This window comes from Sorex araneus, chromosome 1 (assembly GCF_027595985.1).
Source record: "Sorex araneus isolate mSorAra2 chromosome 1, mSorAra2.pri, whole genome shotgun sequence".
NCBI lineage: Eukaryota > Metazoa > Chordata > Mammalia > Eulipotyphla > Soricidae > Sorex > Sorex araneus.
This window is the reverse complement of record NC_073302.1, coordinates 194,326,668-194,464,855: the sequence shown is the minus strand read 5'-3', so window position 1 is coordinate 194,464,855 and position 138,188 is coordinate 194,326,668. Positions and strand designations below refer to the sequence as shown.

At 60.7% G+C, this 138,188-nt stretch overlaps 6 protein-coding genes across 11 annotated transcripts; 3 read left to right on the top strand and 3 right to left on the bottom strand.

The window, feature by feature from the left end:
• The first annotated feature begins 20,412 nt into the window (after positions 1-20,412).
• On the top strand, positions 20,413-40,382 carry CEP72 (centrosomal protein 72). 2 transcript variants are annotated; one of them, XM_004621367.2, is made up of 12 exons: positions 20,413-20,501; positions 24,313-24,440; positions 25,761-25,953; positions 26,784-26,892; positions 29,366-29,550; positions 30,757-30,951; positions 32,949-33,232; positions 33,886-34,012; positions 34,532-34,698; positions 36,714-36,840; positions 38,288-38,399; positions 39,111-40,382. In XM_004621367.2, exons 1-12 carry the CDS (start codon positions 20,420-20,422, stop codon positions 39,271-39,273), a joined length of 1,872 nt encoding a protein of 623 aa, XP_004621424.1. In that variant the 5' UTR covers positions 20,413-20,419; the 3' UTR covers positions 39,274-40,382. The 2 variants fall into 2 exon arrangements, with proteins under 2 accessions (XP_004621424.1, XP_055003600.1); XM_055147625.1 differs by having other exon boundaries at positions 20,464-20,641.
• A 1,242-nt stretch (positions 40,383-41,624) lies between these two features.
• TPPP (tubulin polymerization promoting protein) lies at positions 41,625-56,974 on the bottom strand. The gene is made up of 4 exons (XM_055118104.1): positions 56,847-56,974; positions 48,272-48,559; positions 44,244-44,397; positions 41,625-44,168 (listed from the first exon to the last, which is right to left on the bottom strand). The coding sequence occupies exons 2-4, from the start codon at positions 48,553-48,555 to the stop codon at positions 43,974-43,976; spliced, it is 633 nt and encodes a 210-aa protein (XP_054974079.1). The 5' UTR covers positions 48,556-48,559; positions 56,847-56,974; the 3' UTR covers positions 41,625-43,973.
• Positions 49,695-52,784, top strand: LOC129402075 (multiple epidermal growth factor-like domains protein 10). The gene is made up of 3 exons (XM_055126811.1): positions 49,695-50,678; positions 50,757-51,136; positions 52,635-52,784. The coding sequence occupies exons 1-3, from the start codon at positions 50,126-50,128 to the stop codon at positions 52,782-52,784; spliced, it is 1,083 nt and encodes a 360-aa protein (XP_054982786.1). The 5' UTR covers positions 49,695-50,125.
• On the top strand, positions 55,940-80,410 carry TRIP13 (thyroid hormone receptor interactor 13). Of its 2 annotated transcripts, XM_055117918.1 has the most exons (15): positions 55,940-56,031; positions 56,440-56,600; positions 75,065-75,223; positions 75,499-75,664; positions 76,485-76,614; positions 76,885-76,940; positions 77,301-77,391; positions 77,489-77,561; positions 78,313-78,376; positions 78,598-78,684; positions 78,907-79,013; positions 79,144-79,297; positions 79,417-79,529; positions 79,811-79,880; positions 79,987-80,410. In XM_055117918.1, exons 3-15 carry the CDS (start codon positions 75,132-75,134, stop codon positions 80,080-80,082), a joined length of 1,299 nt encoding a protein of 432 aa, XP_054973893.1. In that variant the 5' UTR covers positions 55,940-56,031; positions 56,440-56,600; positions 75,065-75,131; the 3' UTR covers positions 80,083-80,410. The 2 variants fall into 2 exon arrangements, with proteins under 2 accessions (XP_054973893.1, XP_054973894.1); XM_055117919.1 differs by lacking the exons at positions 55,940-56,031; positions 56,440-56,600 and having other exon boundaries at positions 75,096-75,223; positions 79,444-79,529.
• Positions 62,833-75,016, bottom strand: BRD9 (bromodomain containing 9). Of its 3 annotated transcripts, none has more exons than XM_055147655.1 (16): positions 74,859-75,016; positions 74,260-74,474; positions 74,056-74,188; positions 72,730-72,790; positions 72,159-72,303; positions 70,734-70,844; positions 70,015-70,190; positions 68,826-68,958; positions 68,099-68,174; positions 67,384-67,479; positions 66,078-66,210; positions 65,810-65,921; positions 64,391-64,429; positions 63,692-63,791; positions 63,318-63,485; positions 62,833-63,239 (listed from the first exon to the last, which is right to left on the bottom strand). In XM_055147655.1, the coding sequence occupies exons 1-16, from the start codon at positions 74,908-74,910 to the stop codon at positions 63,139-63,141; spliced, it is 1,851 nt and encodes a 616-aa protein (XP_055003630.1). In that variant the 5' UTR covers positions 74,911-75,016; the 3' UTR covers positions 62,833-63,138. The 3 variants fall into 3 exon arrangements, with proteins under 3 accessions (XP_055003630.1, XP_004621452.2, XP_055003636.1); XM_004621395.2 differs by having other exon boundaries at positions 70,015-70,130; XM_055147661.1 differs by having other exon boundaries at positions 70,015-70,127.
• Positions 80,411-83,378: 2,968 nt separating the features above from the next.
• On the bottom strand, positions 83,379-128,618 carry SLC12A7 (solute carrier family 12 member 7). 2 transcript variants are annotated; one of them, XM_055147459.1, is made up of 24 exons: positions 128,428-128,618; positions 103,253-103,344; positions 103,047-103,169; positions 102,725-102,871; positions 102,085-102,139; positions 101,316-101,446; positions 100,512-100,753; positions 99,917-100,128; positions 99,260-99,427; positions 97,280-97,378; positions 94,854-94,911; positions 94,111-94,285; positions 93,679-93,797; positions 92,574-92,672; positions 92,023-92,142; positions 91,694-91,798; positions 91,368-91,536; positions 90,189-90,384; positions 89,929-90,098; positions 89,635-89,766; positions 89,436-89,543; positions 87,725-87,900; positions 84,905-85,038; positions 83,379-84,354 (listed from the first exon to the last, which is right to left on the bottom strand). In XM_055147459.1, exons 1-24 carry the CDS (start codon positions 128,600-128,602, stop codon positions 84,263-84,265), a joined length of 3,297 nt encoding a protein of 1,098 aa, XP_055003434.1. In that variant the 5' UTR covers positions 128,603-128,618; the 3' UTR covers positions 83,379-84,262. The 2 variants fall into 2 exon arrangements, with proteins under 2 accessions (XP_055003434.1, XP_055003442.1); XM_055147467.1 differs by lacking the exon at positions 128,428-128,618 and adding an exon at positions 111,265-111,447.
• Between the last annotated feature and the right edge of the window lie 9,570 nt (positions 128,619-138,188).

Genomic DNA, 138,188 nt, shown 5'->3' with positions numbered 1-138,188 from the left:
ACATGTGTCCTTCCTGCCCAGCTCCTCCTGTGAATGACTGGACTCCACACCCGGCCCTCCGTGAATGCCGCACTGACCCCACTCCCGGCCCTCCTGTGAGTGGCCACACAGACCCCATTCCGGTCCTCCAGTGACATAATGTCACCCTAGCCGCCCCTGGGCTCAGGGCTGCTCCCAGGGTGCACGGTGCTGAATCCCAACAGGTGCCTGGTGTCTGAGGGGGCCGCCAAGGGTCCACCTTAGCGCACCCTGGTGGGTTCTCTTGGGGTCTCTCTCATGGACCTGATTGTGGAGTCCATGTCCCTGAGGCCACTCTGATTGGCCAGGCTTGTGCTGAAAGTACAGAACTCCCAGAGGGTGCCCGGCCTCCCCCACCCCCACATGCCATCACCTTGGGGAATGCAGGGGCCCCACGGCACCCAGAGGAGGAGGCACCACTGCCAGGTCCCTGCCCTGCTCTCCACCCCTGCACTTCCATTCCCCTCCCCATGGCTCCCCTCCTCCCCTGCCCTCAACTCTCCACTCCAGCCACCCCTGCTCCCTCCAGCTCTGCTCCCCCTACGCCCCTGTTCCTCTCATCCCTTCCTTTTTCTCCTCCCCTGATCTCCGTCCCCCTTTCCCTCTGCTCCCTCTCCTCCCTCACTCCTACCACTGCTCCCTGCACTCCTTCCTCTTCTCCTCTCCTCCCCTGCTACACCCCATAAGGCTCACCAATGTGGGTCTTGGACCCTGTTCCTCGGTCCACATGGAGGGCAACACCAACTGTCTTTGGTCTTTGCACCTTCCTACCAAACCTTCTGTGTGCAGATAAGAGCTAGTGCTGAAAAGAAATGAACAGAAACTTCCTCAAAGAAGAAATTTAAGTGGCCTAAAGGCAAATGAAAAAAATACTCTACATCACGAATCATCATCAAATCAAAACAACAATGATATATCATCTCACACCACAGAGACTGACACACATCAAAAAGAAAAAGAACAACCAGTGCTGGTATGGATGCGGGGAGAAAGGGACCCTCATTTATTGTTGGTGGGAATGTTGACTGGTCTAGTATATTTTGCAAACAATATGGGAAGTTTTCAAAAAACTAGAAATACTACTTCTGGGAATATACCTCGTGGTCCCAAAATCACACAGCAGAAATACCATCTGCACTTCTATGTTCATTGAAGGACTATTCACAATAGCGAGAATCTGGAAACAACTTGAGTGCCCAAGAACAGATAACTGAAAAGAAGAAGGAGGAGGAGGAGGAGAAGGGGAAGGGGAAGGAGGAGGAGGAGAAGAGAAAGAGGAAGAAGAAGAAGAAGAAGAAGAAGAAGAAGAAGAAGAAGAAGAAGAAGAAGAAGAAGAAGAAGAAGAAGAAGAAGAAGAAGAAGAAGAAGAAGAAGAGAAGAAGGAGAAGGAGAAGGAGAAGAGGAGGAGGAGAAGGAGAAGGAAGGAGGAGGAGGAGAAGAGGAAGAGGAAGAAGAAGAAGAAGAAGAAGAAGAAGAAGAAGAAGAAGAAGAAGAAGAAGAAGAAGAAGAAGAAGAAGAAGAAGAAGAAGAAGAAGAAGAAGAAGAAGAAGAAGAAGAAGAAGAAGAAGAAGAAGAAGAAGAAGAAGAAGAAGAAGAAGGAGAAGGAGAAGGAGAAGGAGAAACAACTATGGTATATTTACAAAATGGAATGCTATGCAACCACCAGGAAAAATGAAGTAATGAAGTTCCCTAAAAATGAATGAACACGGAGAATATCATGCTGAGTGAAAGAATCAGAAGATAGGGGCAGACAGAATGATTGCACTCATTTGTGGGATGTGAAAAACATAGTATACTATGAGACTGTTACAGAAGGACAGTAGGAACAAGGACCAGGACTGATTCATGGTTGGAAGCTTGCCACAAGTGTGAGGAAGAGGGCAGTTAGGGCAGAGAAGGGACCACTCTGACAATGATAGTTAGAAATGATCACTCTGGATGGGAATTGAATGCTGAAAGGAGATGAAGGGATATACGTGGTAACCTTCCGGCACCTGTACTGAAAACTTCAAAACCCCCAAAGGGAGGGAGGCAGAAAGACAGAGAGAGAGAGAGACAGAGACATAGACAGAGACAAAGAAAGGGGGGAGAGAGAGAGGGAGGGTGGGAGAGAGAGAGAGGAGGGGAGGGAAGAAGAGGAGAAGAGAAGGAAGGGGAGGAGAGAGGGAGGGAGGGGAGGGGAGGAGAGGAGAGGAGAAGAAAGGGGAAGGGAATAAGGGGTATAATAGAGGGGAGGGGAGGGGAGGAGAGGGGAAGAGGGGAGGGAGGGAGGGAGGGGAGGGAGGGAGGGAGGGGAGGGGAGTGGGGAGGGGAGGGGAGGGGAAGGAAGGAAAGTGCATGCTGTAGAGACAGACTGGGAGTGGGGTGTAGGAGGGAAACTGGGGACACTGGTGTGGGAAATGTGCACTGGTAAAGGAATGGGTGTTGTAACATTGCATGGCTGAAACCCAATCGTGAGCAACTTTGTAGCTGTGTGTCTCATAGTGGTTTCATGGAAGTCAAAGGGCTGATGCAGACCGTGCTGGGCGCCCACCGCCACCAGGGGCGCTGTGGCCTGTGGACTCAGCTGGCACTAACCACAGCCTGTCCTGGGGGCCCCCCTCTCCAGGAGAACCTAAGAGGGGTCCGGCAGTGGGATCCCAGCCAGGGTCTGTGTGCCAGAGGGGCAGCTGCGGAGGTCACACCCCCACCCCAGTGCACGTGGATCCACCAGCCCCTGCTCTGTCCTCTGGACGGTGCAGGGCTGGGCAGGAGGCCAGGAGCCCGCCACAAAGCAGGTCCTGCTGCCCCCTCTGCAGGATGCTGAGAGAGAACTCAACCGGGCGCCTGCATGCTGCGGCCAGAGAGCCAGGAGGAGCCTGGGGCGCTAGCCTGGCCAACAGGTCTGACCACACCTCACAGTCAGACAGAGCTTGGAGACACCACAGCCCTGTCTCCAGTGCTCTGGCCCCCTGTATCACCCCTCAACGCACAAATCCCCCCATCACAGATCCCCAGTGTACTGACCCTCCTGCACAAACCCCCACAATGCACAGACCCCGGAGTGTACTGAGCCCTAAAGCACAGACCCCCGCAATAGCACACTGCACAACCTGGAGCAATACAGGCTGATTTCTGCACTCTGCAGTGGATTCCTTCACTTCCTGGAAGCCGGAGTCTTGTCCTGACAAGAGGTGACTGGCTCTATGCCAGCCTGTACCCCTGACCTCAGCCTGCACCCCCATCCTGTGTCTGTACCCCAACCTCAGTCCACAACCCACCGCAGCCTACACCCTCACCCAGCCTGCACCCCCACCCAGCCTGCACCCCCACCCAGCCGCACCCCCACCCAGCCTGCACCCCCACCCAGCCTGCACCCCCACCCCAGCCTGCACCCCCACCCAGCCTGCACCTCCACCCAGCCTGCACCCCCATCCAGCCTGCACCCCACCCCCACCTATACCCCCACCCCGCCTGCACTCCCACCCAGCCTGCACCCCCACCCAGCCTGCACCCCCACCCCAGCCTGCACCCCTTACCTGTGCCCTAGCCCCTCCCCATCCATTTGAGCGCCGGTTGCCTGTGCAGGCTGTGCCCCGGCAGCAATGCCCACAGGACCTGTGGGGCTCTGGTGCTGAGTCCCAAATCGTTGTGTGAGTGGAGAGGCAGCCCTCAGCCACCCGGGGCAGCAGTGCCCTCCCAGCCTTCCTCCTGCCAACGAGAGGAATGGGGCTGACCACCCCATTGCTTTCACCCTGCAGAGCTGCCCAGCCAAAGGGCTCTCCTGGTTGGTGGCCCACGCTTTCAAAAAGGCTTCATTTTTTACACACGTGTGCACAGACATACTCATGTGTATACTTGCATGCTCCACGTCGTATGTGTGTGCAGTAATGCATACTTGCAAGACAACCTAAATCTATGCACATGCATATATACACAGCGTGTGTAGGTGCTCAGTGCCCTGTGGTATAGACACACAAATACACATGCATACATGCATATTCATGCACATGCAATAATGTAACACATGGCTTATATACAGTAGGTAGATGCCTCTTGTATGTCCGTGCACACATACAAGACATATTGATGCATATGTGCACATTCACATGTACAGATCTAGGTAAGCATATACATAGCTTGCATGTGCATGAACTTGTGATGCTGGTAGGTTGCGCGTATGTGTGATCCCATGTGCCTTTCACAGACACACAGTCCTGAAGTGCCCCACTCTCCAACTGTCCTTGAGGCTGACGTGGGGGACTGAGCAGACCGTGTCCCTGTCAGGAGGGGCGGCAGCCTGGACCCAGAGCTCAGCACACGAAGAGGAGCCAGGAGAGTTCAGATCCCTGAAGGTCCTGGCCCTGCAGGGTGGGCTCAGCCCATCAGTGGGCTCAGCAGGAGGCCTGGGGGATAAGTGGGGACACAGAGGGGACAAACCTCATGATCTAGCCCCCACCTACACCTGACCCCACCTAGCCCCATCTGACCCAGGCTAACCCCACCTGCACCTGACCCACCTGCACCTGACCCCACCTGCACTTGACCCCACCTGCACTTGACCTCACCTGTACTTGACCCCATTTGCACATGACCCTACCTGACCCTACCTAACCCCACCTGCACTTGACCCCACCTGCACTTGAACCCACTTGACTCTACCTGCACTGGACCCCACGCTGTGGGCTCTGTCCCTGTCCCTCACTGACATGTGTCAGCTTTTAGCTGTATAGGCCTCTGTGGCCACCAAATGACCCCACCTGACCCCACCTGCACTTGACCCCACCTGACCCAGCCTGACCCTACCAGCCCTGACCCACCTGCACCTGATGCACCTGCACCTGACTCCCCTTCATTTGACCCCACCTGACCCCACCTGCACCTGACCCGCACTTGACCCGACCTGACCCCACCTGTACCTGACTCCCCTGCACTTGACCCACCTGATGCAACCTGCATCTAACCCCACCTGCAATTGACCACACCTGACCCTACCTGGCCCCACCTGCACTTGACCCCACCTGGCCCAGCCTGACCCCACCTGCACCTGGGCCCAGCCTCCCGTGGGGAGAAGTGGCGAATGGTCGTCTCAGCTGTAGCTCCTCCAACCAGACTAAGGGTGACCTCTCCAGGCAGGCTTTGCAGAAGAGCCACGGAGCCCGCGAGCTGGTCAGGGAAAGGCAGACGGTGCCTCTGTGGCCACCAAATTCCATTTGCTCTTAGAATTCTAGTCTGTACGTTGTGTCAGAAGCTGCACTTGCATGCAGTGGACAAAGAACTGGTCATTTCAAGTCTACGGGGATGGGGGTGACGAGGGGCTACACTTACCTGCAGGGGATGAAGACTCAGTCATTTCAAGTCCATGGGGGGCGGTGTTGAAGGTTCATCTCCTCAGTGCAGCTGGGGGTAGGTCAGAGACAGGGCCAGCGTGAGCCCCTGCTCCTGATGTCCATGTAGGGACTCTGCGAGGGGGGCACTGCACAGGCCTCCCCTGCCCTCAGGACTAGTCCGTGTCCATGCATGATGACGTTTCCGCCTAAGGGGCGCTTGGGCCCTGACTGGCAGGGCAGAGGGCAACACAGTTCCAGGTACCCGTGGAACTCTCACCACACACTTTCCCAGGGTGGACAAAAGGGCCACGAGCGTCCACAGTGCCTCGAGGAAGGACAGCTGCACAGAGGACCACCTGGACCTCACTACGGCTCAGGAGGCAGTAGGCTCTGGCCAACAGGCCCCTGGGAGTGGGCTGTGCCCAGACTACAAGCCAGTGCGGCCTCCCCTTCCCCACTGTGCTCACCCCACTACAGGTGCCCGTGCTCTCGTCACCGACTCCAGGCCCAGCTTGGCCTGGCAGAGCCAAGGGCACCAGCTTCCGTGGGCATGCTTCCTCCTTGCTAGCCCCATGGCCACCTGCAGGCCTTCAAAGGGCTGCTGGGAGGGGCTGTCCACTCCCCAGGGAGATAAGGGTGCCCAGGTTCTCCAAGATTAGGCTCGCTGTCTCCTGAGAGAAAGGCGGGTGAAGAAATGGGATTTAATGGCTTCTTATCGGGGCACAGCTTGTGAGCAGGCTGTGACAGGCCCAAGGACAGGGTCGCTGCAGGTCTGCTCTGCATGTCAGCCCAGGCCTGGTGCCCGCATGGGCCCCTCATGTATGAGGCTTCTCCGGTCAGCCAGGCCAGGCCTGTGTCCATGGGGCACCCCTCCTCATGGGGTGGGGATGGGGCACTGCTCACCTAGGCCACCCCTAGCTCCTTCTCCCAGAGCTGGAGATCCTGCCCACATAGGGGCTCCTGGGCCTGTACAGTCATCCTGCCAGGGGCCTGCATGGTCAGACGGGGGTCCTGCAGGTCAGACGGGGTCCTGCAGGTCAGACGGGGTCCTGCAGGTCAGACGGGGGTCCTGCAGGTCAGACGGGGGTCCTGCAGGTCAGACGGGGGTCCTGCAGGTCAGACGGGGGTCCTGCAGGTCAGACGGGGGTCCTGCAGGTCAGACGGGGGTCCTGCAGGTCAGACGGGGATCCTGCAGGTCAGACGGGGGTCCTGCAGGTCAGACGGGGGTCCTGCAGGTCAGACGGGGTCCTGCAGGTCAGACGGGGGTCCTGCAGGTCAGACGGGGGTCCTGCAGGTCAGACGGGGTCCTGCAGGTCAGACGGGGGTCCTGCAGGTCAGACGGGAGTCCTGCAGGTCAGACGGGGGTCCTGCAGGTCAGACGGGGGTCCTGCAGGTCAGACGGGAGTCCTGCAGGTCAGACGGGGTCCTGCAGGTCAGACGGGGGTCCTGCAGGTCAGACGGGGGTCCTGCAGGTCAGACGGGGGTCCTGCAGGTCAGACCTGGGCCCTGCAGGTCAGATGGGGGTCCTGCAGGTCAGACAGGCGTCCTGCAGGTCAGACGGGGTCCTGCAGGTCAGACGGGGGTCCTGCAGGTCAGACGGGGGTCCTGCAGGTCAGACGGGGGTCCTGCAGGTCAGACCTGGGCCCTGCAGGTCAGATGGGGGTCCTGCAGGTCAGACAGGCGTCCTGCAGGTCAGATGGGGTCCTGAAGGTCAGACGGGGGTCCTGCAGGTCAGATTGGGGTCCTGCAGGTCAGATTGGGGTTCTGCAGGTCAGACAGGATCCTGCAGGTCAGACAGGGGTCCTACATGGTCAATGGGGTCCTGCCTGGTCAGATAAAGGGTCCTGCTGGTCAAGTGGGACAGATAGGGCAGATACAATACCAGTTCCTGTTGGAACTCCACCCACATGGGACCTGCCTCTGTCCACTCCATCAACACAGAGAGCTGAGGAGCCACCTCTGTCCACTCCACCCACATGGAGAGCTAGGGGCTTACCTCTGCTCACTCCCCCCCAGAGAGAGCTGGGAGTCTGCCTCTGTCCCCGCCAAGACCCAGAGAGCTGGGGACCCGCCTCGGTGTGCTTCCCAGACAGGGACAGCTAAGGGCTAGCCTCTGTCCACTGCCTAGACACGGAGAGCTGGTGGAGTGTGTGAACAGCCAGGCTTCCCGGTTCCTTCGGCCCTCCTGGTGCTGCCTAGCCGCGGCCCCGTGGTCGAAGCCTTCCCGCTGGCCTCCTCCCCGAGCTCCAGGCTCCCCGCCCCACTGGGCACCCTGGCCTGGCCAACCCAGCCTTCACCTCTTTTCGCATCCGTTTCGGGGTCACACCACAACAGTGTGGGATGTGCCAAGACCGGGGAGCCATGCCAGGGCCGGGTGTCTGCCTCAGTCCTGCTCGCCCCAGCCCACTCGCCCCAGCTTCTCTTGAGTCTTCGTCTAAGTAAGACCAGGAGAGCTGACTTTCCCCACCAGGCACAGTGCCTAAGGCCCCCCTGCGTGGCCTCCAGGGCCATTTCCAAGCAGTGGGTACATTCCGTGTGCAGAAATGCCAGAGCTTCTCTGCTCGCCCACGGAAGCACCAGCCACTCACCCTCATTCCAGCCAATACTGCTACAGGGGTGGGTGGGCATTGCCTGGGGTTATTGTTTTCATTTCATTTGGATAAATACCTGCAGCTGCAATGTTGGATTGCAGCTGGTTCTGTCAAATATTTTGAGAATCACCCCCATTTCCCAGAGTAGTCGCACCCATTTACATCGGCCCTAGTGTGGGCACTGTGATTGGGATAATGACCTGCTGGGCATGGGAGCCACGGCCTCGAGCACCGCCCCCAGGCTCCTCTTTGCTCGGTGGCCAGTGGCTTCCGTGGCAGCACCAAGGAACCTGAGATGATCCCTCTGCTCATCCGTGCTCTGTCAGTGAGGGTAGGAACTGAGGTCAGCCACATGCCAGGCCAGCACCCCTTGGACTAGGGGTGCTGCCACCCACGACTGAGGGCTGCCAGCTCCTCTGTCAATGAACTGAGCAGACACTCAGGAATTTTTTTCTGGGCTCTTCATTCTGGCCTGAGTATCATGTCTGTTTTCAGGGTCCTTCCGTGCTGTTTGAGCATAACAGCTTTGACAGGAAGCTTGAAATCAGGCAGTACGATATTTCCAGCTTTACTTCCTATTCAAGATCACTTTGGCTTCCTTATAAATCCTTGGAATCTTGACTGTTAAAGAAAATTTGGTACATCTACACAATGGAATACTATGCAGCTGTTAGGAGAGATGAAGTCATGAAATTTGCTTATAAATGGATAAACATGGAGAGTATCATGCTAAGTGAAATGAGTCATAAAGAGAGGGACAGACATAGAGGGACTGCACTAATTGTGGAGTGTAGGGTAGCATCACATGAGGTTGACACCCAAGGACAGTAGATACAAGGGCCAGGGGGACTGCCCCATAGCTGGAAGACTGCTTCATGAGCAGAGGGGAGAAGGCAGATGGAATAGAGAAGGGATCACTAAGAAAATGATGGCTGGAGGAACCAGCTTTGATGGGAGATTCATGCTGAAAGTAGATAATGGACCAAACATGATGACCTCTCAGTGTCTGTGTTGCAAGCCATAATGCCCAAAAGTAGAGAGAGAGTATGGGGAATATTGTCTGCCATGGAGGCACGGGGAGGGTGGGAAAGGGTGGGTACACTGGGGATATCGGTTGTGGGGAATGTGCACTGGTGGAGGGGTGGGTGTTTGATCATTGTGAGATTGTAACCCAAACATGAAAGCTTGTAACTATCTCATGGTGATTCAATAAATTTTTAAAAATTAAAAAATATATAATAAAAATAAATCCTTGGAATCTTCTGCCTCTGTGAAGCATTCCACAATACCCTGGCAGGAATTGCATTCAGGTTGTGTGTTGTCTTAGACAGGGTGGACAGCTGGGCATGCGCGTTCTTCCCGCCCGTGGCATGAGGCAGCTTTCAATGTCTCACATCTTCCGTTTCCTTTGCTGTCCAGTTGAGGAGATTCCTGGTGTTTCTGCTCCATTGTCGCTCCTGGACCCTCTGTAACTACTTAAGGATACCTCGTCTGGGGGTCGTGGATATGGTACCCTGGGTAGGGCGTTTGCCTTGCACACTGCTGACCTGGGTTTGATCCCCAGCACCCCACATGGTGAGCCAAGTCCTGCCAGGAGCGATCCCTGAGCACAGAGACAGGACTCAGCCCTGAGCACCGCTGAGTGTGGTCCAAGAGCAAACCCAAAAGTCTCCTCTTCCTCTCATAGTTCATTCTTCAAGTGTCACAGTGCTGCCAGGGCGTCAGTCATCTTTACTTCCCCTCCAGCCAGCAGCAGAAGACGGTGCCCTGCACACAGGTGCTTTGCCCCTCCTCAGACCTGACTCCATCTTGTGTGCTAGAACCCGGGGCGGGCTGACCTGACACCACGTGGCACAGACCCTCAGTAGGGGTGGATGTTCAGCGGGTTTGCCACCCTCTGTGGCTGTGAGACTTCCCCAAGGCACCCTTCACTGTTCATCTTTCAATGAAGAGCAAGGAGAAAACTGCTCCCGGCGTCTCGACAGACGTCAGCTCTCCGAGGACATCCGAATCCTGAGGAAGAGGCTGGGAGGAGCCGCCCTGCTCCTTCCACACAGACTCTCCTTGTCCACACAGAGCCTGGCCCCAGGCTGTGGATACGCACCGCCATCCTGCCCACCGCCTCCTCGCCGTCCCTCACACAGGCCAGTGTTGACTCCATGAAAGTGTGACCTTGGTGGCTGGCAGGAGGACAAGCAGGCTGAGAACATTGCAGAGCATTGTCCTGCGCGGGAAGACACAATGCAGCCTTGTCGTCTGCCTCCTCACCCAGGGGTGCCCTGCCCCTCGGTCCCCTTCCATTACAGGGATCCAAACAGGTGCGGAAAGTCGCCTCAGACTCAAGCCTGCTGACCATCCTCTGTCCCGGCTGCAGCACAGCCACATTGACTGAGAGGAGCTGTGTCTGAGCCACCTCCTGGAGGGGGACGGAGGGGAACAGAGAGGCTGAGGGGGACTCGGGGGCAGGGACAGCAGTGGACAGGAGGAGGGCAGATGGCCACACCTCCTGTGAGGGCCATTGCTGCAGGCCCTCGGGTCCTTGCAGATGAGGACAGAACAAGGGCACCTTTGCACTATAGAAACAAGAGTGACTCACTTGTCACAGTGACTCACAGACTCCAGACAACTGCCAGCGTGTCCTCTGTGAAGGAGCAGAGAGTGCAGGGAAGCCTGAAGTGACATGGTGCTGATCCCACCAGAAAAGACAAGTGTGCTGCCCATGGCAGGACTGAGGGAGCAGGGCAGGACTGAGGGAGCACAGCAGGACTGAGGGAGCAGGACTGAAGGAGCAGGACTGAGGGAACACGGCAGGACTGAGGGAGCAGGACTGAGGGAGCAGGACTGAGGGAGCATAGCAGGACTGAGGGAGCAGGACTGAGGGAGCAGGACTGAGGGAACACGGCAGGACTGAGGGAGCAGGACTGAGGGAGCAGGACTGAGGGAGCATAGCAGGACTGAGGGAGCAGGACTGAGGGAGGAGGACTGAGGGAGCACAGCAAGACTGAGGGAGCAGGACTGAGGGAGCACAGCAGGACTGAGGGAGCAGAACTGAGGGAGCAGGACTGAGGGAGAAGGACTGAGGGAGCACAGCAAGACTGAGGGAGCAGGACTGAGGGAGCACAGCAGGACTGAGGGAGCAGAACTGAGGGAGCAGGACTGAGGGAGCAGGACTGAGGGAGCAGGACTGAGGGAGAAGGATTGAGGGAGCACAGCAGGACTGAGGGAGCAGAACTGAGGGAGCATAGCAGGACTGAGGGAGCAGAAATGAGGGAGCAGGACTGAGGGGGCAGGACTAAGGGAGCAGGACTGAGGGAGCAGGACTGAGGGAACATGGCAGGACTGAGGGAGCATGACTGAGGGAGCAGGACTGAGGGAGCACAGCAGGACTGAGGGAGCAGAACTGAGGGAACAGGACTGAGGGGGCAGGACTGAGGGAACACGGCAGGACTGAGGGAGCGGGACTGAGGGAGCAGGACTGAGGGAGCATAGCAGGACTGAGGGAGCAGGACTGAGGGAGTACAGCAGGACTGAGGGAGCAGAACTGAGGGAGCAGGACTGAGGGAGGAGGACTGAGGGAGCATAGCAAGACTGAGGGAGCAGGACTGAGGGAGCACAGCAGGACTGAGGGAGCAGAACTGAGGGAGCAGGACTGAGGGAGCAGGACTGAGGGAGAAGGACTGAGGGAGCACAGCAGGACTGAGGGAGCAGGACTGAGGGAGCAGGACTGAGGGAACACGGCAGGACTGAGGGAGCAGGACTGAGGGAGCAGGACTGAGGGAGCAGGACTGAGGGAGCATAGCAGGACTGAGGGAACATGGCAGGACTGAGGGAGCAGGACTGAGGGAGGAGGACTGAGGGAGCACAGCAGGACTGAGGGAGCAGGACTGAGGGAGCACAGCAGGATTGAGGGAGCAGGACTGAGGGAGCAGGACAGAGGGAGTGTGGCTTTGCAAGCAGCTTAAGAGGCTCAGACAGTGATCCTACAGATAATCATAGTAAAACGTATAAAGTCTTCAGCAAGTAAACCTTGGTCACAGGTGTGGAGAAGAAATTTCGGAGGCCTCAGCCTCGGTGCAGACTCCATGCAACTGACCAGCCATGGTGGCAGCCATGGTCTCACACGCTCTGTTGTCTGGTGAGAGGGCGCTGGGGGCTGCTGGACACCCTCAGAGAGCCTCGGGGTTTGCGCAGGAGATGCTGGGAACAGGGTGTGAAGTGGGGAATGGAGCCAGAGACCACCTGTGCCTGTGCCCGCCCTCTGCCCCTCGGCCGCTTCCTGCTGCAGGTGGGGAAGGGGTCTGCAGGGCCACCAGGACAGATGAGCACTCTTCAGGAGAAGATGCATCCCAGAGTCACTCACCCACAGCCAGCAGAGGAGAGGAGAGGTGAGGAGAGAAGGGCTCTGCATGGCTGGTGAGTTCAAAGAAAGGCAGGGCCAGGAAATCTGCAGACCTGAGGAGAGACAGCACCAGAGAGGTGAGCGGCAAGGGGCAGGGGCTCAGGTAACTGATGGGGGGTCACAAGAACTTTTACAAATCTATTTTAAAATGAATTCCCTGGTGATTTCCCCTCGCAAATGCTTGATTTGTATGCCTAATTTACATATCTCTGCACCTTGGATCTGAGTAAATCTTTCTTGTGCAAAATGCAGTTGCAAGTGATAAGTCTAAGGTACCTGGTGTGAAGCAGTGAAATTTGATTTGCTCACAACTGGGTGTTTCGTGGCCTGGGGTGAGCTGACATGTTTCCCAGTGACAGCCTGCTGGCTCTCTGGGTCGAGCTTGTCACCAGCTCTCATCCTGATAGGAAAGAGGCCCTGTAAAGGCCCAACTGTACACAGGCCCTCCTGTATATAGGCTTCCTGTGAATAGACCCTACTGTGTGCAGGCCCTACTGTGCAGGCCTTACTGTGTATAGGTCCTACTGTGTACAGGCCCTATGGTGTGCAGCCCTACTGTGTATAGGCTCTACTGTGTACAGGCCTACTGTGTACAGACCCTACTGTGTGGGGCCCTACGATGTGTGGGTCCTACTGTATGCAGGCCCTACTGTGTCCAGGTCCTACCATGTGAGGCCCTACTGTGTAAGACCCTACTTGTGCGGGCCTTACTGTGTGCAGGCCCTACTGTGTACAGCCCTACCATGTATAGGCCCTACTGTGTATAGGTCCTGCTGTGTATAAGTCCTGCTGCGTGCAGGTGTGTACAAACCCTACTGTGTGCACATCCTACTGTGCATGGGTCCCATTGTGTCATACCCTACGGTGTGCAGGCCCTACCGTGTATAGGTGTGAACAGACGCTTCTGTGTGCCAGTCCTACTATGCACACACCCTACTGCATTAGGGTCCCACTGTGTCGGGGCCTGCTGCTTTCTGCCCCGACTGTGCAGGCTCAGTGTGCACACGCAGTGCAAAGCAGGACACTTGCCTGCAGCTCGTCCAGGGCAGTCTCTAGCAGGCTGAGTCGTGCCTTGCGTCACAAACCCAGGCGTGCTGACACTGCCGGAAGACAGGCCACATCAGGTCCCAGACTGCGACTCCAGGTGCCCAACCTGCAGACAGGATGCCCAGGCCATAGCCAGCACATGCCAGGCTCCTGCCCTGGGTCCCAGGATGCCCTGTGGGGATGGGCCATCCCAGACATCACCACCAACCACCCATGCCCCAGTGCTTTGGGGTGGGGGTACTGGCCAGGATCAACGTGTCTTTCTCAGTCTGAGAGCTGGGAAAGAAATTCGAAAGCATAGTTTGTAGATATCCAAGTCTCCCTTAATTTCCCTGAGGAACCAGCAGGCCACAAGGAAATGAGGCTAGAGCACAGCTGCTGCACCAACCCAGGAGGGTCAGTCCTAGCCTGCCCGCCCTGGCTGCCACACTATGCTCTGTGCTCCTCTAAGGCGTGACGTCGGCCTGAGCCCCACTCCCGACTCCAGGTCTGCAGGAGTCCCGGGAGGTGCTCAGGCCGGAAAGACAGGCTTTCTTGGGTCAGGTTTCCTCTGCCCCAATCCACCTCCCCCAGGATCCAACTCAGACCCCCAGGGGAATGCCCAGAGCTGCCGCTTTAGAGAAGGCACAGAGCCACACCCTGCGGATACCCTACATCGCTTTCTTGATGCTATTATATGCCGGACAATGCCGAGTTTCCACCTCTAAATACTGTTGACAGAAAGATAATTCTCCATGGATTGTGTGTCCAGAGACACGGCGGAACCCACTCCGGCTCAGCGCTGGCTGCGAGTCTGACTCAGCACTGGCTGGGGTCTCTGAACATGCATGTCTCCAAAGCAGAGGCAGACACGTTCATTGCTATGGCCTCCGTATAGCACCAGCCCCATAGCACCCCTTCACTCAGACCAGTCCTCCCCCCCTGCACCCAACTTGGATCAACACACACACAAACACAGACACACACAGAGCCTTTGCACCCTGGGACCAGCTCCCTCTCCCATCCCTCTCTCTCACCACACATGGACGCACACAACACCCCACTGGGTCCCCCCGCCTCTCTCGTGCACACATACATGCACATATAGCTCCTGAATACATGCACACGCACCACACACACACACAGCTCCCACCCCTCCCACAGCTGCACTCTGTGTGGAATTTCACAAGCTCTGGAGTCCATGACCGCAGGCACAACTGGGTTCACCTTCCTACTGGCACCTGATAGCCCAGGTCTGTACCTTCACACGGAGATCACACTATTGTTTGCACTGAATTACAAGCAGGAAGAGAGGGAGGGGGAAGACCCTTTCATGGCAAGGGCTGTTGGACCTCAGCCAGCATGCTCCCCTGGGGGACAAGGGAGCACTCAGCACCCTGAAGTCACGAGTGATCCCTGGGTTCCTTCATGCCTTGTGACCCACTCAAGGTGCCTCTGGGAGCTGCTGAATGACCTGCCTGGGGCAGTCCTGGGCCCCACTCTGCTTGAGCCCCCTGCAGCCACACTGTCGTCCAGGGTCAGGAGGGCTCAGCCTCTCTGGCCCTGCCCCCCACAGGGCTGTTCCTTGGCAGAGAACGCACCTGGTCTCAACATTCAGGTATGCTGAGTAGATGGGGGAGGCAGGAACTCACCTGTGAACAGTCCCACTGTGGAAGAGGCATGACTTCCGCTCAGGGTGCAGCCCTCGTGGGACTCCCTCCTACCACCTCCCCCATCCCCACCCCTGCTTAGACAATCACCATTCTATGAAATGCTCAGGCAGCTGCGTCCTTGGAGAAGCAATACCTCAAACTTGGCATCTGACAGCTCAGCAGCAGAAAGCTAAGCCCAGGCCTCTTTGCACAGTCCTTCAGCACACACGTCTGACAGCACACACTCACACGCATACATATCTGTGAGCGCACATATATGCATGCACACATGTCTGAGAGTGCACAGTCATACACACACACGTCTGAGAGCATGCACTCACACACATACACACACCTGAGAGCATACACTCACACACATGCACACACACATATGAGAACAAAGTCACACCTGTACACACATGTCTGAGAGCACTCTCACATACACGCATGCAAACACCTGAGAGAACATGCTCACACATATACACACACTCGCACATACATCTGAGAGCATGCACTCACACACGTGTGTGAGACCATACTCTCACACACATGTACACACATCTGAGAGCACATACATACACACATTCTCACATACATGCACAGGTACACATGGCTAAACACAAACACATGCACATGTCTGAGAGTGCACTCACATGTGCGGTATATGTGCATAAATCTGAGAGAAAACCCTCACACACACGCACACACATCTGAGAGCATACACTCACACACATATAAGTGCCCAATACCTGAGTGAACATACACGCACATGTTCTAAGACTGCATTCTTGCATATGCAGCACACATGTGTACATATGCATTTGTCTAAGAGCATGCACTCACACACATACACATGCACACAGGTCTGAGTGTGCACTGCACACACATGCACACATGTCTGAGAGTGTACTGTCACACATTTAGCACATATATGCATGCACACATATCTGAGAGCACACTTATACACACATACATCTAAGAGTGAACACTCACACGAGAGTACATGAAGACACACTCACATATCTGCGAGCACACAATCACACAGTGCATGCACACACATCTGAGTGCACTCTTACATATGCATGCACATATGTCTATGAGCACACACTCAGACATGCATAAATACATGTCATGAGCACACACTCACAGACGCATGCACACACTCACATCCCTGTGAGCACACACTCACACACATGCATGATATTCACATACCTCCGAGAGCATACTCACACACGCATACAGATACACTCGCATGTCTGTGTGCACACAATGCCTAAGAGCGCACTCTCACACCTGCAGCACACATGTATGCAGACACACTCACGTCTCTGAGCATACTCTTGTTCTGTGACTTTCATGGCAGGTGGGCAGAACTGACTGTACACTGCAACTTGCTCTTTCACTCGCACTCTGAGGCTCCTGGGCTCGTTGGCATGGAGTGCCTGTGACACTGCCAGTGTTGGAGTGTGACCGAGACCAGTCTGGCAGGAAGCAGAGGGAAGACCGAGTAGAGGCTGCCTGGCCCAGGGTCTCTGTTGGAGTGGACGCTGCTGGCAGCAGCAGACTGAGTATGACACCTCCCACACACCCAGAATAGCTGGCGCGGTGGTGGGGTCAGTGTCACTGCCATCGTGGGGAGACTCGGGCAGGGAACAGGCATGGGGCCCTGGTACTGCTCCCGTTCCAAGCCAGGCCCTGTTGCAAGGGCTGCCCGTGAGGCCACCAGCACATACCCCAGCACCCCACGGTGTGAGCAGAAAGAATCCCTCCGACAACTGACACGTTTGGACGTTCAGGCGTTCGGGTGGGGGCAATGACCCAGCTGTGACCCAGTTGGAAGCAGGGGGCGCCCCACCCATCACAGGCTCCAAGCAGCTCCCTGCTTACTCCCAGCAGCCCAACAGTCAGCAGGAGCTCAGAGTAGGGGCTGGTACCACAAGGGCGCCAGGACCTCAAGGGGATGCTAGAGATCCTGCCAGTCCCCACACAGGAGCAGTGCCTGCTGGGCTGGGCCCCACAGGGTGGAGGGGCACACAGTGTGATCCTGAAGCCAGGCCGGGCCCATCTGCCACCCCCACGCTCAGCCTCCGGGCCCCCCATGCCCCACCTGAAGCAGTCACCTCCCACAGAGCCCAGGGGAGATCCAGGAGCCTCACCTCTACGTGTCCTGCTCTCACCCAAAGGCCAGCAGGAAACTTATGGCCTTCTCCCAGCTCCCGGGAGGCTGTGGTGTCTCGGAAACAGCATCTGAGCTGTGCTCAGTTTTAAGTGACAGCCCTTTAGGAAGGGGCAGACTGTCTACCTGACACCCACTGGCCACGTGAGGAGAGACCACCACATGGAACAAGGGCAAAGCGGCCACAGGACCACCAAAGACGGCATGATGTGCATTCCCACCAGTTTCTTTTTTCTTTATGTGGGTACCCCTCCCAAGCAATGCTCAGCGGCCAAGGGACAATCCGGAGACATTGAGTCAACCGCACAGGTGACTGCATACTAACCAGGGCCTGAGGTGGCACTACTCCGGTGGGGGCTGCGGTGGGGCTGGGGGACCATGTGGGTCCCAGGATGAGACCTGGGCCTCATGCAAGCTGGACCTGAAACCAAACCTTGAGCTATGCTCAGCCTGATTTTCTTGAGTTTCAGAGAGAATCAGCCCTGCCTTTGAAAGAATCTGAACAATTTCTTAGAAAGATAAACTTGTCGAATGAATGCATAGGCTGACTGATTAATGGTGAATCAGGGCTTTGGTATTTTCCATAAACTCAGACACAGTCCCCCTGCCCCCACCCCCCCGGGGAAGGTAAGAGAAACACAGTGGGGATGGCCAAGGACAGAGCTGGGAGGACAGGAGGAAAGGGCCCCAGGGCAACAGGGCTGGAGGGTGGGAAGCAGGTGGGCGTGTGCTTTGACACCCTCCAGGGAGTCCCAGTCTGGTCTGATGCTGTTCTCTTTCCGGAAACAAGACCACCAGTGACAACCCCCAAAACTACATTCTTAAAGGGAACAAGCAGAAACCAGCATCCCCTCATTGCACCCAAGACTACCACTACCCCCGCCTGGTGAGATAGGGGAGTGGGATCTGGGACCCAGCACCATCCACTGTAGGAGAGAGTCCTAATTCACACCAAGAACATGAAGGGGAGATGAAAAGCTACTCTCAACTTGGGAACGCTGGCCAGCAGCATTTTAGTGGCGCAGCCTCAGCCCAGCACGTCAGGGGCCTGTGAGCACAGCCCATGGTGTGTGAAGGACTGTGCGTATGGAACCTTCCAGAAGCAGCTGTTACACCCAAAGCAGAAACAGCTCCTGGGAAAGGCAGAGGCACAGAGAGACATGAGCTGTGTCTACACCACAGAGAGACAAGAGCTCTGCCTACACCCCAGAGACGAGAGCTGTCTACACCACAGAGAGATGAGAGCACCATGTCTGCACAGCAGAGGTGGCTGGACAGTGACCAGGACCACAGCAGGAACAGACACAGTGGAATGAGGGTGCAGGACCAGGGACTGGCACTCATGCCGCAGGAGGTCATCTGGGCAGGAGGTCATCTGGGCGGCCAAGTCATCTGATTGTGACCCTCCGGCAGGACCTTTCCCTCTTGCTTCGCTGCCTGGAGCATGTTTCCTGGATCCCCGGAGGGAAGGTCAAGCTCTGCTCCATCCCGGCTGCCTGAAGTCTGTCCTGTCACTCTTTCCCATCCCACCTTGACCTGCACACTCAGGGCTGAGACCACCTAAGCTAGATGACAAAGGGAGGGAGGGTCCCTGTGCACCAGCAGCCAGGCCAGGGATGGGCTGGTGAGAGCTGGGGAGGAGAGCTGAATGTAGGCTCTTTTGACACACACGACCAGTGCTCCACTGGGAGCCCCACCCATGGGCACAGGGAGCCCCACCTGGCCAGAGACAGGTCATGAGCAGGGGTGGACATGGCAGGGGCAGCAGGAAGCAGAACTTTGCTGTGCCCTGCTACTCCATCCATCTTTTTCAGGGAGCCTCCCCAGTTGCATGCCCCCTGCTGCACCTCCTCCATGGGGTTCCAGGAGGAGGGAACTGCTGCAGACTACTGCGGTGGCAGAGCTCAGTGGGCGTGCCTCCAGCAGGGTCACCTGCGCAGGTGCTGCCCCGGGACTTCAAAGGCTGAGCCGGAAGGGGCTGGAGCTGTGGGCGCCTCCGTCAGCCCCATTGTTCCTTGTATCTTAGGTGCTGTTTGGGTCCAAAGCAAAGAGCTCTATTTAATGTGCAAAATTGTGTGGCTAATTGGTTTTTAAAAAGGTACTGCTTCCTGCCACGGAAACTGAGGGGACTTTGAAGGCGACCTGTGCAGGGACTGAAGTCCCCACATAGTCGCCTGAAGTTAAGTCAACACAGAAAACAGCATCAGCCCTGCTGTTTTCTTTCTGCCAGAGAGACATCTGCCTGCTGCAGGCATGAGGGGCACAGCACAAGAAGATCTGCTAGTGGGCAGGACACAGAGGAGGTTCCTGCCCAGCCTGTCCACCTCCTTCTCCCCTCCAATGTGGGCATGAGAGGGTAACCCTCTCTGGAGGGACCCCTGATGGCCACCTGCAGACCTTGCTTCTGGGGTGGGGTGGAGAGGGCTTGCCCCATTCCCAGCTGCCCTGCTGCCCAGGGCTGTGGGGCTGAGGTCAGAGGTGGGACAGCTAGAGAACTGTGGCAGTGCAGATCACAGGGCTGGCCTGGAGCTGGGGTCATCCGGGGGAGGGGGGAGCAGTGCTGCCTCCCACGGGGCTCCCTCCTGGGACAGGTCCTCCTGAAGCCTGCAGTGAGGCAGGACGGAGAAGGTGGCACCCGCCCCCTAGGCATACCTGCACCCGTGGGTGTCCTCCTCCCCCTTTAGGAGTTACTCTAAAGATACCCTCCACATGCCTTGGAACCGCAGTTATGAGTCTCGTGACCTTTTACACAAGCCAGGGTTCCACTGGGGCCAGCACCTGGTCACCCGTGAGCACAAGACGACCCCAGGAGCCCCGGGAAGTTGAGGAGGTTGAGGAGGGGAACGGAGATGGAATCGGGGAACAGGAGAAGAGTGGCCGGTGCCATCCGGGTCAGAACCAGACAGGCAAGGCTGGGGCCACGCTGGGGACTGGTGTAGCGGTCTGCAGTGAGGCGCAGCTCCTTTCAGACACGCAGGCTCTCGCCCTGAAGCTCCACAGAGCCCCCTGCAGGCAGCGAGCGAGGGCGGTGGCCGTCCCCGCGCCCCCGGGCCCCGCCGGCCCCGCCCGCCGGCCCCGCCCCGCAGCAGGTCCCGCCCTGCCCCACCGGCCCCGCCCCTCCCCGCCGGCTCCGCCCTGCCCCGCCCCGCCGGCCCTGCCCCGCCCCGCCGGCCCCGCCCCGCCCCGCCCCGCCGGCCCCGCTCCGCCCCGCTGCGCAGGCGCGGGCCCTAGTTCTGCCGTTTAAAAACATGGCGCCAGCTGGCGTGCGACTTGTGCTGTTTGAGGAGACGATTCGGGAGAAGAGCGGCCTGGCGCCTCACCGCGACCTAGGTGCGCAACACTGGCGGGACAGACCTAGGGCGCGGCCCCCGGACCTGGGCGGGCGCGGAGTTTAGCGTCTGACGGCGCGGGGGGCTGTGCTGAGGGGCGCGGGACTGGCCCGAGGTGCGGAGGCGGGTCCGAGCGAGAGGGTGAGGAGCGGGCCTGAGGCGTTGGGGGCTGGGTCTGAGGGGGTGAGGGGCGGCCTGATGGGTTGGGGACTAGGTCTGAGGGGTGAGGGGCGAGCCTGAGGGAGTGGAGGCTGGGTCTGAGAGGGTGAGAGGCGGGCCTGAGGAGGTGAGGGTCGTGCCTGAGGGGGTGGGGAACAGGCCTGAGAGGGTTTGGGGGCTGGGTTTGAGGGGCTGAGGGGGTGAGGAGCCTGCCTGAGGGGGTGGGGGCTGGTCTGAGGGTTGAGGGGCGGGTCTTGAGGGGGTGAGATGGTGAGGGGCGGGTCTGAGGGGGTACGGCGGTGAGGGGTGGGCGGGGGCTGGGGGGCAGGTCTGAGGATTGAGGGGTGGGCCGTGAGGGGTGTAAGAGGTGGGCCCTAGAGCGTGAGGGGCGGGTCTGGAGGGTATGTGAGGGAGGGGGCCCTGAGTGAGTGTGGGTTGTGGGTCTGAAGTGGTGAGGAGTGGGCCTGAGGGGCTTTTGGGTGGGTCTGTGGGCTTGGGGGTCCTAGAGCCCGAGGACGGGCCTGAGGGTGAGTGGCGGGCGGATCCCAGAAGGTGAGGGGTAGATCTGAGGGGCGTGGCAGGTCGGAGAGCTTGAGGTGCAGCTTGAGGCCTGCTAGACTTCTGGGCCTTTGGGTAGCAGAAGGTCAGGCTGCTTATTACGGCCCCGCAGCAGCCCCACCGGGGCTGTGGTGAGTGCCAGGATCCCGCTCTTCGCTCGGTGTAGCTTGGTGTAGAACTACTCCAGAGAGGCCGGAGCGATAGCACAGCGGGTAGGGCGTTTGCCTTGCATGCGGCCGACCTGGGTTCGATCCCCGGCATCCCATATGGTCCCCCAAGCACTGCCAGGAGCAATTCCTGAGTGCAAAGCCAGGAGTGACCCCTGAGCATCGCTGGGTGTGACCCAAAAAGAAAAAAAAAAAAAAACCTACTCCAGAGACCATCTCTACACACTGCTGCTGTGACACTCAGCTGCTGGTGTCTGCGGTGGCATCCTCCGCCCTTCCTGCTGTTGGTGGCTTGTGCCCTCTTGATTTTTGCTGGCCATTTCCACCAATATCTTCTTCGTTTTAAACTTCATAGATTTTGCTCTTTACTGGTTTTTCCTTTCTGCCCACGTGGCATTTGTTACACTCTGAGGCTCTCAAATGGACAGTTGATGAGAGAATAATGTAGACATTCGCTGCTACAAGCTCAGGTTCCCTTGTACTGCGCCGTCTCAGTATTTCCCTGACTCTTCCTTTCAACCTGTGGGTGATAGAGGAGTGGGGGGGGGGTCATTTTCATGTGTTTGTAGCTTTTGGAATTATATCCTGAGCTCAGGGGTCACTCCTGGCAGGCCTTGGGGGACTGTTTGTGGTGTCTGGGATCAAACCCAGGTCATTCATATGCAAGGCAAGTTCCCAGCCTGCTGTCCCTTGCTCTGCCTCCCACCCCCATCTTTTGCATTACTGAGCACATATCTTCACTAAGCTTTTAATGGTGGTGCCTCTGCACAATCATTCCAGCTCTGGCATGAATACAGTCTGCTTGAATGGACACGTGACCGCTAAGGGAGCCTTACCCTCAGGAGGGTACATTACTTCCCCCACACCCCCATCACGTAGTTTTCCTAGCTACTTTCTCCCAGACCTGGGTGTGTGTGAGTGATGACATTGTACAGTCATCACTATATACATGCATACATACATGTATTTACACATATATGTATCTATTTAACAGATGTATATATGTATCTGTATATATCACCCAGTCACCTGGGTCAGACCCTGCCTGCTGTTGATTGCTCCAGTGCAGCCAGCAGTTATTCTCTAGCTGCTTTAAACTTGCTCAGAGACAGTGCCTTTGACTCACGCTACTAGTGCCTCTGCTCTTCTCTCATGGGCTCAGAGGCCAGTCTCAAGCTCCTTGTTTCTCGGGCTTTTAAGCTTTTTTTTCTTTGGTGGGTCACTGAGGCTTAGTGCAGTTTTTATATCTCTTCTCACTGTTGGTCATAGGGACCGTCTTGATCATTCTGTCCCCCTGTTATCTGTATTCTGTTACTGAGCCACTGATGAGGTGGTTGTTACTTCACATTTCATGCTTTTCATTCTGTTTATGTTTAAAAAAATTTTATGGTTTTTGGGGCCATACCAAGTGATGATTAAGGATCACACCTGATAGGGCTCAGAGGGCTACATGCAGTATCAGGGATCAAATCATAATTAGCCTCATTTAAGGCATGTGCCTAGCCCACCCCCACCCTAGGTCCTGTTTTTCTGGGGTTTTTTTTTTATCTTTTCTTTTTTTGTGTGACTTTCATTTCTGAGATTTCTGGTTGTTTCATCCTTATCTCTTTGTGTCTTTACCATATTTTTTTCCCCTTTGCATTTGTTTCAAGATTATTTGCAATTATTCACTGAAGTATTTTTTTCCAGCAGTTAATTTTTTTTTTGGGGGGGGCAGTTTGGGGCCATACCCAGTGGTGCTCAGGACTTTGGCTCTACACTCAGGGATCATGCCTAACGGTGCTCAGGGGACCATACGTGGTACCAGGGGTCGAATCTGGGTCAGATGCATGCAATGCAAGCACCCTGCCTGCTGTCTATTGCTCCGGTTCAGCTGGCAGTTATTTTCTAGCTGCAAACTACTTGTTAGATGTTTGGGAAGATTGAGGGCTGCACCCTTGCCCTCCACACTGGGACCTCACAGTGAATAGCTGGTAAAGGAACAGTAAATGGAAATCTCAGAAACAAAAGACAAAAAAGCTGGTGCTGCCACCTCTCCAGCCTTCTCAGGCTGGTTTTGTGTGTTTTTGTTCAGGACTTTGGGGTATAAGTGGAAAGAAGCAGGTGACATATGTCTGCTGCATTGTCTGGAGCCAATGGCAGGGAACTAATTTAAAATTGAGTAAGGTGGTTTGCAAATCCACGGTCCTGGGGAAGTATTGGTGCATGCTGACCCTTGCTGAGGTTTTGGTTCTGAAACTCCTTTTTGTTGTGATTCTCATCCACTGCTGTGGATGACATGGGCCAGGGGGGGCCTGCTGCAGAGGGAGCAGCTGTGTGCTTAGCAAAAGCCTGCTTGTGCTCTGCTGGAGGCTGGACTGTGCAGGCAGTGTGTGCAGGGAGCCGTGTGGAGGAGCAGCTAGATCAGAAACACTTGACGAGGACAGAAGCTCACGATGACCATGCGGTCTTGCTTTCAGTGCTGCTCTTTGAGTTTTGAGTGAGTTGCATTGACTGTCAGGGAGCCCCTCCTAGCAGCAGTTAGCCTGGCTGTGTGAGTCTGACTGTCCAGCGCTTGGGCCCACTACTGCTTACGGCCTCACAGGCTGGCCCCACATACCTAATCAGGGTCACACCCAGGCCTCCACACCCCCTCCAGCCCTTGAGCCAGCTCCCTTTCCCTACAGTTAAGCTCTTCAGTGTTTTTTGTTTTTTTTTTTTCTGGTTACAAAGTTACTTTGCTACTTGCTTTTATTGCTATGACTTATTTTCAGTTAAAATTGGGGTCAGAGAGATAGTGCAAAAGATAAGGCAATAGCCTACCCCAGTTTGATTCTTGGTATCACATGAGGTTTCCTGAGCACTGTCAGGGATATTCCAAACCCCCAAACCTCTCCACACACATACACACAAATACCCTAAGCTAAAAATCTCATTTTCTCTTCCTAGCTGAACTTCAATCATTATCTATCCCTGGAACTTACCAAGAAAAAATCACTCACCTGGGCAGCTCACTGATGAATCTGACTGGTCTCAGATCCTTAGATCTCTCGCGCAACTCCTTGGTCAGTCTGGAGGTGAGTTTTCCACATGTATGTGAAGAGCCCAGTGTTGCCACAAAAGTGCCATCTGCTGCCACCACTGTGAAGGGCTCTGGTGCTGACAGGGCTGGGGTGGTGGGGTGAGGAGTGTGCTTTGTCCTGGGTTTGCAGTACGTTCACTTTCCTGGGCACCTCATCACTGATCAGAAGCTATGGCTGTGTCCACGAACAGAGAAAATGGAGGCTTTAGGCTGCGGGGCCTCGCCCAGCATTCCTAGCTCATCCTCTACTCTGTCTGTTTTTCATCTGACTGATGCTAGCACCCCAGATACCATAGTCTGGTTCAGAAGGACAGGAAGAGACAGGTACTTCCAGCAGTGAGCACCCTGATGAGAGCTGAAGCCCTGTTCTCAGCCTCTGCAGTTGCGGTTTTCTGATGTGGATGCATGTGGTGGTGGGCTCACGCAGGGGCTGCATGCAGATAGTGTAGATGGACCATCTCTCAGCTGTGTGAGTCCTGAGGACAGCCAGTCAGCTGTCTTCTTTGTCCCTCAGAGTGTTGCAGGCATAGCACCCAACTTTCCTCATAGTCACCCTCCCATCTGCCTTCTCTCACAGACACCTCTCCATGTGACCTCACATGACTTCCTGTTCTTCACATTATTTTTCTCACACCTGTTTCTCTCCTGACCACCCCCATCCCGACTTTCCTCACAGTCCTCTCCACACCTAACCTTACTCCCATCTCCTCACATAACTTCTCTCACTGCTGTCTCCCTATGTGTGAAATGTTTGGAGTGACAAGCAGTTGTATAAGTTTGTAAAAGAATTTACAGAGCGAATTACAGATAAAGTTTATTAAGAGAATAAGACTCAGGCCTAGGAGTCACAGCAGATGTTAGAATATGACAGGCAGACGTTGCTAGAAATACTGCAGATGGGCATTTCTCTTTTGTTCAGATGTTGCTTGCATCTGCTCAGAGTCTGTGCCTTGTCTCACAGACACTGAGACCTGCTGTGTAGACATTCTGGAGGGGAGCTTTATACATAGAGCTCATTGCCTCCTGTGGCTGCCTGAGATATCATTGTGTCTCCTAGTAGGCCCCATTCTAGCTCCCCACTTACTGGAACAGAGATCCTGAGAGCAGCGGCATTTATAACTTAGAATGGAGATGGAGGGCTTTGCTGCCCACCACTCATCAGAAAACACCACTATGCTAGTGCTAGTCACCGTCATGTCTAGTGTTGTCTGTGACAAGTGTTGGGTTACAGTGGTGCCCAGCTGTGATGAGTGCCCCTAGGCCTGTTCTTATATGTCAGAATGAGAAGGATTTGAGTGTTGTGTCCCATCCACAGGGCATCCAGTACCTGGTGGCTTTGGAAAGCCTCAATCTCTACTACAACTGCATCTCCTCTCTAGCCGAGGTGTTCCGGCTGCACCCCTTGACCAAGCTGGCAGAGGTGGACTTTCGGCTAAATCCAGTGGTGAAGAACGAGTCTGACTACCGACTGTTCGTGGTGCACCTGCTGCCAAAGCTCAGACAGCTGGGTGGGCAGCACGGGGTCAGGGGAGGTGGCTTTTCCTGGTGCCTGTGGACCTTGTAGCCTTATGAGTGGGTCCTGCCTGGGAGGGTGGCCAGGAATGGGGTAAGGGACATGTTCCATCATACTTAGCTTATTTGGTGTAGGCATGCCCCTCACTTCCTGTGCCTGCTCTTAGAGCCCCGGGCATGTGTCTCCTCCTGGAGCGCCACCAGGTCATGTGACACTTCCAGGTGGCACAAGGAGAGGTGGAAGGCATAGCTACTACTTTCCCATAGCAGTGGTTCCAAGAACTCCTAGGGAGCTACTCTGCCTTCTGTGTCCCTTTCTGTTGAGGAGGCATTTGGACCCAGAGTGCTTCACTTGACCGCTTAGGAACCCCCTGAATGTTTACTGGGTGTGGAAGTTGCTGGCACACAGGGCAGCATGTCTCTGGCTAACCCCTGTGGGGGGACTGGCGTCCAGGTGCATGGTGATGATGCCGCTGAGCACCTGAGACCTAACAGACGTAACAGACGTAGTCAGAACATGTGACAGGAAAGCAGATGAGATTGGGCCTTACGGGCATGGTGACCCGCCAGGCTCCAGAGCAGTGTCTGTGAAGGGTGCACTGGGACCCAGTGTCAGCATGGTCACTGGGTCAAGAGTCACACAGACTCATTGATGGCAGGATCAGCTCCCGGGGGTGGCCTGTTCCAGAGAAAGTAGTAGTAAACTGGTTGCAGGCAGTGTATCAAAGGATGGGCTACCTCACTCCCGGAAGGATGGAGGTACCTCTGGGAACCACTCACTGTCCAGCAGTGCCCATTGTTAGTTTGGCCATGGATTTCCTCACAGATGACCGCCCTGTGCGTGAGAGTGAGCGGAAGTCGTCGTGGCTGCATTTCACTGCAGAAGAACCTCTGGACTCGAAGCAGAGTGTCCCTGTTACTTTCCAAGACAGCAGGTAGGGCTGTGGTGTGAGACCCTAGGGAAGACTCCACAGACAGGAGACTTTCCTGTGCTCAAGCGTGGCCAAGGGCCAACCTGGGAAAGAGGCAGGAGTTGCCAGTGGCTGGGGCTTGGGACAGTGTCGATTTCTCCACTCCAGTGTGTGAGGTGTTGGCCATTGCACTCGGTTTTAGGTCTCCACTGTCCTACCTCTTCTGCCTGAGAAAATTGTTTTAAATTGTGGTAAAATACACTTAATATAAATTTTTTTATTGTGACTATTTCTAAGTGAGCCATTTTATAGAATTAATTGCATTTGTCTTTTGGGACCAGAGCAATAGTACAGTGAGTAGGGTGCTTGCCTTGCACATGGCCAACCCGGGTTTAGTTCCCAGCACCACGTGTGGTCCCCTGAGCGTGGCCAGGTATGGTCCAAAAACAAATCTAAATACATTCATTCTTCACACCCATTGTTCTCTGGAATACTCTTCATCTTATGAAAGTAAGCATCATGCTCATTCAGTAGACACCTACTGTCCAGTGCCAGGCAGCCCCGTTACCACGCCTGTCCCTTGTTCTGCCTGAGCACCTCTGGAATCAGAGTCACAAGTATCTTTGGCTCTTCAGTTTCACAGACACCTCAAGCTCCTTTCAGGTTGTGGCTGTTGTCCAGTCTCTTCTTCTGGAAGGTTAAGACCTAGTCCCCTTCCCAGTCCAGTCATCCATGTCCTCACAGTGATCATGGACACGGTAGTGGTCTTACATACCTATTGCCTCATGATGTCAACACATGGCACGGCAGTGTTTGCCTGGTGCTCACTGCAGCTCTGACAGTGTCCTGTCTCTTGCCTTCCTCTAACCTTGTGTGGCTTATTCATTTGGGCCCCTAACATACTCTTTTCTCTGCCAGTGTGCTAGCTCTGAGGTCCCACACAGAGTTTGGGGAGCAGAATCAAAAGTGATGGACGACTGTCACTGCTTGAGCAAATTCCTGCCCATCACCCTTGTCTGGGATCAGGTGCCCAGTGGGGAGATGGTCCAAGGGTTTGCTGTGCTGAGCATGTGCCCACTGTCTACAGGGAAGAAATGCTGGAGCTGTGGAGAGACTGGTACCCATCAGCGCCATGGCAAATGTGCATATGCAGTATTGAAATAGGCTGCCCTTGAGGACGCAACACCTCTCTGGGTAGTTAGATGGCTCGGAAATTCTTCATCACCTGTGAAGAGTTACCTGGGGGCATTCGCTTAGGGGCCATTTTATATTATGTCATCAACAGGAGCAGGTCAAAAGCGGATCTTCCATAAATCACTTTAAAAAAAGTTTGGTCAGAGTTGGAGAGACATTTACAGCATTTAGTAGGAAAAAGAGAAAACAATTTTTATAGTCATAGTTTTTTACAAGTCTCTCAGGAAGAAGAACACAGTTGTGGTTGTCACTTTTTTTTTTCTGTGCACTCGTTGTAAATATAAGATGTGGAAATTTGGTAGAAAGTAATATATCACATCACAAGGAAAACACCTCTCAGAGTCAATACTAGAAACTATGCAGAAGGCATAGTAAATTAAAAGATAGAACAATTATTCTAGAGGATATTATGCTTAAGGAAACAAGTTCTCAGTATTTGGTTGCTACTTAAACTCCTCAACAACCATGAACCAGAGACACACAAAAGACTCCCCTAAACCGAGCAGTTTGCTGCAGAGATTTCTCCAGCCCCTAATTATCTAAAAGTTTAGAATTCCAGGACATCTTATGCTATTCATAACAAGCAATACAAAAGAGAGTATGGGGGATAGTGTCTGTCATAGAGGCAGGTGGAGGGGTGGGATGGGGGGACCCTGGGGAGAGCTGATGAGGAAAGGGGGTGCTAAATGCCAGTGCAGGAGATATTGGTGTCTGAAACCACTAGGAAGCTCTACATCAGTTGATTCTGAGAACGCACATTCCCAGACTGATCTTTTTTTTGTATTTTTTGGGTCACACCCGGCGATGCACAGGGGTTACTCCTGGCTCATGCACTCAGGAATTACTCCTGGCGGTGCTCAGGGAGCCATATGGGATGCTGGGAATCGAACCCGGGTCGGCCGCGTGCAAGGCAAACACCCTACCCGCTGTACTATCACTCCAGCCCCCTCCCAGACTGATCTTTAGTGTGGAGGAAACATGCCTCAGAGAGGCTTTGTGCCTGGAGGCCTGTCGTGATGGGTTCAGAGGAGGGAATCGTGACTCTTGCAGTGGGGGATGCTTCTGAGGGAACAGAAAGGCAGAATGTTTCCTGGTGTGTTGTGCAGTGTGTTTTGAAGGAAGCGTGGTAGAAAATACTAGAAAAGTTTTCAAATGTGATGTTTATAAAAGTAGGCCTGGACCTTCTGTGGTCAGTGGGTCCCCTTTAGGGTCCATGCCCGGAAGCCGGGCCATGCTATGGTCACTGCCCTCTCCCAGTCTGGGCATGGGGGTCTGGAGTGATTGCTGCCTGCTTTTCTCCCAGACCACCTGCCTTGAGAGCCAAGAGTGCAGACCTTTGTGCCAAGAAGTCCCTGGTGATGGATGCAGACGACGAGGCAGTGCTGACCCTCATCGCCGAGTGCGAGTGGGACCTGAGTAACCCCCCGCGCAGCTGCAGCTCCAGCTCCAACCAGCGGGACCGTGAGGCTGATTGCCGTACCTCCCATGGTAGGTGACCAGCCTGGCTGGCATGTCCATCCCAGCCTCGCTTCCAGAGCATGACCACCATGTGTCTGCTGATGAGAAGCTGGAATGAACCAGGGGTCACAGACCAGGAGGCTGCGAGTACACACTTGGAGCACTGACTCAGGCACCTTCTGGGCTCTGCTTGGGACTGTCCGAGCATCCGGCTGACTTCCCAAGCTCCTGGGGACACATGACAGGCCAAGGACAGCTCCTGGGGCACAGGGTAGAGTGAGGGCTGCTTGAGACTCCTGCACCAGGTGCTGGTGGACAGTTGGGTCTTGCCCCCAGCTGCCCTCAGGTTTCCTCAAAGAAAAGCTGCCAGGAGTGTGTGCATCTCAGACTTCCCTCAGATCTGATCACGCCCCCTCTCCCTGGGGTTGGGGGGTCCCATGGGATCTGTGTAAATCTTCAGGCTGGGCCCTTGCTCTCCCTGGCTTCCAGGGTGCCTATAAGGTCTGTGCACTGAAATTCAGGCTGGGCGTCTGCTGCCTCTCTCCTGGTGCCTATGTGCCCGCTCAGCTGTAGCTACAAGTCTTTGGAGGTGCTGTGCTTTTCATCTGTGAAGAAACCTCAGGCCCTTTCTTGGAGATGCTCTGGAGTGGGGGTGTCCTATTGTTTTGGGAGGCATCCCTAGTGAGGGAAGGGCCCAGGCTGTCTCCACATGTGCACTGGCACAGCAGTACCTGTGAGGAGAGGACTTCTTTCAATAGGACAGTCTATGACCTTGGTCCCTTGGTGGCCATGTCTGTTCTGGGACCCTCACGGTTTCTTTGTACAGGCACCATCTGGGTGGGCACAGCTAGGCCACAAGGCTGGGTCTGAGCCCTATGGCTTCTTCCTTGTCTGCATCTCCAATGTCCATTTTGTAGCTGCTCCAACTGGTCTGTCCATGACCATGTAACTACTCCAGATGGTCTGTCCACATCCGTGGAGCTGCTCTGATGGTCTGTCCATGGCCGTTTAACTGTTCCAGATGATCTGTCCACTGTGGAGCTGCTTTTGGTGGTCTTTCCACAGCCACGTAGCACTCCAAGCTGGTCTATCCACAGTGTAACTGCCCCACCTGGTATGTTCGTGGATGTGGACCTGTTGTGGAACGGTCACTCGCTCCCTGTTGGCCCACGCTGTGCTGCCCAGGGTTTGATACCTGCCCAGGGTGTGGTAAAACAGTGCTGCCTCCCCTTGCAGAGAGCCAACACCTGCTGAGCCCTCAGTCGCTACAGCTGCAGTGTGGGGATGCTGGCAGGAAGGGCCAGGAGAGGAGGAAGAGCAGCTCCTGGGGGTGCTCTGTGGAGAAGAAGAGCCAGTTGTGCGGAGAGCGCCCCATGCATCCCAGTGCTGAGCCTGAGGCCTTCAGACACGCACACTTCCCGCCCCACACAGGTAAGCAGGCCCCTGTGCCCTCACCACTGCCTTCTTTTTTTTTTTTTTTTTGCTTTTTGGGTCACACCTGGCAATGCACAGGGCTTACTCCTGGCTCTGCACTCAGGAACCACCCCTGGCCATGCTCAGGGGACCATATGGGATGCTGGGATTTGAACCCGGGTCGGCCGCGTGCAAGGCAAACGCCCTACCCGCTGTGCTATCTCTCCAGCCCACCTCACCACTGCCTTCTGCCCTCACTGACAGCAGCTGAGTCTAGCAAGAATTGCCCAGAGTTCCAGCACAACCTGACGAATCTACCTGGCCACACGGTAGTTTTCTGTCATGCAGCCTGCAGAGATGGGCAGAGCATGCTGCAGCTCTGTTCCCTGTGACAGCAGCGCTGTGCGGCAAGAATACCAAAGTTGGGGCCGAGTGGGCCAGTGTGTCCGACCCCACTGGGACCCAGTTACCCAGACCTATCTGAGGTCTCTGTGCATGACCAGGAGCCCCAAAACCGTCCTCTCTGGTGTGGGGGCTCAGTCCACACACTGTTGTTGGTGTTTCCTCTTCCTTGCTTTGCTGTGAACTGTTACGTCTGCTCCATCCAGACTCCCACAGATGTCCGCCATCATACTGCTCTGTGTGTACTGTGTACATGTGTGGTGGATGGTTTGTTGGATATATATGTTGTGCTAGGCATGCACATTGTTATGTATTGCACTCATGTACACTCACATGTGGTGAGTGTACATGCATGTGCTGGGTGTACGCGTGTGTGGTATACATGTGTGTGGTGGGTATACACATGTGGGTATGCAGGTGTTTAGGATGTGCAATGGGGGGGTATGCGCATGTGTGGGCTGTGCACATGTGTGAGGTGTGTCCTTGTGGGGGATGCAGATAATATTTGTATGTGTGGTGAGTATATGTGTGTGAAGAGTATATGCCTGGGCATTCCTCCATGTGGTTGTGTATGTCTGTTATGTGACCTACCCATGTTTACATGTGAGTTTGTGTGGGTATACACATGTCGGGTGTATGTGGGGGGGTGGGTATGCACATGTGGTGGTTATATGCCCAGGCATTTCCTTCCTGAGATCATATACATCTGTTGCATGACCCACATGTGCCTGTGAGCTTGTGGACATATGCAAGCCTGTGTGCTCTCATTGGTCTTAGAGCTGTTCTTGGATTAGAATATCTTGCTTTGAGCCGATTGTGGTTTCTGGAGTCTGAGCTAGAAGTCTCTAAGAGAAACTGGCTTTTGCTGAGCCCCTGCTCACGTATTCCTTGTTGCCTAACTTCATGGGCTGTTCCCTTGCCCAGGTTCATGCATAACAGCCCACCAGCTGGCCTTCCCGCTCAGGCTCCTAAGACAAGACGTATTTTTGTTTTCCTTGATGCTTGCAAGTTCTGGCCTGGCCTGTGTTTGGGGGTTGCCCATCCAGAGGCCATAGGATGGATGGGGGAAGAAAGAGTTGTGCAGATGCAGTGCTGGGCATGCTGGGACAGTGTGGCTCTGCCTTAGCACCAGGGCCAGAGATGGCATAATTGGCCACCGTGTTGCTTGACAGGTGTGGGCCCAGCAGGTCATGTGGCCTGGACTCAGGCAGTATCCAGGGTCTCTGCCAGCAGAAGTCTGAGAGGTGTGAGGAGGGCCTGGCCCCAGAGCGGTGCAGTCTGTGGGGCCTGAGGCTGTGGCCCTGAGAGCTTCTACTCATGCATGGTCTAGGGCCTCATGTGCCAAGGCAGTGACAGGAACATGGGGGCCAGCCTGTCTCCACCTCAGAAAGACCTGGTTCTCACTCACGTGACTCACCAGGAAAGAATTTTGTAAGGAAACGAGTCGTAGCTGGTAACTCTGTGTGGAAGGTATGACTCAGTCTCACTGCCTGTGGGTCTTCCTTGGGGTGCACACAGATCTTCACCTCTGCCTGCACACACAAGGCCCCTCTCCACCCTATCCCTGATCCCTGAGCCCAAGAGCTGGTTGGACAGCCATGTCCACATTACAGACCCCAGAGACACTGAGGACCTGAGCACATCCTCTCTGAAGTCCAGTCTGTCATCACAGAAGCTGCCGAACCCCGGGCCTGCTCCTGACAAGTACAGAAAGCACAGAATGCCCGGCGGAAGGTTCCAGGCCCCTGTGGACCAGGAGTGCCTGAGCTGCCCGGCAAGGACTGAAGGAGCTCTGAGCCCTGAGCAGAGCAGCACCGAGGGCAAGAATGAGAGACAGAGATCGGAGGAGTTGGAGCTGGGCGAACCACAGCCCCCCAGTAGGAGTGGTACCAGAGAGGTGAGGATGAGGGCAGGGATCTGGCCCATGCTGTTCCACTGAGGGAGACCCAGGGAGCAAGGGGAGTGGTGGATGTGGGCGGCAGAGGAGAGGGAGGCCCAGGGAGAGAGGGAAGTGTGGGGTGTAGGGGGTGGAGGAGAGGGAGGTTCAGAAAGGGAGGGTTGGGGTGTGAGGGGCAGAGGAGAAGGAGGCCCAGCGAGGGAGGGAGGGCTGGGGGCCCAGTGGAGCTGCCAGAGCAGCACAGGCTTCTTGTGGGGGTTTTGGGCAGCCGCAGGGACTCTTCAGGTCACTGCTGGGTGGTCTCTGGTGTTCACAGGTCTACAGCTTTCTTGGTCTCATGGAAGGCTGACTGCTGGGAGGGCTGAGTGCTTGGGTGGGCCTTTGTGTGCCCTGGAGCTGGCGACCTTGGCACAGACTTCAGGGCCTGGGTCTTGGGCTCCTACACTGCGCCCCACGGTCACCTTCCTTCAGGTGCACTCCATCCTGGAACCCTGGGCTGCAGAGAGGAGGGTGCTGCCTGCTCTAGGACAGGCTGTGTGGTCTCACCATGCATGCCCTGGGACAGAACCAGGCCTTTCCAGACCCATATCCACAACCACCCGCGTGTGGGGGTCTTTGAGATGCCACGTGAATCTCATACTGTCCCTCTGCAGGTGGGGCCCATTTCACACGTGGCTACACTCCCTGGCCTTCAAGGGGCACTGCTAGAGGCGCTGCTGGATCTGGTGGACAGACACTGGACGGGCTGCCACTCCCTCCATAGCGACAAGGCCTTCCTGGGTAAGAGCCTGAGCATATGGCAGTGATGGGAGGACCTGGTGCGGGGCTGTGCGGAACCTGTCCCCATCCCTGTTTCTGAAGATTACTGTGGGGTCTCCAAGTCCTGCAGAGGCTTAAGGGGGTCAGGCCAGATTATGGAGGGGCAGGAGCACCCACAGGCCTTGCGGTAGCCTCCCTGGGACCCGAGCTCTCTGTGTTCCCATGGGACAGTGTCCAGCTCTCCCAGCTGATCCTGTGGCATGTAGCCAGCCCTGAGCTTCACCTTCTGGAGCAAGATGCCTGGGGTTCCTCATCCCCCATCCTGCAGCAGAAGGTGAACCCAGGTGGCGCTGCTGCCCGGATACAAGGGACCTTGGAAGGTGCAACTGAGGAGAGCACAGCCCCAGGCAGAGCCTCCAGCCCTGCAGGGGGTTGGGGGTACCCTAGCCCCCTCAGCCCGCAGGCTGAAGCAAGTGCTGTTGTCTGGAGCTGCCTGTTGGTATGTCTGCCAGGCTGTGCTGAGACCTGCTTTTGCTCTAGCTCAGGCACAGCATGTCCTGGCCTCTGTCCATGAGCTGGCCACTCCTCTGGACAGCAGCCCCATGGATCAGGAGCAGGATGGGGACTTTCTGGCGGAGCAGCAGCACCTTCATCACCTGAAGCTGGCCACGGTGGTGGCGGAGCTCAGCAGCACACGCCAGGAGAGGGTGAGCCTGTGCCCGCGGGGTGCAGGGGCAGGGAATCCTCTCACCTCCCTCCCTGGGTCCTGCACTGCCTGATGGACCTCAGGACGTACCCTCCTGCCTGTCGGGCCCCACTGACCCCAACCTCAAGGGGACAGTGCATGGGTTGTTTGGACTCAGGCCTCGAGGACATCTCTGTAGGAGATGGAGACAGGGTGAAGTTGCAGCTGTTCACTGCACATACACCCAGACCCCCAAGCCCCCAGGTGTCTCCCAGAGCAAAGCAAGGGAGGGGCCCGGAATGGGACCTAGCCTCTGTTGCTACCCCAGGCCCCAGACGTCCACCAGGTGGCACTGCAGGGTGACACAGCCAGCAGGTGCTCTGAGCCAAAGTCCCCACAGACCAGCAGCAGAAAACCTTGTAGATTCAGAGGGGAAAGCACTCAAAAACACTCATGTAAGAGCTTGGCCTGACCTGCCGAGGAACCAGGGAAGCAGCAACCTAATGAGCTGAAGGGAAGAATTAAAAGCAGGAGTCATTCAGATGGAGAACAAAAAACAGCGGAACAATCAATGAAAATGAGTCTGGTATTTGAAAACAGATACATTTTCAAGGAATTCTCCATTAGAGTCAGAACATGAGAAGATCACTACACTGAAAGAGAGGGGTGTGGGAGGGCCTGGCTCCCTAGCACCACGTGCTGCTCAGCAGAACAGGGCAGAGAGGAGGGGAGCTAGCCTGTGTCAGTTGGGAAATCATTAGTACTGCCCAGTCATCTCTAGACTTCATGCCATCCCTAAAAAAAAATCCCTCAAATGTTGGCACTTTTACGGGTGTAAAATGTTCTAAACTTTGCACCCTTAGATGATTCTTGTAGGTCTTTTTTTTTTTTTCAGGTCGCACCATCAGTGCTCAGGTCTTAGTCTTGGCAGGCTGGGGGGATCCGTATGGGGTGCCAGAGATGGAACCTAGGTTAGCCACGTGCATGGCAGATGCGTTACCTGCTGTACTACCGCTCAGCTCCCTTTCCTGTCTTGGTGGTGGTGGTTTGGGGGAGCAAGCCAGAAGTCCTGCGTGCCCGCTCCAACCTTTGAACTCTCTGGCCCCAAATTCAATTCCTTTTCTCAGTCCACAGAAGACTTAGTCCACAATTCTTTGATGTCACACTCCACTGTAAACTATGGTCACATGTTATACTAGTAAGGAAAAAGACGCAGAACCACTGGGGCTTAAGGAACCACAGAACCCTTAAAGGGGCAGCTAATGGGGTGCTGTGGAGAAGCAGCCTCTTCAGCCCATGGGGTCGGTGTAATGAGTGTCCATGTGCAGAGGAAGAGTAATGGGCCTGACTCACAGCTTATACTGTGCTACCCATGAGTGTGCGGACACGAGCACAGGACTCCTGGCCTCAGCCTGTGGGCAGAAGGTGGAAGGAAACTCCTGACAGAGAGAGATGGGCTGAGAGGCTGACAGGGCAGCCCCCGCTGGGTCTTTGAGTAGCTGCAGAGCGTCTCTAACTAAGAGCCGGTGACCAGGGGCATGAGGAGTATGTCACCATACTGGCATGGGTAGGAAAAGGACCGTCTGCTGGCATGGTGGGGGGTAACCTCCCACATCCGTCCACCTTGTGAGGGATCCCTGGGAACATCTTACTTCCCTTCCACCTCAGCCGAGGGTCTAAGGCTGGGGTGAAGGAAAGCTCTGCCAACTGCAAGATCATGTGAAAGTCCCTCTGTCCAGAGAACTCGACCCACCTCTGGGCTGCATTTCTCAGCTCACATGGCTCATAGAGTAGACAGGGCTGTTGGCCTTTGGCTGGTGTCATGAGTGGTAGTGCATGCCAAGGGTTCTGGTTGGTGGGGCAGGAGGGTCCCACCCATAGCTGGAGGGGAAGAGCCAAATGAGGGTGCCCTGGAGGTCCCTACAGGCTTCCTGGGTGGGGTGGGCTCTAAGCTGTCTTCCCTGGGATCTGCAGCCTCCTTAGCCATGGGGACGGCAAAAGTGTAAGGCATGTGCTGAATTTGTCTTGTGTCCCTAGGATGACCTGAGGCAACATTTAGACAGATCTTTGGAGGAGAATTCCAGTTTAAAATCACTTTTGTTCAGTATGAAAAAAGAAGTAAAGAATGCAGAGGCATCAGCCACACTGAATTTGCAGATCACTGGTGAGTGTTCATCTGCTCTTGTCTGGAATCTTGGTTCCAGCCAGCACTGGCATGGCGGGGGGTAACCTCCCACATCTGTCCACCTCAGGGTCTGCTGGGCTCCTCGTGCAAGCCTAAGGGCTCTTCATTTCCTCTCTCCAGCCTGTGGCTACGTTTACACAAGGACATTTGGTGTTTCAAGCTGAGACCTGGGGGCTTTGGAGGAGCATGTGATAGTGCCCACCCTCCCCCAGGCCTGCAGGTCAAGCTTTGGACTGTTTTTTTCTCTCAGGCCCAAAACCACCTGCCAAGGTGGACAGTGCATGTTGGGCCCTGTGTCTGCCTGGCCCTGGGCAGGACACTGCGTTTCTATTGTAGTCTTTACACATTGCTCACTGAGTGGTTAGAATCTCTGTCTTTTCTCAGAAATCTGCCCTCTCCTGGCCAGAGAGATAGCTTAGGGGTTAAGGAGTTTTTCCCTGGTTTTGTCCCAGGGCACCCCATAATGTCCCCCAGGCATCCCCAGGAGTAAACCCTGAACACTGATCAAAAAAAGAAAAGAAAAATAGAGAGATGTGCCCTGTGGACTAACTCAGGGTTCAGGCCGGTCCTGGTGACCTTTCCTTAAGGGACCCTGGGATCTTGCACTCCCATGATGTATAAGAGAAGGCCATGCATGCTGAGTTCCTTGAGAAACTTTCCTGACTGCTCACACCAAAATGAAGAGGCCCTGCCCTCACCACCACTGCTTTTTAGTTGCTGTCCCCTGCTGTGGGACCCACACCAGCTAGCAGTGTTGCCTGTCAGGAAGAACCCAGCAGGCTGCCTCAAAGGCTGCTCTGGCCCATCTGAACACCCAGATCCTCAGCCAAGCCATCCCAGCCCCAAGTCAGCTGGTCTGGAACTGGCCCTGGGGGCCCTTCCCTCAGTCCGCAGCTTCCCCTCACCCATGAGACCCATACATCTTTCAGGGTGCCTGGTCTCAGGTGCTGCCATGTCTTAAGCTCAGTCTCCATGTTGCTCCTCCCAGCATCCAATTCATGGGATTCTGGGGGAGCCAGAATCCAGGGTGCCCCACCCCTCCACGTTGTCTCTTCCCCACCCCTGCGGGTCTTCTGCAGCCTGGTCCTGAAGCCAGACTACCGTGGGCATCCCCTTTCAAGGACGTGGGCATGAACGCATGTACGGGCACTATGTTCCCTACAGATATGAGGTCAGAGGGCGCTTGGCTTCTCTAGCTTTCCGCAGAGCTACAGGCCCACATGGGTTCTGGTTCAGGCAGCTGAAACTGCTGCTTGCTTTCCTGTGCAGGGTGATGGAGCTCGATGGGGGCTATGCTGCTCTGTGCAGAGCCCACCCAGTTCCTCAGCTCCTCTTCCCTGAGCTTTGGGTCTGGCCCCAGCCTGGGAACTGTCCTTCAAGCATGTGAACCATGTTGACCAAGTCCACTGCTGCTTTTGTCTTTCAGGACTCCAGACGAGTGTCCGGCGGCTCTCTGGGGAGCTGGTGGAGCTGAAGCAGCACCTGGAGCACTATGACAAGATCCAGGAGCTCGTCCAGATGCTCCAGGAGAGCCACAGGTGCTCGGGCCCAGTGGTGTGCCGTGACGTGTGATCAGTGTGATCTGAGGTGCATGAGCGTGACGTGATTCTGTGGGTTGGCTGCTGTGACATGGGAAAGTGCCGTGACAGAGGTGACAAGCTATGACATACGGTGATGTGATGGGGTAAGATGTCACATGAGGTAGTATGATGTGATAAGTGACATGTGGAATGACTGCTGAGTTGTGACATGAGAGGTGACATGTGTATGAGTAATGAGCTACCCTGTGTAGAGGGACTGTGGGGTGACATGTTGTGCTGAATGGTGTCAGGAATGGGGGTCCCTAGAGGTGGTGCTATGCTGTGCCTCTAACTTTGGGGCTCTCTGGTCTGTTCCTGGTTATATCCTCCACCCCCACCTGAGTGGAGGATGGCAGGCTGGAGAGGAAGAGCTGGCCAGGTAGCCCCCTCACCCTGCCGCGCACCTGCTAAAGCCAGCAGGAGGAGCAGCAGGAAAAAGGGGGTGCCAGGCCATAGCCTGGCCTTGGGGCACCAGCCTTGTGCTCACACACTGGGGGTCTCAGTGCCAGTGTCCATTGCTGTGGCCCCATTAAGAAGGGAGCTGGGGACCAGCTGTGGCCTGAGGCCCTGAAGAGTTTTCTGCGCTGGGCATAGACTTGGAGGATTGGGCTCATCGGGGGGCAGGGGTGTGCGGGGGAGAGCCAGGCTGAGCACCTCCCTCTCCCCCAGCTCCCTGGTCAGCACCAACGAGCACCTGCTGCAGGAGCTAGCCCAGGCACGGGCGCAGCATCAGGCCGAGGTGGAGCAGCTGCACTGGAGCTACAAGGAGCTCAAGAAGACCCTGGCCCTGTTCCCAGCCACTGGCACACCCCTCAGCAGCTGCCCGTCCTGACCATGGCGCTCTCCCTGCTTCCTTCCTTCCCTGCAGAGCACCTGCCCTTCTGAGACTAGCACTTTGTTGCTGTTGATCAGCCATGTAGAGTGAGCAGCAGCATTTCCCTGCATGCCTGCATACAGAGAGAACTGTACATGTCGCTACAATCATTATTCTGTACTGAGAAATTATTTAATAAAAATACTTTTACACTGTTCTGAAAAGTGGCTCCTTTTAGGGTCGAGGTGAACGTGTCATTGGATTATGAAACCTTTGTTCTGACAAGCAGGAACAAGGAAGTTTCTGGACTTAGTAGAACGATAGTCGTGGGAATATGAGAAACACAGTTTGCAAGATTAAAGCCCCCAGTGAAATCACGCACCCGGCCCTGTTTCTCCCTTGCAAGCACTGCTGAAAACTATGTTCTGACAGGCCATGAAATGTCATTTTCTTTGACAGATGTCTATCACATGCAAAGGTGGGTTTTTTGGTAAACAGTCATCTTTTGGACAGGGAGAGTTCCCGTTAGTGTGCAGGAGGTCTAAAGAAGGTATGAGGGGCTTAGGCTACCGCGTGTACTATTGGACTGAACTTGGGTGGGCCTCACCTGGCAATGCTAGGGCTTACACCTGGCTCTATGCTCAGGGAATCACTCCTGGCAGAGCTCGGGACTATATGTGACTCCAGGGATCTCACAGGGATTGGCCGTGTACAAGGCATGTGCCTTCCCCGCTGTTCTGTCTCTGCCCAACCTGATTTTTAACGTCTAATGCAGGAAGAGCTGCTGAGGAGACACTTCTTGTTCCCAGGCCTTCTGTGAGGTTGTGGAATCTGCCAGGACCCTGCTGCGGACTCTCTGGGCCCCAGATGCCTTTCCTGCCTGTGTGCGATGGGTCTGAGAAATGGGAGGGACAGTTCATTTTCGTGGCATGAAGTTTGTGTTTCTGAACAGCAGAGGGCGCTCTGGCCTCCCCAGCATTCTGCTCCCTGACCCCTCCTCTGGCTTGGCTCATCCAGCTGTCCCTGTGTGTCTCTGGAACATAGAACACCTCTCCTGGAGGAGGAGGGGGCTGGCCCATCTGCCCTGTCTGGGTGAGATTGCAGCAGTCTCTTTCCTGGACATTAGTGGTAATTTTGTTTTGTTTTGTTTTGTGGGTCACACCGGGCAATGCACAGGGGTTATTCCTGGCTTTGCACTCAAGAATTACTCCTAGTGGTGCTGGGGGGGAGGGGGGCGGGGACCATATGGGATGCTGGGAATCAAACCCGGGTCAGCCGTGTGCAAGGCAAATGCCCTACCCGCTGTACTATCACTCCAGCCTCTTAGTGGGACTTTTGAGTGCTTTTCTATAGCCCTTGCACTATTTGGGGAGATGTTGACTTCAGCATCTGCTGGGCGCTGCAGGGCTGTGGCCGGCCCTCATGCTCCAGTCCCTGCACACAGTGTAGGTGCAAGCCCCCACGAGAGAGACGGGGCTCGTGCACCCAGCACAGCGCCCCACTGAGACCCCGTCTCCCGAAAGGGCACTGCCTGAGTAGGTGCTCATCAGCTTTTGCTTTGCCGCTGCTAAAATGGGGATGCTCAGCATGAAGCCTACTGCTGCAACGTTCAGATCTGCTTGTTTATGGTTCCATTCTCTGATGCTCGGTCTTTCCATGGCACTTCGGTAGCAGAGAACCGGGGAACAGTCGACATGAGAGGTGCAGAGAGGACTGATGACACAGGCTGCTCTTGGTTCTGACCCAGTGCCCTGGACAGGGTCTGGAGGCCTCTCTGGGCCACCTCCCTGCCCCGACTCCCCGGCCTACACCAGAAGCTTCTGTTTGCCCTCCGGCCTCACACTGTGCTCATCTGTGCCAACTCAGGGTTCCTGTGGTGAAGCTGCTACGTGCGTGGCTCCAGCCTCTCCATGCCGTACCAACGCTGCAGATATGAGCTGGTCCCTGACCTATGTCTCTTCCCACCCGCACTGGTCACTCTGCTCTCTCCACTCTGGGACATTTCTCCCGCCATGTGGCATGTCCGTGTTACTGAGCAGAGTCGACACCTGGGCCCCACTGGATTCTGGGTCTCGCTGCTTAAGTTCCTGGAGGCAACATAACTCCCCTGACCTGGAACTGCCCTGCGTGGTGCCCCTTGCCCTCTGGGGTTAGTGAGCTGCCCCTGCTGGGAGGACCACAGGAACCAGCCTCTCAGCTCTTCCCTGCAGGGGACGGACCAGGACCTCGTGCAAGAGCGAGCTGGGTCCTGCTGAGCTGCCTCAGTGCCCTTGGCATTGGCTGGCTCCAGGTGGGCATTACTGGCTGCAGCACTCCTCTTTGGGGGTTTGTCCCATTCCCAGATCCCTCAGAGGCTGCCGGACACCACAGAGAGCACAGATGACACCTTTATTATCATGGCACGGTGACACAGTGACCAAGAGACATGGCAGTGGCAGGTACAGATGGGAACTGATCACTAAGGGGGGGCACCAGGCCCAACAGCAGAGAGAGTGGTGGGAGCTGGCCCAGGCTGTGGGCAGGACAGCGGGTCCATCAGGCACGCTCTGGGCCGAGAAGGGGTCCCTGCTGCACCCATTGCCCCACAGCTGGAACACACCCCACCCGCAGCGTCAGTCCCTCCCCGCGACACCCAACAGCCGGCCTGAGTTCCCAGTGGCTCCTAAGCTGTGCGGGTTTCCTTTGCGTCCACCCTGCTTTGACGTTCAAGGTTAAAAGCGTGCACAGCACCTTCTGGGTTGGGGCGCGCCCCTGAGCCTCCACTCACGGCTGTCAGCGGCAGTCACTGGGTGCTCCCTGGACACACTGGCCAGGAGGGAAGGCCCCAGCCAGTGCAGGCCCTGCGTGAGTCCTTGAGGGCGTGAGGCTTGCCAGAGCCGTGGCCACCACTGGGGAATATCCACAGGCCGTCGCTGGCCTCCCCGCAGGCTGGAAGTGTAACCCGGCCCTGCTCCAGCCTGCGGGGAAGCCAGCTCTCATCCTCTGGCAGTGAGTAGAAAGAAGCAGACGTGGGCCCGCTGCCCCCCACCCGCCTCAGTGCCAGGCCTCGGGGGCTGGCTGTGCAGTCTGCTGGTCACAGTAGATGAGCAGGGTGTGGTCCAGGTGGGCGGAAGCGAGTGGGTACAGCATGCTGTGGTGTGCCCTCGTCCAAGGCAGCCAGGGGCGGGGGGCGGGCGGGAACAAGCACATGCTCTGTGCAGGGCAGTGAGGCCGCCACAGCGTCCAGTTACCCAGCTTTGACTGTGATGGGCAGAGACAGGTGTTGGGCATGGACAAGAGCAGCTGGCCCACGGGGACCTGGGAGAAGGCAGGGGTGGGGTCAGGGTGAGGCCCACAGCCTGGCTTCTGGCATGTGCCAGCGCTCAGCCCAGAGAGGGTTGGCGCTCGGATCTCAGTTCCCACTGAGGGCACCTGGACAGGCAGCTTTGTCTGGAGAGAGCAGTGAGTCCTGAACGTGTCCATCTCTAGGGCTCCGCAAGGCTGGTGCCAGCACTGATGGCCGGTTGGCTGCTGGGCTGAGGCCCCGAGGCAGGGCACGCTCTCTCGAGGTCTCCCTGTCTGTGCTGTGGGCCCCTGGGCTGGGACACCCCCTCCAGGAAGCCCGGAGCAGGGGCCCAGCAGGGACAGCAGAGGCACATCCCAGGGACATGCATGCACTGTTTCTGGCTTCTGCTTAGAAAATCTACAGACTGACTGTCCACACCCTTTCCTCATGCCTTCTGACCTCATTCTGCTGGTCACTCTCCTGCGTGGCTGCAGCCCCCCTTTCTCGACAAGCCATGAACATGTGTGAACAGATGCACACAAGAGTAGGTGTGTGCATAAACGTGTGCTTGTGAGCCTGTGCATGTATATGTTCATGGGCATGGGTCTATGCATGTCCCTGTGTGTGTGTTCATGGGCGTGGGTCTGTGTATGTCCATGAATGTGTGTGTTGACAGGCATGGGTCTGTGTGTGTCCATGAATGTGTGTGTTCATGGGCGTGGGTCTGTACGTGTCCATGTGTGTGTTTCTGGGCGTGGGTCTGCGTGTCCATGTGTGTGTTCATGGGCGTGGGTCTGTGTGTCCATGTGTGTGTTTATGGGCGTGGGTCTGTGTGTGTCCATGAATGTGTGTGTTCACAGGCGTGGGTCTGTGCGTGTCCATGTGTGTGTTCATGGGTGTGGGTCTGCGTGTCCATGTGTGTGTTCATGGGTGTGGGTCTATGCATGTCATGGGTGTGTCTGTATACCCATATGTATAAGTCCAGAAGCATGTGTGAGCCTGTATGTGCAAGTGCATGTGTGTATATGGAAGCATGTGTGTGAGTTCCTGTGCTCATTGCCCCTTGCCCACACGGGGCAGATGCTGTACTGGGCTTGGGGCTGCCCTGGTGCACTGATGCCTTGTTAGTGTGTTAATACAACAGTGACTCTGAACTCGGGCACTGTCCCCTGCCTGCAGTCCCATCCCAATGTGAGCCAGGTGGGCTGGGGTGGGGCTGGAGCCCCGCACCCCTCACTTCCAGACTGGGAGGCAGTGGGCATGTTAGAGAGGTGAGTGGGACTGGGGGCACACCTGGGGTCGGAGAGAAGTGTGGTGGGACCCAGGGTGGGGAGAGGCCCGGACCCCCTCCAGCCCCCTGCCCTGTCCCTGAGGTCCCTGAGGTCCGAGTCAGCCCAGGTGAGTGCAGGAATGTAGAAGTGTGAGGGCAGGACCCGGCCAGAGGGCCCCGAGGCTACTTGCCCCCCTGCACCTTCTGGTCGTAGGTGCCCGCGTGCTTGTAGCCGGGCACGTAGCCCGAATCGTCCACCAGGTCCACACGGCCTGCCTTGCCCTTGCCCCGGCCCGACGGGTCGAAGCGCTCCTTGTGGGACCCGGTGAACCTGGAGGTGTCCGTGAGCCTTGACACGGTGGGCGAGGAGACGGCTTTCTGCGGGGGACACACGGTCAGGGGAGGGCAGCCCGGCCCCGCCGCCCTGTGGCCCTGCCAGCGGCCCCCACTCACCGTCACGCCCGAGATGATGGGGGACTTGCCCTCCACCAGCCTGTGCACCTCGCGCACGGCGTCCTCGCCGCTCTTGTCTTTGAACCTCTTCTTGGAGAGCTCCTCCAGCGCCTCCTTGAACTGCTCGAAGGTGATGGTCCGGCAGCCTTTGCCCCTGTGGAGGGGGTGGGGCACTGCTGGGCAGAGGCGGGGCACCCCGCCCCCCTCCGCAGCCCAGGAGCCGGAGGTCACAGGGTGGCGGGCGGCCCCTCCCCCACCTGCCCTGGGCCCTGTTTACACCCAACAGGCAGTTGCCATGGGCGACGGCCCAGCTTGCAAACCTTGCAAGCTCAAGAGGCTCATCCCACCAGGAGTCTCAGCGTCCTGTGTGAGCCCCCCAAGCCCGCCCCCATGAGACAGGGTGGGGGGCCCCCGCCGGACTCTGGGCTGGGAACCACCTGCTCCTAGAGGGGCTCGGCTGCTCGAGCCCCACGCGGGGTTTCCAGCACTGTCCAAAGGAACTGGACCAGCCGCTCCTTGTAGCCTCCCCACCCAACATGCTGGAACCCGGGTCCGGGAGAGGCCCAGGGATGGGCGGCTGGCCTGGGCCATGAGAGAGGGGGCCACGCCCCTGCCGCGCCTGTCACCCAGCTCAGCACGGAGCACCTGTGGACTCGGCCCCACTCTGGCTGCCCTGCGCGGACACAGCGCCTGCCCTCTGGCCCGGTCCTGGGCCATCAAAGGCACGTCTGTCCCCTATTCATGGCTGCGGGGCTGGCATGTGGGTGCCAGGCCTGACGGCGGCCCGGCACCAGGCACTGCCAGCCTGAGTCACCGCGGGTCAGAGGCGCATTCAGAGCAGAGGACGCCCCCCATCACGGCTGCCCATGCACCTGCCAGGCTGGCCCTGGGCCCCCGGAGCAGGGGTGCTGGGAGCAAGGGTGCGCCTGGCCGGGCCGTCTCCTCCACGAGCCGCATCCCTCCGCTTGGCTCCCAGGGTCCTCGGGACTCGGAGGCCTGGCCAGGAATGACAGGGCTGTTCCAGCCCGGCCCGCCACGGCCTCTCTGCTGCCAGGACGGGGCCCTTGGGCCCCCCACCCCCCGCTGTGGCTCATCTCAGGGGCAGGGTCCGGACTAGTCGGGGTCTCCCGACTTCCTGTCTGCAGGGTCTTGGGGGGCACAGACACCAGGGCCTTCTAGCTGGAGGACACATAGCCTCGTGGACACAAACAGCAGCCTGGACCCCCACTGGGAGCCCCATACAAGGCAACACCAGGGACCCCAAAACACAGCTCCTGGAGAGGGTGGGGGCAGGTGACGTACCTAACAGCCCCCCACTCCCGGTGGGCTTCGATGGCTTCTGCCAGGGTCTTGCAGTTCCCACCACACCACACTCGAGTGGAGAGCCCCGACTCCCACCCTGTCCCACCAGTCCCCAAGAACCCCTGACGCAGGCAGACCAGAACCGCAGGGGTCCTGGGAGCCCCCTCAGTCTCTTCCGGGTGCAGCTGCAAAGCCTGTTTGAGACTCACTGTAGCAACAGCACAACAAACACTGCTGTCATGGCAACCGACTCACAGAAGCTGCTGTGCCCCGCCCAGGCTGCCAACACTGCCTCCCCTGGGTCCTGCGGCTACTCGGACCCAGACGCCCAGCTCTGTGCACGCAGGGACTCTGCACGGCTCCCCAGACCAGCACACACACACCTCAGCTGCAGCTGCCCAGGGCCCGGGACGTGGGAGCTGGCCATGCTCACAGGTGTCTGTACTGTAGTGTCTGCACATGCATCAGCTCAGGTATGTGCACATCTCACGTGTGCCTGTGCGCATCTCTGCAGCCATGTCAGTTCGTGTGTGCACGCCCACTCGTGTGTGCCTGTGCGCATCTCTGCAGCCATGTCAGCTCGTGTGTGCACGCCCACTCGTGTGTGCCTGTGTGGATCTCTGCAGATGTATCAGCTCATGTGTACAAACCCACTCACATGTGCCTGTGTGCATCTCTGTACAAGTTAGAGCTCACATGCATGCATACACACATGAGCTTTGCGCTTGCACATGCTTACGTGTACCTGTGTCTGCACGCATGTGATCTTGTGTACATGTCCTCTCGCATGTGTCTGGCTTCTCTGCACATGTGTGAACTCGTGTACATGCCTGCTCATGTATCTGTGGCATATCTGCACATATGTGAGCTTGAGTATATGTATATGCCTGGTCATGTGTGCCTGTAGCATATCTACACACATATGAATGCATTTGACTCTGCAGTAACATGGCAACTCTGCAGAAGGAATTGAGGTCAGCTGACACCCACGTGTATCACCAGTGGCTCACACTTGGATACAGCTTAGTGAAATCAACTTTAGCACCCACATCACCATTTTAAGAGGCTCCAGCCTTCTGCCCACCCTTGGTGATCAGTTGGCAGGTGACCCTACATGGACACCCCACCCTGCCTCCTGAGCCCTTCTGGAACCTTCCCAAGGGCACAGCTCTTGGGACCCTTTGCTCCAGCCTGCCCTGGACTCTGGACACCATCCACAAATGGCATGTGATGAGAACCTGGAGGTCAGGGTCAGGAAGCAGGCCAGCACCTCCCCAGCAGCTGAGGCCGTATCCAGGGCCTGCGGCCCTCCTCCATGTACTTGGTCTTGGGGTGCAGGCCCTCGGACACTGTCCCCAGCTCCCCTCTCTGCCCCATGCCACCTCCCCTGGACTCTGGTCCCCGGGTGCTGTCTGCCACAGTGCCAGTCTCCCTTGCCCCCTCTCGAGGACGTGGCCCTGGGACAGGAGGAGCCTGGGAGCTGAGCACTGACCCCATCCCTAGAGTCACCCCAGGCTTATGCTGGCCCCGCCCCATAGTGACCCCTCCCCACACCGACCCTGCTCCCCTTGCTGGCCCGTGCTCACGGTGACCCCGCGCCTACACACCACATCCCCCATATTAACCACTTCCCCCATGCTGACCTCGTCCTCCACACTGGCCCCACCCCTACACTGATCCCACCCCCCACACTGACCCTGTCCCCCATGCTGGCCCCATTTCCCCACACTGACCCTGTCCCCAGCGCTGTGAGCTGAACTTCAGGGGAGGAGCTGCAGGTCGCAGACCGTGAGACAGGAGGCAACACCCAGAGAAGCAGCCCGGCATTAGGAGACGACACACGTGAGCGTGCACTCAGCACAAGTGAGCCTCCAGATACAGGACACACATCAAGCACACGGGCAGAAGCATATCACTCACAGGAACAGGGCTAGAAGCCCAAGCACGGAGCACACACACAGCAACACATGAGCACACACAGGAGCCCAAGCACAGAGCACACACACTGGGACACGTGTGCACATGCAGGAGCCCAAGCACAGAGCATACACACAGGAACACGTGTGCACGTGCTGGAGCCCAAGCACAGAGCATACACACAGGAACACGTGTGCACGTGCAGGAGCCCAAGCACAGAGCATACACACAGGGACACGTGTGCACACACAAGAACACAAGGGTAAGCTGACATTAACACTGTGTGCGTGCACAAAGGGCCACACTACTGGGGCAGTGCATACACACAGGCTCACTCAGAAAATACTGTGCTTCTGCACACAGACACAAACACAGAGATATGAGCACTCGGGCACGCGCACTCAGGCATGAGTACCCAGACATGAGCACTCGGGCACGCGCACTCTGGCATGAGCACACTCAGACATGAACACTCGGGCACACGCCACCCGGGACTCCCTGAGTCACACGGCACTGAGCCTACTGTCCACCACAAGTTCTGCTCACGCGTGAGCACTCCTTCGGAGCTGAACTGAGCCTGATGCACTGGCCAGGTCTGAGGCTCCGAGTCAGACCACCAAGGCCAGCCCTGCCCTGGCCCGCTGGAGGTCAGCGCAGAGACCGCCCCCCGCCCTGAGCTGGAGCACGAGAGCCAGAGCGGCCTGAGTGGGGCCCAGACCGCCCGCACAGGAGGCTCTGGCCCGTTTCTGCAGCTTGTCCTGCAGACAGGGAGCGGCGCCCGGGCGGGCCGGCACCCGGGCAGCACTCACTTGATCTTGCTGAAGACGATGTCCACGTCAGTGACAGTGACGTTCTTGCCGTCGATGACCTGGCAGTCTCGGCACAGTTTGGACCAGTTCTTCCCGTGCATCTCCCGGCCGCTGGCCCTGGTGTCTCCGTGCACCGCGAACCTCCGGAAAGCCTCCTCCAGGGCGCTCAGCTCCGCAGCAGCCGCCCCCTCGCCAGCACCCTCGGACTCCAGCGACAGCCTCTTGGCCGCCCTGTCCTTGGCGGGCTCCCCAGGGGACTTGGGGGGGGTCCTGTTTGCGGCCATGGTGCTGCGGGAGGGAGCTGAGGTCACCTACCTCGCCAAGACAGGGACACGCGGGCGCGAGGGCGGGGCTGCAGCAGGGTGCCCGACACAGGCAGGTGCCCAGTGCTCTCACAGGGCCCACCTTTGCCAGTGTGCCCCTGCAGCTGGGCTCCGCCCACACCCCGCCCCCTCCTGGAGCAGTGCCAGAGACAAGAGCCGCAGCATCAGGACCCGCGGGGCAGCGTGTCCAGCCCTCCAGGCCTGCAGTGCCCACTACCTCGCCACACGGCCCTCCTGCCCCGCGTCAGACCCACAGGCCCCCTGAGCAGGGACTCAGCAGCACCTCCCCAGGCTGCCCCAGCCCCCGGGGGCAGCCCCCGAAGGCAGCAGATCCCCCGAGCCTGGAGCCCCTCTGGGTATCTGAGGCTCTGTGCCCACAGTGTGACTGAGGGACCGCGGCCAGGTGGGCAGGTGCTCCTGTGTTATCACTGACCCCGTTTCTCGGGAACAGGAGCTGAAGCAACCATGAGCTGGCTTGGCAGCCCTGAGAAGCAGCTGAGAAGCTTCTGGAAGCCCCAGCTTGCTCGGGACACACAGCCTCCCCTGTCGTTCACACTCACACAGGAGCCGTGTGCACACTGCACCAGGCAAGGGCTCCAGGCCACTGCCCATTCCCCACAGCCACCCACAGAGCGGGCACAGCCCGTCAGGGCCCTAAGTGCCTCGGTCCCCTCAATTCCTTCTGCAGAGTTGCAGTGGACAGGCAAAGGGGGGACTGGGTGCAGGGCCCCCCAGTCTACACAGGGACAGGTGGAGCGGGCGGGTGGGGAGCAGGGGCCGAGACCCCCGGTATATGCAGGGACAGGTGGAGGGGGCGGGTGGGGAGCAGGGGCCGAGACCCCCAGTCTACACAGGGACAGGTGGAGGGGCAGGTAGGGAGCAGGGGCCGAGACCCCCGGTATACACAGGGACAGGTGGAGGGGGCGGGGGGGTGCAGGGCCGAGACCCCCGGCATACACAGGGACAGGTGGAGGGGGTGGGGGGTGCAGGGCCCCCGGTATACACAGGGACAGGTGGAGGGGCGGGTGGGGAGTAGGGGCCGAGACCCCCAGTATACGCAGGGACAGGTGGGGGGGGGCGGGTGGGGAGCAGGGGCCGAGACCCCCGGTCTACACAGGGACAGGTGGGGGGGGCGGGTGGGGAGCAGGGGCTGAGACCCCCAGTCTACACAGGGACAGGTGGAGGGGCAGGTGGGGAGCAGGGGCCGAGACCCCCGGTATACACAGGGACAGGTGGGGGGGCGGGTGGGGAGCAGGGCCGAGACCCCCAGTATACGCAGGGACAGGTGGGGGGGCGGGGGGGAGCAGGGCTGTGACAGCTGTGAGCTTTGCTGTCGGACAGAGGTGCCTCAGGTGCACCCTCGGGCCCTGCCCCTGCCCCTGCGGCTGCCTGAGGCTGCCCTCACGGGAACTGCAGTAAGGAGGCATCAGGAGCAGGGAGCCCCATCCTCCCAAGGGTCACCCTCAGCTGGACACAGCAAGAAGTGGCAGATTCAAGATGAGGTGACGCCACCGAAGAGGCTCGTGTGCTGATGACCGCAGGACCCCAGAGTGTGACTGTATCCAGAAGGGGTGACTGCTCCAGGTGCAGCTCACACTCCTGCTGTGTGTGGGCACCCCCAGGGGTGTGCAGGTGCTCCCAGGGGTATGCGGGTGCTCCCAGGTGTGCTGGGCACTCCCAGGAGTATGCCGAGTGCTCCCAGATGTGTCGGGCGCTCCCAAGGGCATGCTGGGTGCTCCCAGGTGTGTCAGGTGCCACCAGGTATGTGCGGGTGCCCCCAGGTGTGCCAGGTGCTCCCAGGGTGTGTCAGGTGCTCCAAGGGTGTGTCAGGTGCTCACAGGTGTGTCAGGTGCTCCCAGGTGTGTCAGGTGCTCCCAGGGGTATGCGGGTGCTCCCAGGTGTGTCAGGTGCTCCCAGGGGTATGCTGGGTGCCCCCAGGTGTGTCAAGTGCTCCCAGGGGTATGCTGGGTGCCCCCAGGTGTGTCAGGTGCTCCCAGGGTGTGTCAGATGCTCCCAGGTGTGCCAGGTGCTCCCAGGTGTGTCAAGTTCTCCCAGGGGTATGCGGGTGCTCCCAGGTGTGTCAGGTGCTCCCAGGGGTATGGTGATGCTCCCAGGTGTGTCAGGTGCTCCCAGGGGTATGGTGGTGCTCCCAGGTGTGTCAGGTGCTCCCAGAGTGTGTCAGGGGCTCCCAGGTGTGCCGGATGCTCCCAGGTGTGTCAGATGCTCCCAGGGGTATGCGGGTGCTCCCAGGTGTGTCAAGTGCTCCCAGGGGTATGCGGGTGCCCCCAGGTGTGTCAGGTGCTCCCAGGGGTATGCGGGTGCTCCCAGGTGTGTCAGGTGCTCCCAGAGTGTGTCAGGGGCTCCCAGGTGTGCCGGATGCTCCCAGGTGTGTCAGATGCTCCCAGGGATATGCGGGTGCTCCCAGGTGTGTCAAGTGCTCCCAGAGGTATGCGGGTGCCCCCAGGTGTGTCAGGTGCTCCCAGGGGTATGCGGGTGCTCCCAGGTGTGTCAGGTGCTCCCAGAGTGTGTCAGGGGCTCCCAGGTGTGTCAGATGCTCCCAGGGATATGCGGGTGCTCCCAGGTGTGTCAAGTGCTCCCAGAGGTATGCGGGTGCCCCCAGGTGTGTCAGGTGCTCCCAGGGGTATGCGGGTGCTCCCAGGTGTGTCAGGTGCTCCCAGGAGTATGCGGGTGCCCCCAGGTGTGTCAGGTGCTCCCAGGGTGTGTCAGGTGCTCCCAGGTGTGCCAGGTGCTCCCAGGTGTGTCAAGTTCTCCCAGGGGTATGCGGGTGCTCCCAGGTGTGTCAGGTGCTCCCAGGGGTATGCGGGTGCTCCCAGGTGTGTCAGATGCTCCCAGGGGTATGCGGGTGCTCCTAGGTGTGTCAGGTGCTCCCAGAGTGTGTCAGGTGCTCCCAGGTGTGCCGGGTGCTCCCAGGTGTGTCAGATGCTCCCAGGGGTATGTGGGTGCTCTCAGGTGTGTCAAGTGCTCCCAGGGGTATGCGGGTGCCCCCAGGTGTGTCAGGTGCTCCCAGGGGTATGCGGGTGCTCCCAGGTGTGTCAAGTGCTCCCAGGAGTATGCGGGTGCCCCCAGGTGTGTCAGGTGTTCCCAGGGTGTGTCAGGTGCTCCCAGGTGTGTCAGGTGCTCCCAGGGGTATGCGGGTGCTCCCAGGTGTGTCAGGTGCTCCCAGGGGTATGCGGGTGCCCCCAGGTGTGTCAGGTGCTCCCAGGGTGTGTCAGGTGCTCCCAGGTGTGCCGGGCGCTCCCAGGGTGTGCTGGGTGCTGTAGGGGTATGGTGCCTGGGGCAGTGGGGGCTGCAGTGCTGGTACCTCAGCCCCTGGGGCCCTGGATGAGCTGGCGGGAGCGTGGCCGGGCACAGGACAGGCTGACAGAGCAGCTGCAGTGCTGGGCATTTCCTGGGCAGCGGCAGGGAGTGCGCAGGGCAGGGAACTCCAGGGCTGCGGAGGGGGGGTCTGCAGGCCAGGCCGTACCCCTCAGAGCTGAGGCCTGAAGGAAACCCCAAACGGGAAACAGGCCACCGAGCAGAGAGCCACAGCTCCAGGACACGGACAGCATGTGACGCAGCGGGACAGCTAGCGGAGGCGTCACCACGGCAGGTGTGCCAGAGAGCCGACGCGTGTGCCAGCAAGCCAACACATGTGCTAGAGAGCCGACGCGTGTGCCAGCAAGCCAACACATGTGCTAGAGAGCCGATGCGTGTGCCAGCAAGCCAACACATGTGCTAGAGAGCCGACGCGTGTGCCAGCAAGCCAACACATGTGCTAGAGAGCCGACGCGTGTGCCAGCGAGCCGACGCACACATGTGCTTGCGGGCCAACACGTGTGCCTGTGGACAGGAGTGCCCGTGGACAGACAGGACTGCCCGTGGACATGTGTCATGGGCAGGAGTGCCCGTGGTCATGGTCATGGGCAGGAGTGCCCGTGGACAGACAGGACTGCCCGTGGTCATGTGTCATGGGCAGGACTGCCCGTGGACATGTGTCATGGGCAGGGGTGCCCGTGGACAGACGGGTATTCTATGCACAGGTCACCATGCTGTCCTTCCTGGATGCAGGGTGCTCCCCACCAGGCGGGGCATCGGCCCCCGTCTTCCGGCCGCCCCAGGGCCTGCCCAGCGCCATCCTGCCTGCCCTGCCTACACAGCCCCAGAGGCGGGGCCTGGAGTCCTGGCCCTGACTCAGGTCGCCTGAAGAGCCCACGTGGGCCAGACCCGGAGCTGACTTCACAGGCCTCACCAGAAATGAGGTTGAGGCCAAGGCAGGACAGCGGCCACAGGAGAGCGGGCGAGGCCGGAGGGACCCCACGGTGTCTGGGAGGCCAGGGCCCTCCAGAGGGGTGCAGCTGCCACGGCGAGCTCCGGGTCTGCCCTCGCGCGGGGGTGCTCACCAGCTCAGCACTCCAGAGAGGCCCGGCCACTCGGCGGTGGGGCCCGGCCGTGAGACAGAAGGGGCTGAGGGGAGGACGGCCAGGGGCCGCCTGGAGGTTGCTGCCGCTGCCTCACACCTCAGACCCCCTTTCGGAGGGTCAGTCAGGCGGGAAGTGCGAGACCCTGCCAGGAGCCTGATCGGGGCTGTGCCAGGCGCAGCCTCAGCTGCTCACCACGTCCCCGGAGGGCCAGTGATGACCCGCAGCCTGGACCGAGTTCCCAGACTCTCCCGAGCACTGAGCGAGCCCCGGCACAGTCTCCGAACGCGTGGTGTGCCGTGCGCAGTGTGTGATGTGTGCACCCGGGTGCTGTGTGTGCTGTGTGCTATGTGCCATATGCAGTGTGTGATGTGTGTAACCTGGACACGATGTGCCGTGTGTAGTGTATGATGACACACCAGACACTGTGTGCCATGTGTGACACATGCAAAGAACTGGAGACAGTGTGGAAACACATTCCTACACAGACACAGATATGTTCAAATATGGGCAGCACATGTACACGTGCAGTGCATGCACGAGCATCTGTGTGTATACCACATGTGCCATGCATGCACCTCTGTACTGTGTATAGACATGGGAAGGTACTGACAGCGCATGTGGAAGTACTCTGTCCACACATATAAATACACATGTGTACAGAGTGGCGACTGTGCACAACCCAGCAAATACATGTGACTGTACATGTCAACACAGTGCAGGACACGTGTATTCAGGGCATGTATATACATGAACTAGGATGCATGTTGTTTGTATGTGCATGTAGACAGCATGTGCATATGGGCTCCACACATGTGGACATACATGAGTATATCATGAGTATATGTGTGCACCTGTTTTGTGTGCACCTACAGATATGAACATATGACACATATGCACACATGCTGATATATGTGCCTGAAGAAGTGCGTGTGTTTCTGCCTGTATGTGTCATACCACAAAGTGTGCATATGTACCTGCACATGTCTGGTGAGTACATGTGTATCTTCATGTCGTGCTGCATGTGTGCACATGACTTCTGAGCTGTGTGCATGCAGGCAGCCATACGTTCATCAGTGCTATACCATGCACACCGTGGCCATGGATGGAGGGAATTGCATTGTGTGTAGATTTGTTTATAAGTAGTGCTATACATGCATGAGTCCAGTGCCACATGTATGTACCTATGTAGATACACATGATATTATATGCATTATGCTGAAGTATGCACATGTACATCTGTGTGACTATAATGTAGTTTTTGTTAGCACTTATATGAGTATATATTGTGTGCATGTACTTACCCACACAACTACACACATGTGAGTATAGTCACCACAGAGTGACCAGTACATATGTATACATGTACATGTGTGCATTTGGCATGTATATACTGTACACACACATGAAACTACGCAACCATTAAGAAGTAGAAAACAAAATTCAGAAAATTAAATACAGAACAGAAATAAAAAAAAGAAGTAAAATTTAAGGAATTAGAAAACAAATCTATATTCAAAGGAACAACATCATCAAAATTCAACAAAGACAGAGAGAAGCACCAACACAAAAATCGTTAGAAGAAACGAAAGCTGCAAAAGACAGCAGAACCTCGCACTAAAACCGACTGCTCCTAAGTTTATTGACATTTAAAAACTTCTGCCTCATTAAAAACATTCCCACAAATCCTTGTGCGCATTCATTCAGTTTTCTTTTTTTGTTTTGTTTCTGAGCCTTGGCTGGCGGTGCTCAGGAGCCTGCGGGGTGCTGGGTCCAGCCGAGTCCACAGCACGCAAGGCAAGCGCCTTACCCCGTTCTCTCTCCCTGGCCCCACCTTCCGTTTTAATTTAATGCCAGTGAAACCGTGAGGTCCTCCTGAGAGAAGGCTGAGAGGGCAGAGGCCTGGCCAGCAGGGGCCACCCACCAAGGCTGGTGTCAGGAAGGAAACCGTGGGGAGGGGGGTCTCAGAGCAGGCCTGGGGCCAGGTCAGGAGAAGGGAGACCCCAGCTCTGCTCCCCGCAGGGCAGTGGTGGGCAGGAGAGGTGGGCTGGGCCATGCCTCCTGCTCTGGTCTCAGGGTTGCTAAACCCGGCAGGAAAGCCAGTTTCAGTCTGAGGAACGCAAGAGACAGAGCTGCCTCCACAGGCTCAGGACTCAGTGTCACTGCAGGGGAGGGACAGAAGGATCCCTGATTGCGGAGCCAAGAGCCAGCCCTGAGCACTGTGGGGTGAGGACCCCCAAGCCAGACCAACCCCAAACCAAAGGGAACAAATAAGCAGGCACCCAAGGGGAGGGAGTCAGGGCCCCACACAGACACAGCCTGGCTGCAGAGAACAGTCCTGGGGACGCCCCCTCCCGGGGTGGCTCCCCACCGAGGGTCTAGACAGGCTCTGGCGGGGCTCAGCAGAGCGGTGGGCTGGGACATTGCCCCCAGGACCTGCCCTTCCAAGGTCCCTGATGCGCAGGGGCCCCTGCACACCGGGGCTGGAGCTCTAGAAGCTTCTCGCGGTCAGCCGTGCAGCCCCGGAGGGAGCCCTGCTGAGTCCACCCCCCACGCCCTGCTGGGCACGCGCGTTCCGCTACACAGGCCCGGAGGCATTCACTGTTGGCCGTCCGCACCTGGCCACTCACGATGGAGGGGAAGCTGCCAGTGGGGCGCCTCGCGGGCGGACGCACATTCCAGTAGGGGCAGGTGCGTGGCCCCGAGAGAGGTCGGCGGGGGTCAGCAACCTCTTGTCCCTCGCCTCTCCTCCCTGCCAATCACTTGGCCACCAGGTCTGGTCAGCTCCCCAGACCCGGGTCCTGCACCTAGGCTTGACGCCCGCAGATCTCGGCCGTGGGGAGGGCGTCCTGGGAGGCAGGAGAGGGGCGGCGAGCGCCACATCCTTAACCGGCGGCCCAGACTGCGCGTCTCACGAATGAATGTCGGAGCGCACAGCGGCGCGCAGGGGCGCCCGCGGCTCGGGCGCAGCGCACTGGGCGCACTGGGCGCAGGCCCCGGCCGTGCCCGCGGCGCGGGGGTGGGCAGCGGGGAGCGCGGCGAAGGCGCGAGGCGCAGGGTGCAGGGCGAGGGGCATGGCGCGGGGCCGGGTGCGGGACGCTGGGCCGGGCGTGGGATGCGGGGCGCGGGGCGCGGAGCCAGGCGTAGGGTGCGGGTCGCGGGCCGGGTGCGGGGCGCGGGGCGCGGGGCCGGGCGCGGGGCGCGGGGCGCGGGGCGCGGGGTGGGGCGCGGGGCGCGGGGCGCGGGGTGGGGCGCGGGACGCGGGGCGCGGGGCCGGGCGCGGGGCGCGGGGCGCGGGGTGCGGGTCGTGGGGCCGGGCGCGGGACGCGGGGCGCGGGGCGCGGGGCCGGGCGCGGGGCCGGGCGCGGGGTGCGGGGCGCGGGGCGCGCGCCTTGGAGCAGCCCCGGCCCCGCCCGCCGCCCCGCAGGTCCATTTACATAACCGAGACGCAGGCGGAGGATCGTCGGCGGGAGGCGGCGCTGCGCCCGCCGGAGGTGTGTGGAAAGAAGATGTTGGCGCTGACCCCGTTATCTCGCTCTGCCATGCACGAGAAACCCTGACACCGCGGAAGCTTCTGGATTCGCCCCGGTAGGTGTGACGTCCCCGGTCGCAATGACAGCGCCGCGACGGGCCCCCCGGACGGAGATTCCCGGGCCCGGCCCCGGCTGGGGGCGGTGCAGCGCCCCTCGGCCAGCCCCGGGCAGGCGCGCCCGGCGGGGCTGGCGCTCGGGCAGGTTCGGGCGGGCCGGGCCGGGCGCGCAGGTGGCAGCGGCGGCCGGGGACGCGCCCCGCGGGGTGCCCGCCGCGCGCCCGGCCCGGCCCGCGGCCGCTTACCTTCCAGCAGCAGCGAGAGCTCGGCGGCGCCTCCGCCACTGGCCGCGCGCGACCCGGTGCCCCGCGGAGCGCCCGCGCCTCGGCCCGCCCGGCGCTCCCGGCCCGCAGGCTCCGCCCCGGCCCGCCCCGGCCCGGCCCGGCCCGCCCCCGCGCCCGCCGGCCGCCCCGCCCCCGCCCGCCGGCCCGCGAGCTGATTGGTAGCCCGCTCTCCGCCCGCCCCCGCCCCCGGCCCCAGCTCGCCCCGCCCCCGATCATCCGCTCTACGGGGCTTATTGGCTGCTCCTCGCAGGCCCCGGCCCGCCGCGAGTGCTCATTGGCCTTCCGGAGAGGCCCCGCCCTCCGGGCGCTTGGCGGGCGCGCGCCTCTGCCTTATAAGGCCAGCGCTCTGCACCTGCGCCCGGCCCGCCGCGCGGGAACCCGGGCCCCGCTGGGCTCGGGCTTCTGGGACTGCGGGACCACCGCTGGGTCGCCTTCCCGGAACCTGGCCCCGACTTCCGGGAACGAGCCTCGGCGGCTGCGTGCGGACAGCGTCCCCGGCGTCTCCCGGGGCGGCCGCCCAGCCCACGTCCTCCCCTCCCAGCCGCAGTCCCGGCCTGTGGACGCCCCCTGCTCCTGCCCAGCAGCCAGCACCTCCCAGGGAACCGGACCTGTGCCAGATTGAGGCCACCTGATTCGGGTGTCACGGACACACAGCGAGGGCTGGAGGCGCGGGGGAATCTCCCTGGTTTGACCAACCCAGCCTTTAGGGGCGGGGGGACTCCTACTCCCCCCAACACCCCGGCCAGACAGCAGGGCCGGCAGCCTGGAAAGCCTGAGGCAGCCAAAGGGCCCCAGGGTGCCCCTGGGACCAGCCCAAGTGGGGGCACCCAGGAGAGCTAGAGGGCCCGTTTCTTTCTTCCCTGGCTGGGACACGGGCACCTGCCTCTGGTTGGGCGGTTCTGGGAGCGAGTTATCCCACAGCACACGCTGCTCCCGCCATGGGGCTTCACGTGGGCCCATGTGTCCCGACTGTACCCTGCCATGGGCACCACCTGTCCAGGAAGCCAGACGGATGGACAGAGACTAGCATCTGTCACACTGGCCTGCTAGCTTGCACCCCAGCCTGAGTAACCCCCTCCTCGACCCCTAGTCTGGCTGCTCCCACCCAACCTCCCACAGTCCTTACCCAGTGAAATGGAGCCGGTTATTCCCCCAAAGCTCTCCTGCCCTAAGGGACAGCACCCTAGGTCCTGCTCCACCCTGGCTTTCCCAGCCAGCGCCGCCCAGCACTGCCCGTACGACCTCCCAGGACAGGGATGCAGAGGAGGCCCCCGCCCCCCACCAGGACAGCAGCCCTGCAGATGCCTGAGTGCAGCTGGGGGCTTCTAGGGAGTGGGTGCTGTGACCATGGAGGGGGGCATGAGGTGCTGGCAGGGGCTGGGAGGACAGTGGGGCTCTCTGACACCCACAAGGCCACCTTGATCAGGCAGGTTCCGAGAGGAGGGAGAAGGGAAAATGGGGACTGCCCAGCTCACCTGCTCAGACCCTGCCTGGTCCTGCAGCTGTGCCCTTCGAGGGGTGGCCTTGCGGGGGTGCCTGAGGGCGCAGCCACGCACAGGTGCAGCCCCTGCCCCAGAAGCTCCCTTGCAACTGCGTTGTGTGGGTTCTTTCAGGTTTCGAGCCACACCCAGTGGTGCTCAGGGTTAATTCCTGGCTTTGCTCTCGGGAATCACTCCTAGGGGGTATGCGGTGCCAGGAATGGAACACAGCTTGGCTCCAAGCAAGGTGAATGCCCTGCCCACTGTCCGTCACGCTACCCGCAGCCTCTGGGGGCCCAGGCCAGGCCTCAGTCCTGCTGGTGCAGTGGGAATCAGGGCAGCTACTCCACCGGAGACACATCTGGTCTGGGGGCTGAGGGCCCAAACTGACAGGAAAGTGACCCTGCCCAGCTGTCCACCTGCCCCTGCAACCGCTACGGGGAAACAGGAACCCAATTGGCAGGGACCGACTCCCAGTTATTCCCATGAAAGCTGCTTTTCCTGCCTGGCCTGACATCACAGTTTCCAAGAATCTCCTTGAGCCGAGTTGCAGACAGCCCAGCTCTCCAAAGCAGCCCAGGCCACCTCCCAGCCAAGGGGCCAGCACGGAGCCTAGCGTCCAAGGTGGGGAACAGGGTCACTGCACCCAAGCCAGCAGGGAGGCTGCAGGCCGCAGGGCTGGCCCAGAGCTTTGGGCTCCATTCGCTGGCCCAGGGCAGCACTTCCTGGGGGCCGACAGCTGCTCAGGGAGGGGCCACTGCATGGCACCAAGCGGTCAGACTTGTCACCTGAGGAGCAGGGACAGGGACACTCTCGGCAACATCCAACATCCCGACAGACAGGCCTGATGGCTCTGGGGCCTCCTCCGCACCCTGTCCCCTGTGAAGGTGGCTGGTGCCCACGTGAGCCCGGGGTGGTCATACTCCATCTCAGACCCTCTGTGAAGGATGCGAGTGCCAGCTGTGTTCAGAGACAGCTGTGGGGTCCGGACGGCTGCAGGAGGCTCTGGGTCCCCACGCGCTCCCCTGGCAGGTTGTTCACCAAGGTTCGCTGTCCAGGCATCTGTGGACCACACTGGCCTGTGTGGCACACATGTGTGCTTGCACAGGCAAGGGTGAGCATATCACACACACATTTGGTACCAAAGTGCTGGAAATGGGGGTCAGGCACCCAGCAACATGGGCCACATGCATGCTTGTGTATGATGCACACATGCATGAGCAGCGCGTGTGCACACCTGCGTCCCTGCAGTGTCAGCGTCGCACATACTCTGCTCTGGGAGCCGCAGTCAAGGACAGGCCTTGGGCAAATCTGGGCTGGACGCCCCATGTCCTGGGGCCTCGGCTGGGCTGGGCTGGGGCAGTGGGGTGCAGGGGTCCCTCTGAGTGACATCCTGCAAGGCCTCCCACACATCACTCATCCATGCACACCAGCCATGTGTGGACATTCCACAGGTGCACCTGTGGGTGCTGGGCCTGCTCCGCAAATCTTGGGACTTTCCAGGGACCGAAGACAGTCCTCTTTTCACTGCCTCCAGGGCCCCAGACTGGGTGAACTGTGCAAGTGTCCAGTGCAGTGGCACAGATGCACACACCAAGCTCATATACATGAATGCACACATGAATATATGCACATGGATGCACACACGGATGCCCACATATAGGTGCACACACGCATGTGCACATGCGCACAGATGCACGCATGGATGCGTGCACACGGATGTGCAAACAGATACAAGCATGGATACTCACAGATGTGCCTGCACACATGCAGATGCACACACACGGATGCATGCAATGTACACACATGCTCATGCTCATACACAGATACATGCACATGGATGTATGTCACACAGATGCACACATGGCTCCTGCAGCTGGGGCCTGTCTGGGTTGCTGCCAAGGCCGCGAGGTCAGCCAGAGACACCACCTGCCACACTCCCAGGGGCAGACACTTGTTCACAAGCGCTCACTCCCATGGGAAACGCACGCATGGGGGGGCAGGCGGGGGAGTGTCAGAGCAGGGGCTGTGCCGTGTTTGCTGCAGAAGTCCTGGTGCTGCCCGGCGGCCCCCTGCAGCAGATGGTTTGAGTCTTAGGGTGGGAAGCGCCTCCCACGGGAGCCTATTTGCAGCTGGGGGGCTGGTCCGCAGCACGCGGGGGTGGGCCGCTGAGACGCTTCCCCACTGCCCCCCCGTGCGTGCCTCCAGCCCAAAGCCCTCTCGGACAGCCGTGTCCACACCCACCGGGCAGTGCCCTTGGTCTCGAGCCATTCCCCAGTGCCACTCCACCTGGGCCCTGCCCATGGTCCCCCCATCATGCACCACCCAGGGGACTGAGCACCTGACCATGGGTGTGGGCGCCCATCCCAGGGTCCCCTTCCACCGGGTGCTCCCTGGCTTCCTGGACAGCTGCAGGCTCTGCCCAAAAGGGGGTCCCTGCTCGGAGCTGTACCAGACAGCTGCACCCCAACATCTCAGAACTGAGGCCATTCTGGGGTCACAGCCTCTCCTGAGCCCCTCCCTTGTGCCCCCTCCAGGATTCTCGCTAGCTCCCTAGCAGCTTCCACAGGACTCTGTGGGCCCAGTGCCCCAGTGCCGGGGTGGGGGGGGGGGCGGCGGGGCTGTGTGCACTGTCCCCACCTGCACAGCCTTGTCCCTCTCCCCGAACACGGCCCAGAGGGTGGTCAGGGAGAGGCCTTCCTCCCTGTCCCAGGTTTCTGAGCCCCTCTGAGCCCCCAGTGTCAGGAGCCACAGATGGTGGCACAGCACACACTACGGCTTGTGCCAAGGACCCCTAGGAACATGCCCCATGCAGGGACCCCTCAGGATGTGCCCCAGTGGGTCCCTGAGAACACGCCCCACACCAACAGGCCTATGGCCCCCTGAGGACACGGCCCACAGGCTACAGCATGTGGCTCTGGGGCTAGGGGAAGGGACACCAGAGTGCTGCTATGGCAGGTGGTCAGGGTCAGCGGGGGGCGGGGGGGCCCCCACCTCACCCCATGTGTCTTGGCCATGGGACTCCAAGAGAAAGCCGGCACTGTTTTCTGCCCAGGACCATGAGGACAGGAAGGAGAGTGGAGTCAGAGGGAGGGCGCGGGGGCCGAGACAGGAAACTGTGGTCAGAGGGGATAGCGTGGGGAGACAGTGTGGCCCTCAGTGGACAGTCTCCAGGCGGCCCCTCCTGCTGCACCCACCCGGCGGGTGGAGTGCCCCGGCCCGGGTGCCACCGACTCTGGGGCTCGGGTTCCCTGCGCGGCAGAGGGGCCTGCTCCAGAGGAAGCAGCGCCTGCCCAGGGCCAAGGAGCCAGAACTTTCTGGACGTCCCCTAGCAACAATCTGTGTTTGGTAAACAGCTCGGCGCCAGCGCCCTCAGGCCAGCCTGCCACCTTCCTGTCCCCAGCCTGGAAGCCACTCCCCGGGGGTGCTGGGTCACGTCCACCGACCACCGCAGGGGAAGGCGGGCCAGGGCCCTTGGCCCAGGTGGGCACCGTGCTCCCCCTGCCCCCCGGCCCAGGCAGCTGCACAAGCTGCCAAGTCACGCGGACAGGAGCTCGCCAGGAAGCCGCAGGGTGACCTCTGCCCTGCTTCCCCGCCTCGGCCCGTCTCTCCCACCCGACCCTCTGCGCCCCCCACTGGCCAGAACTGCAGCCGGCCAGGCCTAGGAGCACCGTCAGAGAAGTGGGGCGTGTTCCTGGGCCCCTGGCCCCCCACCCACACACCCCCTCAACATCAGGGGCCACAAACGGCTGGGGCAGGAGCCAGCCGGGAGGTCAGGGGCCGTGTGCAGCTGAGGTAGAGAACGGCCCCCGCATGGCAGAGTCTAGATCTGGGTTGAACCAGGTTCCCCCGAGACACTGGGACAGCTAAGCACCTCCCATGCCCATGTCGGGTGCAGCAGTGGCCGTGGCGAGTGGCCCACCGGGGGAAGGTCAGTACCCCGGCCCCAGGCTTGCTCCCAGGAGCCCGGGGCGAGCCCCATCTCCAACACTGCCTTCCAGGGGGCACCCAGCAGCCCAGGGTGAGGGCCTCTGGTGCTCCCTCGTGCAGGGACACGGGCACTGCCAAGGGCTGGGCGAGCAGCTGGCAAGACCAGGGGTGTGGAGGGGTAAACGGGGCCGAGCTGGGCTGACAAGGAAGGTGCCCGTCAGGGCTCGCATAGCTGGCCAGTCCCCGGGTAGGAGGCCCAGCCCCAGTGCCTGTACCTGCCACCCCCCAGGCCGTGGGGAGCCCTGGGCACGCTCCGAGGTCAGGGACACCCAGCCCCAGCACCAATGTGCCCCCCGGGTCTGCCCTGCTCACTGCCAGCACTGCCCGCCTCAGCACAGACTGGGGCCCTGAGCTGTCCTGGAGCACGCGGCCTGCCCAAGCCCCACCACCCCCAACACCCACTAGGATGTCGGGGCCTGGGGTGAGACCAGCACCTCGGAGCCGAGACCCCCAGCTGGAACAGTCACATGCCACATGCACACAAGGGCCCGCCTCTTTATTGACACCTGGGGGTGCTGCACAGGCCGCGAGGAACCAGGGAGGAGGCCCTGACAGCCCCACGCACACGGCGGCCCCACACAGGCACCAGGCAGGCAGCACAGCCTCCTGGCACTGCCCCCGCAACGGGCGGCTGCGCCCACTGCCAGCCCAGCGCTCCAGCCCAGGCCTGCGCAAACAGGCCGCGCCTGATTCCCGGGCTGCACCCGCGCTCCGGCCAAGGACACATGGAGCCTGCCGGCGACGGGGCTGCACGCGACTCACAGAACAGGCGCCCGGCCACGCCGTCAGCTCTTGGTAGGGGCGGCGGGCTCCGGAGACTGGAGGAACTCGTACGGGTCGTGGGGCACCTCCGGCTGCTCCCCGACACTGAGGTGGGAAGGGCTCCCTGCAACGTGGGGCAGCGCGTCAGACGCAGACCCGCAGCGCCCGGCGGGGGACGCGGCCACGGCGGTGCAGGGCGTACCCAGCGTGTGGTGCTCACGCTCGGAGGCGTTGGACAGGGAGCTGACGTTGGACGAGGGCCGCGAGCCCCCGCGCTCCGCCTGCACCTCCTGCAGCTCCTGCAGCAGCTTGGCCGTCTCACCCAGCGGCAGCGGCCCGTCCTCCGGCTCCAGCTCCTTCTTCACTTTCCCTGAGGGACGCACACGTGGCAGGTGGGCACGCGCACCCGGACAGGGGCCAGCCTGAGCCCAGCCCCACGGCGGGGAGAGGCAGGCCCAGGAAGCACCGAGGCAGGGACCCCAGGCAGCAGCCAGCCCCCACATTGACACCTGGCCCCAAAGGCCACTGCCGGGAGCGATGGGGGGTGCGGGGAAGAGGAGGCGGGGGACCACCTACCCAAGGTGCCAAGCACGGCCATGTCCAGGGAGACGTCGGAGTACGGCTTCACTGACACGAAGTCCAGCACAGAGCCGCCGTCGGCCAGGGTGTCACCCAGCTGTGGAGGGAGCAAAGGAGGGAGATGGCAGCCGGCGTAAGCACGCGCGGCCGGCTCAGGTGTTCCAGCACTGACAGGGCGCCGAGGGCCGAGTCTAGAGCAGGCCCAGCACCCCACCCTCCTGAAACCCAGGGTGATGCCGACACCCAACCAGCTGGGACCCCCCAGCACAGCTCTTATCTGCTGTGATCTGAGTGCACGAGCGAGCTCGGACTCCGCAGACAGACAGACACAGGCGCGCTCCCGGCTGAGGCCCTGGGCAGCTCCCCGAGCCACCAGGAGGTGACCATGAGCAGGCAGCACCCCACAGGCACCTCAGGGCTGTGCTGCAGAGGGCGCCCTCCTCCCTTGCTGGAGCTGCTCAGTGCTCCCCGTGCTCCCCACGCCTGCCGTGTGGGTGCTCCCATGGGCCTGCTGTGGTGCTAGGACTGGGACTCGGGCTCTGTCCTGGCCCCCATGGGATGCTGGAGCCCGCCCTGGGGAGCGGTGGGAGGGGACAGCGGCACTGGTTGGGCCTGGGGCTGGGCAATGAAGGGGGCATCTACAGAACTCCACAGCGGGCCCTGGGGAAGCCCCCGGGCTCTATGCCCCAAGCTCACCTTGGCTTCATCAGGGGGCTTCACCGGGATGCTTCTCCTCTGCAGGAAACAAGAGGGACAGAGTGGTCGCAGGCCAGCGCAGGGTGCTGTCTCCCCTCCGTGCCGTGACCTCTGCCACACGACGGAGTACTGTGACTGCCGCCATGTCTGCATCCTGTTCTGTGACTTGTCTCGGGTCCGTGTTGTGACTGTCACAGACGTTTGCCTAGCCACCAGCCTGGCCACTGGCTGCCACGTCCCCGCCCACCCAGCTCTGTGCAGCCCTGGCACCTCCCTCACACCCGCACGCTGACTCCCTCACTAGCCGGCCCACACGTGCAGGAGCACGCAGGGCCTGGAGGTGCAGGGATGCAAGCTTGTGAGGGCACAGGGCACACACGGGCACAAGCAAATAAACACATGAGTGCACGCACATGGATGCATGCACAAGCACAGAGGCACACACAAGCATGTATGGCACATGTACACAAGCAAGCATACATATACATATAGGCACAGGGACATATGTGCACATACGTACACACACGCATATATGAACATGCATATATACAAGCACATACGGGCACACACATGTACACAAACACACATGGGCACATGTACACACAAACATATACACATACTTGGGCACAGGGGCATATGCACACATGGGCATAGACGCATAAACATACAAACACGCATGGGCACAGGCACACATGCACACACAAGTACACATGTGCACAGGAACACACATGCACACAGGGCACAGCCACACACACAGGCATGTGCAGGCACAAACATGTACACACACACACACACAGGCACAGGAGGAAATAGGGGGAACAGGCAGGTCACAGAAGCCTCAGGACGAGCCCAGCAGAGCTGCTGAGTCTTTGGAGAAGTTGCTCAGTGCAGAAACCTGGTGAGCACGTGACCCCGATTCCAAGCCACAGCAATGAAACTTGGGTCTGGGGCCCACCCAGCAATGCTCAAGGGTCAGTCCTGGGGGGTCATGGGAGCAGAGCCGGGTCAGCCATGTGCAAGACAAAGACCTTCGGGGTATGCTCTCCTTTGACCCCCACCCAGGGTGCAGAGCTCCTGGGACTGAACTGGGCTCTGCCCTTACAAAGCTTGGCTGGAGCCCGGGGGGAGCCTTCCTGGGCCAGGCTGGGAGAAGAGGAAGACTCTCAGTGAAACAGTCTGCAGGGTCTCATCTCCAGCACCCGAGTCCAGCCCGCCAGGGCTGCCCTGAGCACCCCCAAGTGCGGCCCAACAAACACAGACCCAAGTAGGCAGCCAGAGGGACAGGCCACTGTGTCCAGGGCCGTGAGGCGGGCAGGCACAGCAGGCTCACCCTCCCCTGCGGGCAGCCCGCTGGACAAGGGCCAAGGCACAGTCAGTAGGGAAGGGGTCCCTGCGTGTGGGGAGGGCGCATGATGGCACCTGTCGCAGCTGGAAGAGCACCCGCGAGTGGTCCCCGCCCGTGATCTGGTCCAGGAGGTCATCCACTAGCTTCTTGCTGTAGCTCCCGGCGTCCTTCACGAACTCCTGCAGGCTGAAGCAGAGGCCCCTGCTCCCATGGATGCCCCCGTGGCCGCGGCTCTGCACTGAGAGCCACGTCCAGCGTGGGGTGGCAGTCACCAGCCCGGTGAGCCAAGCCTCAGGCGGCCTTGGTGAGTCACCTCGAGGGCGGGAGTGCCCAGCCACTCACCTCAGCGCACACTGCACGCCCGTCTCGTCCCCGTAGGCCGAGTAGAGCAGCTCCGTCTCCTCCGACTTGAGGTCTCCAAACACGGAGTTGTTGTGCATGGAGAGCGCCGTGCTAGTGCTGGACAGGAAGGTGACTGCGGCAAGCACACAGCGCAGGTGGGTGCCCCGCCCCCGCCCAGACCCCTGAGGCCCCGCCCAGACCCCAAGGGCCCTGGGCTCTATACTAGATGCCAGGGGCACCCTAGGTGCCAGCTGTTTTCTCTCCGGCACCACGAAGCAGGTAGGGGAGCCCCAGTCACAATCGGGGCCCAAGGTGGCAGCAGCAGGGACTGGGGGTCGCTCGGCAGAGCCCAGCAGCACTGCACACCTGCAGCCAGCTGCCCCCAGACTGCAAGGAGCCAGGACAGCCAGCTGAGGGCAGCAGTGACCTCGAGACAGCACCAGGTGCCAGAACAGATCCAGAGTGACAGACACGGAAAGCCGTGACACGTGCGTCATGTGACACGTGTGTCGTGTGACACGCGCAATACCATGGACACATCTCCAGTCAAGATGGGGCAGAAAATCCATGAGGGAGACAGGCACTCGCCTCCCACGTGACAGTAACACCCAGCACTGGCACAGGGACAGCAGACTGGGGTTGGGTGGGGGCAGAAGCCTATTCCCTGCTGACAATACACACATACATGTGCGTGCAGACTGACACACACCACACCCATCGTGGGCCAGGATATGCACACTAGTGTGTGCCCGGTACACGTGCACACATGGTGACGTGCCAGCATACACACATAGTAACATGTGTCCTGGTGCACACATTCCCAGCACACACAGATGTGACATGTGTCCAGTGTACAGGCACACGTGCCCAGCACACACAGACATGACATATGCCCACATGTACATGTGCCCTGCATACACATGGTAACATATGCCAGGGTGTACACACATACTCAGCACATGCACAGACATGTGTCCTGTCCAGTATGCACACGTCCAGCATGCACACATGGGGTGATGCACCCTTGAACACATGACCAAAACATATGAACACACAGGATGATGTGCCCCACTATACACATGCATAGCACATACACAGGGTGACACAGACGCCAGTACACTGGCACACACACTCACGTCTAGGTTCTTTCTGAAGCAAGCACAAAGTGCAGCTCAAGTGGAAACTGGCCCTGCTGGCAGAGCCTCCCCCATGGGTCCCCCAGCCCGAGCGCTCTGGGACCCCTCTGCTGGGCCACCCCAGCTCTCAGGGACTCCCTCCACGGAGGGCCGTGGTCAGGGATACCCACCTTTGCTGCGCCGTTCATCCTTGAAGCCCAGAGTGGTGAAGCCAGGCAGCAGCTTGCTGGACAGTGAGCTCAGGTCTACGGGGTGGGTCTCCTCCTCTGCAAGGCCAGGCATGGGGGCGGGGGGTCAGTGAGTGCCTGGTCCAGCCTCCATCCCCACATGCAGCACCGCCCAGGAGTCCTGCGTGGGCTTCGTCCCCAGGGCACTGGCCATCTAGGCCTTTCTGACCACGAGCAGCCCGACTTAGGTCTCCCTGGGGACCACCGGGGCTCGCTCCAGCTAGAGCCCAGAATCCTGTCAGCACGTCCACACGGCCTCACAGAGGCTGCTGGGAGCTGGGAAGGGCAACCGTGAGCTCTGTCACCCACAGGAGCCACCTCCCCCCACACAACGGCTCCGGATTGGGTCCTCAGGGAGAGTCTGGGAGACTGACCCCAGCCACAGGGGCGGCAGCAGGTGCCAAGAATGCCTCGTGTCTGGGCTGGCTGCACTCAGAGCCCAGCCTGGGCCCAACCAGGGGCTCCGGCAGCGTGTACTTGGACGTCCACCCCAGGCACACCGCCCTCAAGAGCCCCGTCCCCAGAAGCGTGCCCTCAGAGTCCACTCCAGGCACGCCACTCTGCAGTGTCCAATCCCCAGAAGTGTGCCCTCAGAGTCTACCCCAGGCATGCTGCCCTAGAGTGTTCACCCCAGGGCCACAGCGCGGGGGGTGCCCACCGTCGGCGTCGGGCTGGGCGGCGTTGACCACGCTGTAGACCAGGCTGCCGTCACCGCTGCGCCTCAGGTAGCCCATCTGCAAGAAAGCAGTGCGCCCCTGGAGCCTGACTAAAGCTTGGCCAGGAGGGGGTCTGACTCCCCCCTTCCCTGGTGCCCGAGGCCCGGCCAGCACCGCACGGGCAGGACACCCCGGAACCCATCAGGGGCGCCAGAGCCATGTGGGCAGGAGGCAGCCAGGGTGCAGGGCTCCCACAGCTCAAGTCCACGCAGCGGCCAGCAGGAGGGCAGGGCGGCAGGCCAAGCTGCCGAGGCCACATGCTGGTCCAGGCACAGGGGCTCAATGGGTGGAGACGGCACGGTCACCCATGGGGACAGTGCTGTGCAGCAGGGACCAGTGTGAGGGACACAGCAGGGCTATGGGTGCTGAGATCTCACCAGACCTACTGCAGCCCGGACCTCCCCAGGAAGGCGACCAGGAGATGCCCCTCCCGGGGAGACCCCGTGTGCCTGGGCCCCTCCTGGGGGAGACCCCCTGAGCCTGAGCCCCTCCCAGAGACCCCCTCTGAGCCCGAGCCCCTCCTGGGGAGACCCCGTGTGCCTGAGCCCCTCCTGGGGTGCTCCCTGTTCACCTTCATTCTGGGCTTCTGGCTGGGGGGAGCTGCCAGCTAGGGAGCACCCGCACACAGCTGGAGACCCCAAGGTACCTGGCCCGCACCACAGCCCGTACCTTGCCGCCTGGGAGGAAGCGGTGGACCCTGTCGCGTGCCTCGTCGGCCGCGTGCTCGGCTAGGGCCAGCACATGCTCCTCGGCGGTGCTATCTGTCAGGCTGCAGGCGCTCCCCTCAGGCTCGAATATGGAGCTGTGGAGGGACGCGCATTGTGGGGCCGGGCAGAGCCTGTCTGGCCAGTGGACAGCCCCGGGATGCTGGCCTCAGGGCAGCACCCAAGCACGATGACCTCTCCTGAGAAGGTCCTGGAAGCAGGTGGACGCCTTCCCAGGCGCTGTGGGAGGCTGAGTGTCCCGAGCCCACTGACAAGCCCCTCGAACGCAGCAGCGGCAGGAAGGAGGTCAGGAGCAGGGTGGGGGCAGCGCCGAGGCCCGTGCTGTGCCAAAATGGATGAGGAGTGGCTGCCCGCATGGCCATCAGCGAGCAGCAGCCCAGTGGGGGCCAGTGTGGCCACCCCTCCCCCAGGCACCAGAGACTCCAGCGCTCCTGCCCATCACGTCACCATCACGTTACCCTCACGCCAAGCGCTGCCTACTCCAGGTGCAAGCCAGGGCATGGTCTCAGTAGCTCCGCAGGCTGCCAGGCTCACTGCACACATACGCACACGTTGTGGTACAGACGCACATGTGTGTGCATGTGCCACATCCATCTAACACGTATGTGTGCTCATGTGCTGCATCCAACACATGTGCCTGCATCCAACACGTGTGCATATGTCCATGTCCAACACATGTGCCCACATCCACCTAACATTTCTTCATTTAACGTGTGTGCATGCATGTGTCACGCCTAACACATGTGCCCGCATCCATCTAACATGCATGCCTACATCCATTCTAACACATGTGTGTGCATATCATCTAACATGGGAGTGCATATGTGCCACATCTACCACATGTGCCTGCATTATCTAACACTTGTGCCTGCATCTAATGTGTGTACATGTTGAGTTCATCTAACGCATGTGTGCCCATGCCTAACACATGTGCCCACATCCATCTAACACAAACCTGTGTCCATCTAACACGTGCGCCTGCATCCATGTGCCTCTATATGCGTGTGCACATGTACCTGTGCACGTGTGTACGTCTTCCTGTGTGCACGTGCAGGGAGTACCACTGTATGTCCCTGGAGAGCTACGTGCATGGCTGCCTCACTGCTCGGCGGCCAGGGCAGGCCGGCCTTTACCTGGTCACTTCTCTACTCGGCCTTTTGGACTTCTTGGCAGCTTCTACTTGCACGGGGACAACTTCGGGCACAGGCTCCTCCACAGCCGTGTCCTCGCTGCCCAGAAGTGCTGCCTGCTGAGAGAAATCCATGGCCTGCATGAACGACATGCTGCGCTTCAGAGCTAACAGCCGCTCCTAGAACCAGAAAGGACAGAGCGCCAGGGGTTGGCCCCTCCTCACAGCCAGGCGCCATGGCGATGATGGATGGGCATGGCCAGGCCCCGGCCTCCAGCTGACCTCCACATGCGACGGGAAGAGGGGGCCCGCTCAGGGTGGCTGGCAGTGAGCAGAGCGGGGGTGGGGGGTAACGGGGACAGGAGCTAGAGGGCACAGATGCAGCCAGGCCCATGGGCGGATCTGGGCAGTCCCTCAGACAGCCAACAGGGAGCAGAGAGGCCGCCTCGACCACAAACCCACAGGGCTGGCTGCCAACTAGAGATGCCCTGGGCACAAGCACACCAGATCTGGAACTTTCCAAGCCTATGGAAAAGCCACAACTGGAGCAGAGGCAGGGTTAGGGAGGGGAAGTGTCTGGGTCGAATCCCACACTCGGGACAAAGGGGTGGCCCAGGGGTCTACGCTGAGGCCGGGTGGATGGATGGAGGCGTGGTGCCGTGAGTTTTGTGCAGGCAGGCATGCACTCGCCGAGCGGCGGCAGCCCTGCATGTGGGCCCTTACTCTGCTCATCATCTTGAAGCCGGCGTGCAGGATTTTCTTGGCTAGCTTGTAGTACACGGTGTCAGGCCTGTTGTAGGTCATGGCGTTGTCACACATCAGCTTGAAGTCAGCCTGGAAACGGGTGCACCCAGCGTGAGCTCTCGCCCTATTGGCTTTTTATAGTTTGGCTTTCAGGATCACAGTGGGCGATGCTCGGTTCCTCCTGGCTCTGCACTCGGGAATTACTCCTGCTGTTACTTGGGGGACCATATTGGATGCTGGGGGTCAGCTGCATGCAAGGCAAACGCCCTACCTGTTCTACTATCGCTCCGGCCCCAACCCCCACTAGCGTTTTTAAAACTCTGAAAGCAAAGACTGTCCGAGGCCAAGTGCAGATCACAAGCCCCGGGCAGTTCTGCCTCAGGGTGTGCTGGGGGGCTGATTTTTGTGTGAACAGTCACCAGACCCCCCACCCCTCACACAGAAAATTAAAACCACCAGCTGGACCCTAAACACAAGTCTGATGGGCAACGTTTTCACTGCTCTGATTTTGCAGTCATTTTGCAGTCAGCTAAACGTTCTCTATAAGAGCATGCCTGATCCCCAGGCATGGGGATAACCAGGTGGATAACACCCAGGTCCGGTCTTGGAAATGCAGGCAGGAAATAAACTAAGTAAACAAATAAAAACAGTTGACAGTTCTGAGTATTTTGTGATCCCCCCACCAGGACTCCACAGCTGTGTGACCCAGCCACGGCCACGCTGCCTTGCTGGCTGCCATGCTGTGCGAGGCCAGGCTGGGCTGAGACACGGTGTCCTCATGAGCCCTGGAGCCTGCCACCAGCCACAAGGCAGGAGCGTCTGCAGTCAGTGAAGGCCCTGGTGGTGTCTCCGTCATCTGTGCCCTCCTCCAGCCGCTCCTGCTGCTCCTGCAGGGCAGCAGATCCTTTGGGAGCAAGGACCCAGGAGGAACACGCAATGGCACATTCTCCAAAGCTGCCAGACCCAGAAGCCTCTGCCGTCAGGAGCTGGGAACTCAGGCAAGGTAAATCTCAGCCCAGGAGGCCAGGGAGGGCCCAGGGGCTGCAGTGCATCCCGCATACACCAGAACCTGGCTCCTCCCTGACACTACATGGATACCCTGAGCACTGACGTAGGAGCAGCCTCTGAGCCTGGACCCAAAATAAAAAGAAAAAACAAACAAAACAAAACAAGTGTTCGAAAGCCAGTGAAACAAACCCTAGTGGGTGAGAAGGAGCTAAGAGCTGGAAAACAGCTTTGGAACAGGCGTCCGAGGCCGCCCTGGAGACTCTTGGTCACCACACGTGTCCTGTGCTGCCGCAGGCAGGCCTGAAGTAGACTCTAGCCGAGCAGCCTGGACCCTGTCCCTGCAGCCAGCCCTCAGCCCCACCACACCAGAGCAAGCGCCCGACGGCAGCTGGTTACCTTAAATTCTGTGACCGACTTGTATTCGTTTGCAATGATCTTGTCTTTCATGGTGCCAAAATCCATCGGGTGCTTTATTATCATCGAGTATCCGGGAGCAATGGCGTCCGTAACAGGAAAAGCAAAAAACCCGTGAGGATCTTTCCTGCAAACAGAGGCGTCCCGGTGGAGGGCAGGAAGCTGTGAAGCTCAGGCCCGTAAGTGATGCCCCAGCTGGCAGGACGATGGCCCATATGATGGGCTCAACCAGTCTGTGGCTTGGAGAGCAGAGGAACGTTCCGGAACTGCAGAATGTGGTGACTTTCCCTCAAACTCCTTCACTAGCCCCTGGTTCCGGTGGGAGGCCACATCCACCTCTTGGGCCTATGCTGGAGAGTGCCCGTCCTGCCCACTCACATCACTCCACAGCCGCCCAGCCACACCCACACACCGCTGCCCGCTCACACCACCACCCCACAGCCACCTGGCCGCACCCACACACCACTGCCCACTCACACCACCACCTCACAGCCACCCGGCCACACCTTCCCACACACCACCACCCCACAGCCACCCAGCCGCACCCACACACCTCTGCAGCTGGCGGAGGAAGTGCTCCAGCAGGCGCTGAATCGGCGAGGTCTCGTTCTCGGCTGCAGTGGCGACAACCAGCCCAGCACCGTCAGCGTGGGCTCAGGGCACCCACACGGGCCAGGTCGGGCAGAGTGGCCCCCAGTGCCCAGGGCTTCTGGCTCAGATCCTGACACAGCGGCAGCCTGTCTGCTTCCCATGCCCCCGAACCCAGCCTCACCCTGGGTCCCCACCTCGTGACCATCAAGGCCCGCCACGTCCAGCCTGCTCAAGCTAGTCAGATGAGGAGCCGCTGCCCAGGAGACACCCCTGGTGCAGAGCATGGGGCCATCGGCCCAGGTGTGCAGACGTGCTCCTTGCCCGGTGCCACAGGCCCCCGAAAGCACTGGTCCCCCCATATGCCCTTTCGCTAGGGCCCAGCCCTCCCGGGCACCCACACGCTGACTTCCTCCAGGAGCTTCCCTGACCAGTAGCACCAAGAAAGGAGGGCCTGGGTGTCCACCCACACCCAGCCAACAGTGTGGGGAGGCTTTTCTGGCCGGGGTGGATCCCCACACAGTGAGTGCCCAAGGCAGTCTGCGGGAGAGGGATCGCACCGAGTAACAGCCCAGGCCAGATGGATCCAAAGAGTAGGAGCCACACCCTGGCCACGGGTCTGTGCCCCCTGGCCACGCATCTCTCCCCTGGACACGTATCAGCACCCCTGGATATGCATCTGCACCCCCTGGACACAGGCCTGCAGTCCTTGGACACACGTCTCTACCTCTTGGACATGCATCTGCACCTGCTGGACACCCATCTCGGCCCCCTGCACACACTGGATATGCATCTCCACCCTCTGAACATACATCTACACCCACTGAACACGCCCCCTGGACACGCATCTCCGCCCCATGGACACAGGTCTGCGCCCCATGGACACCTGTCTGCATCCCCTGGCATCCCCTGGACACCCAACTGCACTTGCCGGACACACATCTCTGCCCCCTGGACACGCATCTGCACCCACTGGATACAGGTCTGCACCTCATGGACATACGTCTCTGCCCCCTGCACATGCATCTCCTCTCCCTGGACACGCGTCTCCGTGCATTGGGCATGCATCTGCACCTGCTGAACACGTGTCTCCGCCCCCTGGACATGAATCTGCACTCACTGGACACGCATCTCCGCCCTCCTGTACCAGCATCTGCAACCCCTGGACCTGCGTCTCTGCCCCCTGGACCCGTGTCTTCGTTCTGTGGGCTCCCCAAGCTCCAGAACATGCATTTGCACCCCCTTCGCCCCCTGGGCACGCGTCTGCGATCCCTGGACATGATCCAGTCACCTGGCTGCGTTCGGCAGGCTCTGATGGGGCGGTCTGGGGGCGGCTCCACCTCCACCTTCTTGCCCGGCTCGAACACGTCGGTCTCGGCCTCCGAGTCCCCGTGATCCTTCTCGCGCTTGCGCTTGCGCTCCTCCTGCAGAGAGGAGACTGTGGCACCGGCCCGCGGGGCGCCCACACCCCGAGCCGGCCCGGGCCCCGGCGCACCTTGCGCTTCCTCCGCTCCTCGTCGTCCAGGTGCTTCTCCTTCTCCGCCTTCTTCTTCTTCTTCTTCTTCTTCTCGCGGTGTCGCTCGCGCTCGTGGTCCGAGCGGTCGTCGTAGTAGCTGGAATCGTGACCCGAACCCGACAGCTCCGTCACCTCACTGCCCCCGACCTTCAGCACCAGTTTCAGAGGCTTCTCCAGCGGCTTGTCTGGGTAGTCTAGGGACGCAGGGTCAGCAGCTGCTCTAGGGCCCGCAACCAACCTGGGTTCCCGCACCGCCCACCCGCGCCAGGCCCCGCCCCGGCGTGCAGGATGCCCCGGCCCGGCTTCAGGCCACGCCCCGGCGTGCCGGTTCCCCGGCCTCAGGCCCCGCCCCGGCGTGCAGGATGCCCCGGCCCGGCTTCAGGCCACGCCCCGGCGTGCCGGTTCCCCGGCCTCAGGCCCCGCCCCAACAGGCAGGTGGCCCCGCCCCCGGCGCGCGGGAAGCTCCGCCCCCAGCGTCAGGCCCCGCCCCGCTCTCAGATCGCAGACACCACCGGCCCGCCCAGCGGCGACGACCCCGGGGTCTAGAGCTGATCTCGCGCCCTCCGCCCGGGTCCCACCGTCGTAGGACGAGCGCCATTCGGCCTTGTGCTTCTTGTGCTTCTTGCCCATGGCGCGGTCGGAGCCCTGTCGCCGCCGCTGCCTCCTCCCGCGCCCGCTTTTCCGCCGAGGGCGCAGCGCGCCGGAAGTGGCTCTGCCGCCGCCGGAAGTGGCCCGTCCGCGGCCGGAAGTGCCCCGCCCGCAGCCACGAGTTGTTCCGGGTCAGGGCAGCGCGGCAGATTTGAGCGACAGCGGCCACTCTCTGGGCGGGTCCCCGCCGCCCCGACGGCGCCATGGACGAGGCCGTGGGTGACCTGAAGCAGGCGCTGCCCTGCGTAACCGACACGCCCGCCGTGCACGTGGAGGTGCACCAGCGCGCTGGCAGGTGAGCGCGACCCCGCGCGGTTCCCCGAGCCACGACCGAGCGCGGCTGCAGGTCGCCCCGGGGAGGGGCGGGGCGGGGGCAGCCCGGAGGGTCGCCGGGAAACGCAACACCCCCCCACCCCCCCCACCCCCGGTCTGGTGCAGACTGCACGCCCCCCGCCCTGCACGCAGGCACGCGCCCTGCGCCTCCGCACGTTCCTGAGCTGCCTTGTGCACGCATGCCAGCCCTCGCACGCCCACAGCCCTCTGACCCCTTATGCTCTGTGCCGGCCGCAGCACCGCCAGGAAGGACGACATCAGGCAGAGCGTCCGGAAGCTGCTCAGCCGACACAGCATCGTGTTCGGGGACTACACCTGGACGGAGTTTGACGACCCTTTTCTGAGCAGGAACGTGCAGTCAGTGGCCATCGTGGATACGGAGCTGAAGGCAAAAGACCCCCAGGTGATGGAGCCAGGGTGGGCGTCAGAGGCTCCGTCCTGAACTGCCACTTGAGGTCAGACCCAGAGAGCAGGGCCCAGAGAGCTCAGTGGCTGCAGCTGCTGCTGCCTTGGCTGGTTTTGTCTGGGTTGTGGGAGGAGTCCGCCTGGCCTTGTGGGCGCTCCCACTAGGGCCCAGGGGCAGTGCCGCTCTAAGGGCTTCTCTCTGTACCCAGAGGACCACATTCATTCCTGGGCATCGTAAGTGGTTCTCTGACCTGCTCAGGAGTCATCTCTGAGCACAGCTGGGTGTCCCCATCACAGAACAAAGATGTTATAGCGACTGAAGCCTTGTCCACGGTGGCTTGTGGAAGACTCAGGGTGGGCTCTTCATCTCTTTCTTTTTTTTGGGGTCTCTGTCTTTACTGCGTGGGCTGGATAGGGGCTGCCGCAGCCCTGAAACCAACCAGCAGTACCAAGGACAGATCTAGAGCCATCTGTGTGCAGAGCTTATGCTCAGCCCTGCTCCTTCAGTGCCAGCCCAAGGGAAGTAGCTATAACATGCCACCCGGGGCTCAGCTGGGAGGGGGACTGTGCCACCTGCAAGCAGGCAGAGAGCAGGTGCAACATCCCGAGGCAGCCCAGAGCCTAGGGCATGGGTGATGCTGGGCCTGAGATGCCTGTCACAGCAGTGCTGGCTGTCTCTGGTGTGGCCATGCTGGTGCCTGGTGGCCAGGGCTGCACTAGTTTTTCTGGGCAGAGGGGAGAGGACGTGCATTGGGCATAGGCAGGCCTGAGCCTGCAGGGCCTGGTCGAGCTCCCACCACTGCGTTCTTCTGCCACAGCCCATCGACCTGAGCGCCTGCACCGTGGCACTCCACATCTTCCAGCTGAATGAGGACGGCCCAAGCGGCGAGAACCTGGAGGAAGAGGCTGAGAGCATCGTCGCCGCCAACCACTGGGTGCTGCCGGCAGGTGTGGGGCCAGCCCTGGGCTGTGTGTGGTTAGTCAGGCCTCGGCGCCCCCTGCCATGGGTACCGCCCAGGAATAGCTCCCACTGCTGTGTATTCAGGAGTGGGTGTGATGCCTGTGCTGTGCCTTAGGGGACTGTGTGTGTGTGTGTATGTGTGTGTGTGTGTGTGTGTGTGTGTGTGTGTGTGTGTGTGTGTGTGTGTGTGGCAGGGGTGGGGGGAGGTCCCCTCTCAGGCCTGTCACCTGCCCCGTGTTGGGCTCTCATCCCCACAGCCGAGTTCCACGGGCTCTGGGAAAGTCTCGTGTATGATGCAGAGGTGAAGTCACACGTGAGTTGTTGCTCCTGCCCAGTCCCGTGATCATGGGGGTGTTGTGCCCGGCCCCACCTTTGGAGGGTGCATGGAGACTGCTCACCAGTGCCGTGCCCTGGGCTCTGACCTTTAAGGAACCCCACAGGAGAGGGGTTGCCAGGGGACAGCCCGTTCCCCACCCCCTGAGCTCAGGGACCCTACCTGGGCCACCCCTGGGAGATCCCCAACACAATGAGGCCTGTGCCGGGTGTCCCACATGTTCCACTGGATACAGGCCCCGGCCCCCACCTGCGAGCCCGCACTCTTGCTCCCTCTCCCATCTCCCTCCCCTTCAGTCCCCAAGCCTCAGTGCCCTGTGTGCCCCCCCCCCCCCGCCAGCTCCTGGACTACATGATGACGACACTGCTATTCTCAGACAAGAAGGTGGACAGCAACCTGGTGGCCTGGAACCGTGTGGTGCTGCTGCACGGTAGGGCTGGACACTCACCGCAAGGCGGGTGGGGGACGGGGTGGGGCCTCCCGCTGAGTTGCTGCTGACCACCCCCTCACCCCCATGGCCATTCCAGGGCCTCCGGGGACCGGGAAGACATCACTGTGCAAAGCTCTGGCCCAGAAGCTGAGCATTCGGCTCTCCGGCAGGTACGTGGCGGCAGAAGTGCCTGCATCCCTACTCAAATGGGGCACTGCTGGCCCCGGGGCCCCAGGGCGGAGTCCACCCATCACACCTGCCTCATTTGACCCTTGTCCGGTCAGTGTCTTGCACCTTTCCTTGAGGGCCACATGACCTGATTAGAGCTGCTCATGCGCATGCTCTCGAGACACAGGGCCAGCACTTCCTGGAACATTCTGGAGCTCTAGCTGTGACCCTCCAGAACAGTGCTTTCTGGAATGTTCTGAAGCTCTGGCCATTCCCTGTGGGTTCCTCACCCCTGTGCTCACACTGGCCAGGATTAGACAAAGCAGAAAGCCAGGAGTGGGCCTGGGTTACCCTCCAGGACTTGATCCCCAGCCCTCTCTGTAGTAGTTCTGGCTGTGGGTCTGTCCATCCCTCTCATGCCGCCCCCCCCCGCGCTTTTGTCCCTACTGCCCTAGATTCAGGGATGCAGCCACCTCTCCCCTCCCGTGGGCTTCCCTGCCCAGCCGAGTGCTGGGCTGGGGCTGTCACTTCTGCCTTGGCCAGGGGAGTTTACGGGGTGGTAGTGCCCCAAGCTGCAGAGCCTGGAAGCGAGTCTGTGCTGGTGACTCGTGGTTCCACCCTGGGTGGGGGCTGCATCTGCCTCTTGGTCTGGCACCGGCTGCAGCCAGGCTGAGGTACTGTCTGGTTCAGCCTTTGCCTGCTTCTTTGGGGCCGGGTGGGGGTGGTGAGAAGGGCACGGTCTGTGTCGTGCAGGTTCCGGTACGGACAGCTGATCGAGATCAACAGCCACAGCCTGTTCTCCAAGTGGTTCTCAGAGGTGAGGCCGCCCAGAGAGGGTCCCCCGGGAGCTCGGGGAGGTGGATGAGGGGCCTGCGGGGAAGACTGTGCCCTGGTGCCTCCCTGGCACTGTGCCAGCTGCAGGGAAAGGAAGGCAGCCTGGAGTCCCCCAGGAAGTGGGCCCAACAGGCCTTTGCTGAGAGCAGCAGGTGATGGGCATGAGGGGTTCTGGCAGCCCCTGAGCCCTGCGCTCCCCTCCAGAGTGGCAAGCTGGTGACCAAGATGTTCCAGAAGATTCAGGACATAATCGACGACAAAGACGGGCTGGTGTTTGTGCTCATTGACGAGGTGGGACCCACCAGCTAAGGCCCTGGCCAGAGGCACCACACATGCACATACCACACCGCATATGCGTTCAGATCTGTGAGTGGGCAGACGTGCGTCTGTATACATAGACACGCACCCATGCATGCTTTGTGTGGGCACATGCACACGGACACACATACACATGTGGGCCCAAGATGCACGCACACTCGAGCCTGGACACACGCTGACCGTGCTGCCCTGCAGGTGGAGAGCCTTACCGCCGCCCGCAGCGCCAGCAGGGCGAGCGCAGAGCCCTCCGACGCCATTCGCGTGGTCAACGCAGTCCTCACCCAGATCGACCAGATCCAGAGGTGCGGTCTGGGTACAACCCTCCGTCCCCTCTCCAGCTCCCAGTGCTGGAGCCCAGGCGTGGTCTGCCAGGAAGACGCGGGTGGGTGAAGGGAAGGGGGGGTGCAGCCCTGAGCACGCACGCCCCTCTAGACACTCCAACGTGGTGATCCTGACCACATCCAACATCACCGAGAAGATCGACCTGGCCTTCGTGGACCGCGCGGACATCAGGCAGTACATCGGGCCGCCCTCAGCCGCTGCCATCTTCAAGATCTACCTCTCCTGTTTGGAGGAGCTGATGAAGGTGGGCCTCGACCTGGTCAGGGGCGGGGTGGGGGGTACGGAACAGCCAGGCCCCACCACCAGGGTTGGACACCAGGACATCCCCAAGAGACTGCTCTGCCCTGACCGCCTGTCCCCCAGTGCCAGATCATCTACCCTCGGCAGCAGCTGCTGACGCTGCGTGAGCTGGAGATGATCGGCTTCATCGAGAACAACGTGTCCAGGCTGAGTCTGCTGCTGAGCGACATCTCCAGGTGCGGCCGGGGGCGCCAGGGGGCCCTTAGCATCAGCTGCAGGGCCTGGCAAGTGGGCAGAAGGAAGCCATGCATGCTGTGGCTTTCGTGGCTAGGGGGAGGGGGGAGGTTCATGGTGTCACCTGCCATGGGAGCAGGGATTGTTGAGGTGAGCCAGACTGGGGGCTCCGGGGAGCCCCAGGTAGGGGGCTTGGGAAAGGTGGAGGAAGGGTTGGGGCAGGAGTAGAGGTGCAGGTCCTGGGCTCTCGGCCGCCCATCACAGACAAGTCTCCTGCCCACAGGAAGAGTGAGGGTCTCAGTGGCCGCGTCCTGCGGAAGCTGCCTTTCCTGGCCCACGCCCTGTACATCCAGGTGAGCCCTGTGCTGTCCTTGTCCAGCTCAGCGCCTCAGCCCTGCACCCCGCAGGGCGGCTGTTGGCCCTTAGAGGACCCAGACCACCTGCTGCCCTTCCTTCCAGGCCCCCACGGTCACCATCGAGGGCTTCCTCCAGGCCCTCTCGCTGGCAGTGGACAAGCAGTTTGAAGAGAAGAAGCAGCTGTCATCCTGCGTGTGACCTGGCTGCCCGCCGTGGGGTGTGGGTAGCCCCATCCCCGCGGGCCCCTTGCCCATGGGTCATGTCAGGACTTCGGCTCCACCCTGCCACTGCAGGGTACCTGGAAAGAGCCGCATCTTGCAGGGTCTCCGTGTGGCGCCCCTGAGGTGTGCATCTGGGAGCCAGTTTGGGCGGGGCCTGAGGCTGGGTCCACCTAGGGGTGCCAGCGGTTTCTAGCCAGAGAGGCTGCAGGCCTCGTCCGGGTGTCATAGGGGCCACTGCTCGGCCTCTTGTCCTCATGTGTGTTAAAGAACGTGTGGTCTTTTGTTACAGAGCTTGGAAAATTAAAGCTTTCTCCAGAATGTTCTCGTTTGGGGCCAGAGAGATAGTATGGTGGGTAGGGCGTTTGCCATGCAAGTGGTTGACCTGGGTTTGATCCTGTGTGCTGTGTGGTCCCTGGGCACCACTGGTGTGACACACAAACCGGAATGTTCTCATTTTCATTCTCCTCTCCCTACCTAACTTGTGGCTTCACTGAAAGTCAGTTTCAGCCTGAGTTAATGTGTTGTAGGCAGAGATGGTGGGAGGGGATGGACCAAGTTTGATTTCATATTGGGGTTGGGGCAGGGAGACCCCAAACAGCATCACTCTGAGTCCAGTCCCGGGTGGGAAGGAAGAGCCTGGAGGTGAGGGACTGAGGTGGCACTGTGACTGGAGAGATAGGACACAAGCTTCCAGGGGAACGGAGGGCCCCGGCCCAGTGCCCAGAGCTCTGGCCCCAAGTGAGCTGCCAAGGCGATCTGCCTATTCTGGCCCCACAGCGCCTCTGCAGTTGTGTGTGCGCAAGCCAGTTTGATGTGCCTCCGTGTCTGCGTGTGCATTCATGCACGTGTCTGTCTATGCCTGCCGTGCCTGTGTGCGTGCACGGACATGTGCCCACGTGTCTGTGTGTACCTGCCGTATCTGCGTACATGTGCCTCTGTGTGTGTGTGCCTGCACATGTGTGTGTGCCTGTGCGCTTGCCCTGTGTGCCTGTGGGCCACGTCTGCATGTCTCCCCAGGGCTTTCCTAGGTCCATCAGGCCCAAGGAAGCTCTAGTTACAGACTAGAGCTTGCAGAGCTGCGGCCCGGCCTTGCTCTGACACCCCACCAGGGGGCATTGCGTTCCACGCACTTCAGGCTCCGTCCTGGGTGCGCCGGGAGCCTCCGCCCCGGCCCCATCTGTCCAGCCTTTCTTGGAGAGGGGTCCACGCTTCCAGCAAGTGGTGTTGGACAGTGCCAGGAGAATTGTGGAAGGAGGGCCTGCCCCCCGCCCTGCCCGGAGGCGGGGGCTGAAGGCAAATATTTGCTAGCCTCGGCCCCCACCTGGGAGCGCCTCCCCAGCTTCAGGCGCTCCTTTGCCAAAGCGCATCCACGCACAAAGGCCCCTTTCAGTCCACCGGGACAAGCAGCCGAGCCGGATCCCGCTGGAGCAGAAAGTTCCGGAAGGTTCTGCACCACGGGCGCTGGAACAGCCACCTCCTGGGGCTAATGTGGTCAGTTTCCCTGTTGGGACCCCTGCCACATGGGTTGGGACTCCTTCATTCCTGTCTTCCAGGACAAGCGGCACAAGGGGACAGGTGAGTGAGACAGCCCACGCCCCAGACAGGAGACAGGGTCAAGCCCCCAACAACATCTTCCCCATAGGACCCCGACACCCTTCCCCACAGGGCCCCGACACCCTTCCCCACAGGGCCCCAACACCCACCCCACCCGCATGTGGGGGAGCATCCAGGAGATGCCGACAGGCCCAGGAGACTGGAGCAGAGCCTGTGGGAGCCAAGCCACAGGGCTGGGATGGCCCAGGGAGGGGAGAGATGGCGACAAAGACCCGTGGTGAGGGGGCCACAAAACACGGGCACTACCCTGAGTGTGCAGGTGCCCTGCAGCCCACCTGGATGCCAGTATCACCAGGCAGTGCCAGCCAGGACACCTGGAGCCTTGTGCCCAGCATTGCCCACTGAACCTTGTGCCACTGAAAACGGGGCCAGCACGCGTTCTAGAACATTCTCAGTTCTGAAATGTCCCAGGAGGCAGGAGCTGGTGACGTCCTGTCCCTGTCCTATGCCCCACAGGCAGTGGCCACCAGCCCTGCTGGCTCCTGGCATGCCCCTCCAGGAACCTTGGCTACTTCATGGGACGGGAGCTCCTGCAGTAAGAAATCTAGGGCTTCTCCGTGGTACATAGACACAGTGGAATACTACTCGGCCTGAGAAAAGATAGTCATGATTTGCTGCAACACGGGTGGATCTGGAGCGGGTCCTGTGGAGTGAAATCAGCCCACGAGAGAGGAACAGGCTCAGGATGGTCTCTCTGATGTGGGATCTAGAGAAACCGTGTGGGAATATCAGTGCTCAGTGGCACGAGAAAGGAAGAGCAGGAGTGGGTGCTGGGGCGGGTGGGGGAGGGTCAGGGAAGGGACCACCACAGAGGCAGCTGCAGCGCAGGAGGGAAACCGGTCACCTTAGCGGAGGGTAGTGGCCACTGATGTTGGAACAATGTACACCTGAAAATCCTAAATACTGTAACTGCAATTCACAGTGATTCAGTTTAAAAAAAAGGGTTGGAGAGAGTATAGCAGCATCCCACATGGTGCCCCGAGCAATGCCAGGAGAAATTCCTGCGTGTGGAGCCAGAGTAACCTCTGAACACTGCCTGGCGTGGCCCCAAAACAACAAAACTACACAAAAAGTCTTGGCTGTCAAGCTTTGGGTTGTGGAGGGAAGAGCTGCAAGGAAGCACCCAGCACAGCGGGGCCAGTGGGCACCCCTGGAGAGAGGCAGCCGCGGAGTGCCTGCACCGGGGCAAGGGGCAGGGTGCGGGAACGCTGTGCTCTCCCTGGGAAGCCGTGGGCTTCAGTGCTGGGCCGCAGGCCCACCTGGCCACTGGCCGTTTCACTGAGCAGGTCTAGCCCCAGTCCTCTTAGCTGGGGTTACTGGGCCGGCCACTGCTGGGCTGCCCGGGACAGGGTCTAGGCAGCTCCCCTGCCCCGCCAGACTGAGCCAGCAGGTTTGGGCAGTGGTTTCCTGTGCCGCTGCTGGCAACCCTGGCACAAGGACATTTGGTGGCCCGTGCCAAAACCAGGTGCCATCCACCCTCACCCACGCAGTCACGTGCCACCCTCTCCACGGACAACTCTAAACATTTCTTCAGAAAACCGAATCACTGAGATAGCTGTTCCAACACCTGTCCCTTCTCCCATGCACGTTTCCCACCACCAGTGCCCCAGTTACCCTCCCCCGCCAACCCCACAGACGATGCAGGCTGGTTCCATACAATTTTTATTCTACGAAAAATCGTACAAAGACGCATCACCTACAAAAGGACATAGGGCCCCTCTGGGCGGGGACATGGAGCCGCCATCAATGCCAGGAAGCAGCAGCCTCACTGGTGGGTCCTGGGGTTGGCCTCCCCAGCCCTGTGTGTGGGGCGGGGGACCAGGATGGGGCCCAGCGCAGGCTGCACCCCCTGAGCCATGCCTGGCACCGGGGTCTCCTCTGCCTGAGCAGTTCAATAAATAAGTGAGGGTGGGGACCCCAGCCCCAGAGACGTGCCCACCCCAGGAAGCAGAGCCAAGTAAAGTGCAGAGTCCAGGGAAGCACACGACCCACGTAGGTCCCCCGCACCCTCCCCGGGGATGCTGGGACTCCCAAGGCGGGCACTGTCCCAGCCTCATTCTCACCTGTCAGTGCTTAAGTGAGGATGAGCTGCGCAGAGCCTGCTCACGGGGCCCCGGGGAGGCAGAGAGACCCAATCTGCCCTGAGGGCCTGTTCCTTCCAGTGTCTATGAGGTGACCGTGCAGCCCGGAGCAGCCCTCTCAGACACGGGAGGCCGAGCGGGAGCCCAGTGCTCAGCCCTCACTCCTGTCTCCTTCATGTGGGCCGCGGGGCTGCATCAGTCGAGTGGTCTCTTGGAAGCCTGGACGGGGCGGGCCTGAGCCGCCCGCCACCAGGATGTGCAGATCGTGCTGAGGAAAGGGTTTCTAGAGCGTGTTGGCGTGGCCAGTGTGGCCAAGACCGTGGCCAGCGTGGCGGCAAGTGGCGGTGCTGCTGGTCACTGTGGTCATGAGGTGGCCATGTCCTGGTCATCCCAGGGCGTGAGCCCAGCCTCCAGAAGGCCTCTGGGCCTGGCTGGCCGGACGGCAGGGCACTGCAGGGGAGCCTAGGAGTAGATGGTGATCACCTCCCGGCCGCTGCCCCTCACCAGGAGCACCCTGTTGAGCCCCTCGGTCAGGACCTCGAGAAATTCCATATCTGGGGAGCAGTTAAGGCCACAGCTGGTTCTGGAAAGGCCTGGCCTGAGGAGGATGGGGAAGATGCCCCTGCCTGGGAGCCTGGGGCCAGCACATATCCGCGGGGGCCTGGAGGCAGCCCGCCAGGAGGGGAGCCAGCCAGGCCCAGGGTGCATGTCAGCCGTGCGCCCACCCCTGCTGAGAGACGGGGCTGGCCAAACTCAGAGGCATCCCCAGCCATCCCCCTGCCACACCACAGCCAGTGGGCACAAGGCAGGGAGGCATCAGCTAGGGGCAGGGTGGACACGGCCTCTCCCACCAGGACAGGGGCCAGGCCTGCCCAGTGCTTTGTCCAGGGCGAGCCCCTTCCTCATAGGGCCTTTGGGGTGCTCTGCTGGATGCCTCATGCGGCCCGGGGGGCACCTGCTTCTCACCAAGCACACCTGTGCAGGTCATAGGTCTCCAGAGCAGCAGGGGGTTGGCCTGACGGGGCTGGGGTGGAGGTGGCGGGGAACCCTTTGCCTGTGGGCCTGCAGCTGCAGGAGTGGGAAGTGGGACAGCCGGAAGGATACAGTTCTCGTCGCCCTGCCGGTTGCGGGGGGGCCCGGGCATGTTGAGCAGGACCAGCTGGGCATCCTGGGACTTGTTGAGGACAACGTCATTGAGCTTCACAGCCGTGTGCATCCTTCTCACATTGGACTGGTTCCTGCAGGACACGAAGGTCACCTGGGTCCCCAGGGCCCCCGCTTGCTCCCGGCTCGGCTGCGCCTGAACCCACAGCTGCTCCCTCTCTCAAAAGGGGCTGTGAGCTTGTGGGTCCAGGCAAGGCCACAGCCAGAGGCTCCACGGGGGACCCGAGGGCTCCTGCTCAGGGCCACGTGGCCGGCAGACACAGGCAAGCTCGGGGCTGCTGTGGCGATGCCAGCAGGCTAACATGGACAGACAGGCACAGGTGGCAGCAGGAAGCTGGAGCAGGGTGGCACAGGCTTGGGACACCCGAAGGCAGGGCGCACAGCCACTCTGTGTGTCCTGGGGTAGAAGGGCCCCGGCTCTATGGCCAATGCACATGGTCCCCAAACAAGTTGGAAACTGTTCCCAGGAGTCATTACCAAGGTCCACCTGGTCCCCACCCCCAGGGCTGCTGCCTCGGATCACTGGCCACAGCAGGTCCCCATTACACACAGGCCCCGCGTGACCCAGCCCCAGCGGGTACACATGCTGCTCAGGAGACGCGATGCTGAGGCCAGCAGAGTGGCCGCTCAGGGCCACACAGGCGACAGGACAGTGGCTGGGCACAGAGCCCTTTAGACACATGGGCACCGGGAGGATGGATGGACAGACAGAAACACAGACACACAGACATGCAGACATAGACACACAGACACAGACACAGAGATATGCAGACAGACACACAGGCATGGACTCATATACACAGACACAGACACAAAGACACAGACAGACATGCAGACAGACAGACACGCAGACAGACACAGTCATGCACACAGACACAGACATGCAGACACAGACACCCAAATACATAGACACAGACATGCAGACGCAGACACACAGACACGCAGATATACAGACACACAGACACAGGCCACCAGGGGCCAGGGAGGCGGTAGGACGTTGTGTCTGCTTGGCCCTGGGACTGACCCGGCCAAAAGGGATGAACAGCTGCCCCCTCACTCATCCCATCTGATGGTCTCAGTGGGCTCATGGGGCCCAGAAAGGCTGGGCAGCACATCCTAGACCAGGGGCTCCCGGCAATGCCCCAGGGCTGGGGACTGGGGAAGAGGTCAGCAAGGCAGAGATGAGAATAGTGAGGCGGGACAGGAGAGGATGTGTGACCCCAGCAGCCAACCACCGAGGAACGGGGGGACAAGCTCAGGCCAGGCCCAGGGGCCTCGTGCCAGCAGCCTGCACAGAGCAGTGGGGAAGGCCCTGACCTTCCCCATGGCCAGCTAACCTACTAACGCAGAGGAGCCTACACACGGCCCAGCCACCTTCTAGAAGCTTCTGCCAGTCCCACAGACAGGTTGAGTCCAGGAGCCTGACTGCTCACTCTGGCCATCCCTCAGGGCTGCCCCCTTCAAGAGCCTTTGAGGGGGCTCAGGCTGGTGCTGCTCATACCCCTCGGTGCATGCAGGTGGGTGTAGGGAGCCGAGTGTGGCCCCCACGCACCCTCCAGGCAGAGCCCCCAACGTGGCACGTGACAAGGCTGTGGAGACGGGACGTGGCGGCTTCCTGGGGTGAGGACAGGCTCTTGGGTGAGCACAGTGGGGTGAAGCAGAAGAGGCTTGATGCCAGGGCAAGGCAGTACCGCAACACGTACTACCAGCCACACGTGCCCCTTATCCGGTGGCTTCCAGAACCCGCACGGCGCCCACATGTGGGCCTGGCAAGTTCTGGGAGCCGCTTGGACAGATGAGCAAGACTACCTAGGAACTAGGGAGCAGCTGCCCCAGCAAGCTTGTGCACACAGCCATGTCACACACATGATACATGCACACGTGGGATTCACACACACGGAATCCTGAGATGTACACATGGAACACTCACATACACACAGGGAATCACATACAGAAACAGCCTGAGTACGCACACAGACACAAGCACACACATGCCATCTACACACAGGGATTCACATGTGGAAACAGCCTGACTGAACACACGGACACAAGCACACATGTGCATCCACACACACATACACACAGGAATTCACACAGGGAAACAGCCTGCATGCACACACGGACACAAGCACATGTGAATACATAAACACATGTACACATATGTACACACCTGGGTATACACAGACATAGAAACATGCCTCATGTGCACACTGACATACAGGACACACGCACACAGGTGCATGTGTGCACAGGAACATGGACATACAGACTCGCAGGGGACTCACATACACACAGGGCTAGGCACACACGCTCACATAAGGCCATGCGTACAGGACACACACATGCCGTGCACATGTGGTACATGCAAGGCGCCAAGACTAAAGCTTCTTAATGAGGTGAGTGACTTACAGGCTTCCCCATTCTCTACAGGGAAAGAAGAACACAAGGACAGGTTACTTCCAGACTGAGCTCGCTGCCCCGGGGCCTGCCCACCCTGAAAAGCCTCCTGACTGGCGGCCTGGGGTCGGCTCCACACTGAGGCCCTGAGGCCGTGCAGGGCTGCTGAACTCTGGGCGGCGGCTGGGGGCAGCCCTCACTCTCAGAGGTCAAAACTGGGAGTCCCTCTCGGTCTGGAAACCCCAGTTTCTAGTGCTCCTCTAATCTGGGCAAGAGACAAGACCCCTCCACTCCAGGCATGCAGCCTGGCTCCCGGACCCCTCACTGTGAGCTGGACCCTCCCTCACGGCTGGGGACACTCACGGCTTCATGAAGATGTCTTTGAACGCAGACGTGCCGTGGTCTTTGTTCCTGTGCTTCTCCGCAGTCAGCTTCTCCTTCGTCCATGTCATCTGCACCCTGTCTGGCGTTGCTGGGGCCGGGGCCTTGGTAGCCACTGAGGCATGGGCTGCTGTGTTCCTGTCGTGGATCAGCTGGGCCTGGGAGAGGGCGGTCAAAGGGTTCCTTAAAGCCACAGCCTCTCCAACACCCGCTACGAGACAATGAAAACCTTGGCCCTGGGCTGGACCCAAGGGAGTAAGGGTGTGTGAGCAGCTGGACCCAGAGGCACGCAGCCACACGGTCTCCCTGCTGGGTGCCCACACCAACACCGGCAATGCCAGCTTCCTCTCCCAGCTTTCCTGCTTGGCCCTGGAAGCCACTAGTGAGACACAGGACTCATGTGGAAGTGCCTGAGCCCAGCACACGCTGCTCCCCCAGCATCCCACCATCCTCACTCCACGTGTCCACTACCACACTCACACCTATGCCCCAGCCCACCCCCATCCTCTAGCCGTCATCCATCCCCAGTATCTGCTATCCAACCCGTCCACCTGTCCCTCTCCCACCTCCCACATATCTACTACCCGACACACACACAACCACCTTGTCTATATCCAGGCCATCAACCATCACACTACACCTTCGATCCTTGTCTACTATCTGGTCCATCTACACCCTCTATCCACCACCCACCCTGTCCATATCCAGCCCACCACCTACCCATCTGCACCCTGCATCACCCGCCCTTGTCTACTATCTGATTCATCACAACCCACCTGCCACCTCCACACACAAATCCATCTATCCATCCCATACCCAACCCCCCACTCATATTCATCCACCGACCCATCCATTCACCCCGTCTTAGTAAGAGTCACCAGTGGACCCCAGACAGCACTGCTCTACCTCATCTGCCATAGCAAGTTCTGGGGCTTCTGGCCAAGTGGCAAAGAGCCTGAGAAGCTCATTGTTCTCAGACCTGTGAGTCATCACGGGTGCTAGGGCTCTGGGTCACCAGCTGCCAGGACACAGATCAAGGTACATGCTACTCATGACCTTCACACACTTGGACCTGCTTCGCAGTTCTGCCCAGGCGCACAGCATGCTCAAGTATGTGGGAGACAGTCAAGCCACTGCTGTGTGGCAGATGTCCAGCTGCCAGTCACCAGGCGGCAATGTCCAAGTAGAATCTACATGCACACATGTGCACACCCACTCACAGATACAAGCACAAAGGCACAGCACACCCATGTACCCACACAGGTGCCGACACAGCATATAGACCTTCACCGCACCCGTAACTATGTACACACAAATTCCATATACCCACAAAGGAACACAAACAGGCACACACAAACACCCACCCATGTCTGTGTACATACAAATACCCATGTACCCACAAAGGAACACAAACAGGCACACACATACACGCACCCATGTCTGTGTACACACAAATACCCAGGTACCCACACAGGAACACAAAACAAGCACACACATATATGTACCCACATCTGCGTACACACAAATACTCATGTACCTCATAAGACGCTAACATGTATGCACACACATGTGCACCCATGTCTGTACAGACCCATGCACCTACATAGGGACACACATGCACAGAAGCCACAGCAGAGACATGTGCAGCCACTACACTCATATCTGAGAAGCACACAGGCACGTGTGCACACACCTCTCTCTCCTGCTCCGTCTTGGACAGCTGCATCTGCTTCAGCATCTGGGACCGCTGCTCCATCATCAGTGTCTTCTCATAGGTGAAGGCAGAAATGTCGTTCTCCACCTGTGCAGCCGGAGGAGGGTGGTCACCGCCGGAGCCAGCCGAAGCCTCCCGCACCTGCCCACCTGTCCCCGACTACTGCCCCAGGCCTCACCATCTCCACCACCTCCACTTCGGCGCTGATGCGCAGATGGTAGAGGAACATCTGGAGGTCCTTCTTCATCTGGATACTGTTGTCATCCACCTGGGCCACCGTGAAGATGCGCATCCGACACTTCCTCCACACCTGTGGGCGCAGGGCTGAGCAGGGCGGCCCGATGCCTGGCCCCTGCCCCTGCATCCCACCTGTGCCCACATACCCTGGAGCGGCCCCCAGCCCACCCTTACAACCTTGTGGAACCAGGTGCCTCCCACTGCCCGGCAGCCCCGCTCCACCCGCCCCCCGAACCTTGTGCTGGCGCAGCAGGAAGGGCAGCAGCATGAGCAGGCCCCCGTCGTGCACGACCCACCACACGTCAATGTGCCCGTCGCTGAAACGCTCCTGGTTCTGTGGGAACAGGTCCACGTTCTTGGCCACCAGCAGGGCCTGCTGCGCTGCTGTGGTGTCACGCACAGTGTCTGCAGAGAAGCACGGGCGTCAGGGGGCTTCTGCGAGGCCACAGGGTCCCAGGAGCCCCCCTGGGGTGGGCTACCCCGCAGAATGCGCACCCACGAAGTTCCTCCAGGAGAAGGGGTCGTCCTGCTGCTTCCAGCGCTCGGGCCACGCCATGAGCACCGTGTTGTGCTTCATGCCGCCTAGGCCGGCCGACTGGATGAGGTGGGACATGCCATCTCGCAGGGACGAGGACACCACCAGCTGGCAGAAGCCTTTGGTCTTCTCGGTGCCCATCAGAGAGCGGATGTTCTGTGGGGGGGGAGGAATCAGTGCACAGCCCCTAGAGAGGCATGGCCTCGGCGCCAGTGCAGGGGCCAGCCAGGTACGGCTGCCGCAGTCAGCAGTGGGCTTCGGCATGCCCTGACCTGAGCAGGTCACTCGGCCAACCTCTGCTAAACGACAGACTCAGTGCAGGCCCTGAGAATCTCCGTTCTCAGGGAGCCTCTTCACCTGAGAGCTGAGTGCCCAGGCGAGAGCATGTCTATTACAGGAGGCCCACACCCTCCTGGGTACGCCCCACCCAGCCTGGCTCTGCCCCCGAGACCCACACCCACACACACAACACATGTGCACACAAGTGCACAAGTGCTCTCACAGCTGGTGCTCAGTCCTCCTGGGCTGGGTTCCCCGTGGATCCCTGGACTGGGCCAGCCCTTGAGACCCACCCACAATCCCAGCATCTGCGTGTCCAACTGCAGCCCAGGGAGCAGAGACCACTCAGAAGGCTGGTGCACGGCTCTGCAGGCACCAGCACTGCTGGGGGGCCCAGCTCCCCAAAAAATACTTGGCAGTGTGGGGGGCTGATCAGGGGCATAGGAAAGGGGCTTGAGAGATCCTGATCTGGGGGCAAGTCCCCTGAGCTCTGTGCCCACCCTCCCCTGTCCTGGCTCTAAGGGTGGGGGACGGCACCATGTGCCCACGACCTCCCAGAATGCTCCATGCCTCCCCACCAGGACCGGCTGAGTCACCTCGGCGATGCTCACCTGTGTTCAGCCTCCTGAGCTTCCCCCCCAGGGCCCCAGGACCCACCTCCTGAGCTGCCCCCCACGTCCCCCTGGGACCCACCTCCTGGGCAGCTCCCCATACTCACCTGGGACCCACCTCCTAGATTGGCCCCCACACACCCCCATACCTCTTGGACTAGCCCCGCACTGCCCCAAGACCCACCTCCTGGCAACCCCACACAGCCCTAGGACCCAACTCCTTGGCTGGCCCCACACCCCTGGTCCCACCTCCTCTGCCCGCTGGGCCTCCTTGTGCTTGTCCAGGTAGGTGCCCTCCAGCACGGAGCCCACAATGGTCAGGCCCTTGCCCGCCTTGAGCTGTGCAGTGAAGGACAGGAGCCGAGGGTGCTTGACACGCTGCTCTGCGTCCAGGCTCAGCATCACCAGCACCTGAGGCCTGCGGTGTGGACAGAGGCTCACGGGGGCAGGAGGACGGGGGCAGGGAGCATCACGGTCTGACACTCCGCACGGCTGCCCATCCGGCGAACACATGCCCAGACCTGGATTCAGTCCCCGGCACCCAGGGCCAGCCGCTGGCCCTGCCCCCGGCTCACCTCCAGTTCTTGGTATGGGGCGGCCCATGCTCCACACGCAGCAGGGCGTAGCGGGCCGCGTTCAGGGACAGACCCCGGATGCCGTCGCCCCATTCCTTCTCGGCCCTGACGAGAAGAATGGCAGTGAGGCCAGGCCCAGAGGGTCCAGGCAGTCAGGAGGGCAGGAAGGGGCAGGTCCAGCTCCTTATTCCAACCCCCAAGGAACAAAGTGTAGAAGCCCCTGCAGCCCCAGACTTGACTCCTACTGAGTGCCAGGGGAGAGTGGACACTGCTGGCTCAGCCCTCAGCAGCCCGAGCCCCCCGACCCCGGACAGGCCCCAGAGCCTCACCCTCGGTACTCGATGTACTTGTAGATGCAGCCAGCGATGAGCATGGCCGAGAGGGCGTAGTACCAGGAACAGATGAACATCAGTGCCAGGCACAGACTCATGCCCAGGAAGGACAGGGTCCTGCGGACACAGCTCAGCTGCCCACTCCAGCACCGACCCCACCGCTCCCGCTCAGCTCTCCCCAACCTCACACCTGAGCCCACACCCTCACCTAACCCCCAGTCCACACTCCCCATTCTGCTACTCCACACCCCAACCTCACACCCTAACCTCCACCCTCAGTGCCCAGGCTAGCACCAGCCACTTAAGAAGCATGGCCCTTGGCCCCACCAAGGCACCCCTGGCACCCAGGCTAAGGGGGTGTGCCCGGGGCAGTGCCCAGGAGAGTGTGGGGGTGCCCAGGAGAGGGTGCCCAGGGGAGTGTGGCAGTAGGTGTCCAGGGGAGTGTGCCCGGGGGGGTGCCCAGACAAATGTCGGGGAACCCAGGGGAGTGTGCCCAGGAGTATGCAGAAGGGATTGTGTCTAGAAAGTGCCCAGTCACTAGTGCTCACCAGTGGTAATACTTGAAGCGAGGGCGCCAGTTGGGTGTTCGCAGCAGCGTCTGCACGGCGCAGGCCAGGTTCACAAACATGTAGCACATGAGGAAGAACCTGGGGGCAGGCAGGGAGGGGTCAGGTGCCTGCAGCACAGCCACCCTAAGAGACGCCTGGTCTCCTGAAGCCAGCTGGGATGAGGGCTGCCTGCTGTGCCAGGGTCACAGACAGGGAGGACAGGTCACACACACGGGGAGGAGGGGGTCACACACACGGGGTAGAGGGGGTCACACACAGGGTGGAGGGGGTCACACACACGGGGTAGAGGGGGTCACACACAGGGTGGAGGGGGTCACACACACGGGGTGGAGGGGGTCACACACACAGGGAGGAGGGGGTCACACACATGGGGTAGAGGGGGTCACACACAGGGTGGAGGGGGTCACACACACGGGGTGGAGGGGGTCACACACACAGGGTGGACGGGTCACACACACAGGGAGGAGGGGGTCACACACACGGGGTAGAGGGGGTCACACACAGGGTGGAGGGGGTCACACACACGGGGTGGAGGGGGTCACACACACAGGGTGGACGGGTCACACACACAGGGAGGAGGGGGTCACACACACAGGGTGGAGGGGGTCACACACACGGGGTGGAGGGGGTCACACACACGGGGTGGAGGGGGTCACACACATGGGGTGGAGGGGTCACACACACAGGGTGGAGGGGGTCACACACACGGGGTAGAGGGGGTCACACACCACGGGGAGGACGGGTCACACACACAGGGTGGAGGGGGTCACACACACAGGGTGGAGGGGGTCACACACCACGGGGAGGACGGGTCACACACACAGGGTGGAGGGGATCACACACACGGGGAGGACGGGTCACACACACAGGGTGGAGGGGGTCACACACACGGGGAGGACGGGTCACACACACAGGGTGGAGGGGATCACACACACGGGGAGGACGGGTCACACACACAGGGTGGAGGGGGTCACACACACGGGGAGGACGGGTCACACACACGGGGAGGACGGGTCACACACACAGAGGACGGGGTCACACGCATGGGAGGACAGGGCCACACGGGAGGTCGGCACTCACTCACATGGAAAGGATGGGGGCCACGCTGTCCAGGGAGGCGATGAGGATGCCAATCTCGCAGATGAAGGTTGTGAGCAGCAGGGCCCACGTGGGCTCCCCATTGGACTTCCCATGACCAAACACCTGGAGAAAGAGGGAGGGTGGGGGAAGCCCCCTTGGGCTGGGGAGCAGGACATCCCTCCCCAGGGAAAGCCAGGGTCTGCCAGGGTGAGTCCAGACAAGGTGCCCGCTGTGGTGAGAGGCTGCTGTCCCTGTGGGAGGGCCTAGGCCGTGTCCCGCGGAAGGGCCACCCCCGACATGGAGGCTGCTCTGACCTCCCAGCCCGGGGCAGTGGGGACCCCTCGAGCACTGTGAGGGTCCCGCAGTCGCAACAGGGCTCTGGGCACCCCTTGCAGTTCCTGGCACCCCGGTCCAGGGCGCCCACAGTGCCGCCCACCTGCAGGAAAGGTATGATGCCGTCGCGGGCGATGGCCTGCAGCAGGCGCGGGGCGCCCGTCAGGCTCTGCAGGCCGGCACCGCAGGTGGAGAAGAAGGAGCCGATGATGATGACCCAGGGCGACGGCCAGGCCAACATCCCGATGACCAGCTTGCCCTGAAGCGCCTCCCCAAACCTGTGGGTGGGGGGCGGAGCTGAGCTGAGTTCAGGGGCAGGGCTGGGTAGAAGGGTCTGGCGGGGGAGGGCAGGCCCAGGTGGAGGACAGGACTAGGACACAAGAGGGTGCCAGGCGGGGCTGGTGGGTGGTGTTGAGGAGGGTTGGGCCAGCAGGCAAGGCTGAGTGGAGGGGCCCGGCCAAGTGGAGGGGTGCAGCTAGGGGTGAGGCTGTGGCTAGAGGGCGGGGCCGGGGCAGGCTGACTGGAGGGGTGGGCTGGGGAATCCCAGCGCCACAGTGTGGTCACTGCAGTCTCCCCAGGGCTGTGGCCTCACTGCTGGGCAATGAGGGGCCAATGGACATGCCCAGAACAGGAGCTGGGCCCCAGGTGGAGCTCAAGAGTCCTGGGTCAGCACAACGGGCAGTCCCCTGGCCTGCACACAGCAGACCCTGGCTCAATCCCCAGCCCCCCTGCAGGGTTCTCCTGAACCTGCCAGGAGTGATCCCTGAGCACTAGAGTGGGGCCCCAAACAAACAGAAACACAAAGTCATCCATCGGTGACAAGCTGGCTCAAGACCAACAGCTTACTTGTCCCGCAGGATCACGCCTTCGATGCAGGCTCCAAAGAGGACGATGCAGGAGAGGTCTGTGGGTCGGTCAAGGAAGCTTGGCGCCTACACCATGGGGCCTATAAGCCCACTGCCCTCCTGCCCACCACACACCCGCTCACCTACCCTCCTGTCCTCCTGCCCACCAGTCTGGACCCGCCTGCCCAGCACCACCTTCCCCCTGCCATACCTCTTCTGGGTGAGACCTGGTGGGTCAGGGTTGCCAGCTATAGCTGGCAAAATTGGTGTGGGACAAGCCAAGATGGGAGAGAAGCCTCCCTTCAGTGCTGAGAGTCACTACAGACACGGGCATGCAGACACAGGTATGGAGATACACAGGCATAGGGACAGAGAGTCACAGATATGGGGACACAGAGACACAGACACAGGGACACACAGATACAGGGACATACAGATATAGGAACACACTGTCATAGACACAAACACACAAACACAGGGACATGCAGTAATAGACACAGACAGAGGGACACACAGTTATAGACACAGGAGCACAGTCTCAGGGACACACAGTTACAAACAGAATCACAGGGACACAGCCACAGTCACAGGGACACAGTCTCAGGGACACAGTCACAGACACAGGGACACAGTCTCAGGGACACAGTCACAGACACAGGGACACAGTCACAGGAACACAGTCACAGACACAGGGACACAGTCACAGACACAGGACACAGTCACAGGGACACAGTCACAGATGCAGGAACACAGTCACAGGGACACAGTCACAGACACAGTGACACAATCACAGGGACACAGTCACAGACATAGGGACCCAAACACAGGAACACAGTCACAGATACAAGGACACAGTCACCAGGATATAAAGTCACAGATACAGGGACACAGTCACAGACATAGGGACACAGTCATAGGGACAGTCACCAAGATACACAGTCACAGATATAGGGACACAATCACCAGGATATACAGTCACAGACACGGGGACACAGTCACCAGGATATACACAGACACAGGGACACAATCACAGGGACACAGTCACAGACAGGGACCCAGACACAGGGACACAGTCACAGACACATGAACACAGTCACCAGGATATACGGTCAGACACAGGGACAGAGTCACAGTCACAGGGATAGAGTCACAGATGCAGGGACACAATCACCAGGATATACAGTCACAGACACAGAGACACAGTCACAGACACAGGGACACAGTCAGTCACAGGGACACAGTTACAGATGCAGGGACACAGTTACCGGGACATACAGTCACAGATACAGGGACACAGTCACAGATACAGGAACACAGTCACCAGGATATACGGTCAGACACAGGGACAGAGTCACAGTCACAGGGACAGAGTCACAGTCACAGGGACATAGTCACAGACACAGGGACACAGTCAAAGTCACAGGGACACAGTCACAGATGCAGGGACAGTCACCGGGACATAGAGTCACAGACATAGGGACACAGTCACCAGGATATACAGTCACAGTCACCGGGACACAGTCATAGACACAGGGACACAGTCACAGGGACACAGTCACAGATGCAGGGACACAATCACCAGGATATACAGTCACAGACACAGAGACACAGTCACAGACACAGGGACACAGTCAGTCACAAGGACACAGTTACAGATGCAGGGACACAGTTACCGGGACATACAGTCACAGATACAGGGACACAGTCACAGATACAAGGACACAGTCACAGGGACACAGTCACAGATGAAGGGACACAGTTATAGGGATATACAGTCACAGACACAGGGACACAGTCACTGGGATATACAGTCACAAACACAGGGACACAGTCACAGGGACACAGTCACAGACACAGGGACAGTCACCGGGATATGCAGTCACAGACATAGGGACACAGTCACAGTCACCAGGACACAGTCACAGACACGACACGGGGACATATCACAGGGACACAGTCACAGACACAGGGACACAGTCACCGGGATATACAGTCACAGACACAGGGATAGTCACCGGGATATACAGTCACAGACACAGGGACACAGTCACAGGGACACGGTCACAGACATAGGGATAGCCACCGGGATATACAGTCACAGACACAGGGACAGTCACAGGGACACAGTCATAGACACAGGGATAACCACCGGGATATACAGTCACAGACACAGGGGCACAGTCACAGGGACACAGTCAAAGACACAGGGACATAATCACAGACGCAGGGACACAGTCACAAACACAGGGACATAGTCACTGGGACACGCTGTCAGACGCCAAGATGGGTAGCCACACCTAAGAGGCATGAGGACAAGCCAGGTGTGTCTGATCACATCATGCCTGAAGCCGTGTGGACTCAGAGCCCTGTCCCACGGTGGGGACACACAGCCAGTATATTCTTGGGTCCCATACCCTTCAAGGATACAAATGAACGATGTCGTCACAATGGCCATGATGGTCCCTGTGGGGATGGACTTCTGGGCGTCCCTCAGGTCCCCAGAGCGGTTGGAGCCAGCCATGATGCCTGTGAGCAGACAGTGGTGGCCATGGGCATCAGGTCAGAGAGAGATCAGGTGTGTCAGGGTCAAATACAGATCGTGGGGGGTGGTGGGATCAGAGGGAGGTCAGATACATAGTGCTCACAGAATGGGTGTCAGGGTGTGGGGGGTCAGAGGGAGGTCTGGGTCACATGGGGGCAGTGAGCCTCTGTGTGCAGTGGGGGGCAATAAACCCCTTGTGTGCAATGTGGGGTGCAGTGATCCCCATGTGCAGACAGTGAGTCTAGTGTATACAATGGGGGGGTGCAGTGAGCCCGTGTGCATGCAGTGTGGAGTGCAGTGAGCCCCATATACATATGGTGTGGGGTGCAGTGAGCCCATATACATATAGTGTGGGGTGCAGTGAGCCCCATATACATATAGTGTGGGGTGCAGTGAGCCCCGTATACATATAGTGTGGGGTGCAGTGAGCCCCGTATACATATAGTGTGGGGTGCAGTGAGCCCCATATACGTACAATGTGGGGTGCAGTGAGCCCCGTATACATATAGTGTGGGGTGCAGTGAGCCCCGTATACATATAGTGTGGGGTGCAGTGAGCCCCATATACGTACAATGTGGGGTGCAGTGAGCCCCATATACATACACTGTGGGGTGCAGTGAGCCCCGTATACATATAGTGTGGGGTGCAGTGAGCCCCGTATACATATAGTGTGGGGTGCAGTGAGCCCCATATACATACAATGTGGGGTGCAGTGAGCCCCGTGTGTGTGGTATGGGGGCAGTGAGCCCCATGTGAAGTGTGGAGGTGCAGTGAGCCCCATGTGTGTGGTATGGGGCAGTGAGTCCCATGTATGCAGTATGGAGGTGTAGTGAGCCCCATGTGTGTGGTATGGGGGCAGTGAGTCCCATGTATGCAGTATGGAGGTGTAGTGAGCCCCATGTGTGTGGTATGGGGGCAGTGAGTCCCATGTGAAGTGTGGAGGTGCAGTGAGCCCCATGTGTGTGGTATGGGGCAGTGAGTCCCATGTATGCAGTATGGAGGTGTAGTGAGCCCCATGTGTGTGGTATGGGGCAGTGAGTCCCATGTATGCAGTATGGAGGTGTAGTGAGCCCCATGTGTGTGGTATGGGGGCAGTGAGTCCCATGTGAAGTGTGGAGGTGCAGTGAGCCCCATGTGTGTGGTATGGGGCAGTGAGTTCCGTGTATGGAGTATGGAGGTGTAGTGAGCCCCATGTGTGTGGTATGGGGCAGTGAGTCCCATGTGTGCAGTATGGGGTGCAGTGAGCCCCGTGTGTGTGGTATGGGGGCAGTGAGCCCCGTGTGAAGTGTGGAGGTACAGTGAGCCCCATGTGTGCAGCATGGGGTTCAGTGAGCCCCATGTTTGTGGTATGGGGAAAAGTGAACCCTGTGTATGCAGTGTGGGTGCAGGGAGCCCCGTATGTGTGGTATGGGGGCAGTAAGCCCCATGTGTGCAGCATAGAATGCAGTGAGCCCCATGTGTGCAGTGGGGGGTGCAGTGAGACCCGTGTTTGCAATGGGGGGTGCAGTGAGACCCGAATGTGCAATGGGGGGTGCAGTGAGCCCCAAGTGTGCAGTGTGAAGGGCAGTGATCCCAGTGTGTGTGGTATGGGGTGCAGGGAGCCCTGTGTGTGTGCAGTGGGGGGTGCAGGGAGCCCTGTATGTGCAGTGTGGAGGGCAGGGAGCCCCATGTGTGCAGTGGGGGGTACAGCGGGAGGGGCGCAGTGAGCCCATGTCCTGGGTGCCAGGAGGTCTTCCCTCTGTAAGGCGGGTTAACCTGAGGTTCTTCTCTCTCGCTGAGCCCTCTCAGCTGTCACCTGCAGTCACTTTCTCCTGGTACTCTTCACCCAGGCTCTGCCCACAGGCAGCTCTCTAACGGACACTCACCGGTGACGGACGGGAAGTAGATGCCAACCAGCATGGTGAAGTAGGTGGTGATGTCACTGAGCACGTAGGGCAGCCCGCTGGGCCTGCTCTCCTCGGCCACAGGCACCGAGGGCACCCCCTGCTTCTCCACAAACGCCCCTTTTTCTGCATACGTGCTCCACAGGTTCTCTGTGGAGGAACAGCAGTGAATAGCTCCAGAACCTTCCATGACAAAGCACTGCAGCAGCCTCAGGGATGGGGACTTGAGGGACGCAGCTCAGAGGCCAGCAGCACAGGCCTCCCCTGTGGGTCTTGGGCCTGCTCTCCGTGGGCAACCGCAGACCACGGCCTGCAGGGTCCTTGGTGCTCGCACCCGCACCAGCTGCATCACTGTCTCTGGAGGTGAGGGGCCTGAACACCTGACTCTCAGGGGCAGCAGCCTCATGTGGGCACAGGACGGGCGCTAGAGCCCCCGGCGGCTGGGCACTGTGGGCACAGGCACATGTGGCCTGGCTGGGCAGGGCCAGGGACGCAGTCTCAGCCCCGGCCTCTGCAGAAGGATCCCTGGTTCCAGAGGAACAAGACGGGGGATTTAGCCCTCCACATCTCCCACACTTGGGGCTGCAGACCCTGCAAGCAGAGGGCAGGTGTACGTGGGCCTGCGTCCAGAGTCCTCACCCAGCAGGACGCCGCTGGCCACCCCGGGGATGCCTTGGATTTCAGACACATTGTTCTGGATGAAGTACTCGTCACAGGAGGCGCTGAGGGCAGAGCCATTGCAGAACAGCCTCCAGAGGGCCGCAGGCGCCGAACCGTTGGAGCCGGCGAGAACCTTGGTGCAGGCTTCAAAGTCACGGCGGGCAAGCGTGCGGTTCCCCAGCAAACACACCCTGCATGGGGCAGTGGTCAGTCAGCCGGGTTGCAGGCCACCCCAGGCCTCCCTGAGATGGTCAGTGTGCAGGGCAGCCGAGAGTCTGTCAGCTAAAGGACCCACTGCCTCCGCGCCCCACCCCCCACGGGACCCACAGTCCTCCCAGAGACCCCCAGCGGCTATTACATGCACAGGGCAGCCAAGTGCCACACTGCGGGGACACCATGCTCACACACAGCTAGGACTGTGCCCGCCGCCCCCCGGCCTTTGCACCTGAGACAGGGCAGCCAGGGGGAGGCCAGAGCCATCTGCCCACCTGCCTGCACAGCCACTGGCAGGCCCAGACACACGCACCAGGAGAGGCTCTGGAGCAGCCCCACGGTCTCCCTGAGACACACTCACGGGACGTCTGGGGGCTCCAGCGCACTCTTGATGACCCCGGCATAGATGGCCAGGATGGAGAGCACCACACAGGCCAGGAAGACCAGGGCCAGCTTGTTGACATACTTGACGCCCACAAAGACCACAGTGGCCATGAGCGCCAGCGTGCCCGTGCCATACACGCGCATGTTGTTGAGCATGGCGGCCGCCTCGCTCTCCTGGGACTCGGCCTGGAAGACGGTCGCCCCGGGTGAGATGTACGTCTGCAGGAAGAGCGGGCGTGAGCCACAGGAGATAGAGGCCGTCTGGCCACCCCTCCCCACCAGAATGCTCTCGGGCAGAGCCTGGCAGTGAGGGACGGACGGGGACACCTGGCACAGGACCCACATTCCCTCTGGTGAAGCCACATGAAACCACAGGATGGCCCCCCGTGCTCCCAAAGGGACAGCTGGGCATTTCCGTGACTGGGCACCTCCCGCGCAGAACAGCACTGCAGACACCTAGGGCCAGGCCCCTAACTCTGCGGGGCATGGGAAGAAAGATGGAGGAGAAAGGGGTGGAGGATGGGGAGGAGGACAGATAGGGAATGAAAGATGGAGGGGATAGAGGATGAGGAGGGAGCACGGAGCAGGCACCAGCGGGTGGGGCAGGAGTGCAGAAAGATGGAAAGGGGGTGGCCAGCAAGGCTGGCGCCGGCAAGCCCCTGCAGAGAGCCATGGGACAGAGTCTTGCTGAGCCTGAGTTTCATGAGGGCTGAGGCCAATGACAGGACAGCTGGGGTCAGACACCGGCCAACAGGCCCTCCCACTGTCCCGTGGCACTTACCAAGAAGATCTCGATGGTCCCCAGGATGTACATGGCCCCTGCAAATGTCGTGCCCAAGTAGAAGCACAGGCCCACAGCACCTCCAAATTCAGGCCCCAGGGAGCGAGAGATCATGTAGTAGGAACCACCCGCTACAGAGACCAAGAAAGCAGGGCTGCAGTGGACACCCCCAGGCAGAGACCTCCCCTACACACAGGCCTACAGTGGACACCCCACGCAGAGACCGAGAGAAAGCAGACCTCAGTGGACATCTCTGGGCAGAGACCTCCCCCCACTCCCACAGGCCTAAAAACAGCCATGGGAGCTTCTGTGGAGTCCGGGACCAGGCTCATGGACCTGACCTCCCCCCACCAGAGAGCAACCAGGAGACCCCAGGCGGCTGAGGTGGGAGACCCCAGGTGCCCCCAAAGCAGAGCTGAAAGCCCAGCTACACTGGTGGGGGCCACTCTGAGGGTGCTCCTCCACCCTGACCCTCGCCCGCCTCCCCTACTCCTGTAATCAGCCCACAGAGGTCCTCAGGATGGAGCCCCCCCACACCCACCCAGACATGGGCACCACTATGGGCACATTACGGGGTGGAGCCAGCCTGCAGGAGGGCCCCAGGACCAGGAATCAGAGGCTGCGGAGAACAAGGCATGAGCAGGGGGAAGCCAGAAGCAGCCTCGTGGCAAGTGCCAGTGTCCGTCCCGAGTGATGCCATGACAGCCTCCAGGCCAGGCCTGGGGCGGGGAGGGGAGAGGGGAGCCCTGCCCAAGCCGCCCGCACTCACCTGGCACCACGCCGTTCGTGGCGATGGCACTCATGGAAATGGCTGTCAGCATCGTCTGCAGAGACAGAAGGGGGGTCAGAGGGCTTCCGAATGGGGTTCAGGGAGCCCCAGCACCTCCCCACTCCTGACAAGAACGTCTGCGGGAGACCCAGTCAAGAAGCTCAAAGCACATCCCATCCACACCCTACTGACCCCAGGCTGAGTGCCTGCAGGTGGCCTGGCACTCACGGGGACCCCACTGAGAGCAGCTTCCCGATGCCCATGGGTGTTGGGACTATCCAATGTCGTGGGCTGAGCTGCGTGTCCCAATCCTCCACCCTTGGACAGGCCTCGGGGCAGCAGCTGCTGGATCCCTGCAGGTGTGAGCAGCCCCCACTGGCCTGAGGTAGATGTTCCCACACTAGACTCAGCCAGGGGGCAAGGGAAGGGATCATCCGAGCAGGAGAGGGGGCTGCAAAGGTCCTGGGGCACCAGCAAGTCAGTGCTCAGGGTGGGGCCAGGGCAGAGCTATGAGCACAGCTGCACACCCCTGTGAGCAAGGAGGAGGGGTACGAGGCAGGCAGGGGTGCCGAGTGACCAGAGGCAGGTGTGGGGGAACGGGTGCTGGGGCCAAACGCGCCTGTGGGCACCCGATACTCACACAGGCGCAGCACATGGACACAATGAGCAGTGACTCCAACACGCCGGCCGCGCCCACGATCCACGCCAGGCGCAGGAAGAGGACCACGCCCAGAATGTTCTGGAGGCACGGCAGGTAGACGCCAATGAAGGTGCCCATGCGCGGGCTCTGCAGAGGAACATGGCGGCTGTGCTAAGGAAGGGCGTGCCTGCCCCGGAGGCCCCAGCCAGGCCACGGGGCAGGCTTCACCCCCAAGAACAAGGGGCGTCCCACAGAAGACAGCCACACAACGGGAGGAGGCCCTGCCCCGACCTCAGCAGGTACGTCAGCCCCGGCTGCCCACCTTGGCCTGGCGCCGCCGGCTATCCTCGGCCTCCTCGTGCTCCACCACGCCCTGGCTCAGGTTGGTGTAGTTGGCGAGCTTGTTGAGCAGCGAGGACACCATGGGGTTGCTGTCCATCTCCTCCTGCGGGCGTCAGGACAGTCACCCCAGAGGGCAGCAGCCGGCCGCATCTCAGAGCAGGCCAAGCCCGCCCGCCTGGGACCCACCTCGAAGAGCGCCATGTTCCTGCCGTCCAGCGAGCTGTCCCGCTCCACCTCCACGTTGATGAACGGGCTATTCTCCCTCGGGGTCCCATCACCTGCACGCATGACTCGGGTCAGAAAGGCACAGAGCACAGGGGTCAGGCTACCCGGGAAACTCCTGGCCCAAGGGACGTCAGAGCCCAGGAACCACAGCCCATGGTGTCCCTCCATGTCACCTGCCACCTCTGCTGAGCGGGAGGGGAGGAGCCCTCAGGTCTGCCCACAGGGGAGCAAGTGATGGGGAGCCAGGCGAGGCTGCGCCAAGGCAGAAACAGTCAGTGGGGGGTGGGGGCCTTTCTATGGAGGGGCACCGGGAGATAAAACCAAGGGTCTTTCTCCTGGATCTCCCTCTGGAGGTCATGTGGATGAAGCCACTTCCGTCCCAGCATGCCGCTGAACACAGATCAGCACACCCCCCCAGCATGGGCCCGCCACATGGGCCACGGCAGCCTGTGCAGGTGAGTGCACTGTGCGTGTGCCCATCACATGCTGCCTGTGTGGACGTGTGTGTTTGAGGGGGGACATGAGAGTGTGGCACAGGGGAGGCACAGGGATGAGGGACCCCACCCAGAAGCACCTTCCTGGAGCAAGACCACAGGGCCACTGGCAGACACACGCTTGTCTGCCCCGAGTCACTGAAGGGGCTGCTGGTGCCTGGGAGGTCACAGCAGAGGACACACAGCCTTGCTGGCACCCCGCAAGGACAGAAACCCGAGCAGGGCAGACTTCCTCTAGTCAATGGCCATGTCGCACTGCAGGGACCAGAAGGACCATGTGGTGGGGGTAGGGTCACGAGGCAAACAAAAGGAGCTGGTCAGGGGATGCCCGGGACAAAGCCGAGTCTTGCCTGGACAGCGCCGTGTGGCCTGGTCTGGACGACTGGCTGGAAGGGCCCCCACCTGCTCTCAGCTCCGTCTGACCCCACACCAGAGCACTCAGGTGGGTCAGTCAGCTGCTGAGCGGACAAAAGCCACTCAAGTGCTCCCAACATTGACAACGGACACAGCTCCAAGGGCAGCAGGACTGAGGACCCCCACTGGCCTCCTGCCCAAGGGCACAGCTGGGCAGGAAGGTCACACGTGCACGTTAGCTCCACAGCGGGAGGCAGGGACAGAGGCACCCAGAGTAAAACCCAGAGGCACATGGGAGGGAGAGGGGCACCCAGTGAGACCCAGCGGCACGTGGGGGAACAGGGACGCCCAGAGACCCGGCAGCACGAGGCAGGCCCTCCATCAGTCTGGGGACAGCAGGGCGTGCGAGGGCCACCTGGGGGGAGGCTACCTTGAGGGAGTCAATGCCGCCATCCTGAACCCCGGGACAGCCCCCACTGAGCCCTGATGCCCTGTCCCGGACGACCACGGCACAGCACCATCCTCACAGCTGTCCAGAACTCAGAGGCCACTCATTGGGGCCAGCCCACGGTGGCCAGGCTCACGCCCACTTACCCCCAAGAACAAACGCTGGCAGAGGGACAGTCACAGAGCCCCAGGGAGGCTGAGAGCCACACAGGGGACTGCGCCAGATCCATGTCCAAGCTCCTCTCTGCCAATGGCCTGCAAAGCCATGTTTAACCCGACTCAGAGCTGGAGGTCAGGGGTTAACCCAGCCCAGGCCCCAGAGAAATGCTGACCTCCAGATCCTGTAGGGTCTGAACCCCCTATGGCCGGACCCTCGAGTGGGGGTTGCAGGGGCCCCCAGGAGGCCAAGGGCTGGCCCCCACCCCTCTCAGACCAGCTCCCCACCAACCCAAGCCTGCACACACAGGGCCAGGTGCGAGGGGACAGAGACAGGCCCCCCCGTGCAAGGTCTGTGTGTCCACCCGGAGCATCTCTCCAGCCCCCAAAGCTTGCTCGGCTGTGATGATTCACTGTTCCGGAGCCCCCATCGGGGACACACACCAGCCACCAAGCTGAGAGGCCCGGAGGCCTCTCCCCGAGCACCCGCACCCTTGACTCACTCAGTGCCCAGGAACACGGGAGGGAGCACTAGGGGGTCAGGGCAGATGCCAACCCCACAGCAGGGCAGTGCCCTGGCAAAGCCAGCTTGGGGCCAGGCCTAAGCCTGGGGGTCTTAGCAGCCCCCTCTTCTGAGCAGCCCCCTCTCAGGAAACAGAGGTTCTGTGGGAGGACAAGGCCTCAGTCCAGAGAACAAGCGGGGGCAGTGGAATTCAGCGGTTCCGGCTGCGGCCTGGACAGGGTGGTCAGCTGTGGGGCCCATCCCCCACCCCACCGGGGTTCGGGTTACAGCTGCCCCATCTAGAGGAGCGATCTCCAGGCACCGGACATTCTTCCCCCATCCGAGACTCCCCAAGGGGCAAAGTAGGATCTGGGGCTTAGCCAGGCCTGGACACCACCCTGGGCCCTGTGGCTGGGTCACCTCCCAGAAGCCGCCCCGTGAAAGTCCCAGAGCCCTGCAACACTGCCCCAACCTCACAGCCTAGCAAGGACCCTCTGCCTCAGTCTCGGCAGCAGCCCAGACCCACGGCGGGGCACGGGGAGAACCAACCTGCAGGCCAAGTGCGCTCACAGCTCACATCACACAGGGCGAAGACAGACCTGGCCCCTCCCAGTTTCTAGAACAGCAGGACCCTCCCGCAGGGACCCACCCAGGCAGGCAAGGGTGGGACCCGGCAGGGCCACGGAAGGCAGGGCCACAGCTGGCAGAATCTGGTCTGAGAAATCACAGCCAGCGAGACCATGGTCTGAGAGATCTTGGCTGGCAGGACCACAGCCTGCGAAACACAGCCTGGAGGCCTGGCCTAGAGACCATGCCTGAAAGACCACAGCCTGGAGACTACGGGGCCCAGAGACCACAGCCGAGAGATCACATCCTGGAGACCACAGCCTGAGAGACCACAGCCTGAGAGACCACAGCCTGAGAGATCACATCCTGGAGACCACGTCCTGAGAGACCACAGCCTGAGAGATCACATCTGAGAGACCATGACCTCAGAGATCACAGTCTGGAGACCACGGCCTGAGAGACCACGGCCTGAGATCACAGCCTGAGGCATCAGAGTCTGAGGACCACGGCCTGAGAGACCATGGCCTGGAGACCACGGCCTGAGAGATCACGGCCTGAGAGGTCACTGCCTGGAGACCACGGCCTGAGAGATCACGGCCTGAGAGATCACAGCCTGGAGACCATGGCCTGGAGACCTGTCGAGTCCCAGACCTTGTTCTTTTGGCTGCCCACCACTGATATCCCCCTCCCACCCTACTCCACCCCACGGCCACCAGGACAAGATTCGACGCAGATGCTTACCCTGATCCTCCAAGGTACAGGCACTGTGGCCTCCCAAGCTGAGTGCTGGGAGCCTGTCCCCCGGGGACCACAGACCTCACTGCTGGAGGTACCCAGCCCCACCCCCAGTGGCACCCCAAATAGGCATCAGCTCCATACAGCTATAAGGGGACTGTGCCTCCTTATAGGACCTGGAGCCTCCCTCTTGTCTCCAAGAGCCCCCGGGTCAGGATAAGGGTCACTGTAGGAGGGCAGAGTCAGTGATACCTACACTGTGCACAAGAAAATGTTGTGGACACACGGCATCAGAGAAGCAGGCACCACAGCAACACACTCTAACACGCAGCACACAGCACACACATACACATACCTGACTTGAAGGACCCTTATTCAGAAAGCTTCTCAAGAGGAACACAGAACTTTCCAGATGATACCTGTCCCTGGAACCGGAGCACCACACCCTCTGCAGCTATTGGTGGTGCCAGTCCCTGGTTTGTACATGGTGACAAGCATCCTGAGTGCCAGGGCTCAGATGGTGCCAGCGACCCAGACCCCTGGTCCCGAGGGCTGGCTCCTGTTACTGATGTGGGCCCTCCGTCGGGGGACAGCTGAGACCCGAGAACAGCCCGGCACTTCCCTCCCAGGTTCCAGCCTCACCTGATCCTCCCCAGTGGCCATCCTCCCCACCCACCTCCTCGTGACCGTTCCCGTGCTTCAGAGCCCATCCGCAACCTCCGGGCACCCTGAGCCAACAGGGGCAACCATGGTGCCTGGAAGACAGGCCGGCCTGGAGAAACCACGCACTCGGGACTCACCCCAGGCCCCCCCCAGCCACTGGCGACCAGGCACAGCACAGGCCAGAGTAGCAGCCCAGGCAGAGAGCCAAGAGCTGCTCCAACCCCAAGTGTCAGTGTAGATGGACTCATGCTCCTGCAGGGAGCCCCCCTGCCCCAGGAAAGCCCCAGAATGTGACTCCGGGAACACCCCCCTCACTGCAGTGGCCATGCACAGGGCGCTGCGGGCTGGGCTGCTTCACGGCCACCTGCCAACATGGAGAGCTGGGCACCAAGGCCGGCCTTTATCTGCTAGGACCAGACCACAGCTGGGTACAGGGAGTGCCGGATCCAGCAGTGTCAGCTGCGCTCCATCACTGCCGCCCTTCCCCTCCCTGCCCATCGTGCACCCTGCTCCTCTCTCCTCTTCCCCCTCCCCTCAACCCTGCAGGTACCCCCGATGCCCAGTCCTGGTGCCCGCTGGAGACACTTATCTGCCTCTGACACCCCAACCTACATCACACCCTCACACCCATAGCACGGGCACCTGTCCCTGAGTCAGCCTGCTCAGCCCAGTCGTCACCCAGGACACAGGGGTCTCAGGGACACTGGCCCTGCCATCATGCCTGCCTGTGTTAGAGGGACCCTGGACTTCCTGTCCCCAGTGCAGCTGGGACGCCATGGCCCAACTGGACAGTGATAAGGCCGAGGACACCTGAGCCCCAATGCAAGAGCCCCAGGGTTTCCCAGACAGTGGCCCTCACCAGTTGGCTCAGGCACCAGGTACCAGGGGAAATCCCAGCCGCAGCTGGGACCTGTGTGCCCATCTCAGGGTGAGTGTGCCCCCAGCCCAACACACGGCAGCCTCCGGCACAGAGAGGTGGATCTGGAGTGGGGACACACAACACAGACCCCTTCAGGGTGCTGACAGCAGACAGCTTCTCTCTGTCCGTTAGATGCCCCGCTGTTCCCATGGCAGGTCACATCTGCAGACTGCAGCCATCCATGTTGACAGCTGGGCCCACTCCAAATACCCCCGCTTCCACCAGAGCCCCTCGAGAGGCCCCTGGCCAGTGCGCAGCGCTCGGGGGCACTGTCCTCCCGGAGGGGACTGGCTGGTCCCTACACCCCAACAACAGCTCCGCTCCCACGGTACCCACACAGTACAGAGACCTGGGGACCTGAGAAGGAAGTGGAACTCCCGCTCAGATTCCTGGGAGAGAGCGTTCACAGCACAACACACAGGAGCTGACATGCACACATGTGGATACAGAATGCACACACACGTGCACACAGAAACAAATGTGTACACAGGAGCAGACATGTATGAAGGAGCAGATGAGTACACACCCGTACACACAGGCGCCCAGCTATAACCCAGGACACAGGGGTCTCAAGGACACTGACCCTGCCATCATGGACAGGTCCCACCTCAGCTGCCCTGCCTAGGTCAGGGGCACCCTGGACACACACACACCCACGTACACAGGAGCAGACATGCACACATGTACACACCAGAGGAGCCATACGTACGTCCTTGCACACAAGCAAGCACAAACCTGCCCATGCACACATGCATGCTCAAAGTCATGTGCATGGCACCAGCTGTGCCTGGACTCTGAGCTGCCCTAGCACAGCGAAGTCCCCAGCAAGGTCCCCGGTCCCCCTACTCCATTCCAGCCTGCCCCTCACACTTGCTAACAGGGTATCCCAGCCCACAGCTTAGGAGGCCCCCCGGAAGGCACTTTGTCCCAACACCAAGCACAGTCCCTTGAGGGCAGACAGCTCGCTCAAAGGTGAGGCTGGGACCAGACCAGTGGCACCTGTCCCTCCCCACACTTCACTGAGGCTGGGCCCATATATCAAGGGCATGTCCCATCCTACAGCAAGCAGTCTGCCAGCCACCAGGCTGAGACCACAGACGGTGAGGCAGCCCCGCCGGGGCCACACAGATTAGGCAGCTGTACTGGGGACATGAACAGTGGGCAGCCACGCCAGGGGCCACGGATGGTGGGCAGTCACGCCAGGGGCCAGGGACGGTGGGCGGCCACGCCAGGGGCCAGGGACGGCGGGCAGCCACGCCAGGGGCCACGGATGGTGGGCAGCCACGCCAGGGGCCTTGGATGGTGGGCAGCCACGCCAGGGGCCAGGGATGGTGGGCAGCCACGCCAGGGGCCACGGATGGCGGGCAGCCACGCCAGGGGCCAGGGACGGGAGGCAGCCACGCGGGGGCCATGGATGTGGGAAGCCGTGCTGGGGGCCACCAGTGGTGGACAGCCACGCCACGGGAAGGATCTGCACAGAAGGACCTGGCCTGATGGGACAGTAGTCCGGGGTGGGGGGAGGATGCGGCAGCAGGACAGGTGTGGTAGGGGGTGGGGAGGCCTGTTCCCTGGCCCCCCACTCAGCTCCCACCCTGTGGCTGCCAGGCCGTCGCACACACCTGCCCCGCTGGAAAGAGGAGCCAGATGGGATCCCCAGAGTCGGTGGGGCAACCCCCACCCCCGGCTCCTGGAGATCAGAGTGTCCTGAGTACACTCCCTGGCCCTCGGGGAGCTATCTTCCCAGGGCCAGCGTGCTGGCCTGGACATGACTGTCCTCACGGCAGCGCCAGGCACCACGGGACAGAACATAGCATGGTCTGGCCACCAGAGAGGGAGCACCCCAGGGAGGTGCTCTGGGAGCCTGCTGGGGAGAGAGGGACAGTGGGCAGAGCCCCTACTGCTCGTGCCGGGCTGCACTTAAGCCTGTGCCCCGGGGCTGGCCCCCAGCTCCTATAAGCCCCCCGGGGTGGACCAGTCATCTCTAAAGTTTCCGCCCGAGCGGGTCAAGGCTAGTTCAAGGTCAGGACTTGGCGTCTGTCCTCTGTCACACAGCACAGGCTCTCCAGACACGTCCACACACGGCTGAGGCGCATCTGTGAAGCACAGCAGCCACTGTGCCACCCACAGGACGGTCTGTCCCTCCTGCCACTCGCTCCTGGGGTGTGGAAGCAGAGCCCACCAGGCCCAGCCCACCGTGAGGGTGCTCAGACCATCCAGGACCCACCCAGGTGCTAGAGAGCCTGAGCTCTCGGGCAAGGAGGGTCCAGGCAAGTGGAGCAGGGACAGCCAGGCCCAAGCAAGGGTCACCCCCAGCAGGAAAAGAGGAGGGTCACCCCCAGCAGAGAAAGAGGGTCAGCCCTGAGTGGGGGCAGAGCGCGAGACCTGAACGAGGGCAAGGGAGGGTCAGAGACGAGACAGCAGCGGCGTGTACCCCGGCCCTGGTCCAGGGGGGAGTAGCCGGCGGCCCTGGGGGAAGACCACCAAGATGAGGAGTTGCGAGCTCCTGTGGCCGCCCCCCGTGCAGCAGAGTTCTGTGGTCAGGCCAGGGCTGCCCGGGACACCGGAGGAGGTGTGGTCACACCAGACGTGCCCACCCCTTCTTGGGGGCTCAGGCCACAGCTGGGGTGGGGGCAGGGGGCTGTGCCTTCACCTCTGCTCAGCCCCCTCCCGGACCACCCCCTGTGGGTGCCCTGTGCCCAGACAGGGCATCAGAGGGGCGACTTGCCAAGGCGCCCAGGGCCTGGCCCTCGGCCCCCTGTCCCCCCCCACGCCCCAAGAGCCCCGCGCTGGCCCCTGCCTGCCCAGCCCACTGCAGGAGGCCCTGGCAGGGGCCACCCCAGTCTGGGGGATGGAGCTGGAGGAAGTGGCCCCAAGAGAAAGTGAAAGTGCTAGAAACGGCCTCCAGGGCCAGGGCCGGGCGGCCTGGCCGGCGGGGGCCGTCCCGCGGGGCCGGCTGCCCTCTGGCCGTGACCCCCCGGGAGCAGCCTCCGGGCCCCGCGGGCCGCCCTCCGTGGCCGCTGCCCCGCCGGGCCGGCGGGGGCCCCCACGGGCCGGCGCGCGCCGAGGGGCCGCACGCGCCCCTCCCCCGCCCCGCGCCGCCTTTGTCCGGCGGCCGGGCAGGTGCGGCCGCGCTCACCCGCGCCCGGGCCGTCGGGCTCGTGGTCCTCGGGGGGCGCCTCCGTCCGCTCCGCCTCCCCCGCCTCGCCGCCGTCGGCCCGCGCCTCCACGGGCACCACCGTGAAGTTGGTGGGCATGGCCACGCTCCGGCCACTCCGCGCCGCGAGGGCCGCCGCGCTCCCGGGGCACAGCCGTCGCTCCCGCCGACGCCGCGCCGGACTGAGGCGCCGGGCGGGGCGCGCGTCGCCCGGGGCCGCCCCGGACACGCCCCGCCCCGCCCCGCCCCGGACACGCCCAGCACACGCCCCCGCCCCGCCCCCGGGCCGCGCCTCCCACGCGGCGGCCAGTCGGGCCCGCCCCGGCCCCGCCCCGCCGAGGCCCCGCCCCGCCCCGCCTTCCCACGTGACCTCACCTGCTGCCGCCGGACTCGTTCGCGCGGCGGGGAAGGCACCCGCCGGCCTTCTTCCCGGTCCCGGCCGTCCCCTCCCACCGCCCTCGAGCCCGGACTGTCCCCCGGCCCCCGGCCAGCAGGACGCCCTGCGCTTTGGGGCGAGGCCCCAGAGAGAAGCCTGACTAGGGACAGAGCCGTCTAGGGTCGAGGGAGAGGGTGAGGAGGAATGAGAGAGAGAGAGAGAGAGAGAGAGAGAGAGAGAGAGAGAGAGAGAGAGAGAGAGAGAGACACGGGCAGCGAGGAGCCAGGAGGGGTGAGGAGGAATGAGGAGGAATATGGGGTGAGGAGGTGTGAGGAGCAATGAGGGATGAGAAGGAATGAGGAGTGAGGAGCCATGAGGGGTGAGGAGGATTGAGGAGAAAGGAGGAGTCAGGAGGGGTGAGGAGGAGTGAGGAGAAAGGAGGAGTCAGGAGGGGTGAGGAGGAGTGAGGAGAAAGGAGGAGTCAGGAGGGGTGAGGAGGAGTGAGGAGAAAGGAGGAGTCAGGAGGGGTGAGGAGGAGTGAGGAGAAAGGAGGAGGCAGGAGGGGTGAGGAGGAGTGAGGAGAAAGGAGGAGGCAGGAGGAGTGAGGAGAAAGGAGGAGTCAGGAGGTCAGGTGAGGAGGAGTGAGGAGAAAGGAGGAGGCAGGAGGGGTGAGGAGGAAAGACGAGGGATGGGGTTGAGGAGGGATGATGGGTGAGGAGGAATGAAGAGGGGTGAAGAGAGGTGCAGAGGGATGAGGAGCTATGCAGGGTTAGGAGTGAGGTAGGGTGAAGAGTGAGGGATGAGGGGCCAGAGCGATAGCACAGTGGGTAGGGCGTTTGCCTTGCACGCGGCCAACCCGGGTTCGATCTCCGGCATCCCATATGGTCCCCCAAGCACTGCCAGGAGCAATTCCTGAGTGCAAAGCCAGGAGTAACCCCTGAGCATCGCTGGGTGTGACCCAAAAAGAAAAAAAAGTGAGGGATGAGGGAAGCAGAGTGAGGAGAGATGAGGAAAAATGAGGAGCAGTGAGGACTAAGGAGGAGGAGTGAGGAGGGGCGAGAAGGGATGAGGGGTGAGGAGAAATGAGGTGTGAGGAGAAGGGAAGAGTGAGGAGGTGTGTGAGGAGCCATGAGGGGTGAGGAGAGTTGAGGGGTGAGGACTGTCTAGCCCTGGCTGTCCTGTCCCAGTGGCCTCCATGCAGCCCTCGGTCCCCTGCTCACTTCTAGGTCGGGGTCTCTCCACCCCCGAGTGCCTGTGGGGTCCTCCCGCCCACTCCCAGGAGAGGTCAGATGCAAGGCTGACGGCAGGGCTGTAAAGACATGCCAGGAGACGGCCTGAAGGCGGTGAGTGAGGGAGCGCTCTCCCCGGTACCCCATCCCACCCCCACAATCCCGGGGAGCCACCAACAGACCGGCCCTCCCTGCTGCACCCAGTCCTGCCACTTGGGAGGTCCTTGCTGGTGCAGGCAGGGACAGCCTGGGAATACGTGCCCAGAAGCTGCCCGTGCATGGCCTGGCGGCAGGATGCTCCTGGAGCCCCACTCTGACCCATGGGGCGGCGGCTCTGAGTGTGGACAGGCCTGGGGTAAGGAGGGCCAGCTCCAGGGCACAGACAGCACCTGCCCACCACATCCCTGCCTCCCGGCTCCTCCTCCTCCTCCTCTAGGCAGCACAGGTGCAGAGCCACCCACAGAAAGGAGCCCATCTGGCCTGCAGCCCCCACAGAGGCACCCCCAGGACCTGGGCCACCTAGGAGGTCCCTGGAAGTGCTCAGGGAGTCTGTCAGGCTGACCCAGGACCCTGCCATCTGGGCTCTGCCCTCCACTGGGCCACCCACAGGCCACCCTGACTTCACCAGTCTTGCTGCTAATGGTGTCTCCTTTGCTTGTACTGCTTTGATCAGGAGGCTGTGATCTCACAGCCAAGAAGCAAGGTCACTGGGCCAGCCTGGGATGGGGTTCCTGCAGGGCACTGCTCACCGGCAACCACGTGCTGCAGGGGGGCAGCCCGGAGTGACAGGAACACAGGTGAGGGGACTACCATGGGGATGCGCCGTCCCTGCTGGCAACTCACAGGCCTGTGCCCGACTCTAGGACACAAGGAAGAGCTTTTCCTGCAAGCTCGCCTCCTGTCAGTGGCTCTGAGAGGGAGGCTGGGGTGGAAGCGCGCCCCTTATCCTGAAACAAGCACATCATCACTCTTGCATCCCCAACAGCCTGGGACCCTCTAACAGAAACTAGTGTCCTGAGGAAGTGAGGGTGTGGCATTCAGGGAGTGTTTTAACCAGAGGGAAGCACCGGACGCAGGCACCACTGTGGTAAAGACACGTGTGTGCACAGATATGCAAGAGGTTCATCCGCACAATATGCACAAAGCTTATAAGACACATATGCACAAGGCTCATGTGTGCTCACAGACATACATGTTCGTCCATTGGCATGTGTATACATGCATGCATATACATGGGCTCATGCATGTAAACAGGCATACATGTACATACATGCACAAGTGTTCTTGTGCGTACACAGGAACACATGTACATGCTCACAGGCTCACGTGCACCTACAGGGCACATCTCCTGGGGAGGAGATGGGTTGGGGTGGGCATCTGGGAGCTGACCCCTGACAGCACTGAAATCCACACCTCGGGGGCACGAGGTGTTTGTTGGAACCCGGCACTGTGCAAGTGTCTCCACACAGAGCTGCAGGGGAGTTGAGTTGTTACGCTGTCCTATTATTACCCACATCCCAGATAAGGTGCAGTTGTCCAAGGTCAGGCACCATCCTCCACAAGGCTACCCAGAGCTCTGACTCCCTCTGGGGGAGGGAACACGGGCACTGCTTGGCGTCCCAGTGCCTATGACCATGCGCCCAACAACCCAGAGAGACCTGCGTGGGGTTTCCGGGAGCTTTTGTTGTCCTGGCTAAAGCTTCAGAGAGCTGATGAAGCTGTCCATTCCCCAAGGGCCTGGCGAGGTGCACGGCCAGACCCAAGACTGTGTCCGGGGCTGCCTTCAACCCGGGCAGATTCCCAGCTACAGGACAGTCCTCTGCACACATGCAACACACACAGAACGACATGATGCAGCACACAGCAGGCACGCACACAGGCACGCACATGGAACGCACACACCATGCAATTACAGACAGGATGATACGGCTTGATGCAAAGGCCACAAAACATTGCTTGCAGTGATCTCAGAGGGTCCCTGGTGCCATGACCAAGTGTGTGACCCAGCCGTGACTGCCACCATGGAAGGAAATGACTCTGGTAGTCATTAAAGTACAAGGTCGCACGGGCCCAGCACCAATCATAGCTAACCTTCCACGTCAACCAGATCCTTCCAGAAACACTGGCCAAGAACATCTAAGCAGGGCCAGCAAGTAGAACACAAACCCACGCCCAGGCTGCCAAGACACTGCCTGCCCAGGAGAAAGGCAGGGTCCAAGGCCAGAGAGATACTTGGGGGGTGGGGTCCAGAAGCACCAATTCACCCCCACACCTCATGGTTGCTCTGAGCACTGCTGGGCCCAAGCAGCACAGCATTGCCAGGGTCAAGTTGGCCCAAGCATCGTAGGGGTGTTCCGGGCCCTCTGAGCACTCCCAAAAGGCAAAACCAGAAAAATGTACTTCCAGGTGGGGGCAGGACGGGGTGGAGAGGAAGTGGGGCCAGGGTTAGCTTGATGCCTACAAACACGTCAGTAGAAAGGACCAGCACGTTTGCCAAGACAGGCTCCGCACTGACTGTTGGGTATCGTGGGCAGGGATCCCACCTGACCCAGGCTCAGGGCGTCACCCAAATACTGTAAGAGATGAGAGTATAGCTGCCCTCATGTGGCCATATGAGGCAAGACGTGGGGGCCTGCAGGCGAGACGTGGGGCCCAGAGATGCTACTTCAGAGAGTATAGGTGTGTGTATGTGTGTGCATGTGTGTGTGTAAGTGTGGGCTGTCTTGTGAGGGTGAGGGTATGAATTCAACCCCACACCTGAGGGTATGAATGTGAATTCGCTGCATGACTGAGGGTGTGTGAGTTCACCCCTACACCTGAGTGTATGAGTGTGAACTCACCCGCGTGTCTGAGGACATGAGTGTAAGCTCACCTGTGTGTCTGAGGGTATGAGTGTGAGTTCACCTGCAGGTCTGAGGGTATGAGTGTGAGCTCACCCGCGTGTGTAAAGGTATGAGTATGAGTTTACCACATGTCTAAGGGTATGAGTGTGAGTTCACTCATGCGTCTGAGGGTGTGATGTGAGTTCACCTACGGGCCTGAGGGTGTGAGTATCAGTTTATCTATGTGTTGTGTTTGAGTTCACCTGTGCATCTGTGAGGGTATGAATTCACCCACACTTCTGTGAGGGTGTGGACATGTAGTCACCTGTGTCTCTGGCCCTGCCTTCCTGCGTGTGATTCCTAGGGCCACTCCCCAGAGCTCTTCCACCCTGTCCAGCCATTCTAAGGAACTGGGCAGCCTCACAGCTGTGGGGAAACTGGGGCACTCTTTTTTTTTTTTTTTTGCTTTTTTGGGTCACACCTGGCGATGCGGTGATGCACAGGGGTTACTCCTGGCTCTGCACTCAGGAATTACTTATGGCGGTGCTCAGGGGACCATATGGGATGCTGGGAATCGAATCCGGGTCGGCCAAGTGCAAGGCAAATGCCCTACCCGCTGTGCTATTGCTCCAACTGGGGCACTCTTTAGCCATGTTCCTGTGCCAAGCAGCCAATGGTCAGGGGTGCCTTGGGAGCCCCCACTTCTCGCCTGAAAGACAGGTGAGCCAGACACTCTGGCTCAGGGACAGTGGGACTGTCCCCTGGCCAGGTGGAACGTCCTGGAGGCATGGGTGTGCTGGCTGCCCGTTGTGGATGTCTTGGTGCCCGGGTGCTGGGCATTCACTGCCTGGTTCTCTCTTGCCAGGGAGTCCCTTCTCCCCGTTCCTCTATTTAGTTCAGGGACTTCTGTTTGTTGTCTGTTTAGGGTCACACCTGGAAGTGCTCAGGGACTGGATGTGGTGCGGAGATTGGCACCGAGGTCTGGATTGTCATCTGCAAACAAGGCAAGCAGCTGCCTGCCTGGCACTCAGGCCCTGGGCAATCAGCCTTTCCTGTATTTTGCCTAAACATAACAGATAAACTTAAGAGGGCCAGAAAGCTAGTACAGGGGCTAAAGTACTTCCTTGAACATGGCTGGCTGCAGGCACACCCCTGAGGGTCCCCAAGGCCCCCCTAGGAGGGACTGAGCAGAGTCAGGAGTCAGCTCTGAGTCCTACCGGGCGTGGCCCAGTCCTATAAAAGAGCAGCCTGGGTTTGTGCAGCTCCAAACAAGTCTCGGTTCCGACACCCCCGTGGTGTCTGCTGGAGGATGGGGTGCCAAGCCCTTGCTCCCCACCACTGCAGGGCCTCGAGGCACCTAGGCTGCCAGCAGAGCAAGCGCCTTAGGAGCCCCAGTGCCTGATCCCAGCCCTCCTGGTCAGCATCGCCCCCTGGGAGCCCCTTCATGCCTGTGGGGGCTGCTAGGCCCTCCCACTGCCTGCACTGAGACGGCAGCATCTGCCGCAGCAGGACACTTGGCAGAGTGGACCCTCAGAATGTTCCAGAAGCCTAGGCGCCAGCTTCAGTGGGGCAGAGTTCCTGAAAGGGTGCCCTGTCTAAAGGTCAGCATGGGGGACCAGACTCCAGGGACCATCCCTGGCGGGGGGGTGGGGGGAGTGTGCAAGCGAACAAAAGGAAGATTGGGGCTGTGTGGGGGAAAGGATGAGGTGAAGCACCCCACTTCCCTGCAGTGAAGACTCCCCAGATCTGGGTTTCCCGGGCCCCGCGGCTGGCTGCAGGGCCACTGTGGTCCTGTCCTGCCCTCTGCTGGCTGGCCTGTTACTCGGGGAGGGTTAGTGGGGCCCTGAGACCAGAGCGCCCACAACTCTGCAAGCACAAGAGGGACTGGGGGTAGGGGGACCGGGAAGCGGAGTTGGTGAGGTCTGTAGAAGCTTCTGGAAACAAGTCCTGGTGCAGAAGCCAGTGGGTGGAGCCCAAGGACAAGGAAGTTTAGCCCCCACATTTCCCATCTCCTGTCCCGCTCAGGAGCTCCCCAACACCCGTGACCAGGAGCGGGTACCGTGAAGCCTGGGGTGCAGCCAGCCCCACCATAGCCCATTCACCCCCTGGGCCCTGAGCAGGGCCACTCCCTCCGCAGGGCAGTGTCCCCTGGGGTCCTCCCTCCTCTCTTTGAAGCTAACAGTCAGGCTCCCGTGTCCCTCCTTACCCCACCGCGGAACAGGTGCCCAAGGACCTCACCCGCCCACCCAGCTCTGAGACAGGAGATGGTCCAGGGCTGACCCCGGCCTTGCATGTGGCCCACATGGGTGCCATCACCAGCATACCTGGCCTACGCGGCACTGTCCCCACACTCTGCTGCCCAAGAACCACAGGAGCAGCCAGAGCCAGAAGGGGCCTGGGGCAGTGGGGGCTTGGGATGAGCATCGACTGTCCTAGGGTCCACAGTGACCAGTCTGAGGTCTGAGTCCCTGTTGGTAGCCTATGGGGCCGCAGTGCCTGGGAGTGGGGAGGGGTGGGGAGCAGGGGGATGAGGGCTCTGCAGCTAGGCCCCCACCCATGGGAGTGGGAGTTTCCAGAAACTCCACAGGAGGCCCTGGGGATGCAATTAGGAGTGCCCAAGCAGCTGCGGCTGTTTTCATCCCAGTTGGGCACCTGGGGCCAGTGGCAGCTGGGTGGAGGGGCTAAGGGGTGCGGGGCTGGGGAGCGGTGGGACTGAAGGACAGCAAGATTCCAGGACAGCAGACAGCACATAAGGTTCAGGTCAGGGGTCCAGTGGGTGTGACCCCTGACACAGGGAAGGGGGCACCAGGAACCGCAGGTTGCACCCGGCATCCCACACTTGCTCCTGCACCCCACAAGTACAGAACAAGCTTCCCCGGCCAGAATTGGGCTACAGAATAGTCACCTGCCTTGCCAGCCCCTCGAAGTTTGGCGACAGCCAGACCTCAAGACAGTTCTCAACTCAGCCCAGAGACTGAGCCTGAGCACCCCCTAGAGACCAAGAAACGAGACCTGTGGGGACACGGGCCCAGACTGGATAGGTGTCTTCTGTCCAGAATCCATAGTCCTAGAGCTCCTGCCCCCACTCCTGACACCCTGCCACAATCCCCCTCTCCACCACCCCTACTCCCACACCCCTGTTCCAGTGCTGACTCCTCAGTCCCCCACTCACACAGCACTTAGTTTAGCGCCCGCCACACTCCTGCTCTTCTTGTTCTCATATTCTACTCCTACACCCCTACTCCTGCACCCCCAAGGTCACAGGTTCCAGGGGAAGGGGCCTGGCAGGAGACCACCATTATGGGTCCAAACGTAGGGTGCAGGAGCCTCCCCAGGTTTCCAGGTATGCAGGGTCAAGGTCACGCTGTAGGCCAGGACCCACGGGGCGTCCTGTAACCCCGAAATTCGTGGCTGCAGGCAGCCAAGCCAGCAGCTGCAGGGAGTTTTTCCCCAGAGGTCCAGCTTCCACGGGGGGATCCCTGGAGGGGGCTCCCAGGACAGGGCCTCTGTGATAGACCTGCCTGCAGGTGGGACGTGCCTGCTCCAGGCTGGAAGCAGGACAGCCGTGCAGGAAGTGCCAAGGGGCCAGGAACAGGGGACAAGTCAGCCCCAGTCTGCCTCACGCCCTGAAACTAGACAGGCATTGGATGGAGCCGCTGGGCCCTGATACTAACCCTAACCTTCGCAGCAACCTGGGCGGGGACTCCCAGGGAACACGGGAGGGGAAGGGGCGTGGCTGCAAGGGCAGGCAGACTCTCCAGTGGCCCCCACCCCGGTGGAGGCAGTCCGTGAGCCAGAGAGGCTCCCTGGAACATGCAGGGATTCTGGACCGGCTGGGGACAGCAGTGGTCCCGGCCCCCTGGGCCCAGAAGCGTCCCGACACCTGTGAGTGACAGCCCGTGCTGGCCTACAAGGCGGCGGCCCGGGTGATGTGGCTGCTTGGCCCAGAACACCGAGACGTGCTCAGGCAGGGCCAGTTTGCCGTGCCCTCAGGGAGCCTGCATGCCTGAGTTGTACTGGGTCAAAGCAGGGGTGTTTCGGGACTGCACCCCGAGGCTCCGGGAGGTTCTGCCGTGCCCCCGGGCGGCTAGTAGTGGGGTTCTGAACCACCAAGATCTCGGGCCAGCCCCTGAGTACTACCCCATTGAGGAAGCCCCTCCCTTGGAGCCCCAAGCTCAGGCTCAGGATGGCGTGGTCACGTCCTCCTGGGGAGTCCGGCCCGCCACAAGCCCTGACACACAGGGCTTCCGTCCAGACCGCAACATCCTGGACCCCAGGGCACCCCCAGAGTCTCCCCAAGACCCTGCCACCCCCTGGGGCAGCCACTTGTCATGAGCCCGGACCAGCAAACCTTCAAGTCAGACCCCAGTTCTCCGTGGGCGCAGGGTCCCACCCTGGCTGTTCAGAGCAGCATCCCGACTCTGACAGCACTCCACAGAGCACTGAGATCCCTGGAGTGAGCAGCCCTGTGCCTGTGCCTCAGGTCCCCCGCACCACACAGGCCCCCACACCACACAGCCCCCCGCACCACACAGCCCCCCGCACCACACAGGCCCCCGCACCACACAGCCCCCCCGCACCACACAGCCCCCTGCACCTGCCACACAGCCCCCCGCACCACACAGCCCCCTGTGCCTGCCACACAGGCCCCGCACCACACAGCCCCCCGCACCACACAGCCCCCCCGCACCACACAGCCCCCCCGCACCACACAGCCCCCCCGCACCACACAGCCCCCCGCACCACACAGCCCCCCCGCACCACACAGCCCCCCCGCACCACACAGCCCCCCGCACCACACAGCCCCCTGCACCTGCCACACAGCCCCCCGCACCACACAGCCCCCTGTGCCTGCCACACAGGCCCCGCACCACACAGCCCCCCGCACCACACAGCCCCCCCGCACCACACAGCCCCCCCGCACCACACAGCCCCCCGCACCACACAGCCCCCCGCACCACACAGCCCCCTGTGCCTGCCACACAGGCCCCGCACCACACAGCCCCCCGCACCACACAGCCCCCTGTGCCTGCCACACAGCCCCCCGCACCACACAGCCCCCCGCACCACACAGGCCCCCCGCACCACACAGCCCCCCGCACCACACAGCCCCCTGTGCCTGCCACACAGCCCCCCGCACCACACAGCCCCCCGCACCACACAGCCCCCTGTGCCTGCCACACAGCCCCCTGCACCACACAGCCCCCCGCACCACACAGCCCCCTGTGCCTGCCACACAGCCCCCCGCACCACACAGCTCCCCGCACCACACAACCCCCCGCACCACACAGCACCCCCGCACCACACAGCCCCCCCGCACCACACAACCCCCCTCACCACACAGCGCCCTGCACTGCACAGCCCCAGCAGCCCTGAACGAGACTCAGGACATCAGCCCTCCAGAGGCCTCTGCTGGGCTGCCATGACCTGGGTGAGCCTCTGGGGTGACCAGGCCCAGGCTGGCCCTCAGGACCCATAGCTGAGAGCTGACATGACCCGTTCTTCCTCATGAAACGGGAAACCTCACACTCAGCCATGACCCTGGGTGCAGGGTTTGTCCCCACTCCCCACTACGCACCTGCTCCTGAACTCGAGTCTCGACTCCCCTCATGGTCAATGGGCCAAGGAGGCATGCCACTCCCTGTGGACCCCCAGCCCCGCAGTGGGGTGGGGGGATGGCAACAACAGGGCACTGCCCAGTGCCCCCCCCACCTGCTCTAGTCCAAGGGGACAGCTGTGCTGGGCGCTGTGCTGGGTCTCCTGGCAACGGGGTGCACCTGAGCCACAGGGGAGCCCCAAGTGGCAGGGGAGGGAGCCGGGGCCCAGGGAATGGGGATAGAGGTGCCCCCAGGTGTGGTCAGTGCCGGTGGCCTCACAAAGAGCATCTCCCAGGAACACTCAGTATGTGGACCCCCACCCTGTGCCTGGAACCCTGAGCACCAAGAGCTCATCTCTACGGTCCCAGGCAAGGCTCTGGGTGAGACACAAAGGGGCACCAGGGACCCTCAGCCTGTTGTTCCCCTGACACCACCACTCTGTCCCCCCCACGCGCCCCCCCAAGTCAGTCACCCTCACAGTTGGGCTCACAATCACCCGCTCACAGTCAGTCACCCTCACAGTCACGCCCACAGTCATGTTCAGTCACACCCACACGCTCACGGGACCACCGTGCTGCCCCTAGCTGGATGGGTCACTGGGTCCTGTGCTCTTGTGGAAGAGGTAGGAGGGCGATGTGGGTGCACAGGCGTCCCCAGACTACAGACGGCTTCTGCATAATGTAGTCCTGAAGACAGGGCTGCTGGAACACCTAAAGACAGCTCCAGAACATTCTACAACATTCTCAACAAAAACGGAGACCCAGGGGCCTGAGCATTATTAGTACAGGGCTAGAGCATTTGCCTTGCACAAGGCTGACCAGGGTTAGATACCCAGCACCTCATATGGTCCCTCAAGCTCACCAGGACAGACCCCTGAGCACAGCCAGGTGTGCTGTCCACACCCCTCCAGAAAAGGGACCTTTGAGTTGTCTCATGGACCCATAGATCTTCTCTGGAGTTTTCCTGACACCTGACCCTGCCTTTTACCCCTAGTGCCCCCACCCCCATGGCAAGGCAGCCACAGCACACTGGCCATGGTGCCAGTATCCCTAGCACTGGCCAGGCCTCCAACACCCAGCTTGTCCCTTACACGGGGACCTCTGGCTGCGGGCAGTCTCGGGAGGGCACTGCTATCCTACATGCGAGAGGGAGGCCTGGGCCAGGCAGCACGGTCGGCGTGAACCCTCCACAGAGGTGCTGCAGCCCACCGCTGACATCTCTGCCCACCTCACTGCTCCGGGGGGTGTCCGGGCCGGGCCTTGCCCTGCCAAGCCCAGCCCTGCCAAAGTCGCTGGGGCCCTGGTGGGGAGGCCTCCCTTCCACATCTTCACGCGGGAGCCTCAAGCCCCGGTGTCGGGTGAGGGTGAGGGGGTGCCCAGGATGCAGCCTGACGACAGGCCCTGAGGCCCCACACAGTGACCTCCAGGGACAGATGCCATGGGCCATGACGCCCTCACCCGGTGTCAATATTTGTCCTCTGCATCCGTGCTTGCTGCCAGGCTGGCTAGGCAGAGGAACTTGCCACGAGGAGCCCAAGAGAAGTGTTTGTGTTCCGCCTCCTGCAACGGTCATCGCCTAAACAGGAAGTGGCCAGGCCCAGAGGTTCCTTCTTCCATTTTTAGCAACAGCGCAGAAACCTAGAGCTGGCTGCGTGTGGATCACAGCTGTCCCATGCTCGTGACTGCCAGACCCCAGGATTTGGCTCCCAGCACCCGGAGTGGGACGGGAAAGGCGGTTATTTGAGAGTCGGTGAGGCACATATGCACATGCGCACACATACACACATACACATGTAGACATGCACACATATGCACGTGCATACGCACACACATGCATATACTTTCCTTTCTCCAGCTTGTTTGCTCACGCGTCAGTAGTGGGGCCATGTCCCCACTGGGGTCAGACAGACCTCTGAAGGGTTGTGAAGACAGTTTTGGGGTGAGGTTAATATTTAAACCTGTGGACTTTGAGTCCAACAGACGGTCCTCCCAAATGTGGGGGGTGGACAGAGGTGCCGAGTATGGACTCCACACAAGGGCCTCAGGCCTCCAGTCACAGTTCTCGGATATAGCAGGTCTCACCCCTGCACTCATCCTGAGGGTTCTGCTGCCTGCCTGGGAACGTGGCACCTTGGCGTCTTTGGCATAGGCCGGAAGTGCAGAGCCCTTGTGGCTGCATCCAGGCCCCCATTCTGTCCTTAGTGGCCACTCGGAGCATTCGCCCAGGTGAGCCCCAGCTCTGCCCCTCAGCTCTGCCTCTGCCACACCTTGTCCCTGAAAGCAAACGTGGCCCCGCTTCACAGACTACTCAAAGTGACAGGGTGAGGTGATAAACTGTGCAGGGCAGAGACCCTGACATGCACATATATATCCACACACACATATATTCAGTACATGTGCACACACTAGTACATGCACACACATTCGCACCTATGCACACCCTAGTACACACAGCATACACGTATACACAAGTACACACATTGGTATATGCACATATACATGAATACCTATGCACACTTCCTAAACATATGCACGCACACAGCAGGTGCACGCAGGCACACAGCACGCCCTCGGTGCTTGCCCCCAGTCTACAACAAAGCCACTGTTTGCTACGATGGTGACTGACAGGGCAGGGTAGTATCCCACTCTGGGGTCAGGCCACCCCATTAGGCAACAGCCAGATGGCACCGGAGCGGAAGTTAGCAGCCAACCCCCAACTCCCTGCTCTGGGGAGGGGAGAGCAAAGGGCAGAGCCAAGGTGGGGCTGTGGTTCAGGGGAGCAGGGCTCCTAGAAGCCCCTCCTGGGAGGCTGGCTGGAAGCTGTGTGAACACTGCCTGCAGCACATCCCCACTCCTGGTGGGCCCGGTGGGCAAGGAGAGTGGGGAGGGGCAGGCAGTCTCCCACAGCCAGAGGATATTGTTGGGAACAGGAAAAACTCCCGCCAGGCCAGCCCTGCATTCACACCTTCCCTGGACCGGCAGTTCCCAGCGGCTGCCTGCCGGGTGCGAATGAGGCCGGAAGGAACAGGAAGCTGCCGGAGCCCTGCCCACCTCCTTTTTGGCTTCATTTCAGGGTGTGCTGTGCTGGGCTCTTGCACTACGGGAAAATGCACATAACTACTATGTGGCAGCAGCCCCCGCACAGAGAGACCTTCATGCCGCTCAGCTGCCAGCCTCCCTTGCACCCAGAACTTCCTCCCAGGAAACACTCGCCCGGCCCGCACCCATGCCCTTCCTGCCCAGGAGTCCATACTCTGTCCTTGCTGTCCGTGGCACAAGTACGCACCTTCTGTGTCCGCTGAGCTGCATGTGGGCCTGTGCTCCTGGGCTGTAGCCAGCAAAGGCACCCACCACGCCCACTCGAGGACCCCAGACCCTCCCAACATGTCTGTCTGTCTGGACACTCTTGGGCCTGTGAGGCGAGTCACAAGCCCACTTACTGGGTACCACTGGGCAGACCCTTGTAGCAGCTGCACCACTATACACAGAGGTGTGTGTATGTGTGTGCGTGTGCATGTGTGTCTGTCTGTCTGTCTCCCGGGGGTCTCCTGCTGCTGGGAAGCTGTTCTGGGTGTCTGGAGGCTGGGGCGCTCTCATGGCTGGTCTCTGGGTCTGTCTCTGAATACAGCCACATTAGGTGGTCACGCTCCTGGTCACCCTGCCCCTTCCCCACTGCCTTGGGCCCCACACCCTAGGCCAACCCACCTCTGAGCCTGTGAGCCCCAGCCCCGCCCGTGGCCACAGTCCAGCATTCCCAGGAGCACAGGGCGCTGTCACCAGGCCCCTGGGTGAGAAGGGGAGCAGGCCGGGCTGGGCGGGGCGGAATGGCGCAGGCCTTCCCCTCCCCGGAGGGGCCCGCCCAGCGCGCACCAGCGTCACTTCTATGCCTGTCTGGGGCTGCAGCCCACGCAGAAAAAGGGGCCCCTCGGCTCCCAGCCCCCCAGGAACCAAACCCCCAAGAAGAGGCAGGAGGTACTGGCGCACACCCCCAGCTGCTCAGTGCCTCCGGCAAGGTGCACATGTGGGCCCCGTGGTGGCGGCCATGGTGCTCGACAACATGAAATATTCACGCACAAGAAAGCAGAGCTGGGCGCGGAGGCAATGCCCACACCGAGGCCCGGGGCTCAGACACACAGAGACACACACACTGATGCACACACCATACACTCACACACACCCGTACACACAGCATATACTCACACATACACACACACCATACACACACATCCATACACTCACACACACCCGTACACACAGCATACACCCATATATACACTCACACACACCCACACACACAGTATATACTCACACATACACACATACCATACACACACATACGTACACACATCCATACATATACCATACACTCACATACACCCACAGATATACTCACAAACACCCATACACACAACATATACACACACTATACACCCACACATACATATACACTCACACCATACACTCACACACACACACACACACACACACACACACTCCTACAACAGAAGCAGTAAGCTCATGTGCCCAGTGCCTCTGTCCTCCCTGCACGCCTGCTCCCTGCACTGTGGGTCTAGCTTGTGGCCACCCTTGCAGGCCTGGTGAATTCTGAGACTGGACAGCCCCCCGCCCCTCCTGGGCACAGGCACCCACCAGGTAGAACACGGGCAGCTAGGGGGCACCCGGGTGAGCTGCGCACCCCACTCTGGCGTGCAGCAGCCCACAGGCTGAAGGCAACACTCCTCTAGGCCTCAGGGACATGTGGTATCTGTGGGGGTCAGGTGACCCTGCAAGAGAAGGCAGTGGACCGTCAGGGAGACAGGGAGAGGGTGGTGGTCACGGGAGCCTGCTTCTGGATACGGGGCCTCTGATGCTCCCATGACTAGGCCCCGTAGTCTCCCCACCACACGTTTCCTGAAAGAGAGGCTGCAGAGCATGCTCCTTCTGCACCCCGAGATAGGAGCGAGCACCTCCCCTCACCTGTGAGTGCCCCTCCTCTCTGCTCACCTGTAGGCGCCCCTCCTCACCCTCACACATGGGCACCCCCTCGCTCACCCAAGGGCACCCTCCTCTCTTCCCACCTATGGCCACCCCATCCTCTCCCCTCACCTGTGGGCGCCCCTCCTCTCTGCTCACCTGTAGGCGCCCCTTCCCTCACCTGTGGGCGCCCCTCCTCACCCTCACACATGGGCACCCCCTCGCTCACCCAAGGGCACCCTCCTCTCTTCCCACCTGTGGCCACCCCATCCTCTCCCCTCACCTGTGGGCGCCCCTTCCCTCACTTGTGGGTGCCCCATCTTCTCTCCCCTCACCTGTGGGTGCCCCATCTTCTCTCCCCTCACCTGTGGGTACCCTGTCTTCTCAACTGTGGGTGCTCCTCCCCTCATCCCCTCACCTGTGGGTGCCCCGTCCTCTCCCCTCACCTGTGGGCGCCCCATTCTCTTTTCTCATCTGTGAGTTCCCTATCCTCTCCCCTCACCTGCGGGTGCCCCGTCCTCTCCCCTCACCTGTGGGTGCCCTGTCCTCTCTCCCCTCCCCTGTGCATAAGGCTTGGGGTATCCCATTCCCAACACTGATGTCCCAAAGCTGGCAGGTCCTGCCTGCACCCTGGACGTGTGTGTTGGGGTGGGAGGGACTGGGGGCTGCACTGATGTCCGGGGTCTCAAAAGCAACGAGGGACTCCCGGGCAGTGGCGCTGTGGCTCCCGCAGCACCCGCAGAGCCTAGAAGGGGGACACAGCTTCTGCCAGCGAAGTGGCTCCTACTCCAGCTTCACTCAGGGCGGAAGAGCAGCCACCAATGAATCAAAGGACCTTTGTTCGTGGGGTGGGTGCGACAGCCAATGGCCCGAGCAACGGGTGGCGGGAACCGGCCCCCACGGCACAGAGTCCAGACACCTCTCTGTAAGCGGCAGGCTGGGGGTGCAGGGAAATGCGAGGGTGTGGACGGTGGCTGAGGGGGGACAGGGAGGGCAGGCACGGGGGTTCTGCCCACAGCTTGGGCCCCCAGGACATGGGCAGAGCCTGCCTTATGCAGGCCGGGGATGAAAACATCAAAGTCCGGGCTGTCCCCTGGCCTGCACCAGTCAAGGCCACAATGCACAGGACGTCCAGCCAGGACGGGGGATGGCAGCAGCCCCGGCCCTCGAGAAACGCCAGAACTCCAGGCACCGCCTGTGGTCGCAGAAGTGACTCTTAGGCCAGGTCAGTGGGGCCTGTAGAGCCCCTGAATGCCAGCACCAAGGGCCAGTGTGCCCAGAGCCCAAGCAGCTCAGAGGGACAGTGCCCAGGGGACAGTGTGCCCAGAGCCCCAACGCCCAGAGGGAGAGTGTACCCAGAGGGCCAGTGTGCCCAGAACCCAAGGAGCTCAGAGGGACAGTGCCGAGAGGGACAGTGCCGAGAGGGGCAGTGTGTCCAGAGGGGCAGCGTGTCCAGAGGGGCAGTGTGGCCAGAGGGACAGCGTGTCCAGAGGGACAGTGTGGCCAAAGGGGCAGTGTGGCCAGAGGGGCAGTGTGCCCAGAGCCCCAGAGCTCCACTGGGCCACAGTGGACCAATGCCCGCCCACTCTCCCTGCAGCCCCCCCAGCACGCAGACCTGCACCCTCAAATGTCCCTGCCCTCAAGGGGAAAAGTGGCAAAGCCCTCTACCCCACACCCCCACCCACTGCCCCCCTCCCCGGCGGCTGGACTGACAGCACCACCAGGGCTGGGGGCAGGAAGGCCACAGAGCAAGGGCGCACAAGTGATGTTCCATGGCGCCCCAAGAGCAGTTTGGGAGTCCCTGGGGCGCTGTGGGCCCAGCCTGGCTCTAGGAAACACAGCCCTGCCACGGTGGGGGTGAGGCGGGCAGTCCAGGGCCCCAGGCTGGCAGCCCCAGGGCCTGCCGGGTTCCTGGGGGAAGGACGTGGGGGACCAGGCACTAGGGAGCCCGGGGGTCCAGGAGCTCTCACAAGATTCCTGCCCCTTCAGCCGGTCCTGGACTCGGGGACTCTGCCGGGTAGGGAGGGCAGAGGACTCCCCCACAGCTGCCCTGTCGTGGCCCCTCCCGACCCCGCGTATCCCGGGCTCTGCGCCCCCACGAACCCCAGGCACGACCCCACCCCGGCTCTTCGCGCCTTCTGCACCTACCGTAGCGGTTCGGCTCGTGGCAGTATCGTAGAATGGGCAGCGCGTCCGCGCGCGGCTCCGGTGACGCTGGGGACCGGGGCTCCGGGACCCCGTCCGAGCCGGGGTGCTGGCCGCCGCCGTCAGGCTGGGTCTCCTCGTCCGCCGCCGCAGGGGTCACTATGAAGCGCTGGGACATGGTGCCCCTAGCGACGCCCCGGCTGTGTCCTGGACACTGCGAAGGCAGCGGATGGAGCCAGGCGGGAGGGGCGGCAGGCGGGGCCGGGGCGGGGCGGCGGGACGGCGCGGGGCCGGGGCGGGGCGCGGGGCGCGGGCGGGCACCCGTGAGCCTCGGGGTTCCCCCCCCGGCAAAGGCTCGGGGCGCTGGTGGGCATCGGGGAGCCTCGAGGTCTCTCCCAGCAAGGACGCGGGGCGCCGAGGGCACCCAAGGGAACCTCGGGGTCCTCCCGGGCAAGGGCGCGGGGCGCGGAGGGCACCAAGGACCTTAGGGGGTCTCCCAGCAAGGGCGCAGGGCGCGGTGGCACTCACGGGAACTTCCGGGTCTCCCCGGCAAGGGCGCGGGGCGCGGACGGGCACCCCCGGAACCTCCGGGTCAGAGACCCCGTAAGGACGCGGGGTTGGACAGGGGGCGGGGCGGGACTTGGGGGTCAGGCTGGGGAGCGGGGTCGGGCCGGGGGCGCGGGGTCGGGCCCGGGGCGCGGGGTCGGACCGGGGCGGGCGGCGCGGGGGCGCGGGGTCGGACCGGGCGCGGGGTCGGACTGGGGCGCGGGGCCGGACTGGGGCGCGGGGCCGGACCGGGACGCGGGGTCGGGCCGGGGCGCGACCGGGTGCCGGGCCGGACCGGGGCGCGGGGTCGGACCGGGGCTCGGGGTCGGGGGCGGGGCGGGAGCGGGTCGGGGTGGGCGCGGGGCCGGGGCGCGGGGCAGGACCGGGGCGCGGGGTCGGGCCGGGCGGGGGCGCGGGATCGGACCGAGGCGCGGGGTCGGACAGGGGCGCGGGGTCGGGCCGGGGGCGCGGGATCGGGCCGGGCAGGGGCGCTGGGTCGGACCGAGGCGCGGGGTCGGGCCGGGGGCGCGGGGTCGGGCCGGGGGCGCGGGGTCGGGCCGGGCGCGGGGTCGGGCCGGGCGCGGGGCCGGACCCGGGCGCGGGGCCGGACCCGGGCGCGGGGTCGGGCAGGGGCGCGGCCGGGCGCGGGGCGGGGCGGGGCGGGTAAAGGGCGCGGGCCCGGGGCCGTCCGACCTTGGCCAGGGTCCCGCCCGGGACTCGCGCCGCAGAGCCGGGAGCGTCCACGTCCCCGGCGGAGGGCGCGCTCTGTTCCTGGGGTCATCCCCGACCCTCCCAGGACGGTGGGAGCACGACGAGGGAGGGCCATTTGGGAGCCACTGGGCACGGCCCCCTCCAGCCCTGAGATAGCCCTTGGTGACTGCGCGGGGCTGCAGGTCCCCCCTCTCCCAGCCGCCCCCACAGCTCAGGTGAAGCTCAGGGACCAGAATGTTCGCGGAGTGGGGGGACTGTGAACGGGGTTCCGGGCAGGCCCCAGGAGAGGTCCCTTCAGGGACTTCAGAGTGACCTGGAGGGGTCACTGCCGGCTGTGCACGCAGGCAGTCCCTCCTCATGGCCCAAGGTGGTTGCCTCCCAGTCAGCCATCACGCCTGCATTCCAGTGGAGCTGGAAGTCAGAGCCTCCCCCCGGAGCACTGCCCAAGGCTGCCCGTATCATCCTGCTGTCCGTCCGGTGAGCCCATGGCCTCGCCACCCCTGTGGGAGGCTGGGAAACGTGCCCCTAATGTGAGGAGTGGGGGGTTTGAGCCCCCTGGCAAACAAGGGGAAAGACTCGGTGTGGGCAGTGACTTGCCCCCCTACCCAGCCTTGTCAGACAGCAGAGCGGTGACCTCGCGTGTGTGACCTGTCCATGCCTGTGGCAGACCTCTGCGCGCACAGCATACCCCCATGCACGCCTGCGTGATGGCGCACACCTACCCCCACCTCCCTGCTCTCCAGCCTTCGGGGACGCTCGGGGTGCTCAGGAAGCCTGTGGGGTCACTCCGCAGAAGTCAGCGTCCACTGAGGACAGCCCCCGTGTCTCTCCATGACCCAGCTCTGGTTTCCAGCCCAGTCACCCTGAGAGCAGTTGAATTGGGGCCGGGGGCATACACCTGTCAGTGCTCAGGAGTCACTTGCAGTTCTGGGGATGGAATTGGGCCAGTTGTGTGCCAGCTGGTGCCTCATGCACCTCAGGCTGGCTGAGAGGTGCCCCTGCATCCGGCCCCACGGGCAGTTTCCAGCTGCACGGGCACCCCGAGAGCTCATCGGGAGCACGCAGCCTGCCACCCCCGCACACCCCTGTCCACCCCTCCGGGTGCAGCCAGCATCCTCTCCCCAGCAGCTGGACTCCTGCCTCAGAAGCGGCAGCTGGGCGGCGCTGGGCGGCCCCAGCACCCCTCCCCCACTCCTCTCCGCAGACCGTTTTTCCAGTTCCACCTCTCGGAAGTGCAGGGATCCTTTTCACTGCGGAGAATGACGGCTTTGTCCTTCTTTGTTGTTTTTTACTCTTTTGGTTTCTTTCCCCCTTTTGTTCTTGTTCTGGAATTTTCTAGAAATTCCAGGGCGAAGTTAAACACTTTGTTTGCTGGCGCTCCTTGTCTGGTCTACACCCAGAGGGGAGGCCTGGGCCCCGATTCAAGGCCGATGCTGCGCTGCGCCACGGTCCAGGGCCCACACAGAGCCAGCAGCCCCATGAGAGAAGGCCTCCAGCGGTGCAGCAGGACCCAGGAGACGGAGGCGGAAGGGGGTTCGTGGGGTGCCCTCAACCCCAACAGCTCCCTCCCTCAGTGCCACACTAGCTGCGGGCACCCAGGACACCGCCACATGGGCCGCACCAAGCACCAGCTCTACTGCCCGGACAGCCACACAGACACCAGCCACACCACCGCCGGGCCACTGCCTGCTCCTGCAGGCACAGGCCGACCCGCCCGCAGCAGAGCCCTCATGCGCCTGATTACCAGGCGGCTGTGGAGGCTCTGGTCAGGGCCCAACAGCTCCCCAGTGCTGGGACTGGAGATGCTGGGGGCGGGGTGCCCCCGGGGGAGGGGCGGGACACAGCTGCAGGGTGGATTTTTCCTTCCCGTTCCCTCAAGGCTCCTCTGACACCAAGGGAGTCCAGGCTAGGTGGATGGAAGGAAGAGACGCGAGACACACAGACAGAGAGACAGACACAGACAAACACACAGACACAGATACAGACACAGGCACATAGACAAACACACACAGAGACAGACACACAGACACAGCAGACACAGACACACAGGCACATAGACACAAACACACAGACACAGATATGTAGACAGACATACAGACAAATGCACAGACACACAGAGAGACAGACACACAGATACAGACAGGCACAGAGACAAACAGACACAGAGAGACAGACACAGCAGACACAGACAAACACACAGACACACAGATACAGACACAGGCACAGAGACAAACAGACACAGAGAGACAGACACAGCAGACACAGATATGTAGACAGACATACAGACAAATGCACAGACACAGAGAGACAGACAAACAGACACAGAGAGACAGACACACACATAGACAAACAGACAGACACAAACACAGAGAGACACACACAGACACACAAAGACACAGACAAACACAGACACTGAGCCTGAGAGAGACAGATGGGGGAGGTGGAGTCAGAGAGGAGGTGGAGGCAGTGCTGGCACCTGGCCAGGGCTGCTCGGGACCCCTGCACCCCACATCCTCACCAGGATGGGGTGACTGTGCCCCCACCCAGTGCCCAGAAATCCACGCAATTAGTCTTTCCCGTCCCTCGGAGTGGCATGATGACCGTCTGAACGGGTGTCTGGGAAAGCTGGTCGGGGGTAGGGGCTATAGCCTCTCCCCGTGGACCGCCCAACGGCCCCCCGCACCAGGTCTGTCCTCCCCTTTCCCTGCAGGGCTCCTGGGGGAGTAGGCCCTCACTGCAGTCTGTGCTGGTGCTAAGGCAAGCAGACCTGAGCCCTGGGCCCCGGACCCTGGGCACCCCAAGTGAACCCACCCTGTGGGTGTGAACGTACCCACAAGGGCAGGGGGTCAAGGGACACCCACCTCCCTTCGCTGGACCCGGGAGGCTCCCCCAGAGGGAGGGGTCTCTGCGGGAGACAAGGGGTGCAGCCCCACCTGCTCTCGAAGGCCTCAGTAGCTACCGAGCCCCTTGCTGGGAAGCCCCCATACGCTCCAGCACGGCTGCTCCCATCCAGCAAGCCCTGAGTCCCTTCCCAGGCCCCCCTGTAGTTTCAAAGGCTGCACCCTCCAGGCGGCCCACAAAGCAAAATGAAAAAGGAAACTTCTCATTTTGGTGAGAAATGCAGCACGGGCCTGTGATGCTGACACAGGGCGCTGCCCAGATTTGGGGGGAGCTGCGCCCCTCCTCATGCCCGCACCTCTTCCTGTTCTGGCATGCCGCCCTCAGCCCACTCACGGCCACGCTGGGTCGGGCCCTAGTCAGCAGAGCCAGCGGTGGGCTCGAGCCATGGCCTGCTCAGAAGGGCGGCCAGATCATCCGTGCTCACACCAGCTGGGCGCAACTGCCTGCAGACACATGAAGTCGGCGGGGCAGGCCAAGGCTGGGGAGGGTCCTGCTGAGGGCTGAGCCTCGCGTGGCCTCTGAGCACCAGTAGCCACGATCCAGAGTAGTGGAGAAAAATCCCGTCCATTTATTTAAACCCAGCAACAGCGGCAAAGCGCGAAGTCCCACATTGTGCACATGTCTCCTGTGCGGCAGTGGGCGGAGGGGTCTGTGGGTCCACACGCCTCCCCGGGACTCTCCACTGGGGGCCCCAAACAAAGACAGAAGGATGCTGGCTAGAGGGCGGATTGGTGCGTGGAAGCAGGTAGGAGGAATGAGGAGAGGGAATAAATGGTTGGTGGGTGCAGGGAGGCACCTAGAGTGGTATGCTGGGCAGGTGAGTGGAGGGAGGGGCAGACGATTGGGTGGATGGACGGGTGGATGGATGGGTGGATGGATGGATGGAAGGAATAAAGATAGGAAAGGTCGGCAGGTAGACGGATGGGTGGGTGGGTGGATGGATGGTAGAAGTATGGATGGATGGATGGATGGATGGGTGGGTGGGTGGGTGAGTGGGTGGTGGGTGCCTGGAAAGTGGGTTAATGTCGAGAACACTCCTTAGAGCACAGGCCACAACTATGTGGCACTCCCCAAGTATGAACTCTCGGTTTCTTCCTCAAAGTCTCAGCCTCTCTGCCTTCGGTTGTATGTGAAATGTGGGGTGACCCTGAGTCACTCCGGAGAAGGAGGTGGGACAGGGTCTTCTGTCACCGACTCCACAGATATGTCCTCCCCTGCCCTGAGCCCACCTCTCAGGGGCGAGCCAGGGGGGCTCCAAGCTGAGGCTCCGTCCTTGCTTTTGCTGAACTGGAGGGTGATGGGTCTGGCCCGTGAGGGGGATGCAGGGGTGAGTCAGGGAAGCAGGAGAGGCCTGGAGCTTTCCCTAGGCCAGGCTGGGGGCAGTGAGTGCACTGCTCTGTGTGCAGGAGCCGGCCAGAGGCCCCCTGCTGTGGGGGTGGCTGCGCGGGGGGCTGGGTCTGCCCAGCTGCTGGCCTGGCAGGTGTCTCCGTGCCACACTCCCTCACGGGCCCCCGGTGGGGCCTGGCACACTTTGCCCTAGTAAGTATGGAAACTTGGTGCCACACTGCTCGGGGAGCGGCTCCCCGGGGACAGCTCAGGTTCCAGCAGCGGCGTGGACACGGCAGCTTCCTGTCTCGAGGCTGCCGCGCAGAGCTGGGGGCCGCAGACCCCGGGGAGCCCAGTGCCACGGCCGAGAGCTGAGGGTCACTCCAGGGCCACAGGATGGAAGCCGCAGCCCCCACGGGCTCCAGGACAGTGATTCCCAGGACAGGAGGGTGCCCCAGCTTGCGGGGGTGGGGCGGGAGCAAAGGGGTCAGTTCAGGTGAGCCAGGTCCCGGGCTCTGCCCAGGGGACGGTGCCTGTGCAGGGCCTCTGCCCTGGGCTGCCGGACCACCCGCACCGCTGCCCCCGCTGCAGGGGGAACGGAGTGAGGGAATGAGGCCCAGGGGTCGGGTGGACCCTGTGCTGTGTCAGGTGTTTTCATGTGTCAGGTGTGTTGTTGTGTCGTGTGTGTGTCAGGTGTGTTGCATATCATGTATGCCCTGTGTGCGGTGTCAGGTGTGCTTCATGTGTCATGTATGTGCCCTGGGTGCTGGCGGCCCGCTCCCACCGAGCTCACCTTTTCTCTGGGCGTTGGTGCCCCCTGCTGGCTGCTGTTGGTGCTGCATTGCTTGGAGCCCCGGGAGCCCCCGGAGCCACGATCTGGGCTTCAGCCCTCCTTCAGCGTCAGCACCTCGTCCTTGTGGCCCAGAAGGGAGGGCTCAGTGGCCAAGAAGCTGCCTGGACGCTCGAGGCCAGACGCTGAAGCCGGTGCTGCTGTCCCGCATCACTGCCTGGAACCAGCACCCCCCACCATGGCCAACTCCAGAGCACTCAGAGCATGTGACCACCCACGAGCACTGTGTGTGAGTACCACAGCAAGCACACGTGACCATCCTCATGCCACAGACACAAGAGGGAGAGAAGAGGACACTAAAGCTGGAAGGTGACTCTACAGGCGGCAGAGGCTCCACCATTGTGCATGCCTCCCAGGAACAGGAAGCAGCAGTGGAGTACGGTCGCCAGAGAGCAACCCAGAGTGCAAGCCACTTTCTCTCCCTTATTTGTCTCAGACCACAGCAGCGTGTAGGGTGGGGACGCTGTGCTGGCAGAATTCAGAACTCAGCCCATCCGGGGTCACCTCACCCTGGGAGGTGGCCAGTAAGGTTTCAGTGAGGTGTGGGCTCTGCTAAGACCCAGCAGCTACAGACCTGGGCCCCCTCAATAGCACCCCTCAAATCACAGAGCACTGACTCCCCTGAGACCCCCCAGAGACCGACTCCCCTGAGACCCCAGAGACTGACTCCCCTGAGACCCCAGAGCTCTGGAATACCTCCTTAGATCCCAGAACTGTGGGTCCCACCTCTTTCTCCCACAACCCCAGGTCCCTGCTGCTTTTGCATCTGGACTAAGCTCAGCTCCCAGACAGGCAGCAAGGAGCAGCGACTGTCGCACCATGGAGGGCGCAGAGGTGGGGTGTGGCACGCAGAAGGCTGGGCCTCCACCTGGATAGGGACTGCGAGGGCATCTCATCCCGCAGCACAGTGCCGCCGACTGGGTAGAGGATGTCTTCCCTGCAGCTCTGAGTCCTGGCTGCAGGGGGCGCTCTGCCCACTGTATTCCTCCTCTGTCTTCCTCAGACCCACCCTCTAGTGTCCCGGGTCAGCTCTCCGGCCGTCCTGTGTGTCCCCACAGGTGACTCCGACACTCTGCCCTGCCTCCAGCTCCCGGGTCAGCTCTCCGGCCGTCCTGTGTGTCCCCACAGGTGACTCCGACACTCTGCCCTGCCTCCAGCTCCCACAGCCCTCACTACTGGCCTCTTCCGAGCCCAGCCCAGCCCCCGTTCCTTAGCTGTTCCTTAGGACTCAGGAGAGTCAGACTGACGGCCCTCAGACCCTCCTTCCCCTGAGCCCGCCCCTTGCTCCCAGAGCCCTCCCTTGTCCAAGATGCTTGGAAGCCCCTGGAGAGGGCCAGTCACTAGACTGGGCCAGTTGGGCCAGTTGACTAGCAGGCCGGCCACCGTGTGAGTGCAGCTGAGCAGGAGTCTCACGGGGTGCCTTTCAGCCCGAACCGCCGATCCTCACGGGCAAGGTGGCACACACCAGCGCACATGCATGGATCAGTCAAGGGACACGCCATGCACTCACAGTCACCCACGCACAGAACAGCCAGGAACAACGTGATAGCGCACACACATGCTCATACATGCACCAGTGGCCAAGGAACACACAATGCACACACGGGGCCATGGATGTATGAGTCAGCTAAGGAACAGATGGCAGAAGGTGACCTATATGTGTGGGGCACACCCGATTATCATGTGTGAAACACACGTGATCCATGTACGGATTAGCCAAGGCACAAACGATGCACCTGGGATCCTGTGTATAGGATGAACAGAACCTGCAGCCCAGGCCAGGGACACAGCGTACAGTGTGGTTGTGTGCAGGGAACGCACCGTCACACATGACCACTGCATGACTAGAGAAGGAACACATACACACCATCAGCCATGCACGCTCCACTGAGGCCCAGCACGCGCCGCTCTGGCGGGAAGGAAAGAGCCTTCCGTGCCCACCCCCGCCGCGGACCCCCAACAAGCTAACTCGGCTGTCCTGGCTGCAGGAAGCCGGCCTGGCTCCCAGAGAGGAAAGGGATCCTGCTTCCACAGCCGCACCCCTGCTTCCCAGCTGTGAGGGCCCACTCGGCTTCCCAGTCAGGCCTCTGCCCCTCTGAGCAGCCCCCTGCAGGGCACCTTCTTAAGGGCCCTACCCCACGTGGCCCCGCCCAGTGTGGCCCCGCCCCAGTGCAGCCTCCCCGTTGGCTCACCCGTGTGGCCCCGCCCCAGGGTGGCCCCTCCCTGTGTGGCCATGTCCTAGATTGGTCCCGCCCAAGTGTGGCTCTGCCCCAGGTGGCCCGCCCCCCACGGCTCCACAGTCGGTACTCTTACCCTCAGAGCATGCCCCACCACCCCATCCTTGCTGGCTCTGCCCCCACACGCCTAAGCCCATCCTGACTCCATCCCTGGCATGGCTCTGCCTCTTGCCCCCTTCCCCAGATGGCTCAGTCAGCCGGGACCTGGCTGTGAGACGTCCTCTGTGCCTCCTCCACGCAGCTCTTCCAGAGGAGCCACTCAGTGTGCAGGGGAGATGGGGGAGTCATTTATGTGGGGGTCTGAAGATCCTTTCTCCCTGTGCACTGCTCTGGAGCACTTCTGGGTGGAAGGATGAATGGAGGCATGGATGGAGGCATGGATGGGTGCATGGATGGATGGATGGATGGATGGATGGATGGATGGATGGATGGATGGATGGATGGATGGATGGATGGATGGATGGATGGATGGATGGATGGATGGATGGATGGATGGATGGATGGATGGATGGATGGATGGATGGATGGATGGATGGGTGCATGGATGGATGCATAGATGGATGGAAGGAAGGAAGGAAGGAAGGAAGGAAGGAAGGAAGGAAGGAAGGAAGGAAGGAAGGAAGGAAGGAAGGAAGTATGGATGGATGCATAGATGGATGGATGCATGGAAGGATGGATGGATTGAAGGAAGGAAGGATTGAAGGATGGATGGGTGCATGGATGGATGCATGGATGGATGGATGGGTGCATGCGTGGATGCATGCATAAATGAATGCTAGGATGGGTGCAAGGATGGATGGATAGAAAGAAGACTGGAAGGAGCAGGGTGGGTGCCCCCGACCCTGTGCTCCATTCTGTGTGAGGGGCTGGTGCATGGGCATCTGGGTAGGGCTGGGGTGAAGCTCTGGGGCCTCAGGTGGAGTGGGAGGGGGGGTGGGCAGAGGGCTCTCCAGGGGCCGGCCATGCCCTGTGTCTCTTCACCCCTGTATCTTCTAGGTGCCACCCAGGAGCCCCTATTAGGCACTGAGGTCCCCCATGGGCCCCTGCACAGGAAGGGAAATAGGAGGTGCCTTCTGAGCTTAGGGCGGGCAGGTCAGTGGTGGGTGCAGGGAGGGCTGTGAGCAGTGGGGGCTCCTGGAGGCATGGCGGGGGGCATTGGGAGGTGGGGGCCATGTATCGGAGAGGGGCGGGGG

Bases quoted from the DNA above. Each gene is read 5' to 3' on its own strand.
- CEP72 (XM_004621367.2), top strand. From the start codon at position 20,420: ATGGCGCCAGCTGGCGTGCGACTTGTGCTGTTTGAGGAGACGATTCGG. The intron at 25,954-26,783 runs GTGGGCAGCACG...ATTTCCTCACAG, and splicing joins GCCAAAGCTCAGACAGCTGG to ATGACCGCCCTGTGCGTGAG. The intron at 34,013-34,531 runs GTAAGAGCCTGA...CTTTTGCTCTAG, and splicing joins TAGCGACAAGGCCTTCCTGG to CTCAGGCACAGCATGTCCTG.
- TPPP (XM_055118104.1), bottom strand. From the start codon at position 48,555: ATGGCCGCAAACAGGACCCCCCCCAAGTCCCCTGGGGAGCCCGCCAAG. The intron at 44,398-48,271 runs GTGAGTGCTGCC...CCCCCTCCACAG, and splicing joins ATCGTCTTCAGCAAGATCAA to GGGCAAAGGCTGCCGGACCA. The intron at 44,169-44,243 runs GTGAGTGGGGGC...TGTCCCCCGCAG, and splicing joins CCATCATCTCGGGCGTGACG to AAAGCCGTCTCCTCGCCCAC.
- LOC129402075 (XM_055126811.1), top strand. From the start codon at position 50,126: ATGACCGCAGGACCCCAGAGTGTGACTGTATCCAGAAGGGGTGACTGC. The intron at 50,679-50,756 runs GTGCTCCCAGGG...CAGGTGTGTCAG, and splicing joins GGTGCTCCCAGGTGTGTCAG to GTGCTCCCAGAGTGTGTCAG. The intron at 51,137-52,634 runs GTGTGTCAGATG...TTCTATGCACAG, and splicing joins AGTGTGTCAGGGGCTCCCAG to GTCACCATGCTGTCCTTCCT.
- BRD9 (XM_055147655.1), bottom strand. From the start codon at position 74,910: ATGGGCAAGAAGCACAAGAAGCACAAGGCCGAATGGCGCTCGTCCTAC. The intron at 72,791-74,055 runs GTGACTGGATCA...TCGCCACTGCAG, and splicing joins AGCCTGCCGAACGCAGCCAG to CCGAGAACGAGACCTCGCCG. The intron at 63,792-64,390 runs GTGAGCTTGGGG...CTCCCTCCACAG, and splicing joins AGCCCCCTGATGAAGCCAAG to CTGGGTGACACCCTGGCCGA.
- TRIP13 (XM_055117918.1), top strand. From the start codon at position 75,132: ATGGACGAGGCCGTGGGTGACCTGAAGCAGGCGCTGCCCTGCGTAACC. The intron at 75,665-76,484 runs GTGATGGAGCCA...CTTCTGCCACAG, and splicing joins TGAAGGCAAAAGACCCCCAG to CCCATCGACCTGAGCGCCTG. The intron at 79,298-79,416 runs GTGGGCCTCGAC...CCTGTCCCCCAG, and splicing joins GTTTGGAGGAGCTGATGAAG to TGCCAGATCATCTACCCTCG.
- SLC12A7 (XM_055147459.1), bottom strand. From the start codon at position 128,602: ATGTCCCAGCGCTTCATAGTGACCCCTGCGGCGGCGGACGAGGAGACC. The intron at 103,170-103,252 runs GTGGGTCCCAGG...TGACGCCCGCAG, and splicing joins GGAACATGGCGCTCTTCGAG to GAGGAGATGGACAGCAACCC. The intron at 102,140-102,724 runs GTGAGTATCGGG...CTGTCTCTGCAG, and splicing joins TGTCCATGTGCTGCGCCTGT to ACGATGCTGACAGCCATTTC.